The sequence below is a fragment of the Tachysurus fulvidraco genome, chromosome 6, assembly GCF_022655615.1.
Source record: "Tachysurus fulvidraco isolate hzauxx_2018 chromosome 6, HZAU_PFXX_2.0, whole genome shotgun sequence".
NCBI lineage: Eukaryota > Metazoa > Chordata > Actinopteri > Siluriformes > Bagridae > Tachysurus > Tachysurus fulvidraco.
Window position 1 is genome coordinate 13,233,024 of NC_062523.1, and position 122,503 is coordinate 13,355,526.

The 122,503-nt window shown below is 37.0% G+C and overlaps 2 protein-coding genes across 4 annotated transcripts; both read left to right on the plus strand.

Moving 5' to 3' along the window:
- Positions 1-39,203: 39,203 nt before the first annotated feature.
- LOC113654133 (potassium voltage-gated channel subfamily H member 7) lies at positions 39,204-103,358 on the plus strand. Of its 2 annotated transcripts, XM_027164086.2 has the most exons (16): positions 39,204-39,649; positions 42,120-42,350; positions 63,072-63,227; positions 72,104-72,538; positions 73,034-73,054; positions 73,842-74,056; positions 78,486-78,911; positions 83,600-83,999; positions 85,119-85,318; positions 86,892-87,144; positions 90,368-90,573; positions 90,738-90,822; positions 94,476-94,694; positions 96,828-96,993; positions 98,284-98,449; positions 101,171-103,358. In XM_027164086.2, the coding sequence occupies exons 1-16, from the start codon at positions 39,574-39,576 to the stop codon at positions 101,357-101,359; spliced, it is 3,444 nt and encodes a 1,147-aa protein (XP_027019887.1). In that variant the 5' UTR covers positions 39,204-39,573; the 3' UTR covers positions 101,360-103,358. The 2 variants fall into 2 exon arrangements, with proteins under 2 accessions (XP_027019887.1, XP_027019888.1); XM_027164087.2 differs by lacking the exon at positions 73,034-73,054.
- A 688-nt stretch (positions 103,359-104,046) lies between these two features.
- ifih1 (interferon induced with helicase C domain 1) lies at positions 104,047-121,633 on the plus strand. Of its 2 annotated transcripts, none has more exons than XM_027164522.2 (16): positions 104,047-104,581; positions 105,689-105,857; positions 106,179-106,397; positions 107,109-107,159; positions 110,689-110,882; positions 112,225-112,435; positions 114,158-114,375; positions 114,734-114,835; positions 115,605-115,728; positions 118,095-118,310; positions 118,822-119,078; positions 119,300-119,449; positions 120,146-120,307; positions 120,468-120,661; positions 120,774-120,867; positions 121,247-121,633. In XM_027164522.2, the coding sequence occupies exons 1-16, from the start codon at positions 104,156-104,158 to the stop codon at positions 121,436-121,438; spliced, it is 2,979 nt and encodes a 992-aa protein (XP_027020323.1). In that variant the 5' UTR covers positions 104,047-104,155; the 3' UTR covers positions 121,439-121,633. The 2 variants fall into 2 exon arrangements, with proteins under 2 accessions (XP_027020323.1, XP_027020324.1); XM_027164523.2 differs by having other exon boundaries at positions 106,314-106,397.
- The last annotated feature ends 870 nt before the right edge of the window (positions 121,634-122,503 follow it).

The following is a 122,503-nucleotide window of genomic DNA, read 5'->3' on the forward strand; positions in this document are numbered from 1 at the left end:
ATTTCTGAATTTAAAACATTAGAATAGTGTTCACCTTTATATTATGCCTAATAAGCAATTATATTGCCACTATAATATCTTTAACCTGAAGTAAAAAGCTTCCCAAAATTAGTACTAACCAATTTATTCTATTTACTGTACTTAATGCCTAGCAGCAGTAAAGACCTACAAAGACATCCTACACTAACACATGTAGCTACTCTGTAAGTATGTTAGCACATTTTTCCAGACTCACCTTAATTAGAGGAACCACATATTTTACTACCTTTAGCAAATTAAGATATCTAGGAATGGATCTTCTGACTGAATGGAGCTAAGTGTTATGTTCATGAGTGCCTAATTAACATGGTTCCCTCCTGTGGTTTTTCAAACTGCTGTCAGATGTGGTGGTCTGGCCCTCTGATCACCCCTCCCAGAGAGCAGGCTCATGCTGGTGGACTGGCACAACACTATAATTTTACTGCCATGTTCTCCACCACCCCCACACTAATGACTGGTGGAGCTAACCAATCAATTGTGTTGCTATTAACACTTTAATATAGGCAAATATTAGCCAGTCACATAAAACAAAAATATTCACATGCCTAATGGCAGAGCTATTACAAATTGTAAACTTTCACTTTTACCAAATCTCTCTCTCTCCCTCCCTTTCACACACACACACACACACACACACACACACACACACACACACACACACACACACACACACACACACACACACACACACACACACACACACAGCATTCCTTTAGCTTTAACCACTGAAGGATCATGCTGAGCTCATGATTAAAAATAATTAAGAAATAAGCAAAGCAGATACTCACTGTTTTAACTGAATATATTATTTACTTTTAATTATTTTAGATTTTATATTTAGGAAAAGAAAATTTAAAATTAGTAAATTATTTATAATATTTATATTTTTTTTTTATTATTTCCCTCCTTTTAATCTATCTATACATTTCACGGCATGTTCATTGTTTTTGTTTTTTTTTTTTTTGTTTTTTTTTGTTTTGGGTTTTTTTTTAACTATATTTTATAAATGTCACTAAACGTGTGTGTGTGTGTGTTTTGAAAAGCTAGGTTATGTAAATTTATAAGTACTCAAATGTTAAATTTGAATAAATAATGTCATGTCTCTTGTCCTCGAAAATGCCAGATAATACAAGGACAGATAGTGATTTGGTTCCCAAATGGAGACTTTGTTAAACCCATAAAAAAAGAGAACTGTGTTTTGTGTTCATTTAAACATCACAGCTTCATCATTTAAAAGGAGAAAACTAATATTAGTAAATACACATTTTCACAAAACTACTTGTTTTCCCTGTGAGCTGACGTTCTGAAAAAAAATCTTATTTTAGTTTTAAATGATTGATATTTATTTATCTAAAGAGATTGAGCTTTTCCACGTTACTAACCGCCCCTACTAGCCTCTCTGTGTGTTTACTAGCAGTGATATATGTCTCAGTCTACAGCTAAAACCGCTCAGCTTCACGGGGCGCGCAAAAGTAGCGCTAATTCTCTGAGATGGATGAGCGGCGGCGCGCGGTGGCTGAACGGTGTGTTTATTTAAAGTAGGCGCTGGAGCTGGTGAAGGATAATTCCGGTCAGCGGTGGGCTCCCGGTGTAAGGAGGGAGCGGAGGACCACCGCAAGGAAGGTGACAGTGACTGAGCGCGCGATCCCGCTCCACTACATTCATCTCGAGCGGCTGCGCGTACACAGCGGGCACGAGCACCCCCTGAAACCTGCCCGTGACCGCGCACTCTCTTGCGCGCACACATTTTTTCAACACTCCATTCTGCTTTAGCAGCACTTATAAAAAAAAAAAGATGAAAAAAAAATCAAAAAGGATGCTTGCTTGGCAGCCATGTCAATCGTGACACAGTTCATTTGGTTTATAAGTAAATTAGCGAGTAAATTCCTTTATGAACGCTCCTCAGTATATAGCCTAATGCAGGTCCAATAGACTAAACTGTAATTACAATGTGCTTTTATTCTGGCTATTGTTGACACACTGGATATTGATGCATAAAAGTATATTGTAATGCTCTATTTGATAGAAAGTAATTGATTTAATGCAAGGCTCTACATTGATTTAATGCAAAACTTTTGACTATAATGCTATGTTCTAGCTAGATGTACAGTTTTATGTTATAGTTTTATGATGCACTTCATATATCATACTTTCCAAATACAACCTACTTGTTAGCTTAGTTAGCCTACATAGGAAGAACTGGCCATTTTAAAACCCTATAAATGTTTTGATTTCTGCAACCATTGTACAGCATTGCTTGGCATGTCAGCAGATTTGTAGAAAACAATCATGGCAGCTGATTTCACTTTTTTCAAGTATACTACATCTTATTGAATTTTCCAGGGTGAATACGCTTCTGTGACAAAATATAAGCTAAGTACTAGCATAGCATACAGATTTCCCAGTTGTCAAGGAGATTTACTCATGACTTTAGCCACTTGAATGGTGAATGTATTGTGTGCTCAACTCATCAAACGTTGAAAATTACAAGTTCCATTTGAACACACCAAGCAAGTTGGGAATGTAATGTAACTGAATAGCCTCATTGACTCTGAGGTCGCTGTACATTATCTAGCTCGATTTAACCACAGGAGCTATTTTTGTTAGTCTAGGACAATTTATAGACATTAAAAAGGTTTCGCTGTGAAATGACCGGATAATTTTTTTACGTGTACTTTTCAACTGTAATTTCATTGGGAAATTCCAGTCACAATATTTCCCATATTTTGACAGAAGTAAAGTAGCATCGTGTAAGTGATTAAATTGGCAGTATACAGTATAAAGTACAAGGCTCCATGAAACAATTCTTCTAAAACAAAATACTTTCAGAGACCTGTGGCCTTCCATAGGAGACTGCAGTCATCTCAGGACAGTGGAAATAATGGCTAAATGCTGCCTGTTTAAGCAATCTCACCCCAAATGAAACTCACTAGACATACAACATGCATTTTAGAGCTGCTTGGTGAAGCATTACATCAGGAGTTTTAAAGAGACACCTAAGTGAAAAACACCTTTAGAGAAGATGATTCCCTTAGAATCATAGAAACCTCTAGAGGAGATGATTCCAAAGAAGATTCCCTTGTCACATTAGAGCGGACTCTTCGATCCATCTGCTGTGTTGTTAATGTCAGTAAACGGTGGTCTTTGAGTGGGGGCGCCTCTAGCCGTGGGCTAACTCAGACATGTAAAGAAGGCCAAGATGTGAATATGAGCTTAGGGAGTGTGTGTGTGTATATATATATATACACACACACACACACACACACACACACACACACACACACACACACACATATATATATATATATATATATATATATATATATATATATATATATATATATATATATATATATATATACACACACACTCCCTACATATATATATATATATATATGTATGTATGTATGTATTTAAGCTGCCCTCTGCTGTCCACAGTCATAACAACAAGCCAAACTGTAAGAACAAAAGGAATCCAGAAAGCTGCTGTTGTTTATTTGTGCTTGTTTGAGTTGACTATAAATCAGCTCTCAGAAACAAACACAGAATAGGGATTTGGCATTTGATCACTCCTGTAAAATAAAAGCAACCATACAATATGTGATTTTACACAAAAGCACTTTAAGTAGTGCAGTATGCAATATTATAAGCATTTCTCTGCAGTTATCTATGTGACTCAGCCTATTTACTGTGTATTTAATAAGGAATAAAGCACTTGCAGTTGGCACATGCAGTTACAGGACAGGGTGGTGTGATCCGTTACCAACCCAAATTTGATTATTTTCCAATAACAGCACATTACCACAGCAACTTGCCAGGGATTACATTGCTGCTCTTAATTAAAGAACACAACATCATAATTTTTATTTTTTTAATAGTTACATGAAATACGAAAAGAGACATATTAATTCCTGTTATTACTTACACATACATCAGCTGTCAGTCCCTCACCAGTATATCTTTTTTCCTTATCTTGATGTTAATAAGATAAAATAAGCAGCTTGTCATGTAACTTAAAAACAAAAAGCACCAAGTTCTCTGTATTAAAGACTTTCCAATGGCATACAGTAAGACTACTGGATATTATAGAATACTGACTCCACAGAAAACTCCACCACATCAATGACTATACATTTTACTTAGGTAAATATGTTTTTCAATACATTAATTATTTATGAATTCATTAATTATTATTTAAAAAAATCTGAGCAGATTTTAATTAAACAATGCTGCAGAATAATGCAATGTACTGAAGATAATCCACATGCAATTCATGCAGTGCTCTTAAATGTTATCCTTCTGCATGTTTAAGTAATGATAATCAGAAGAAATGAAGAAATGTCTCAGTCACATTTCTACATTGCCTATAGCAATATAGCTGCTGCATTAAGCATCTATGCTTTTGTGAAATGTAGAGTGCTATTACTGACATGACTGCCTGTAAATACAATAATCAAGATTTCTCTGTATGTAATGGACAACAGCCTCAGGCCAATTTATGTCTGCACAATATTACTCTTACAAGCATAAATTAGAAGCATCCTTTACAGAAAAACACACTCACACTTCATCCAGCAAATTATTGTATCCTTCCACAGCCCTTATATTATTTGAAATTTCTGCCACTAGATACTGTTGATGGGACTAGGTTATAAAGGTGTACTAGTTGTTCTTTTGTTGCCACCTTCATTCTTGCTGAGGTTATTCCTTCCTCCTTGAAGCTACAAATTTGACCCTTTTTTCCTGACAATTAAATTATTATTGTGCTGTTCAAAAACGTGTGCACCGAATTCTAATTAGGGTCTAGGTTTGCAATTGTTCCATATGCTAACTAGGACAGCAAACCTTGCGCACTACCAACAGAAATACCCCCCACACATTACCATATCACCTGAATGTAGTTTTACCTGACATAGTTGGGAGATGTGTGGAAACGACAGGCCATTTACATTGGCTTTCATGTATGTAATGGCCTAAGAATGAAGATGTATTTAAAGTCAAGTGTATCTTAATGTGTCAAACAGCCCGAGCCTGGCTATGTTACTTCACACAGCTCAGCTGCTTTAATGTGAGATCCCTTTTAAAGCGAAAATTGCTGTTTCTAACCTCAGAATATTATCTTCTCCGTCTTCTGTTCTTTGTGTTGGCTGTGGGCTTGTGTCTGGGAGGAATTCTCCACAGTGCATACAGCACTGTCTCTGATAATCCCAACTCTTTAAGCACTGATAAGATGGGCAATTTAATGTAATTATAAACTGGATGGCACAAATTGCGCTACAGTATCTTTAAATGCCGTAATGTGCAGAAGTACACTAGCAATGGAACTCACGCTCAGAGTCTGCTCACAATTACTTCCTGGGTGACAATGCGGCTGTAGAACTAATTTTGCACAAAATTTGACATTATCAACATAATTGGCTCTTACTGAAAGCTTGCGTGACACATTCATCAAACGGCTGCCTGTAAATACGACTGCAGAACGCATTAAGAGGCAAGGCAAACACCACTCATTTCCGCAATAAATGCTGTTGACTAACACTATCATTACCTCCAAGCTTAATTACTTTTTGCTTTTTTGATTTAATTGCTTCAATAAAAAGATTCTGTAATGCATTTTTAATTACACTGTCCAAGTGACCTATGTAGAGAGAATTTTACAACAGTAGGCCAATAATTAGCCTGTCACACAGCAGTTAAGGGGTATTGTCTGCTTGTCCTCTCACTGGCCTACTCCTGGCACGACCAGCAATCGGAGCCTGTTGTATTTTAGCTCCCGTTCCTCTTTTTTAAAAATAGTCAGACAATAAGTGCAGTATGAGAAGATATGGGCTGTCTAATTTAGCTTTGTGTCAGTTATTCTGGGACTTCAGTGCGGGAGAGACTCTGTTGGGACTGCTACAAGCACCTGAGGTCAAAAAGACCTGAGTTTGAACTGTACAGTATGTTCACTCACCACTTACACATTCAAATAGCACAAAGACATTCTATACATTTTAGAACTATATGTATATATATATATATATATATATATATATATATATATATATATATATATATATATATATATATATATATATATATACATATGTTTTTTCTCTATATTCTCTAGCTCTCTATGCAGGAGAGTGATGTTCAGTGTAAGTTAATGTGGTTGTTGATACTAGGTCATAGCTGCAGAGAGACTACTTGAATTCTAACTTTACCAACTAATCACACCTTAGGAAACAAATGCTTTGTTTACACATGGAACATATATTTATTTCCCCTTTCAGTCAATGGTTTCAGAACAATCACGGCTGACAGATCTTCATTTTCAAGCTGCTGAACTGCTCCAAATTGATGTGTGAGCGAATGTCCGTCCACACAAAAACACACAGCAAGCTGACCCTCACAGCTTCCTATTCCTGACTATAATTCATGATAAAAATAAATAAAACACAATGGGGGATTTTCAGTGCTGGGAAACAATGACTTGTGCTCCTGCTGATGTACTGACTGTTTATTGAATAGTCTCAGATCAGTGCACACAATCTCTGCTGTACCAACCCATAACATAGCACTCACAACTTAGCTTCTGAGTGCATCTGAGGATGTGTAAAGGCCGTCAGATAGATGCCTTTTCACTCCTCATACTGGACCCACCCATTACCTGTAACTTATCAACCTCTTAAGACAGGTGCAAGCATGTATACCAGAATTATAATTTCAATGTAAACATTTATAAGATGCACATAAATCTGATTTAAACATTTTGAAAATCTGTCATACTCACAGATTCACTATTTCTATTAAATTGAAAGAATACTTTATTACTTTGGATTAAAACCTTTAAAAAGTGCTACAGTGAGCAGCAGTAGTGTGGATAGGTCATGTTATTCAGAGATGGCACTGGCATGCAGCCACATTGATTGCAGTATTTCTGGGCTCTTCTCCACTATCTCCAGGTGGATTTGGGGGCTCCAGACCCTGAGAACCTCAAATCTAACATTCTGTTGTTTAAGAGTGGTGGGAAGAAATAAGTGAAAAAGAGGAGTAGAGAAAAGGCCTGTTGTGGAACTGATCAAGGAGGAGGAGGTTTGTGGGTGGTGTTGAAGATGGTGATGGTGGTGGTGGGGGTGTAAGTCTTCATTTCATGCTGCAATGCTTAAGAGCTGCTGAGAGCATTGACAATTACAGGAATCCCCAGTGCCTCTTTGCTCTCTGGCTGCTCAGTGAGATCCTGGCAGGGCTCACAGTGACTGGTCAGGCCCATGGCAGCAAGCTGGGGGATGCCTGCTTTCTATAACCCCCTATCTGATCCCTCAAGAGGCTTGGAGGCTTTCACAGTCCTGAGTCCCTGAGAGAGAAAGCAAAAGATAGATAGAAGGAGGCAAGTAGATCTTATTTGCAGAAGAGCTTTCTTTCTCTCAGGCTGTTGATACACATTCAAGACGAGATCTTCCTATAAATAGCTTTTAGAAGAATTCACAAATCCCTATTTATTGAGAAATAAAAATGCTTAAATTCTTATAGATACCTTAAAATCTGATAAATTCAGAAATATGGTTCCAACAAATAGCTAATATTATACATAATATATAACATATCGATAAGGAGCTTAATATTATTATTACTAGAAAGATTTGAGCTTTAAGAAGGTTTTCTGACACCTTTCTTTGTAGACATTAGAGATATTATGTAAAGTCATGTCTGCACTGTATTCAAACACCTGTAACAAAATACTTAACTGTGAAAATACAAAATGAAATATGAACCCCTTTGTATATGAAATGTCTAAACCAGACAAAAATTCATACAAAAAAAAATGCTCTTGAAAATGACTTGAGGATGCCGAAAGTACTCGACTGTGCACCCAAATGCACACACGGGTCCCTTTAGAGTCCATGGATGGAATCTTTTTCCTGTTTCTTTAAGTCAGTAATCAATTGAATGACTATTTTCATAATATCTCATTTAGTATGTTGAGTCAATCAGCTTAAATTGAATGTCTGTATTTGTCATCTAAAGCGCAGGTTGAGAGCACTCTCTCTTGGCTCCAGGGCCTGGAAGGCTTAAAATGAGCCCTGCTCTTTTTCTGCCTCAAACCAAAGTAGAATCAATTCCCCAGATCCATGACATCATTTAACATTTCACTGTCTATCTATCTATCTATCTATCTATCTATCTATCTATCTATCTATCTATCTATCTATCTATCTATCTATCTATCTATCTATCTATCTATCTATACAGTATATATATATATATATATATATATATATATATATATATATATATATATATATATATATATATATATATATATATAATGTGTGTGTACACTATATAAAATCACCCTGATGTACAACACAGACTAAATTGCCCCAACTGAATATGACAACAGTCAAAACCATTGCCCTAATTAGGGGGCTTCATGCCTAAGAATGTGAAGGGAAACTTAGTGCAAATGGGGAAAGGTGCTTTCATCCTGGCGCGGCTGGCCGCCTCAGTCCCTTAATGTATTACCACCAGCAGCTGCAATCACCAGAGCCAAATCTAAATGCTGATGATTCAGGAGAGAGCGGGTGCGGGCCGCTGCACAGCCACACGAGAGGTGATTTAAAACATTGGCTCTAATGAGGCTGACCGCTGGCCGTCTGATCTGAATGTGATGGCAGAAATTAGATGAAGCCAGGGGTCAGAGACGGCGGCACAGAGGGCAGCGCACAAACGAAACACACAGGACAAGTCTACTGTCAGCAGCTCTGTTTACCTCAGTTCAAGTAAATAGCAGCTAGTGGCTTCCTATATCTGTACAGATGAGGTAATCAATGTGTTTGTGGCCTGGTGTGAGAGAGAATGTGTATTGTTTGTTTTGAGTGTGTGTATGCATGTGTGTGTAGAAGATAGAGAGAAAAGGACAGAGAGAGGGAGGGGGGAGACATGGTCTTATTTGTACTTTTGTGTTTTCACCAACATAGAGTTCCTGGTTGTGGAGCCATGGACAGCACAATAAATTGCTTTGCATCACTTCTGCAGCATCTCTGAACTATGTGCAAGTGGCACATTCCAGACTGTCTAGCCAGCAGCTCAGACAGCAGAAACACATCAGAACTACCTCTCAGAACTAAAAGAAAATGTTCTCCTATTATTTTTATGTAAGGTTAATAGAGAAAGGATATAAAAACCTATGACTAACATCAGACTTAATCAAATATCACTGCAAGTAAGCAGACAAGCTATATTTATTTTTATATAATTTGTGGGGATGAATCAAATTCAAAAACTTAACCAATTCTATAAAGGGCATTTCAACCATATCATCTCCAGCCCAAGCAGTGTAGGGAGAGCCAGTGGTACAACTTGGACGTGCAGACGGACGGCAGCTAGATGATCTGTGCCATAGTGATTGACAGCTACTGACCAGCACTCAACTGGCACTGACTTCTTCAGTCTGCTGAGCACAGCAGGTGCTGCTGAGGATTGGGGAGATTCACAATCAACTGGACATTACTGAGATAAACAACATTCGTGTTTGAGAAGGCTGGATGTGAGCACATACCGCACACTTCTATCATGCTGTGTTGCAGGGTTCACTGACTCCATAGTTTCAGGAATTGCAGGATGGATTTAGACTGTGGTGTGGACTTAATTGCTCTGTTTGGTTAAAATAGAGCAATAAGAAAATGCAGTGTGAAAAATGAAAGGGTGTAACACAAAAAACACATAATGATGGACAGAAATTGTGTTTGCTTGCAATTTAGACTAAAGATGAAAAGGTGAATGATAAAAAGTTTTGATTGAATGAAATGAATGGTGACAAGTGATCAGACATTGGCTATATTTTAGTGAAAGTGTAATTTACATGCTTAATACCAGACTTTTTTGGTTCGTACTAAGCAATTTTAATTTAAATTTATGCTCTATTGCTATTTTAGTGATTATTTAAACCACTGCACTCACATGAGTGGAAAAAGTATGGGTAGTATTCAAAATCCAAAGACACAATATAATTTTAATACAGATTATCCCCCATTTTTCTAATGAACTCTTAGCCAATTCCCACAACTAGCCAGCTCTTACTGTCATATGACAGCTACTGTGTGCTTCATGTGCTTCCACCGAGACATGTAAAGCCAGCCAACTGCATTTTTTCAAACTTCTCAAGGAAAGCACTCTCCACCCTCTTCCACATACATGAGCTCACAGGTGGTCATGATGGCCAAGTGTCACTGTGATTGACAGGGGAGAGGGTGTATCTGACCCCACCTACCCAGAGAGCACAGTCAGTTTTGCTCTCTTGGCTCCTGGCTAGGGATGCTGCAGAATTATCGGAATTTAAACTTGCAATCTTCAGACAGTAGGGCATTTTCTCTTATGACCCTGAGCCTGTGAAACCCCTTTTTAGCCCAGACGCTGAGAAGATATCACTTTCTTGATTTCAAGTGGAACTTTAATGGTCCTTCTTGCAAATTATTACAACTTAGATTCACGAATGGTCACTATTTTTATCTCCCAGCTCTAACAAAAAAAAATAAATAAAAATCGTAATACTAAATGCAACAAATGATTCATTTTCTCCACAACAATAAAAAAATACTTTAAAGGGAAGCAAAAGAGCTGATTTAACTCAATATCACAGAAACACATCTGATTAGTCATCTTAATATAGTATTACATTAAACCTAATACTTTCCATTTCGACTGCTCGCGAAATGCAATGTGTCAATTTTGTGTTTTTATACCCATGAAAAATAGAATCCTATAAGGCTTTAGTGCAATTCTGGTGTATTGTGTTTTGTCAATCAAATAATCAGTATGTTTGCTTTAATTCATCCTTCCATTTTTGTGATATTTGGAATACTTTCAAGCCAGTAGTACTTGTCCTTGGAAATGTCATTAGAGACTTAAAATAGCTTTTTGATATTAAAAAGAATTGTCATCTAAATAAATAAATAACATGTATGGCCCAGGTTACTTAAGTGTCATCTTTATCTGGTAAACATTCCCATGAGCACCGGAAAGAACAGCTCAAGTCCATTTACATCCGTAATTTTCCCATCCATTAAAGAGACGAATGCTTTGATACTATTGCAGTGTTTATTGGTCGTCTCGAGGGATTCATTAGGCCCAACACTCCCTTCAAAACATAATCTATTGCTTAATTAAACTCCCCAAATATGAAATTTGAACCCATGTATAAAGAGTGAAGTTATTGCTTTGTTGTTCCCTCATTTGCACAATATTTTAATGAACGAGTAGCTGAGATATATTACCATTAGCATGTAAATAAAGCTTTTCCTCAGCCACTTAAGAGCTTTGATTTGACTGTCGCGGATCGCGAGTCATCTTTTTCATGCTTGATGGATCTCTGAAGAATAAGAATTCAAGCTCATTGACTGCAGAGAGACATTTCACAGCTTGTGACTCTGGCACACATCATTGCAAAGTGTGAAATTTTAATCAGAGATGTTGTGAAGAAACAAGGATCATCTGACGACCATAATTAATGACTTCTGTCATACAGATTATGACGGCAAATATGAATGTGCAAGTGTTTTAAAGAGCAAGAGAAAATGCATTAACTGAGTTGCATAGCATGAAGAACTGGTGAATTAGAGGCATCATGGTTGGATGTCACTATATGTACACACTCATATCCTTTGTTTTATGGGATGCCATTGGTTTTCATTTAATTGAACAACATTTTCTTAGGCACACTCCATGTCTTGTTCACTATGAATTAATTTCATGCATGGCTTACTGATGCATGACATCTTCCAAATGAACAGAAATGAATGTTGCAGGAACAAAGTGAGTTTAAACCTCAGCCTACCTGCTAAAATTTACCGCATCATTTACCCATGTGCTTTGCCTGCTATTACTAAAAACAGATAGTACTGGTAGTATAAACTATATTTATCGTATATGTGCAACAATACATTTGCCATAATGAAAAGGCTGCTTTATAACAATGATAGAACGGAGTTGCTTTTGTTTTATGGGAGGCTGCTGTGTTTCCACTACTATTTATTTACAGATCTTGCTAGCTTATTAAAATGCAAATTGTGCATATGCTTTCATTTTCCAGCACAGTAATCTAGTACTATTTATCCAATCACCAACTTTTATTTTACAGGCCAACAAGAGAGAGAGGGAGAGAGAGAGAGAGAGAGAGAGAGAGAGAGAGAGAGAGAGAGAGAGAGAGAGAGAGAGAGAGAGAGAGAGAGAGAGAGAGAGAGAGAGAGAGAGAGAGAGAGAGAGAGAGAGGCAAGAGATAGTGCTCGGAAGCTTGCACACACTTTCAAGTGGCCACTAATCATAGATTGCAAACTCAAGTGTAGTCAGAAAGTGTTTGTGTCTGGCCCCCATTACAGAGTGCCACTGGCCTCTTGGAGCCCTGAGTTGTGCTTCAGCTCCCGTTGTGACCCCAGGGCTAATACATGCAATCAATATTTTAAGTGCTGTGTGATTCATTTGTCTCACATTCTCTGTCATAGATGTAATGTGTGATTAAATTGATGGCCAGAGAATAATCTTCGCCTGTTAAAGTTGGAGCCTCTAATGGGTGATGACTGATTGTTAATCAACTAATATCTTAGTGCACACATCACTGTGTATGACATTATCTTGTCGAAGTCCCTTGATTAGGTACATCATATGAATTCAGATCACCATTTTAACGCAATAATGAAGACACTCTTTATCAATCATTTAGCTTCTTTTATAAAGTTTCTTTTTTTTTTTTATGAAGACATTTGCATCTGAAAACCCTGCTGTCTTTCCACATGTAAGCCTTCCACTGCAGTCATTGAAGGAATTAAAAGACACTATTCAGTGGAGATTAATAAATAGGTGATCAACCATAAAATCCACCCTGAACTGAAATATGTTTCCATTTTTCACAAATCTCAATCAGTCCTTTTATAATCTAGATACCCTCAAAAGTGAAAATGTAGAAAATTGCATTTAAAGTTTCAGAACACTTCAAATTCACTTTTATCATAAGCATCCAGCATATCAACCCTTCTAGTCATTTAACAAACAGGAGTCTCATCACACTTCACTTAACTGGTTCAGTGATGTTTTTTTTTTTTAGATTAAACTTCAAAACATCAAATACAGTTTTGTTCACCCCATATCTACAGTGTAAGTGATGGACCACAGATCATTTGACAGCTGATATTTAGGCCATTTACAAACTGAATCTATTAAGTTAATGTGTTTTGCTATGGGAATAGCCAGCAAGTTAAATACAGCATTACGTTCACTGTGTGAAAAAACATGCTTAGCTAGTGAGCAAAAAAAAAACAAGATAAGATAAAAAATCTCCACCATTTTGGGTAATACATGTATTTATAGGTTTTTTTAGAGCAGATATGTCACAGTAGGTTATATACATAAATTGGTGAAAATCTGATTTTGCCAGAGATTTCCCAGACACCCTCATAAATATCTAGGACATATTTCAAACATCAGTTGCGAAACCTGCATACAGTAATAGAGAAGCTTCCCGCAGTATATTAACTGCTTAGGGGTTATATTGTATGATCCAGTTATTCATGTTAATGAATATTATTTAATTTACATTTATGCCATTTGGTAGACACCCTTATCCAGAGCCACTTACTTTTGTTTATATACAATTGAGCAGATGAGGGAGTAGATTAAGGGCCCAGTGGTGGCAGCTTGGTGCCCATGGGATTTAAAATCACAACCTTCCTATCAGTATACTATTGTCCTATAACCTCTGAGCTACCCATTCGCCATTTAATAATTAAAATATAATTAGATTGTATGCACATAAACTAATAGGGGTCTAGGTAGATTCGAGAGTGAGGAAATTATGTAGGGACCCATTGATAGTTCCTTTGAGTTTTAAGTGTTAAAAGGGAATTGTCCAGTTTGAGTGTGTTCTCTGGTTTTGGATTAACAGCAATTGTGCTGACATAGGAACACTGTGTCCTTGGGAAATGACATCCACAGCTTGGCTGGATAGGCTGATTTTACTTCCAAATCAATAAGGATAGTTCACCTTTGAGGATTCTTAAGAGTGGGTTACTGATGCAACTCAGCACACTCTGTAATTGATTGATTGATTTTGAGCTTGATCTCTCACTTGGTTTTTAGACTTGAGTCAGTGAAGTATAAAGGATATCTTAAATCACACCTGTATTCTTCTCCTACTTACTGCGTGGTTGAATCTGGCTTGTTGTGGAGAATGAAACAGAAAAAGCCAACTCTATCCTTTGCCATGTGTGTCAAGAGATCAGAATTTGGCATGGACTGAACTCTGCAAAAGAAGATGACTCCAAGGCATCTTAGTGTCTTTCCCATTCATGCCTGTCACCGAGGCATTGGCACAGAGCTGAGCCAAACTGTGCCAATACTGCCTCTGGCACTCTGCCCAGCTGTTACCAGCACCACGTTCCCTCTTCTGTCTCCAGTGTTTGTTTCACAAGCCGTCTAATCAATTGGAGAGCAGCCCTTTAGAGCGGAGGTTGGCATGAGGCTGCATTCTCCCATTGTGTCGCCTGTTCAATACACAGAGAACAGCACACGCCTGTCAGCATGCGGTCCAATTCTCCCTCACAGTGAGTGTGTAGGAAATTAACCAGATTGTATGTTATTGTGTGCCACTGCATGAAGGGCAGCATGTGCTTTTTGTTTTGTAATGTACAGTACAGTGTGTGCATGTGTAGCCTATTTGTCTGCATCCATTTGCACTACCTCACTGCCAGGTGTGCACCCCATTGTTGTTTGGCTGACAAGTGGTGGTAATGAAATCACAGGCGCAGGTCTGGCGCATAAAAGGACTCTTGCCAGAGGAACGCTCTTGCCACGATGACACTCGCTCTAATTTACTGCACGCAGCCATGGAGAGCAGCATTGTCATTAGTCCTCCTGATTCCTGCCTGAAGGATGCAAATTACTATTTTTTTTTTTCACAGAGGCAGTGCTGCGACAAACTGCTGATAAAAGTGTGCAGAGGAATGAGAAGACTGATCAGCCATCATGCCCCACAACAGCAACAGTGGCCCCCGCCATGTCCATACATCTGCTCCAACAAATTATGGCCAACTTGTTTCTCAGCACCTCTGCCTTAATGGTGCCTAAAGATTCATCATTACCTGTGTTATAGAGCGATAAAGGACACAGACAAACAAACACACACATTAGAACCATGTTAAGCTGATAGGGTGAGTTGCCTGTTCACTCCAATGAAACTACCTGGGATTGTATCGATCCGAGTTACATAAATCTTGTTTTCTGTCGGTCGAAGTGAATCAGCTCTGACCCTTGGGGTTAACAAACATTGTCAGGGCTCTCAGGCCGTGTGTAGGCCCACGTCGGCTCATGCATGGTAATGGCTGTGCCCTGTCCCATCACCCCACTGCCTCGGCTAATTGCTGACAATCCACACTCACACACAGTGATGGGCTCGTGCTTGGCTAGCTGTGGCCTTAACGAGAAGTCAAGGTTTCGGTGGCCAAAGACAGCTAGTGCTGGATAGGAATCTATCAGCAGGAGGCACAAGCACTGAAAGCTGCATTAATTGGCAGGAGAGTTCCTTGCTTGGATAGTGAGACACTGAAATCTGAAGTTATTTTGATAAACAGTGTCAAGGTCTTTATAGTGATGATTGGTGAGGATATTAGATGGGTGCGTTCAATTCTAATATCAATCAATAATAAACTATTAGTGCTGAGTAATGCATTACCTTATGAGGTCTCACTGGTGGCATAATAAGAATGATGTTTGGTAAAATATTACACACACACACACACACACACACACACACACACACACACACACACACACACACACACACACACACACACACACACACACACACACACACACACACACACACACAGTATTACACACAATGCCATTCTGCTTTTGCTGGCCAAACAGAAATCGACTCCTCTGATATTTTTAATGAGTAAACCAATATTATCAGTATTAATGTTACAAGTCTGTTATAAGAATAGCCAAGATGCTGTTGGGTTTCTGTGTTTTGAGTATCATGACTCTGTGTTCTCTATTTTATATATAGTAGCCACAATTAAATTGATGGCATTTAAACCTAGTAGGTCACATTAAAAAAAAAATCTGTAAATTGACCCAAATGTCTTATGAGCCAATAAAAACTTCTGTGGAATGTGACAAATAAATTCAATGCTGCACATGAACACACTAAGATAGAAATTTCTTTTATTCTGGCATATGGTAAAAAAAAAAAAGTCAAATGTAATCAAACAATTCGATATTTTACAGTTTTGTCATATGTTCTGTACTTTAACTGGATTATTAATTAGATTGGCTCTTTATCTAAACTGGTAGCCTGAAGGTAGTTTCTCAGAACTGAAATTTTTGTAAATTTTTGCCTGACATAGTCAAGTCACCAGTAATAATGTTTAGAGTTTAGTGCTGGAGTCTAAAGTCTGTCTTTATGATTCTCATATACAAGTTTATCATTAATAACCTAAAATGACAAACCATTCTAAAGTTTAATTAAAAAAAGCTGAATGTCCTCTCAACATTACAACATGGCTTAGTAGAAAAGCACTCAAATGGGTGATATAAAGTTGTTTAATTTCCTGGCTGTATATGAAATTCATTTGTTTGTGACTTTCAGTGTACTCTCGCTACCAAGAGCTCATCATTATTTTTCACCTTATAGACTCCTGTCTCACTAAGCGTTTCCCAGTCCTCAGAGAGGACATAGACAGAGAGATCCATCTCTGTGCACCAAACATTGGTTGTAGGAATTCTGTACTCAAAGATATTTAACTGGTTTTACAGTAAACTTACATTTAAATTACTAATAGTAGACTCTGTTGTTTTTATTTACTTTTATTTTAATATGTGGCAAATAACAGAATGAAAATAAAAACATTTATTAAACCAAAATCAATGCAAGCCCTCAGGACAAAAGTCTTAACTGAAATTGCAGCCACTAGAAGGACACCTAATTGTACTGTGTCAACAGGAGATGAATCTGGATGAAGGTAGCTTAATATTAAAACACATCATAAGCCAGACTCTGAGATTGGCTTCTGTCTAAGCAGAGCACAACAATTCAACACTAGCACGTTTCAGCAGGACAGATGTAGGGTGTATGAGGATAAATCTATGTTGTGATTTGCTCCACCAGTATGATGGAACACTTGAACACTTTGATTTTGTCCTGCAAAATGACAAGACCTCAATCCCCAAAGCATACACACACTAGCTGAATTTTTGCACAAGTACATGGAAGAGTTTGAACCCTGTTTCTGGTTCTGTTTTATTGAGGTTTTGTGGTAAAAAGTGTGTTGAAACGTCTGGACTGTATAAACACAAGCCTGAAGCTCTGCTAAAATTCCACCTGCCTCCCAAGTCTTCCTCCACACACTCACAAAATGGGGATCTACAAATCACTTCTACAAAGCACTACAAAGCATTTCTAAATATACAGAATCTTGGAGCCTGGCCTAAGGATAATAAAGGTCTCTAGAAAGTGCTACTGGAAACATTTGTAATGTTCTGCTATAGGCTATATGATCTAGTATGAAGTGTATATGTTGGTTAATACTATTATCTGGGGCAGAAGGATAAATTAATTCTAGATTCACCTATTTACCCATGACCCTGTTGAAAATACTCATATATTAAAGTATGCATACTAAGAAGGGAGGACACCACTCTCTTAAATTTGAAATAAAATACAGTTCTGAAATACAGTTTTTAATAATTACACACTTATTTAAAGAAAATTAAACATTGGGTTAGGCCAAGACTATAGGGGGGCAGAATAAACACAAAGGGTTGAATAAACATAAAAAAACACCCTACCTTGAACTGGACCAGGAAATGAGTGGTCTACACCTACAGTAGGTCAATAATTGGGAAATAAATCAACCTGATCATGGGCCATTTTCTAATAATCTAATGAGAAATAAGAACATTTATTATTTAATAGATAGATAGATAGATAGATAGATAGATAGATAGATAGATAGATAGATAGATAGATAGATAGATAGATAGATAGATAGATAGATAGATACAACAAAAATCTACTAACGTAAAGTAAAAAGTACTAACAAAATATCTGATACATCAACCATATAAAAGAATATTTAGTCCACTGTATATATATATATATATATATATATATATATATATATATGTGTGTGTGTGTATTTTAGGACTTAAGAATCTGTACCAATTTTGAGACATAGAATGGAAGCAATTGGTGTGCAAAATGTCTGAATTATGTGAAAAATATTCAAATTTATTTGGCTGAAAGTTTTATTTATTGCAGCCCACAAAACTGAGCAGCTGAGTGATACGTGTCCAGCTCCAGGACACAATAGTGACAGTTTGTCAAAATTTTTTGTGCCAGAATAAAATTGTGCAATACATTATTTCCCACAGTAGTACAAAGCTTTTTAAAAAATGAATAGACATTGTGTTTTTGTATTAATACACAATGTATAGTCAACCAGCTTTACATACACATCTGTAATAACATTTTCAAAAAATTCTGTCAGGTGCTTGTGACTCCTTAAATCATATTATATGGGCTGTGGGATTCTACTGAAAACAGTCCATGGCTTAATATCAGGCTTTATTCAGTCTGCTCAACCTAATACGTTTTTATTTTTTTCAGTTTTCAGTTAGGATACTATCCTTCACCACAGAGTCATACATGGCCATGTAGGGAAACTAATTATGGACTGCAGATGTAATACTATCAGGGAAAAAGGTTTGTTCTCTCCGTCTTATTAAGCAAATTGACTTATTACCTTTAAAAAATGTTATCAAATCAATTTAGTGACTAACTCTGAGTTTGAACTAGAGCTCCTCAGTGGACCTGTATGAATACATACATGAACGTGTATAGCTAGTTATTAGTACTTTTGAAATGAGGCAAGTTCCTGAGCTGAGACATCTTGCATTAATCAGACTACCTGTGGTGAGAGTGTATTTATACACATCATATATACAGAGTGAGCGATGTAGTAAATAGTGATAGAAAGAGAGAAAGAGAGACGCAGAGAGTTTGGCAATAGCCATGGTCAAGCACTGATGTTTACTCTGGTTAGACTCCATCTGAACAGCTCAAAGCCTCTCAGCATGGCCATTTTATTACAGCTCCGCCCGAGAGAGGAGATCGAGGAGATGAGTGGGCCTCTTCTATCTGTTAAACCTGCAATGCCAGCAGTCTGGCTGATCAACCTAACCACCTAGGGAGGCAGCCAGAAAGAGAGACAGCATAAGATGGAGACATGTGAAGGAAGGGGGGTTAAAGTAAAGGAGGGGGAAAAAGAGAGCTCAGCTAATGACTAGCTCTTATGCATCAGTGCTCTTACTAATGAGCTTCCAGGGAGAGTGAAGGAGCAGGAGCTCAGGGCTTGCTGGGGATGTGAGGGGCCTGGGCCATCTCTCTCCCACTGAGCCACCCTGCCTCCCCAGTCTCATGGAACCCTGACTCCCAGCCACTAATGAGAGAGAGAGAGAGAGAGAGAGAGAGAGAGAGAGAGAGAGAGAGAGAGAGAGAGAGAGAGAGAGAGAGAGAGAGAGAGAGAGAGAGAGAGAGAGAGAGAGGCCTGTCCTCATTGCTGTGCTTAGCTTAGACTGCTGCATTCCTCAGCTCTTAATAATTTACATTGTATTGATTTCCTCCACCACTTTGACACCATCCCTCACTCTCACCTGGCCAGATTCACTCATTTGTTTTTCTTTTTTTTTACAGTGAAAATCATAGTTTCCTTTTGAAAGAAATGGATAATATGTGTGCCTATTTGGCCCATATCTGAACCAGTCGAACATTACGGTCATTTTAATTGCAATTCTGTCAGAGCCCAAGATGTTTCAAAACTCAACACTACAAAAATGGGCCTTGGTGGATTTTGGTGGACTAATTAAGGGATAAACATTAAAGAAATCTGAGAGTCAAACATAAAATGGGCACAAAACTGTTTGCAATATGAGGTCCGCTGTGCTGAATCTGTTTTGTGCAAGAGGATTGGGGAACTTTTAGTGCCCTTGAATTGTTATGTAAAACACACTCAACCAAGGTGTTCTCTCATTTGCATGCCATGCGAGCTATATATTAATATTTAAGTGGAAACTGTTCTGTTTCCTGATAAAAATGTAGGATGCACTGATGATTCCAGACCAAAAGAAGCTTATCAAATGCACAAAAAGACAAAAAAAAAGAAAATACATTATTCAGTCAACGTACTATTTAACCCCTCCTCAGACAGAGAGCAGGAAATTAGTATTCATCCATTGTCAGTGTTCAGATCTGTAAACTGCATTCTTTACATATTCATAAACTCAGGCTGATTTATTATTCAAATTATATGAACATTATGTACAGTGGCCACCACTTCAGAAGAGGTATTTTTTCTCTTTCTGTAGAAACCTGGCTTAAAGGCATTGAAGTATTAAAATGTTACCATTGATAGTAAGATGTCATCGGGACAAGTTATACTGATGAGGGTAAAGACAGTTTCTATGATTTTTAAGCTTCATGGAGTGGACACCATTGCAGGAGATGCCTTTGGCTTGTTATACACTACCCCCTTGTGGATAAAGACAGAACAGCCAATTAGAGAAGAGGGTACTTCACAGCATCAGTGTCTGAGCTGAACAGACCCATATGGCACATCCTGGCAGCAAAGTTACAACTCACCATGATGTGCTAATCTGATATTGTCACTCCTAGCCAACCAGAACACTGATCTGATAATGAGTCTAGAAATGCAGGATGAATTTTGCGTAGTTCCAAGGAATGGATTAATTATGGCTTTGGCAGGTGCAGGTTTTGTGGGACTTGATGAAAACAGATGTGATAAGAAGTCATGCCTTTTTAGTTGATCCAGAGGTCAAGTCATGGTTACAGCAAGGCTGCATGAGTTTTGTCTGGAGTTGAATATGGCTGGTTTCTGCATTAATTTAGGCTCTTTTAGTGTTTGGTTGAAGCCTGACCTGATAATGTGTTTGATTTTACCTGCAAAAAAGCTGTACACACACATACACACATTAACCAAAAGCTCCCAATCAACTAGCAACCACCCGCCACCCCAATCAACAAGTGTACACCCCAATCAACCAGCACGAACCCTCCCACCCCAATCAAGCACCACCCTAAACCAACCACCAGCCCACCTCCCATCAAGCCAATCACCTCAAAAAAAAAAAAAAACTAAACAAAAAAACAGCACACACACATAAACACACACACACACACACACACACACACACACACACACACACACACACGCGCACACACACACACACACACACACACACACACACACACACACACACACACACACACACACACACACACACACACACACACACACACACACACACACACACGTGTCTTGGCTGTTTTAAGGGCATTTGTACATTTATGCACAAATTCAATCCACTACAGTCACACATAGTGACAATCAAATAACCACCCAACATATTAGCTTAAACAATCCCACCACCTACTGGCTGTAATCAACGCCTGCTGTATTTCTTCTCTAAGCTCTAAGAACACTGCCAGAAAATGAATGCTTTTTAAATCCAAATTTATATTCACTGAGTCCAGCAGGTTACTTTGTTAAAGAATATGATTGTTTAAAAAAAAACATTCCTACTATAAGGTCATATATTGTGAAACACAAATGAATTTCCAAGTAACCAAGCTGGATTTTGTTTTTTGTTTTTTTACATTAGTAATATGGATATTAAATTTATGAAAGCATGTGGATTATTGTGACTTGCATAAGGGGCTTTAACAGTCTTGTATAAGGCAGTCAGAATAAGAGCCACTGCTTTAGCTAATGACCCTTCCCTTTCTGCATCGGCGCATCAGAATATTAATTTTGGCTGCACAATGTCCTTAAAACAACCTAGTAAATTGGCCAAGCAGGACGGTAATTGTTTATGAAGCTGTAAATTGCTTTGCAGTGGGCGAAACTAATAGCCTTTTGCTAGGGGGAAATGAACTGTTCAGTACAAGAGGCTATTTTCTTTATGACTAGTATTTTTCTTTTTTATTAAAAGTAATAGTTACAGGCTGTCAGTAAGCTGCGTGTGTTTTTACCAGGGTCATGTGCTTCCTCTGGCTTTAGCCATGCATCAGAGTCTACTTTCATAGCTCTAATGGGGGTGATAGTACTACAGGGGAGCAATGAGTTACACAGTGTTCAGTATCAACTTTGCATAACAATAGGGCTGGAAAATAATAATGCAATAAAAATTTGAAGTAAACAATAGAGTTTTCTGTGTGCTTATATATACTGTATAAAAAGAAAAGTACAGTGGTGTACACTCTAGAATTTTCCATCCATCCATCCATCCATCCATCCATCCATCCATCCATCCATCCATCCATCCATCCATGCATCCATCCATCCATCCATCCATCTATCCATCCATCCACAATATTGTATAAGGCCTTTAGACAAAGCTTGACATTTACTGAATATTAACAATTCTGTTCCTATCACTCGTATAGCTAACCAATCTCTGTTCCAGCCATAGCTTCTGGAAACTTTTCAAGTACTGTTATATCAAATTTAGCACAGCTGAATTCTCAGATCTGACTGTTAAGAAGCTGTGCATTTTTTTGTATAACAGCATGACTTGGACGATAGTTCCAGCTATAATATGAACGATAGAGTAATATCAATGGAATTGTTATAACTGAGATGCTCCTAATAAACAAACAAACAAACAAACAAACAAACAAACAAACAAATAAATAAATAAATAAATAAATAAATAAATAAATAAATAAATAAATAAATAAATAATAATAATAATAATAATAATAATAATAAATATTATCATTAATAATAAATGATCTGATTTTAAAATGTGTTTTTTTTTTAAAGTAACACAGGTGTTGATGTCTTTTGTTAGGATATTTAACATTCATGGTTCATAACAGTCTGGTGCTTCAGGACAGAGGAGTTTATGCTTTTTGGATTCTCGGTAAAATGATAAGCTGCATTTCAGACAGACAGAGAGACAGAAAGGAAGTGAGAGTCTAGTTAAGAAATGAATGTTTATCATGGCCATAAAGCTAGTTATAAGTGAAACTAATTTGTCTCTTTGAAGCTACATAACATTACATTTAACTATAAAGCTTTAAAAGGTGCAACATATCATTTGTTACTAAATAATAATTCATTGAAAAATTCCTGGTATACTGATATAACTTGTATAAATAAGTAATCAATGTTTATGTGCACACACTGTTAATCATGGACTAATATATCAGTAAGCTTAGTACAGTGCTAAGTGTCAGGAGGCCTGTATTACTGAATGGTTAAGTAACCGATAAATGCAGATTAGCAGAAATACTGTATAACTAACATGGTTATTCAAGCAATTACTTTGCTGACTTATCTTATCTTATCTTATCTTATCTTATCTTATCTTATCTTATCTTATCTTATCTTATCTTATCTCTTATTCAGTGTCAACTGAATCAACCCACAGATGACAGAACAACCTTATATACAAATAATTGTGTTATTCCATAATTCTACAATACCATTTAGACAATATAGGCTTTCTGATGAAGACTTAAATGCATGTCACATTTTGTAACTTAGGGCCCTTTTTTTATGCCAGAAATCAAATTCTATTCCATATTGTATTGTTGACCATTGGTTCAAGATCATTCATTCCAATACACATTATCACTGGCAGCAGCAACCTAAAAATAAATAAATAAATAAATAAATAAATAAATAAATAAATAAATAAATAAATAAATAAATAAATAAATAATCGAAATTTTTTTTAAAGAATTGATGTAGACTTGCACTAAATATGTAGTTGTTTTTTTAATCAGAAAATGAATACGTAAATAGGCTGTTTCAATATTTTTTAGCGGAGACTGTATGCTGTGAACAATAGAATGAACAGTCTTGTCAAGTAGATTATTGATGGGTATTTAAATGTCCGTTTTAGTCATGCACCTTGTAATGTATGAAATTTACTTTCTATATATCCCGTATGTAATATTTTTCATAGTTTTTGATTCTGATTTATCTACAGCCTATACAGGTATATGGACCTTGATTTGTATGCTTTTAAAGCTGTTTAAAAGTATTATATCTAGATTTGTCCGATAAGGTCTCAGACCTCCCCCCCCCCCCCCCCACACACACACACACACAACTGTGTGGTATATCCCTGACATACTCTCACATACATGTTTCTCTCAAAATATGCTCAAATGAAAGCAAATAATTTAGATAAACTGAAAAATACTAGAACGTTCTTGGAGCAAATTATATTTAATATTCATGCTGACTTACATGAGTGAAAAAAAACAAACCTTGAAAATCTTTATTTTTCTTTCAGATGCCACATGTGGATCCTTGAAAAGGTTAATTAATATACACCTACATACAACATTCAAGACAGTAAAAGGTTAACAGATTAGCAACAGTAACACATTCACTCAGTGTTCAGAGAATTTGAATGCTCAAAAACAGCTTATATTTGTGGAGACCCATATTTGCAACACTGTAATTTGCTTCTTGAAATGTTTTTGAGAAAACAGTGCTGAAAGTGTGTAGGTTGTTTGTTTACGTAGTTAATTATGTTTATATTAGTTTATAAAAAAAATGAGGTGAAAGATCAGTTTTCTTTTTTCTTTATTTGGCTGCTGTTTTTTTAAATGGTGTTGATCCGAATATTGCAAAACTATTCCTGGCTTTGTGGGAAAGTGAGACTTATGTTGAATAAAATTAAATATGTTGAATAAAATTATAAAGCAATTTGAAATTATTTTGTTAATTAACAGGTGATTGTATTTCTAATTTCCTTTTTAGCTGACATGTCAGTGAAAGGTTATGCTTATGTGGGTGTATACAATACTCAGTGTACTTTATACTCCAAAACAGGATTCTGGTCTGGGTAACTGGGTACATTCTGCGTAGAATCAAGTAAGGATTGGGATGAGGGGTGCAATTTTTATTTACTGCTGTACTTGAAGCTGTGCAAGAGTGTCTTGCCATTATCCCCTCAGACCTGGTGTTTGTCATACTATGAGAGGTCCCTTGAAGTTTCTGCAAGAACATTTATTCATTCATTTTCTACCGCTTATCCGAACTATTCTTGGATCACGGGGAGCCTGTGCCTATCTCAGGCGTCATCGGGCATCAAGGCAGGATACACCCTGGACGGAGTGCCAACCCATCGCAGGGTACACACACTCTCATTCACTCATGCAATCACACACTACGGACAATTAGATACCAATCAACCTACCATGCATGTCTTTGGACCGGGGGAAGACATGCATGGTATACTCGGAGGAAACCCCCGAGGCACGGGGAGAACATGCAAACTCCACACAGGGAATCAAACCCCAACCCTGGAGGTGTGAGGCAAACGTGCTAACCACTAAGCCACCGTGCCCCCTTCTGCAAGAACAGTGGTTAGCAGTCTTTAATATAACACATTATGTAAAGGGGAACATTTCTCTGTTTGAATATTCCCCTGAAGATCATCAGGTCTTACCTTCACTTAGCTAATTAAGCTGAAGCTTTAAAGTTGTTGCTAGAGAAATTGGGATGTTTGATTTCATTGTTTCAGGAAGTTTCCTAATCTGCCCAATTATGTGCCATCTCTTACTGTGATTTTTGAACATGACGTTGATGTTTGTGCTTATTAGACCCACATTATTACACAAGGAAAAGCTCTCTTTTGCTCTTCTAACTTGGAATTCATGGGACTTTTGTATTGACCATACTGGCTACCAGTTGAAATCTTTGCCATTATTATTACAGCTGTGTATATTCCACCTTAATTTGACACAAACCAGGCACTCAAGGAACTGCTCGGGAACATACAATATGCAAGCAGGAAATTAGCTTTAAACCACTTTTCTGCAAACAGTGGTGCACAGCCCAGCACTTCATTATTGGTAAGCTTCTTTTCTTCTAGGTTATCTACAACATATTGTCTGGGGAAAGCACAGTGGAACATCAGAGCATCCAAACTCTAGGTGCTAACATCAGGCAGCATCGGATTCCACAGTAATCAAACCAAGATTTATAAACCTGCCTCAAGCCCTGTCAGCTAAAGGTCAGTTTAGAACCTTGTCTTTAACCAAGACCTTGAAAAGTTTGTAACAAGGTGGTTTTGCTCTTATGTACGTATGAATTCATAGGAACATTTTGAATTTATGCAATTTATTCAGTCTGAATTTATATCTCATAATAGCACAAAAACAGTGCTTGTTAAAGTGGTAAAATACCTACTAATTGCCTTTGGTCAGAGTTGTGTCTCTTTGTCTGTGTTGCTTGACCCTGCACCTTTTGACATTATTGTTCATACTGTTCTCCATAATAGAGTAAACCATGTTGCTGGAGTTTATGGCATGTCCCTCTTCTGACTTATTTGATTGATTGTTATGAATTTGTAAATTGGTGACTTCTCTACACATACTAATGTAACGTTTGGTGTTCTGCAAGGTACTATTTTATGCCCACTCTTTCTGTGCTAGCTAGGGTAATGTTATTCATAAGCATGGTATCAGCGTGTGTAAAAGTGAAAGTGACGTGACATACGGCTAAGTACGCTGAACCATACTCAGAATTCGTTCTCTGCATTTGACCCATCCAAAGTGCACACACACAGCAGTGAACACACACACACCGTGAACACACACCCACCTTGAACCTTCCCCCGGAGCAGCTGCGGCACCCGGGGAGCAGTTGGGGCGTTCGGTGCCTTGCTCAAGGGCACGTCAGTCGTGGCCGGCCCGGAGACTCGAACCCACAACTGTAGGATTACGAGTCAGACTCTCTAACCATTAGGCCACGACTTGCCCAGAAGATTAGACACTAGATGCTTATTAACTTCTTAAATTATTAACTCAGACAGAAGTATTTAATAAGACAGTACTTGCACTTGGAACACATGCTTTCTGAATATATTGTATATCTGGATGCTTTTTCATTTCTCAAAAAGTAAATAGAACTCCATGGTGTGGGTTGGATTAATCGTAATGCCTTACTGTCTAAATGTTCCAGCAGACATACAGTATAAACAAGCTCCAGTTCCTAACTCAGTATTATATCCACACTATATTGCTAACAATCAAATGTGATAGTGATAAAAAAAAAATACTACTATTACTACCTATAAATCACTGAATGGTCCTATGTCCCTGTACCTGAACAAACCTTTGGTCTTTTATGATCTGCCATGCTTTCTTTGAAAATAAAAGTGCAAGCTAATTGTCTCTACCCATTTTGATTTGTTCCTTTCAAGACATCTTCCTCATATCATCTCATGGAAATTTTTGTAAGCACCATCACCTCTGGCTTGCTTATAAAGGTACACATTTATAGAAATTAAAATTATATATACAGAAATGATATATCATTGTAAAGCTGCATTGTGACAACACTTTAAGTGCTTATTCTAGTTTCAGCCTTCTGAGATACATGCTTTATTTAATCCCCTCTCCAGATAGTAAAAGTCCCTGTATGGCCATGTGTATATGCATAGGTTTTACAGTAAATACAAGTATGATCTTCTGGGCAGAATGGGGGAACAAGAATATTGTAGATCACTGATATAGCTATTGCCCTTAAGGTAAAATCTGTCACTGTCCAGGTTTGGTGGTCCATGTAGTGAGCTAAATTGAACCCATGTTCTATTTAAAGAACAAGATTGATGTTGGTGATTTGACTCCTTCAACAGTTATACAGAGTTAATCAGGGGTGAGGAAAAATAAATAACCAAATAAATATTTTTGGCTAGACCAGTCAGGTGGTGTGAACTAGCTAAGATAGCTTGTAGAGTTAAAGATGTACAAACAAACCTGAAGGCAAAGCTTTTAAATTAAATGGACAAAAAGGTCCAGAGGAATGCTGTGTAAGCACTTATTTTTATGACTTCAATTTAAATATCTGACATCACTAACATTTAGACTCCAGAGTGTAATTTCTTTTCTTTTTTTTTAAATAGAAATAATCAGTGATCCTATTTTAACATTGAGAAAAAGATGAAAAACTCTTGTCTGTTGCTTTAAAAAACATTTACTTTTGTTGATTAAGTAGAAACTTTTGTTTTTGTTCAAAATATTTTTTATATTACTAGTATATATTAGTATACTATTATATAGACTATTATAATTTGAATAGAAAGTTACAGTTCAAATCTATTTGCTTGCTAAGAAAGAATAACCCCTACATTGATGTCCAGACTTAGATTAACATATTTATAGACATGGTTTAGAAAATAAATGTACACGTTTTTGGTAAAAATAAATAAATAAATAAATAAATAAATAAATAAATAAATAAATAAATAAATAAATAAATAAATAAAAAATGTAGTTCTAATCTAAAATCGGTGTCATTGATCATGTACAACCACTAGAGGGAAGCAAAAATCTTTTAGTGACCATCAAATAGCTTACTTCGGCAACATGCTATGAGAAGGAAATTAAGCAGTGGTTAATAAGATTACACTGATGATTAGATGTAACCTATACATAAGCAATCTGTATAAATGGATTAACTTTCATTAACTCAGTGATGTGCAATATTAGTGATCACATTCTGTATCAAACCACTTTTTAAATAGAATTTAGACATTTCTTTTCTTAATTGTGAGTTTAATTATATTCACATTAAAGCACTGATTACAAGATGCAAGGGTTTTAACAGCAACTTCACTTTTCTGAAGAATTGATTTTTAATAACTGTATCTGGAAACCTGCCACAATTTAATGTTCCAGTCTACTGTTAGGATACATCTGGCAGCAACCACATTACACTTGGAGTAATGAAAAAATTATAGATCATTTTTTAAATGAATAATTATATAATTATCAAAATTATTTGAACAATGTCGTTGGTTTAAAATATTAACAAATAATAAAGCGTTAAGACCAGCAGTGAAAAATGTCATTCGACAAACCGCAACTTAATGAACTTAGCAAAATGGATAGCCAGTATGACAAGAGTGTTAACAGATTCCATAGATTTATTGATAGTTGATCAAATTAAGGAGGTAAATCTCTTTTCAAGAAGAACAAAGAGAAAGGGACTGATCAGTGAGATGGTTCTTGGCTGCCAGCCAGACATGCTGTTGTGGAGGCAGACAAAGCACAGCTACAGTCCCCTCCTGAGGACCATGGCTAGGAGAGAGGGGGAAGTGTGTGTCTGTGTGTGTGTGTGTGTGTGTGTGTGTGTGTGTGTGTGTGTGTGTGTGTGTGTGTGTGTGTGTGTGTGTGTGTGTGTGTGTGTGTGTGTGTCCTGATTACTTACTACTGTAACTTTTGGGAAACTCATATCAATGCACACTATACTGTATTTAGCACTTTATAGCACTATTCTTCTATTTATTACACACACAAATATAAAAGCACATACTGTACAGCGTATATATACCATCTCATAAACCCTAAACAATGATTGGACTATTAATTGTTGGATTATGACTAAATGGGCTGTATAATGTTTTGGCCATTCTGAGAACTAATGTGGCTCTAGGGTCCCTTTGAAACACAGGCCATTTACATTGCGAGAAAGCAGACTGGGTTGGTAGAGGACAGTTACTATGGTTACATGTGATGGCAGATGCCTAGACAGGCAGGGATAAGCATGAGGCAAGTCCATTGAGCAAATACACGTACATGCACACAGAACCTAGTGCACTCAGTGTTGGGTTTAATGAATCTGGTTAGCTGTCATACTTCACAGTGGGACACTCGTCTCTGATTTTCCATCCTCTCATGATAGTGGGATTAAAAAGCATCAAGTCTATACTCCAAGTATGCAAATATTTAACCATGAATAAATCACAAAGCTTACATAGTATAAGTGCCATTTCTAAACACTGTATATCATGAGCTTGTTTTTAACTTTGTGGAAAATCTGACCTTAAGCTTTGGAATCTGTCATAGATTTGCAGAAGAGACAAATCTTTACCATTTGATGAATTACACAGCAATATCAGAGGTATATATAGACCCTCATTAATCCGAAGAGCTCTGTGGGTCAGTGCATGGGAGGGGCTTCAATGCCATATACAGTATTTCATCCTCACTGCCTTATTCGCATGCTTAATCAATGAAGCCATGAAAGCTGGCCATATTCTCATCTATCTACAGACAGAGCTGGCAGCCATATAGTCATAATCCTCCATATAATCTCATTTAGACTCCAATCACTGTTCTGCACCAAGGAAATCTTATGTCTTCATAATCCAGAGACGAATATATTTGTGGCAAATGTCGCACGGGTTATTATATTGCGATTATATTAAATTTCAGTTATTATTGCAACAAATATATTAGAGGAAATAAACTGCACAGTAACTCATGCACAGTAAACTAAAACTAGGTAAAAAGTAAATGTATGAACCTTATGTTTATGGTATACCTTTCAAGTAAACCTTGTTCCATAATATTCAGGCTAAATTGGACCAGGGTTTAGCTGTTGTTGTAATCTTGTTGAATTTGAACAGTTTATCAGTTGTTATGTGAAGTGTGTACATATGTTTTCACTCTGTAGGACAATGTATTAGGTGGCAGCTCTGAAGCAATGTCAGTACTGAGAACAGTCATCGAGTGAGTGCCTTCACCAGCACACACCACCACCAAAAGTGGGTGACAAGGTAGATGGGCAGTATCAGTGTGTCAGCAAGACTGCACTGTGCCCTTTTCCCACAGGAGCCTCACTCATGTCCCTATAGATAGAACCACTTGAATCTAGTAGTGCCAAATATAATCCTTCTCCAAATGAGTGGAAAAATGTGTGCAGAGAGGATCATTATATTTTATATGAACATCAGCAATTATGCCAAAGTGGTTTGTGTTGCTGGTTGTTACCCAGTGCCTGACTGTATCTACAGAAATGTGTAGATGTTGCTGAGAATTAATTATACCAGTTTTTTTAAGCATTTGGTATTTGTTTGAATACTTTAGCCTCCAGGGGAAACACTGATGGATGCACACTATATGTAGACAACTATTACACAAGTTAGAGCCATTTAATAATTTATTAAATAAGTTCATTTCAAACATGAATTGAATGGCTTGCATTTGCATGGAGATGGATAAAGAGGGATATATATATATGAGAAGAAAAGCTTCTGCCATGGTGTGCTGCTAGACAGTGCCTGATACTAATGGAGCGGACAAAATTGAGAGAGAAAATTTAATTACAAATAGGGGGATGGAACTTAAAACGAGACCAAAGGGAGGCGGAAAGACTTAAAATTGAATAAGAATTGGATAAAATGTAAAAAAAAAAAAAGTTTAGGGAGTAAATGATAAATAAGCAGTGTTCGTAAAACAGGCAGAGGGGGAGAGGTACACTATACAGCAGAGCTCTGGATGGTTGTGTTGTGCTGGCCAATCTAGTTGGATTAGACATTTCTCTCTCCTGCTGAGAAAAATTGCTCCACATTTACCCAGATTAAGGAAGAAGTAAATAGGAAGCAGCAGGCAGTCATGCCGGAATACTGCATCTTCAAAATAGCCAAGAGAAAGCAAAGGGCAGAAGTATACTGTATTTCCTTTATAAACCACCCTTAATGTCTATATCTGAATTTCTTTACCCAAGTCACTCCACATGAATCACGATGCCATATTACATATATGCAACAACAAAGCTGCAGAGATTTTAGATTTCTTAAAAAAAATAAGCATAAAGAACAAGAAATGCAAAGTAACCGAGATGCAAATCTTGATCAATGGGAGTAGGTAACCCACTGTACAGAAAGTCTGTTGGATATCACTGCTGTTATTTCCATCCCAAATGGAAGTTTTGCGTTAAATCAAACGCCACTGTGTGTGTGCGTGTATGTGTGAAAGAGGGAGTGAGAGAGCAGAAATGAATAGGCGAGTAAAAGAAAGTCAATGGTTGAGGGAGGCTACTTTGTTAGGGAAATTTCATTTGCACATCCAGCAATACAAGCTGTATACAGTGGCGTCATTTTCCCGGTAAAACACACCCTGTTACTACTACACAACACAGAGTGAGCACTTGTGTGACAATGTGTGACAAGTTCTGCTGGAGGCTTACAATGGCATTTTATAGATCAACTTAATCATCTGTGAATAATTGGGCACACCAATGCAGACTAAACCTAAATACAAATTTTAAAAATGACTAAATGATGTTGAAAAGATTATGTGATTCAAATTTATCTATATAAAATGATTGATTCTCTCTCTCTCTCTCTCTCTCTCTCTCTCTCTCTCTCTCTCTCTCTCTCTCTCTCTCTCTCTCTCTCTCTCTCTCTCTCTCTCTCTCTCTCTCTCTCTCTGGTGAGTGGTCTGTTTCTGTCTGTCTCCCTGTGGTTAGTGTTATTAGCCGAGAGGATGGGTTTGTGAAAATTATCCTCATGGATGTAATAAATGAGGAGGTGGAAGTGTCTATAGCGGAGAGATCACTTTATAGCACTTTAGAGCTCTCTCTCGGTCGGAGTGTCTCTGCACAGCAGAATCTGCTCCACTCCACATCCATAATGCCTCTCTGCTGCCTCTTATGCACGTCTTCTCCACCAAATGAAAGAACAATTGGGTTACCACTGTAACTGGAAGCATGCCTTCACAGGCATTCTTACATTTTCTCAAACTACTACACACGTTTCCCAAAACTGCAAACACAAATATGCATAATGTGCCCCATCCTCGAAACTATTAAGTCAGAGAAAAGCATTACATTTCTTTGGAAAAATAAAAACAAACACAACACACACCTCAGCACCAAATAGTGTGAAGGAAAAATTGCAGATAATCCATGCATACATACATAAAGACTAACCACCAAGTAACAGTTTTGCAAAACACAAGGCAATCATTCCGGATTTCACACTCCACAGGTCTCCCGAAGGGGTGCAATAGAAATGCGTTGTGAGATGACTTTGAATCCTAATGAGTCTACAACCATGCAGTATATAGCCGTTGATCACAAAAACTCTAGTCAACTTTGGTCCTAGGTGCAGATAGGGCAGTGGTGTATCAAGTGGTTAAGGCTCTGGGTTGTTGATTGGTGGATTGGGTTCAAGTCAGAGCACTGCCAAGCTGTTGGGCCTTTTAGCAAGGCCCTTAACCCTCTCTGCTTGAATGGTGCTGTATCGTGGCTGACCATACACTCTGACCTCTACCTCCAAAATTGGGATATGTAAATAAAGAATTTCACTGTGCTTTAATGTATATGTGACAAAAACGAAGGCTTCTATTCCATTCTAGATACTGTAGCACTTCTCTGAGTATGTTGTGCTGCCCTCTGATACAGAGTGAGTACTGATGCCATTGGCTGGCTTCATGTGTCTAAGGAAAGCATGTGTTTGCCTTCACCTGATTCACCTGATTGGTAGGTGACTAAACTGGATTGAGGACAGTGAATATAGTGGTTGGTTGAAAAAACTCTCCCATACAGTATGTGTACAGCTCATGATCATGCATCCATTAAATGCAACCATTAAACATACTGTAGGTAGTGTGATCTGTGGCTGTACTGTTCTGAATAGACCAGTGACAACATGGCAATAGACAGGCCCTAGCAGACCGATGCAGAACAGATGGTTACATTCCTCCCCCCATTTGAGAGTCAGGAGTACATTTGCTCGTTATTCTTTGATGGTCCTTCTTCTTCCTTTTGATTACATTGAATCCAGCCTTGTGGACCTACACTTATCTGTGACCATTTCTGTAAGAAATTAATGTTGAAGTGTTGATGTACGTGAAATATTATATACTATATCAAATTAGATTTGTTGTTTAGATCAGCAGCTCAAAACTGATTTGTTGCCATAACCACTTTGACAGGGTAAGTGAAATCCTACAGAATGGTTGGGTTCAAGCTTCATTTGTTTGTGATTTCAACTGCATTTGACAAATCATATCAGACACCATGTGGATTTTTTTATTTATCATTTAGTTCGTAGCTTGTAAAAACAGCATTAATGCAGGTAAAGAAAGAAATATCTGAAAATTAAGCAGTGCAGGAAGAACTGTTGAGAATGAACTAATGTTTTTCTTTTTAATGCAGAAGACTAGACATTTCTATTATTTAAGACATAATCCCTAGCAAAATCTCCATGTTGGTAAATAGCTACTGTAAATAGCTATCTGTACACATGACTGTGTTATACTGTATTCTCGACTATTCTTGATATGTAACCAGATACAGAACTGATTTACGTAACTACAGAAAGACAAACAAGTAATCTGGTCACATGTACTCTGTCGCTTTTAATTTGCAATTGGCTGAAATGTGTGTAATTAATTAAAAATATGTCCCTGCTGTATGAATAAAACTATAGTGTTCTATGAGCAGAGAGTACAGAGCAGATGACATGGTAATTCTGCCCTTTGACCTTGCATGATTAGTTTACATATGCAAAACTCCACTAAAATAACATATAAATCCAATATCATCACCCTTCCCTACATCCTCTGAAAATCTTGATCTTGTTACAACACCTAAATTTTATTATTTTGAGTATTTCACTTTAGTGTAGTTTAGCATTAATGGCATACTACAATTTACATGCTGTCTATACTGTGCATAGAGAAACTATAGTCGGCACTAAAACATTCTGCATGTCTGTGTGAGTTTTGTGTGTCCATGTGTGGTCAACTGCAGGAGTGGCCCGAGTGTGATTTAATAAGAAAACAGACAAATCTGTAAAGCCCGAAGCAAACATTGCACTGCGTGAGAGTCATACCGAGCGGTCTGCATTAAACGGTCACTGCAAAAACACTCACGCAATCACTCACTCACTCACTCACTCACTCACTCACTCTCTCTCTCTCTCTCTCTCTCTTTCTCTCTCTCTCTCTCCCTCCCTCTCTCTCTCTCCCTCCCTCTCTCTCTCTCTCTCTCTCTCTCTCTCTCTCTCTCTCTCTCACACACACACACACACACACACACACACACACACACACACACACACACACTCAAATGCACACACACCCAGACATCCCAAATGGGAGTATATAAACAATCTTACCTGTATTTCCCTATGTTTTCCTTTTACTCACTCCCTGTTCACTGGAGCTGAAAGAGACTGACGGCAGCATTTCATTTTCTCTGTGAAGTCTCTTCTCATGTCAGGAGAAAATTACAGCTTTCAAAAATCTTCCATCTTTCATGCATTAATATGACTGACATTAGAGTGACAGAAGAGAGAAATAAAACTGTGTTGCGCTTCAAAGGAAGTGAATCTCATTTCTATTTCCATATTTGATAAAGATAAAGGCTTCTGGGAATTCTTCTATTATATAGCTGTAAACATTAATGCCCTCTTCTACATGGGGTTCTCTATTGTCAGTAGTTACAGGAAGCACTCAAATATCCAGCATCATACAACAAATACAGTACAATACTCAAGAACAGAGCATTGAAATGTCTAGTACAGCTCTGTATCTGCTCACTCCAAGCTACAAGTACAGTGTATAGTGAAATCTGCAGAGAAATTCATTGCCTGTCAGCTACGACCACTCACAGAGCTCTATTCATTTAGTAAAAGGAAAAAAGTGGGGAGAATCAGAACACTCAAAGGGCTTTATCTCTTCCAGCAATTCCCCTCTTAGAGGAGACCATGTGTGAGAGCCTCAGACTAACCAACACCTATGTGACTAACTGACACTTACCCAGCTTCTTACTCCAAAATATAATCCTCTTGATCAAATACTCTTCCCACATCCCACTTCTGTAAACATCTGTAGATTTAATGTAGCAGAATTTTTGCTGATGTGACTGGTGACACGCTATAGCATACATCACAAATAGACACAAACATTAGCATAAAACTGTCACAAACGAACATACAAATGCAATACAATAAAATAACACTGAGGTACATATAATAGATTGAATTCAAATTTATTATCAATGCACATGGGTACAAAGCAGAATGCAGTAAAGAACCTTCTGTGTCTACTGTATATGGACTAAAACCTGTGTTTTTATGACACTGGAAAAGGGTTTCACTACTGTTCTAACCTTTTTGTGCATAAATGTAGAAACCAATGTCACTTTGTCCTGTAACCTAGTGCTTGGAGTCCTTGACTCTTGTCCTTTAAAGAGTCATCATTTTTGCATTTTTTTTTTCACTTTTCTTACACCCTCTGAAAAACTGGTTTCAGCTCTGTGTGCAATAAATTTTACGTTCATTTACAAGTTATTCCCTTGATCTTATGCAAGCTGCAGTAAGCTGTGAAAAGCAGCAAGGATAGCAACAATGTTTTGCCAAAAGTATATTTTATGACCTTAAAAGTCTTATTTTATTATGATAGAGAACATCTTGTTTACAAATAAAATTTTGATATAGTGAGCAATACTATTGTTTAATATTTTATCACTTTGTAATTAGTTTAGTAATATGCAAATAAAAACATTAAAACACAATTTGGCAGCTTACAAAAAGAGCGGAGGAGAAGGCTCATTCTACAGAAAGATTGCTGCTGCTTGCATCTTCCTGCTTTACATCCTCAGTCTCCTTTTTCTCTGAATGGAGCAGATGGATGTTGAGTCCCTTTGAAATACTGGGACAGATGTTACAGGCAGACAGACTTTCCATTCTGCACACATTTGCATTTATAAGCGCAGCAGCAAGGGAGATTAGTGAGACATGTTACGGGTGTGGGGTGGAACCCTTTCACTGAACAGGCACCGGGTTGACTCAGGCATTAAAGGTACAGAATATGTAGGCCTAGGTTCACGTAAGCCGAAAGTGTATTAAAAAGGTAAATATCACACAGAAAATATAAAAAGGCTAGTTTAAATGATTAAAAATATCTCTGCACAAATGTTCAAATGCATCAGTACCATGGACAGATCACAGGGCATGCTTCAAGCTTTAAGCCCTGATTTTCCTGCTGTAAACTTATCTGAAATCCGAAACAAAATCCCAGACCAGAGGCAAATCGGTCATCACTCCCTCCAGGGCTGCTTGTTAAGCATGAGGACTCTGTAGCAAACCAAATTCACAGCCCTGTTTTTCCCAGTGCCAAATGAGCCTACGTGCAGTTGAAGCAGTGACCTGCTCCTGTATGTCAGGGGGAAGGCTGCCAAAATTTAGTGACCAAAAGGCAGTCTTTTGTCCCTTGTTTACGGAAATGGAGTTCCCTGAAACAAGGCAAAGTCGTGGATTCCTTCATGTGATTTATCTAATTTGTACAAAGTTCCTAACTACAAGATAACAGATGACAATAGAATGGTATGTATTGTTTAGCAGTACATGGATTTTAATATTGAAAGTGTGCATTTAGCTGCACAGAAATTGAAGAACTTTATTTGTCCATCAAGAGGATATCTTTTGCAACTTTTAACATGCATATTTTACATTTCATGTAATATAAAGTACATAAGTGGACATTAATCACCTTTTAAAGCTTTGCTCATAAAGTAAATAAACTAAATGAAAAATTTAAATAAAAAAATGGATATAATTTAAAGCTATATCAAATGCACCTTCTTAAGTAAAGGTTACATGCTAAGGATACAAAAGATGTGTTTTTGTGTCATTCGCAATTACTGTATATTTTACCTTGAAACTTCTAAAATGTATATAATGTGAAATTTGACCTTTTAGATGAAGGTGCATTTGATAGAACCTTTATAGATGTCATTCACATAGGAAAGTGCATGATGTACCTTTAATTACCTTATAGAATAAAGGTCCAATTTCACATTATATACATTTTAGAAGTTTCAAGGTAAAATATACAGTAATTGCGAATGACACAAAAACACATCTTTTGTATCCTTAGCATGTAACCTTTACTTAAGAAGGTTACATAAAGATTACCAAAGGTGTTCCCATGATAGTATCACTTGGGTAACACGGCAAAGCAGAATTTGATACGTATATTTTTAAGTGTTCCATCAGCATATATTAGCAGCACATACACTCTGATCCTTAAGGGTCTTCCAGGGTTTAGGTCTTCCTAAAGATGATTTTCTTACGTCTCTCTCTGAAAAGAAGCATATTACAGAGGGATTCTGCCTAAAAAGGCTCCCTGGAGGAACAAACTGTTCTTTTCTACCATAGGACTTTCTCTATCTCTCTTTTCCTTGTCACATACAGTATGTAGTGCCATCAACAAAGATGTGCTTTTTATTGTACCATTCAAAATATTTTACCTGGAAACCTTTCAAAATTATGTTAATTTAAGGTACATCATGTGCATTCCAATGTAAAAGAAACATGTTAGTAACAAAATAAGATTTCTTGATGGTACCAGTTCAGCGACAATGGAAGGTAAAAAAATTCTTCTGAGAGTCTACGTCACGGTCATCAGTATAATTTTTCAGGAGATCATGACACATGCACTGGTGCACTGTGCTCATCGTATCAGACCATTTTAAATAGCCCTGCATCTACCCCCACAGTCTGTATGGCACAACGACATAAACCCAGGAGAGACAAAGAGAAAGGTCAGATTTAAAAACTGTCAGCAAAAAATACAGGCAACAATTGCTTTCTGTGTACATCTCACAGATGATAATGAGGCTCCTATTGTCAACTATTTTTCACTCTCTGGTAAAAAAGGCACTTTTCTTTGCTGCTCATTGCTACACTTTTAGTACCACTAGTACACACCTTACCCTAACAGTGTAGATGTAGTGCAAAAGACACACTCTTTTAAAAACTATTTATGCTTTAATTTACATACCTTAATTTACACATTTTATATAAACACTGTACCAATGTTAATAAGCATTCTGGTAAAGGGTGAATATTAAAGATACAAAAGATACTGTACCTCCAACCTAAGTGACAAGTACAATTCAGTAGGCTACTATATTTATCATAGAGTGTGTTCTGACGTCACTGTGTTCTAGGTGACGGAATACTGTACATGCACTTTTTAGTTTGACAATCTGATGTGTACTTAGATCTAGTTACATATTCGCTAGAGGTCAGTGCGTTTTAAGTATTACGATATAACTATGAGTTGATTACTAAGAGCAGGAATGAGGTATACAATATAAGGTATATATGCCTTCTAACAGCGGCCACGGTGCAGTGTTATGAGACACTACACTGACCCTCCTCTTCCTCTCGCCGTGCGTGTGTGTGTGTGTGTGTGTGTGTGTGTGTGTGTGTGTGTGTGTGTGTGTGTGTGTGTGTGTGTGTGTGTGTGTGTGTGTGCGTGCGCGCGCGCGCGCTCGCTCACGTGTGTGTGTAAAGGAGGAGATTGCACTGTGAAGCTGTTTCCTCCCTCATCTCATCCTCCTCAGTGTCGCGCGTTATTTCTGAAGCCTCTATAGAGGTACGGAAGCTTCACTCATGCGGTCGCTCTCAGCGCGGAGGGAAGGAGTCACCTGTACAAAGCGATGCTGCTCGAACGGGATCCAAGCCGAGCTTTCTTTGTATCCGCAAGAAGTTCAAGCCCAGGAAGCACTGCACAGCTCTCTACAATCGTGTTTAATGAAAGTGGAAGCGGAAGGCTAGCATGATATGTGTATCCAAATGAGCGCGATCTGACAACGGCTTTAACTTTTCATTTTTAGGACCAAACGCGCATTTGGACTTGTTTTTCTAATCATGCCTGTACGACGAGGTCATGTGGCACCGCAAAACACATTTCTGGGATTAATAATACGAAAATTCGAAGGACAAAGTGAGTATTAAATTGTTGAACAGAGTGTTCAGTGAAATTTCACAGGAACATCCCAACCTTCTGTCGGGAAAAGTGCATGAGTTGATTAAATATGATTGTAATTTGCCGTTTCTTTTTTGTTTGTTTTTGTTTTTTCAAGTATCCGGGTATAAGGTGTAAAAGGTGTGGTACTGTACTACAGCATGACATGTGCCACACTGCTTGCGCGCTTGTGCATTTCTAATAAATTTGTGTAGCTTGTGTTAAAGCAGGACACACATAACCCTTACACTGACACAGAACCAGTCGAAAACATGCTTTTTTTTAGTCCTTATCTATTATTTTTATTCTTTTCTATATTACCCAGTAAATAATGTAAGTAACTTTGGTGAAGATAGCTTGGGATGAGCGCTTCATGGTTTTGTGTGCTATTAATCAAAAGGATAAAGAATACACGTGCACATAAAAGATTTTTTTTGTGAATTTCACTGTACAAATATACTACACTACACTATACTATACTGTACAGTATAGTATAGTGTAGTGTAGTGTAGTATATTTGTATAGTGAATTTTCTGTCCTGTCTGTGTTTATGGTTGGCAAGGTCCTGGAACTGAAACGCAGACGTTGTACGGTTTGGAAAGGAGATGTCCAAAGCAAATAGGCTTAATTTTCGACAAACCTCAGTTGCTTAAACAAGTTTGTATGAATTTCATTGCAATATATCGGACATGTGTATTGCAAAATAAACGGTACAGGCTTTGAAAGCTGACTTCTGTTTGTCAATGAGTGACTGGAAACTCTAGGACTCTGAGACAATAAGAGAAGCATGATTGGTAATGTATCTGACCAAGGTCCTGAAATGTACTGAAATCCAGCAAACCCTCTTCTAGGCTTTATAAGCAGCAAAAGAAAGGAGGTGATAAAGGGAAACTGTGAGCTAAGCTGGCTTTAATATCTTGAAGAAAGTGACAGAAATGCCAGATCTCTTGTACTGTTGTAGAAATAAATCTGTATAAAGTGTTTCACCAATACAAATGATTATTGACACTAACTTTACTCCAAAAACCCATTTGTTTCCTCCCAGTGCACGGGATTTCCAAAAGGATTCCAAAAATACCATATACTGTATAATTCCCATCCCACCAGTTCATTGTACAAAGCTTTCCCATTCGTAGTAACCTTTAGGTGCTCTAACCAGCACATGCATATGTTTTTGGAGGTGTAGCTTTAGAGGCAGCACTGATGGGATGGGCTAAATTTGTTTGAATTTTGAGTTTCAAAGCAGCTCCGCCTAACTCAGCCAAAATGGCCGATTATAAACAAAATGCACTCTGGTATGCTAAGTTCTATATTCATTGACTAACTGCAAGGTTTTTACAATCTTAGCATAGTATCATGTGATTAGTGTTTTGTCATCCTTAACAGGTTTTCTGATTTTCTTAGAATACTTAATACTTAGAATACCCTAAAAGCAATTTAATATGCAATTTCTTTTTAAATAAAAAATAGAACAGGAGGAACATATTCCTTTTTAATTTTGTCAAAAGTAAAATAAAGCCCAATCTTGCTGATTGATATTAATGCAACAATTTCAATTCAATGAATTGAAATCATTATAAGCAAACATTAAATTTTAGATAACAAATTTCATGTGTAATCTAAAATTGTATGTTTGCTTATAATGATTTCAATTCATTGAGTTGAAATTGTTGAATTAAAAAATAATTGTTATTATTGTTATTAATTAACAATAAATTAAACAATAAAGAATGTCCATGGTTTAAAGTTTCGTTCATGGGAGACATGCAGAAACAGCTCTTCTGAGTCAGAATCATTGCTGGCGTTAAGAGGTAAATAAAATCTGAAAAGATTGATATAAGATGTCTTGTATTGATTATGGCCCAAACATTCATGACAGTAGACATGGTAATGGTTTTTAATAGAGAAAGCATTGATTCAGATGTGTCTTTCAGTTGCTTTTAGACACCTTAAAAGTGCACTTTACTCAGTGCATGCAATCTGGGGGTAAACATGGACAACCAATTGTACTTTTACTCCCACATTGCTAATCAGAAATGCGCATGTTGCTGTATCTTTTACAATATCAGTAAAGGATAGATTCATCCACTGTTTTATACACATTGGGTACTCAGGTGCTTGTTTAATCCCCTGTTTAATTTCAAGACGGACAACTGCAACTCATTGCTTCTTTATGACAAACATACAATGTTATGTGTAAACACATGCATACATACATACTGTACATATAAAGTATATATTCTCTGAAGTGTGTTACACATGGAAATGTCTTTTAAAACCATGTGACACAATTCAGAGAATATATACTGTACATTATATGAACAGTATGTATGTATGCATGTGTTTACACATAAAATTTGATGTTTGCTCATATGGATTTAAATTTATTGAATTGAAACTGTTAAATTTATTTGAAGCAAAGTGACCTTTGCTTTTTTGTCTTCTGCAGATAAGAATTTTATCATAGCAAATGCTCGTGTCCAGAACTGCGCCATCATCTACTGTAACGACGGCTTCTGTGAGATGACTGGTTTCTCCCGGCCAGATGTTATGCAGAAGCCCTGCATGTGTGATTTCCTGCATGGGGAGAGAACCAATCGGCACTCTATTGCCCAGGTGGGCCAGGCTCTGCTGGGCTCTGAAGAACGCAAGGTGGAGATCACTTACCACCGCAAAGATGGTGAGTCTCACCAATTGTATTTCATTCTGAGAATCTTCTCTTGCTCTTGCCTTGCATGGCATGGATGAATATGACTCGGTGCTATGGCTTCTGAAAGGAAGAGCAGATAAGAGAGAAAGGAATGTCTCACAACTAAGAGCTCTTTCAGTGGTAATGTGGTATCATTACCAAGCACTTTGCATGAAAAAGTGAGAGCCCAGGAGAGAGCCTAACCCTTTTTATATCATCTCTTCTTTCTCTCTCTCTCTCTCTCTCTCTCTCTCTCTCTCTCTCTCTCTCTCTCTCTCTCTCTCTCTCTCTCTCTCTCTCTCTCTCTCTCACTCACTCACTCACTCTCTTGCTCTCTCTCACTATCTGCTCCTCTGATTTCATCTCATAATGCCTCATTTTGTCAGGAGACTGTTTTCTTAATGATTTGTGCACTGAGGTGAGTATAACTCCAGCTCTAATGGAAACAGTGTCCGTTCTAATGCTACTCAGACAGTTTCATCCCCAGACTCATCTATCCTTCTGAACACATATATAACAAAACACACACTCGTATCAGTTTTCAGGGTTCTGTGATCAGCAAGCCTCCCCTTTGCACAATAGGTGTCTGTGGCATTAGCACACATGCAATACTATATTGCTCCTGTTAACAAAGTACTGAAATATTGATTAGACATCACGTATTGTATTTCAAGTGGTCTGTAGGGTCTTGGTGATGATCATAGTAGCACAGAGTGGCTGCTTATAATGTAAGCTTGTTCGAACTGAATCAGATTTGTATCAGTCTCACAAGCTTTCCTTACGAAATATGGCTCATTTTATAGAAGACTCATTTTGATTGATGACCAGTTACAGAATATCTTCCTTTTCCTACAATGAGCCAGTAAAGACATCAGATTTTTTTAGTGTTCTTGCCACTATATCAAACTTTGGCATAACAATCTAGTAAGCTAAACAGAAAATAAGCTAAAGCTCATTTTGTCATTTTTGTTCAATAGTTTGTTTCCCCAGTTGGAAAAAGGTACCTGAATTTGTATATAGAATTATGAAGAGCCAGCCATCAAGATACTGTACTAGAACTTCTTGTCAGAAAAGTGTACAAATTGTGTCAGATGATTTGTGTTTGAGGCTGAGAAAAAAATAGTTTTTCAAAGTTTTATTGGATAATTATGACACTAAGGATTTTAATCTAAGGATTCTAAGGTTGCACTTTGACTTTTTCCCATAAGTAAATATTTTTAAATCTATATAGGGTACAAAAAACCCTTTAGTGGTCTCAATGTTCTAATAGCATGGGCTTGAGGACATTGAAAACATACACTCTTGAGATATAGCTAGTGTCTTTAATAGTTCTTTAATCAGATTCTTGGGAAGGTTACTCTGAGGCTCGGAGCTGAGGAAACATTTTATTGAAATGGTGAGAAAGAGAACACTTAACAATAATATATGGCTGAGGAATAAAACAGACATTGTACAATAGTGGAGGTATAATCACTGGCTATGGCAGGTGGAGCAGCTCTCAGTTGAACACTGTAATTTAACAGCACCTAGTGTACAGGGACGTAAGTGCAAAGAAAGCTGATTGTGCTTTGTTATAGCATTATTACTGCTATTATAAAATCTTTCTAAGCCATGACTGCAACTGAGAGTTACATTTGGCTAACAAGGCATCAACAACTTGACTGTATTTGAGTAATGGAGATCAATTGGCAGTGCATTACTGCTGGATAGCTTGTACTGCCTATTCATAAAGATGTGAATTATGAATAAGGTGGTTCAGTAATCTAATTTTGAACTTGACACAGCACAATGAAGACAGACATTCCTGAGTATATCTTGTATTATATTTTTGGCAATGATGCTACAGCTAGAATGATTAAACCATTAGTTATTGTGCTTTTGTTGTATTTCATGCTTCAGGCTTGGGAACTCAGTTTTTGTATCCTAACAACAGTCAATAAACTGCTAGTACATTCTCTTGTGTTAGGAACAGTATCTTTGCTGACTCATAGCTACAGGGTCTCTGGTCCAATCCTGAGCTTGGGTTTCTGTCTGTGTTTCTCCTTTTGTCTATTTTCTCTAGGTTCTTTGGTTTCCACACAAACATACCAGGAGTGTCTTTAGATTGCACATGAGTCTGTGAACATGTGTGTGTGTGTGTGTGTGTGTGTGTTTGTGTGTGTGTGTGTGTGTATAATACCTCATGATGGTGTAATCTCGCATCATTGTCAGTGTTCAAAACCCACCATGACTAATGGTTAGGCAAAGGAATTTAGTTTTTAGCAACACATGCAGAGAATCTTTTAGTAGGAGGGTATATAAAAACCTTTATATAAATCTCTACGGTTTCTCTTTTTGTGAGCTGGAAATCACCCAGGGTCTCAGAACACTATTTTAATGAGGATACAAATAGCCTACTGCAAATCGATTTTGTAATTCCTTCATCACTGAGACTAAATCAATAGGTCACTGCAGGCTCCTTGTCTCTTACTATAAAGCCCTTGCACACTCGCACGATAAGGCAGGCTTGTGAAACACTCCCATTCTTCCTGAGTCTCTCCTGGTGTGCTGTTCATGCCAGCAAGCTGTCACGACCCTGCGATGAGAGATAGAAGCAGCATTTGTTTAGCTGTCCCAGGGCATGGGTTGGGGGAAGGAAGATGTTTGTGTGTAATTGGCTCCAGTGACAACTCAGCGCTGTAGAGCATATGGAGATGTCAGCTCCTCAGCTGCCTTAATTGACTCGTTACACCTGCAGGCCTTGACACAGCTTCTCATGAGCCTGAGAAAAATCTTAGCACTTGTGCAAAAATAATGATTCTTTTCTTTAAATAGAATGTTTCCTTCATTACCGAGCTTTGCTGCTGTTCAGTTTTTCCTTACTGCACAAATTAGTGTTGTACAAATGTTTTTCATAGAAAATTTGACTTTTTCCTCAGAATTTTCTTGCTTGCTGGATGTCTTTCTGTGTGCTCTCCTGCCTATCCTGTGTGTGATGAGAGAGCGAAAGACAGATGCTGTTGCAATTCTTGCTGCAGTCACACTGAATCAACTCAGTCCTACAAACCTACATGCAGATGTGACACGCTGTCATTCATAAGACATTCCCACTGCCAACACTGCATTGCTGTTCTCTCATGCTTAGGCTTCAGTACATGACTGTGAACAACCAGGGTCACTGTCAATCATCTGCCACCATAAATGAAATGTGGGCTGTTGTAATGTCAAACAAATAGTCACTTAAGAAGAATAGGTCTTTCATCTCAGTAGCTACTTGTACAGACTGGGAGATTCACCAGCCATTTTTTTAGAGAGGAGTCTCTAGAAATGTTTTTGAATTAAGGGTTCTTTAATCAAAAACACTGCCAGAGGGTGCAATATGTTACAATTGTCACTGATAAATTACAGCTTCAGAAAGACCAGATAGATGTGGGTGGGAGACAGTTAGGCAGAAAGTATGACTGAATGTGTAAAGGAGATGGAAAGACAAGGAAAGAGTACGAGATCAAGTAGTATGCAGACCCAAAATTGGACAGACAGTGAGAGAAAGGGATATTGATGATTGTCTTGGGTATAATAGCCTCATTGATCTTGTATGGTACACCAATTTCTTTGACAGTGAGAGAACTGAGAAGGACCTACAGTACAGCATGCATGCTATGGGGGAGAGTAAATAAATCTCTTTCATTCTGCTACTACTGTAGATCCACCGAAAACACTGGAAGTTGTGCAACATACACATGAAGCAGTTGAGATCTTTGATGAAGTCACCTCAAGCATCTGTCACACAGCTGTTAGTGATCATTTTGACATCAATGGTGTTCATTACTAATTCATGCATTTTATTACCGTGGCTCTTAGTTGATGAGCTGCATAGCTCTTTGGCATTTGTAAAGCGAGCTGTATTACAGGTAGTATAATAATACATAATGCCTTCTACAAGTGGAAGACAACACCAGTGGTGTGTGTCTGTGTGTGTGTGTGTTTGTGTGTGTGTGTTTATGTGGGAACTAAAAGGATAATGGGCTGGTAACCTGTGCTCTTGCTGGAAACTGATGATGGACAAATGATATGTAGTGAGCAAAGGTGCAGGGTTTTATTAGCCCTTATCTCTGGAGCTCCAGACCCACCATACCAGTCTCAATTCTCCATCACATGTTAATAGTTCTGAGGCAGTTATGGGGGAATAAAGATCTGGGGCTTCAGTACAGTAGGTGTGTTTTCTGAGAACTGGATGGTTGCATCTGAAAGGACAAGAATTAATTATTTATGTAGTAATGCTTCTTTGGTTACTTTTGCTGCTATTGTAAAACAATGGTGTATTTGGTTTGGCCAGTGGGTAAGCATGTTTAGGACTGAAGTCAGACTGGCAGAGGAGTAAATACACTGTAGGATTTAAAATCATTAATATCACCTTGAAGATACAAAAGAAGAGGTCTTCATTATTGCCAAATATCACAGAACAATGGAATTATTTTTTTTAATATCCCAGGTCATCCATGTTTCAGCACCCCTGGAGCAGATAGGGTTAAGGGGCTTAAATAAGTTGGTCTGAAGATTGCAGGTGGTCGGTTTGTAGCCCATTGATCAATAATAGTTGGTTAGTACTGTAGTTTTATGGTGGACTTGCATCCCAACCAGGGTGTATTTTCCAACATATTTCCAGGGTTCCCAGGATAGGCTTTAAATTTATTGCAGACCTTGTTGGGAAAAATCAGCTACTGAAGGTGAATAAATACAGTACATGATGATAAGTAATCTGAGTGAATAGTAGTGTGTATACTGACATTTTCTATATGGATCATGGTTGGTTTGCCCTAGGTGTGTTGGTTATTTTGTAGACATATTATGGTTGGTTAGTATTTGATAAATTTGATAAATTTGATATGGTTGTTGGTAGTCTGTATATTTTAAAGATTTATAGTCATCAGTTGGATGGAGTGTTGCAGCAGTTGCTCCAAATTTAGATGAACAGATGCTGTCTCACACACTGGTAGAGCGGCTGGTGATGCGTGAAGGTGTTTTGTCTGATTTTTATTTTATCTTATTGATGCCTGACAAGCAGTTGCTACAAATAGTCTACAGTTAATCTGGGGTCAGCAATGTTGAAGTCAGCACATATTTGAGTATGAATTTTGGGTCCCTTGACAATTTGAACTGGACTCCTTCTTGCAGAGTGTCCATTTTCTTTGACAACTTATCCACCAGGGTCTCCTTAGACCTCATCTGCATCATCTACTTGCTATAGCATTCTTTGATATAATCCCCTCACCCTCTACTCCATTTATAGTACAGCCCTGCTTGTCTCTAAATTTTGTTGCCTGTCAATCCACAACACTTCCACAACACTCTCTCTCGCTTTGCACTAGCATTTGGCCATTCTAGCCCTTATGTGCATTGAGCTCTATATGTGCATTTAGGTTGTGGTTTTGCAGGGAATTCTCAAAGAAGGAATTGATTTGATCACCTTTTTTGGCCAGCTTTTGCTATTTTCCAACAAACTTACCACCTTTAAAGATTGTAGATTTCAATAGGATACAATTTACTAGGCTTCTATCAAAGTGTAAATGTGTTTGCATAATTTGGTCGGTTAGCATTTTTATGACATAAAGATATTTCCACTCATTTATCTATGCTTGAGATCCTATCTTTCCACCATTAGCAGTTCTAAAAGAGCACTCAAACAGCTCCACATGAATGGCAGATGGGAGAAGTAGTAGTTCATCAAGGGCATATGTCTGTCCAAAACATCACCATACTGGTGAATATGAAATTGAGCTGGTCAGCTCATGGGCACCCTCTTGAAAGCAATCCAGAAGCATCCTGGCCATCTGTTGTACCGTCCTGCCAGGGCTAACACCTATCCCCTTCTCTTCTTTTACTTTAAACTGATTGAACAGAGAGCATCAGTGAATGGACCACTAATCTTTTTCACATGCACCAGTTAGTCTAATTTAGAAGCATGAAATAGCAAACATCTATTGAATTTATCAGAAATAAAAAAAACAGCTTTGCTCTTCTCAAAACACAATCTATTACTGCTCACAGTAGGAAACACCACTAAAGAAGGTTTGGCCCAATGCACTTTGTCCTGCTGTCTGCATATTAAACTCTGAACATGGTGGTACTTTGCCACTAGTCATTCAGTAGTCCATGCTGTAACTTCAAGTGAGACTGATTAAAAATGAAATTAGGACGCAGAGCCTGGCTAGCAGCACTCTAGTAAGACTAGAGGGAGCCACATGGTCATTAGCCACAAAAGATTTAGTCTTTTCCCTCCTTCTCTTGCCTCAATAAACCATGATTTGGTCCTTTCCCAGAATGGTTTGTATACTATGTCCACCAGCATCCATGTAATGCCAACCCCGTCAGAATGGATCAGAGAGACATGCATGACTACATGTCTTCTGTGAGCCTGCTGAGGGTCTGAACCTGCTCAGGCTAAATTTAAACAACATTCACAAGCATAACAAAGACATTGTTTTAGGAAAAAAGCTGTATATATTGATTTTGTCTTCAAAATTAGATCATGCCATCTGCCGAATGAGGTGGAAGGATGGGCTTAGTGTTTTGTGGTTTGCAGTCATCAAATTCATAACCACTGCTTTTTAATAACAATGAGATTTAATCTTTTGGTTTCATTAGGTTTTGTTTCCTGCCAATATGTATCAGCTGTTATTGAGATTGGTGAGCTTTTTGAGACATTTGAAAATGATCTCTTCATCCCTTTAAGGTGCAGACTGTCCTTGATGTTTTGCATGTGGCCAGGGCTTTGTGAGCTGTACTGCATTTGCATTGTATTATGATTATAGTGCATTATCTCAATAGTGTTCAAAGAACTGGTTTAAAATGACCATCTGCTAGAGATTAAGTTAGTGTACTCTTGCAATCTGAGTGCACTCATAAAAATCCATTCACTCTGAATTCAACTGCCTGGAACAAAGGCAATCTACACAGATTTCTTTGTTTTTTATGTCTTTTTGCTGATGTGAGATTAAAATGTTCTGTTTAAATTGAATTACATGTTAGAGCATCAGGCATAGAGCTGTGATCGTTTTGCTGAGTCATTATGGCTTCTCTGCTGACTGAAATGTCTTTTTGTGTGGTGGAGAGTTAAATGGACACCCATCGTTCAGCTCCATCATGACTTAACATTGCCTCTCCTAAAGGCACAGCTACAATAGGGCTATTTTTAGCCCTAATGCTTTCAAACGCCTGTGAGGCTCATAGCAAATGAAATGCAATCTTTTTTCCCTGAGGTTAAAAATCAATAATTAATTTTTGAGGAAAATGCCAAAGCCTTTTTCAAGATATTGGTCAAAATTATAGTAAGCTATAGTAAGTAAATGTCCGATCATTTTGTTTTCTGTGAAAATTTCCTTGGCACCTTTCAGTGATTTGATTTGTACATTATTAAGGCTATACACTAAAATAGCAGAGGTGATAAGAGTACAAATGAGATCATAACACATTTTAATTCTCAATCCAGAATCTGTTATAACACCCTTGACTGAAAAAGATTTGACTTCTTTTGAAAACAACATGTCCGAACATGTCCTGTCTGTGGTCTTAATAATTTCCCTCATTGTTTTGTTGAGAGTAGTCAGTGAGATTTTATGCTGTGTCGATTTGCAATTACTTTACAAAAGAGAACAATATTATGTAATACTTTGCCAAAATATCCCGATGACAAATAAATAGTTACACATAAGGCTAAAAGCCTTACATTTTCTCAAAAATCGGCCGTGCGCCTAATAACCCGGTGCGCCTTTTGTGTGCACTGAGTTCCACTCTCACTCACTCACTCACTCATTTTCTACCACTTTATCTGAACTACCTCGGGTCACAGGAAACCTGTGCCTATCTCAGGCGTCATCGGGCATCAAGGCAGGATACACCCTGGACGGAGTGCCAACCCATCGCAGGGCACACACACACTCTCATTCACTCACGCAATCACACACTACGGACAATTTTCCAGAGATGCCAATCAACCTACCATGCATGTCTTTGGACCGGGGGAGGAAACCGGAGTACCTGGAGGAAACCCCCGAAGCACGGAGAGAACATGCAAACTCCGCACACACAAGGCGGAGGCGGGAATCGAACCCCGACCCTGGAGGTGTAAGGCGAACGTGCTAACCACTAAGCCACTGTGCCCCCCCACTGAGTTCCAAAAATCTGTAAAAATGTTGTTGTGCGACTTTGGTAAGCGCTCCGCTTGATTGACTGTCGGACCATTTCCTGCTGACACAGGGACATAATACATACACTTTGTACGATGGCAGCGATAAAACAATCAGAGAACATTACGTAATACAGTACATACAGTACGTACGCTTACCTTCGCCACGCCTCCGGTAGGTATAACTACCGGTATGTTGCAAAACTACATTTGTTTCTTCCTATCCATTATGCGCTCCACACTCCAGTCCAGTAGGTGGCGGTAAATGCACCTTAAGTTGGTTTGCCTTCCGCCAATAAAAATCCGGTTACGAGGCACAATTGAAACTACAGGCTATCAGTTACGCGGTTGTAAATGGGAATAAAGCAGCTGAAAGTATTCAACATCATTGTTTCTATGGTTCGGAAGTGGAGGAAGCAAGAAAATTAACTACGCCAAGTTAAGAAGACACAGTAGATAAGGACTTTGATGTATTTGTGGGAGAAGATTGATTAAAAAATAATGTGTGTTGTTAAATAGTAGAATAAAGTTCAACTAAACTCACTGTTTTGCTTCCGTTACCTTTTTTTGTAGACTGTATGTTTTAGCATGAGCCTTATAATATGGTGCGCCTTATGCATGGGTTAAGTACAGAAATAGACCCTGTAATTGAGACTGCGCCTTATAATCCGGTGCGCCTTATGGTGCGGAAAATACTGTAGGATAAATAGAGCTCATTTTTTTCTGAATTTATAATTTTTCATAAATTTGCTGAGCTCATTAATCTGTAGCTTGAGTATAATGGCTACAAGCTGACTACTGGCCTCTGAGTGATCTATGGTGAGAATCCATCTTTAGGCCTGCGAATGAACTTCATAGGTGAGAATCTCTTCTCACAGAGTTGTCAGTGATGAGGCTCACAACATGCTCAATGCAATCTTCTTTAGAAAGTCACATTTCTCAAGGTGTGATGTTTAATGTTCAACAGGAACAACACTGATTTATAAGAAACATATTAGAATATACATGTCCGGTCTTGCTGAAATGAACAAACTCAGTGTTTGAAGTGAAAAATATAAGTGTCAGTACTCACTTTTGACTATTTTGCGATGGGTTGGCATTCCGTCCAGGGTGTATCCTGATGCCCAATGACGCCCGTGACCCAAGAAGTTCGAATAAGCGATAGAAAATGAATTAATGTAATGTTGAAGCACCAAGAGTGTTTAAAACAAAAGATATATGACACTGCAGATAGAATTGAGGAGGCAAAATTCAGGCTTATGTTTATTGTACTATTAGTGCACCGGCATGACATTTCTGCAGTGGAACTCCGAACGAGTGAAATTACTGAAATTTCTGAGAAGTGATGCCTTGCTACTACTTACTTCCTACCACTGACTAGTATAAGAGCTTGCTGACATTGGGGAATTGCTGTGGTATAAGAGGAATAAAGCTTTTCAGAATTTGTGATCATCTTCAATGTAATAATGGCATCACATCCTGTTTTATTTCGAATGATAAAATATTTCAAATTCAAACATTTGTTAATGTTTATTCATGACACTTACTGTACTCATGTGTGTATACGCTACTATTGGATTTGTTGTATTACTTGCCATAAAAAGTTAATCCAGCTTTGAAAATGCAAAAGTGTTTTATAAGTGTTTAAGTGAAATGGTCTGATCACTTCTTTGATCATTTACTTAGTGAAAGCCAGACACTTGATGGCTTCATGGCCAACTTTGGTTTAATTATTGATGGTGGAAATAGGAATCTAATTAAATTTCCACTAACAGGCTTCACATCACTGGACTCAGTACTATATGCCCAGCACAAACTGAGCTGAGGAATCGATAGTCTACAATAAGTGTCTGTGGATCCCTCACCATTTCAAGTCAGTACTAAGTGCATTTTGCTGCCTACTTTAGATTCAGTTTTAGATTTATTTAGATGCAGATTTTGTTTTATTCATGCTTTGGACATACGCTGTACATATTTACAGATTTTATTGCAAACCATTGATTTTTCTCATAAATCTAAGAAAATGTCTTCATCTAATGCACGTTTTCTTACTAAATTTTATATATTTTAGAAAACAGTGTCTACAATATCCCAGTTGTCTCAAAATATGTATTCCTTATATGACTTTTGTAAACAGTCATGTGTCTAAAATGTATGTATATACATTCTCCTAAGAAATGCCATACATTTGTCATGAAAGTTCTGAATTTGCATCACTATGTACTGTACATGTTATCGTCATTGTTACATACTGTACATCAGCAACAAAAATTGAACAAATTTAATTCAATATTATATATAACCCATAACATATAATTCAATATTATATGTTAACATTAATATTATTATATGTTAACAAGAGAGGAGCTACAAACTTTCACATGCACATTATTTCACATTATTGCATGATCATCAGTAACAAATGCCCCATTATCTGCAACCATTATCTAAAATCTCTTAACATCTTTCATATAATGGAACACGTTGCTTATTGCAAGCCATGCTCTATTTCACAAGCACAAAGAGGCAGGCAAGTTTATTTATACACTCTACAAGACACATAGATTTGACAGATATTACAATAGTCAAATGACTATTACACATCCGCTTGAGTGTACTAAGGTCTGCTACTGTACCTCAGCTCATCTCAGCAGCTCAACCTGCAGCTCTCTCCCTCATCTCTCTTCCCGGAAGTCTCACTGTCTATCACCTGGAACATATAATACAGCTTAAAAAGTACATCAGCATTCCTTCCCATTGTTGACTTCAGTTAAAAGTTTGTGCCAATTTACATGTTTTTTACAACTGGTTGCACATTTTTTGCATCCTGGCACCTGTTACTCAATAACCGAAGCTCACTTGACTTTTGCTTAAGCCATTAGTAAAAACAAAATATAAATATCAGGATAAACTCTCCTTCAAATCATGATCTGAGCATGAGAGAAACAGATTGTTAAAGTTGTGATACAGAAAAAACAAGAAAAAACTTCCTAGGGGAAGAGAAATGAGATCCCCTTGCAAACACATAGTAAATAAATACGTCATCTAGTGAAATGTAAAGTTCTATTTTCTAGGTTTTCTCTAGTTGATGGAAAGCAGTGAGACCAGCACTCACATTATGATGCCTGTATTTTAAATGATTCATTTCAGTGTATAGAAATGTAGATGCAGACATTTTTGTGTAGTAGAAATTCATATAATATGTGGCTGGGGTATTTTTAAGGGAATATTTCATTTTAAGGATGGTGTTCATGGCTTTGCATCTTATGCACAGACTATGACTAGCATGAGTTTTCAAAATTTGTCCAGAAATTTGATAAATGTTGGGGCACAGACAGTGTTCCCAAAAATATGTGTATGCAATTGAAAAAAAATGTAAGTCTTGCTACTATTCACTGGGGTCAATAGTGAAAGTTCGTTATAGATTTTGAGTAAACCTTTTGTTTTTTATTTGCAAATACTCAATAAACAACAGTCAATACACATCAATAAACTATTGATCATGTGTATGTGCAATGCTCTCTTGCTGAATTATAAACCACTGTCAGATACATGTTGATCTTGCTGATTTATGAAAAACTACACACTGTGTTCTCAGTTGATCAATGCAATTGTAGAAATTCATAAGAATTGTGCATGTGAGTGATATTTTGAAATAAAGTGTAAAGTGTTTGCTTTGTTGCAAGAATCTTGTTCACAGATTTCTACTTGCATTATCTAAAACATTTATTAATATTTGTATAATAGATTTCAGACATTAAAGCATTTATGAGAGAAGGATACCCCATTCTGTTTAGAAAGACTTTGTTTTCTACACATAATATTTCACAACCAAGAGTAAATCTTTAGCCTCTCCAATCCACGCATCATGATAGTTGAGTTGATACTTAATGCTAAACAATTCTGTACTTTTCAAAAAAAATATATATATATATATATATATATATATATATATATATATATATATATATATATATATATATATATATATATCTCATATTCTACTACATTTTATACATTAAATACATACATATAAAATGTATTAGTATATGAGACTTAATATGAGAAGAACAATGCATGGAGCAGGGGCAGACTGGCCATCTGGAGCACCGGGAAATATAGGTAGTCTGGCAGTTGTTCTGGCCTTCCTGTTGTGCAGTCAGCTCTGCTTGACATGTGATATGTGCTGATAAATGAATGACGGACCCCCAAAGAAATTCGACGAAACAGGCAATCGCGGTGCGAAAATGCCACCACATATCAACGTCAGCAACACACTGCTTCTTTGGCTATATATTTATATCTCTATATCTATACACCGCTGTATCTATATATTTGTCAGGTAAAAAAAAAAAAAAGAAAAGCCCTGGCCACAGGCACAGTGTGATGCTGCAAAATCACAGAAAGGTTTGCCACTAAGGGAGCGGGTTGGTCAAAATTACAAGCACACATCTACAGCATAGCCAGTGATTATACTGTATATATACACTCTCAGATGAACACATTGGCTGAATTTATAATTCGCTGGTAGTCTACCTGTTATATTGTTTAATAATATTAGCCTACAAGAACAGGGTGTTGGTGGCGGCAGCAGCGAATGTGGCCTGGGATGGAGTCATATTCCTGGCCTGAATTATTGTCTCAGTCCTTTACTGGCATAGCGTATATGACAAAAGTAATTTTCAATGAAAGTCAATGTCAGTAAAATGTGTAGAGTTTAGCATAAAAGGCTTAGGTTAAAACAATTAATTTAGCTTTTTGAGTAATGTGTTCCAGTGTGCAGTAATGGTTACAGAATAACTTCTGTAATGATGTGCGATTTGGGACTGGGAGTGAAGAGCACAGCAGCATGATATTTTAGAAAGTTGTAAAAGACAGCTTAGGCCCTTGCTGAAGTCTTTGAGAATGAGATGAGAAGACAGGTTGGGCTTTGACTAGCTTACTGACCTCAGGTGGCTTTTAAAAGAGAGAGAAGGCCTTTTGACAGCTGAGCGCATACTGCAAAGTGAAAGACTTCCCACACAAAGTTAAATGACCTGGGACGAGAGGTGAAGCCAACCGGCAAAGAAGTCTAAAATATTTGCATCACATTTGACATTTTATCAGGTTCAGATGGAGAGGAGAAAGAGGAACGGCCGGTTAGAGGAGAAAAACCATGTGAGTGTGTATTTGTGTGTGTTTATGTGAATGAGAGAGGTTATGGACATGTATGTGTTTGTGTATAACTGTGTAAATAAATGGGTATAGTAACATTTGGGTGAGTAAACAAATAAAATGTATAGTATATGATGTGCAGAGTATAATATACAGTACCCCAATACCGTGTCTAAAAGTGTCCGTTTCTAAAAATCCCCAAACATATAAATCCTTACTATTTTATGTAGATCGTTTTGATTCACATTAAGAGCAGCGCAACTTTAAACAGGTTGAAAGATTTTATTTGTAAAAAAATAGGCAAATAAAAAATGTGTGTAGAGAGTATGTGAATGTGAGTGGATTTTTCTCGAATCATGTAGGAACAATTTATGCAGGGAATATTTCGAAATAAACTAGAGACAGAAGTTCTTGTGGAAGATGATGAGAAAAATATTGTATTTCCCTTTTTGCTAGATGCAGATGATATAATTGTTCATGCACTGTGCAGTGTGCTACACTGTGAGCTAGTTCACTTTGTGATATTGTTTCCTGCATGAATTTGTATGTATGATGTAAAATTAGTCATTGCATAATAAATAATAATAACATTGAAAAAAAAGTGATACAAGTTAAATATTGGGTTAATCATAGATGAGTCACCTGTTAGACCATCTGAATACTTTGTCAGTACTAGGAGTAGCTGAGACCATAATATCATAATTTAAAAAAGAAAATGTAGTAGATACTACATAATTATACATGAAAAAAAATATATAAAAAATAAATGTAGTAAGAAGCCAAGGGAGAAAAATATAGCTTATGCTTTTCTGATGAGTTGGATGGAATACTCTCTCACCTGAGGCAGATATTGCTGTGTTACACTGCCATGTGCTGCAACATGAGCAGCAGAAGATTGGCTTCTTAACAAAGTGCATTTTATTAATCCCCAAGGATACATTTTTTATCCTGTGTCTTGGAGGAAGCATGTTAGTCATATTGTATTGGGGACCTGGATAGTGGGTGGGAACTGGCAGGTGACCAAATTGGGGAAAATTACACACTGATATCAAAGTTAATTTAGGGTTTAGAAGTTGCCTGCTCCATGTATCAACAATCCATTTATTAGAATGGTTAGTCAATTAATGAACCCTTGGTCCTAACCCTAGTTATGTTGCTGAGCCTTTTGTTATGTACTGGCTTTTCTGGTATTGACATTATCTGTTTGGATTATTGAGTTCTGCTTAGATTATTCTATTCAAATATTTTCTGATTTCCTGATACCTTGTTAAAACTTTGTTTTGTTTGTTTTTCAGTCTTGGCATTAGAATTATATTAAAAGATAATTAATTTAGTTGAATATTTTCTCGCAAACAAAGAAAGAGTTAAGCTTTTATACAAATAAACTGAACATTTTGCTTTAAAGATCAAATGTCTAAATACCTTCAGTACACAGCAGGTAACAGATGCCTTTGCAAAGGAAAACATTTTACTTCACATTACATTTTGCTAAATATTTTTTTTCTCTATAAAGCAGTGTGAAACTGTATTTAATCATTACTATTTTTATCTATTTTGCTTTGGTATAATTTACATTTTTATCAAATTATTCCACTTGAGCTCAGCTCCACTTTCCATAACCCAAAGGTGTGAGAGCTTCAATCCACTATATTCTCTAAATTTAACCCTGGAGCAAAACAGAATAAAACATCTACAGAGAAATATTAATGTTATTTTAAGGTACAGAATAATTTTCCAATAAAATTTGATGAAGCCTGAAGTGCTCAAAAAGAATATTTCACAGTAATATGAATGAAATAATATTTGTAGGAGTTTAGGCCAATGTCTATTTTTAAAATTATTACAAAAATATCATTCCTTTTTCTAGAGTTCCTTTTCTGGCTGTACACCCACTGAAGAGTCACTGAAAAGCATTCCTTATCCATAGATATGTAGCTAGATGTAGACCTGTAGATTTGCTCTAAAGATGAAACTTAAGACCAAGGTGAAATACACCCTAATGTAAAGTATTTACCATAAGAATGTATGATTAAATCCACTATAAATGTGATGTGGTGTATTACAGCCTGTATAGTAGTCTCACACACACAGAATGCTTAGGAGCTCAGGATAGTACAACATGATGGGGCTCCCTGCTAATCTCTTCACTGAACTATTGTTTCTCATCTGCTCCAGTACAGAAATGGTTGTTGCTTATTCCTGCAGGAAATGTTTGCTATTTGCTTCTTTGGTTTATTCCTCAATTAGACATTAATTAGAATGAAATTAAATAAGATTCACTGAGAGCAAATTGGCCATGGCATATGCTTCATGTGATTAAAATGGTTGATGTACTGAAGGAAGAGAACTGTACATTAGACAACATATAATAATAATAATAATAATAATAATAATAATAATAATAATAATAATAATAATAATAATAAGACATCCTGTAAATTGCTAATATATATAATATAATATAATATAATATAATATAATATAATATAATATAATATAATATAATATAATATAATATATAGATGAATGTGAGTTTGTATGAACTATTGCTTTGTGTTGTTGCCACAAACATCACAAATTGTAGCTGCAAATTCTTTAAACTTTCCTGGAACACAGCCACAATTGTGACCAGTTGTAACTTTGGTGACCCAGTATATCTTTACATTAGCCGAGACACTGGAGATGAGCTCCTCATGTGTCTTTTCCTCACCTACACAGTGTCCATTATCACAGAATGATTAAATAGCAACCTGTGTGATACTCGATGCCTGTTACACACCACTCATTGTCTACAGCGCTGATTACACAGCCCTAATTACTTACGGAAAAGTAATGGACATGTGATATCTTAACAGTGAGAACATTTCTAGATTATCTTCTCTTGATAATTGTGAAATTAGCTGGACTATGTAGCACGGTTTGCTCATTAATGTAATGTCTAATCGATCTTTTTGTGTCATGGAATTATATTATGCATTCATAACATAAAATAAGAAATTATGTTAGCACAATTCATTGTTGAGAAATTTTGGCAACATTTTGTACATTATATTAAATTTATACATGAAGCACAGTTTAATTCAGGCATAGACATACACTGAAATACACTGACTATAAACAAGTATAAAACAAGTATAACGTTATAAAAATGTAAAAAATATATATAACAGTTACCTATTGTTTCCTTTAAATTCTCAAAAATGATTAGTTTATGTCTATCACAAAGACAAAAATTTAAAGTTACATTTTGAGGTTTTAAGGTTAAATTTTGTTTGTTAAACAGATGAGATGCTTTCTGAATTGGCAGGGAATTCTATTGTGGTCATTAGTTCATTAATTAGATCAGAAGGGGCTGGATGTCTCTAATCCTGGTTTAATTATATAATTCATAGAATTGCATGTGAACAGAAAGTCTGATAATTGGTCTGTGTTTAGAAAACTAGACTCGCTTTATGAGTCCTTAAATTAAAAAAAATAAAGAAATTACTAAATAAATAGTTCATCATTAGCTAACAACTAAATCAGTTCTCTCATTTTTCAGTAGCTTTACTGTATATTATAAAAATTGACCGGTGCTTCAGCATTTATTCCAAGCATCTTGGAAATTTTGCTGCAGTTCCTCCTGAGTGACAGTCTCAGATGTTCCCAGCTTGTTTTGTTGATGTCTGAAGAGTAGCTTAGTGCTTACTACAATATCTTTAACAAAAACATTCTTTCACATCATTTAAAATGAATATATTTAAATTTTTTTAATTCTTATCTTACAGACAAATTAAATATCTAGGAAATATCTTAGCTGGACTATGTACTGTAGCAAGATTTGCTTATTGGAGGCATTAATGTAATGTTTAATACATTAGATTAAATATATTGCCAAAAGTGATCATGACTCCATAAACGGTTTTACCCAAAATTACCAGGTAACCAAAGCACATAGTTGTCTAGAATGTGTTTGTATGTATTATTTTTACAATTTATCTTCACTGGAACTAAAATGAGCTGCATAAAATGTGGTTTGCCATAATGGTTGGTGTGAAAGTGCTCAAGTAGAATGCACATAACCCTGACCTCAACCCCACTGAACACCACTGAAATGAATTGGGATGCCCATGCAAGCCCTTGTTGCATAAAAAAACCTTAATCCTGGTACTGACCAGATGATTAATGAATGAAGCTTTCTTAGGCACCGAACGTACCTACAGAACATGTATTTCAATCTGACATAGCTAATGTGCTCCAGCAGCAGCTGGTTATATTTAGTCGAACAGCCTGTGCACTGCTAATGAAGAGAGAGAAGGGTGAGCGGGTTGTGAACACATGTCCAGGAGTCTGCAAGCCCGGACTACTGTAGGCACACAGGATTAGTGACAGCGGGAATCTTTTGATCTTCTTGTTTATTGCACATTAAGTGTCCTCCTGAAGGACAGAGTCAGAGATAAGAAAATGTACTTTAAAGCATTGCCAGATAGACCAAATGATAAATATAAACATTTTCATAAATCTGATTTGGTTTATTTATAATATATTCATCTTTTCCTCTCAGAAAAAAAGAGAGAATATCCAGAGAGTATAGCCAGTACAGAGAGCATATCTAGAGATTATATCCAGTAGAGTACATTATATACTAATACAGAGATTACTGTCAGGAATCAGCCCGGACTTATGGCCATGTGAAGTTGTTATTGTTATTGTTGTTGGTCTGTGTCACGTGTCTGCCCCGCCTTCGTTCACTCCTCCCTGTCTCCACTACTGTTCATTATTGTTAATCATTGAAGCTATCCTGCGTACAGGTCTGTCTCCCTCCTTCCTGCCCGTGGCAATTACTGTACATGGATTTTCTGGATTTTCACAAACCTAATGACAGACAATTTGAATTTGGTTTGATAAGAGATGCTTAATTACTGTAAGTTACTGAGAAGTAGATAATAATATAACAAATATATAAAAGTTAATAAGTTTTCTTTTCATGGAAAAATCCACATTGAGTGGTTAGATAACATATCTTGTAAAATTAATTAACACATAAACATATAAAAGAGTAGACAAGTTGGTCTATTTTAATTTTGGATAACACTTTCCTACATTACCCATGATGATATGCGACTTCCTGCTGATCAGGTGACACTGGGATTTAGCTCTTGCTTTATTTTTACCTAAAGAGACAGATGCAGAAGGATTTAGTTTTTAGTTTTTTCTCAACTTTCTCACCTCCTTAGCTGTGGACTCAGATTTAAGCTTCAACATTCACCCAAAAACTGCTGTCAAACTAGAAATCTTATTAATTGCAAACTAGCCAAGCAGAGTCTCTGCTGTATTTCAGCACAGATGTGTTTAGTAAAGTATGGAAATTTCAGTTCAGTATTTTCTTTTTCCTGATGGATTTCTCATTAATAGGCATATGGCACTGAATAATGCTAGACAATGGCACGTGAGAAAAGATCTTGCTCTTTGATTTCTAGGAGAAAGAAGCAAAACCAGACCAAGTTTTATATCTATTCTCTTCACATACAGTATACTGTACCTTGGCCTATTACAGTATTACTGTACCTTGTCCACTATTATTTAATTGATATTTTTTCATCAGTTGATATGAAAATCTACAAAGGGCAAGGACAAGGCTAGTATTTATTCCTTTTCTTATATTCTTATTTGTTTGTGTGAAATCTAATCAAGCTCTGACCAAATTGTCCTTGCTCTTTTAAATCAGAATGAACATTAAATGCGTTCTCGTTCACCATTGCCTCTGACTGCTCTTTTATTCCTGATATAAAACAGCATTAGCTAAAGAAACACAAGCATTTGATAATGTTTGGGTCTTGTTTAGTGAGTAAGAATAAAGACATTTTAACAATTACTGTTTGTTTCAGGCAATTAAACCCTGTACGTTCCTCCTGGGCTCCAGATATCTAGATATATCAGCAGTAACAGGCAGGAGGGTATTTTGCTAATGGATTCCCTTGGGTTGTTGGACAAGGGATCAGTGAATGAACAATAGCTGGATTGGACAAGTGGACAAAGGGAACGTTAATGTCAGATGGGATAGATTCATGTTGCCTGTGTTTTTCTTGTGTTTCATTTTCAATAGAGGACTGAGCCTGCAGCATTGTGATGTAGCTGGGTCAGCTGTGTGCAGACATGGGGTCAGGCTTCACTCACATAAAAAAAAAAAAAAAAAACACACGAGACAGGTCATCACTTCTGGCCTCTCTGGCTGCATTAGCGTCTCTATGAATAGTCACACTGACCAGTCATCAGCTCAGATTACATTTTACCAAACAGGACTTGCACATAATGTGCTACACACTATCATATACACTATGTACTTTATTGTCAAGTGTAAGAATTTTAGAATAATATTTCTACAAATGGCATACTTACAAACCGTGAGATTTTTTTTTTACTATAAAATATAAGCTATTTCCTGGTTCATGGCTTTATCAAAAGCTTTATCAAAAGATGGTGAATTTTTACAATGAAAAGTAAAAACTTGGGACTAATTTAATTTGAAAGACATCTGTAAGCTGTCTTGTCCACTGAAGAGTTATCATCTATCTTGATCTTTTTTTCTTATCCAGCATCAGCACCTGGTAGCACACGCCTCTCTTCCATTATGTAAGCAAAGCTGTACTACTGAGTGCATGAAGTGTCAAACACACCACACTTCATTTCATACCTCATGTCATCTGGGTACTTGTGCATAAGCATGCAATTTGGAACCCACAATTAGAGCTACAGACACAGACAGACACACATAGATACACTTTTGCGTGAGTGTTTATTGACAAGAATCATGTCAAGAAGCTTTTTTTTTTTTTAAACGCAGTATATAGTGAAATGACACAGAGCTACATAAAATAACTCAGAGCTAAATACTTTAGGTTAAGACTTCTTGTTAAAAGCAATCATTTAGTGGTCTGTGTGTGTGTATGGCTGTATGTGTGTGATATGGGTTCGGGGAAGGCTGGGAACAGGGTTACACTCCAGGAGAAGATAGTGAGGAGCCTGGTGTCAGTTAGCTGGAAAGGAAATGCTTCCTGGAACACACTGGTGTTGGTTATGTGATGAAATGTAATGAAATACGTGATGAAATTTGTATAGACACATTAAATATAGAACTCTTTATATAGTAAACATTGAAAGTGGCAGGTGTGAGGCAGATTATGTTCTTTAAAATTCTTTGGTCCAATGTTGCTATCTTCAGTACAGACAAACATTATCCATTTGCTTATATTTCCCCTACTGTCTAGCTCAGATATTTAATTAGTGGGAATTAAAGTAGCAGCTGGTGGGTTGTAAGGAACTTTAAATAAATTAGGGAGGAAAAAAACAGGATAAAATAAGGTTTAACATGCAACAGAAGTCTTTACCCCGTCTTGCTCTTTGACTCTTTCCAGGTTCGGATTTTCTTTGCAATACGCACATCATTCCGGTGAAGAACGAGGAGGGCGTGGTGATGATGTTCATTCTGAATTTTGATTATGTCTTGGAAGAAGACAGCAGTGAATCACTGGAAAGGCTCAATCTCACTCCTCCACCTAAATCTGTTTACAGTAAGTCTACTTTTTTGCACAATCTCACAACTTTAATAAAACTAAATTTTCCACTGCTATTTTTTTAGGTTGCCTATCCATCTGTGGGTCTACCTGTGATTTATTCAATATCTTCAGAGAGTTTGCAGGATTTGTTTGGACTTGTCATTGTAACTATCAGATTTAGACAGGTTTAAATGGGTTAGAATTTGGAATTGTCAGGTTAATATAACAACATCAGATGTCTGAAATAGCTATTCTTCAGTGGTGCACTTCATGTTTTAAGTATTTCAAGGGTATTTCAAGCATAAAAATTACTAGCATGATGGACATGACTTACTGGAAGCAGAGGTACACCTGTCAATCTAAATGATGAAGGTTTGATTATAGGATGCTAACACTATTTCTTAGTGTGTCATTATGTTTTCTTGTGGCCTGGGATGATTAAGATGCACAGCAATCTTCAGAAGGACACATTAGCCCCAGAGCACTGGTCCCTTCACTAGTAAGTCCTTCACATTTGAGTCACGGCCTGGTATTCCTGAGGTTGTAGTGTTTGGGCCACTAGGTCAGAACCTGATGGAGTGCACTGAGCTGTTGAAGATCACAGGCTCAGTGTGGCACAGTAACACAGCAACAGGTCAGCAGTGGAATTAAATTCATCGGAGAGCAGCCTCCAATAGAGACTTCACAGGAAATTGTGGTGGAACCAACACTCTCCATTTCTCGTTTAGAACACATGCAGTTGCAGTTTATTAGCTTGGAACAAGATTAACACAGATGATGTATGCTTATTGTCCCTTCACTCAACATCCTGTTTATCACCTTGTCTGACCTTTGCTCATTGTTCTGGGTGAGCAGATGGAGATAAAACGTGTGTGTGTTTGTGTGTGTGTGTGTGTGTGTGTGTGTGTGTGTGTGTGTGTGTGTGTGTGTGTGTGTGTGTGTGTGTGTGTGTGTGTGTGCGTGTTTGTGTGTAGGCCAAGGTCTACTTGTTTATAGATAACTGAATAGATGCTGAAATAAAAAATAAAATAAAAAAAATAAAATAAAATAATAAAGTATTAGTACAGATGGGTGACAAAGGAAAAAAAACTATTTGGCTTTTATTTTTTTAGCATATTTTGTCCATGTTTCATGGTACTGTAGGTGTCTCAACCGAGACCTTAACCCATCTGCATAATGTTTCCACATCTTGTGTGTACTCCATTAGTGTTTCTGTGATTACCATGTACAAGGATTTTTTAAATATTGTTTCCTAGATCAATGAAAGAACAAATAATGTGTTTACTCAAATGGTTGTTCTTTAGTTGCTAGTTGTAGTTGCTAGACTATAACAGTTACAGTTATGAGATTTTTAACAGAGATGAGGTTTTAAAAAAATTGTTTGATTTAATTTGTACTATTTTTCTACCCTTGAAGTAGCCACTTAATGCTTCCTGTGAGGGTAAAAATGCTGCAGTGAGGACGAGGATTAGGACAATGTTCCATATCTCTGTGGTTTCAACCAGGGTTAACTATTTAATCACTGTTTGCCCTGAGTCGTCATATCTGGAACTCCATTCTCACCCTGACACGTCCTTTTGGGAGAGTTATTTTTACTGTAGCTGTGTGTGTGTGTGCGTGTGTGTGTGTGTGTGTGTGTGTGTGTGTGTGTGTGTGTGTGAGAGAGAGAGAGAGAGAGAGAGAGAGAGAGAGAGAGAGAGAGAGAGAGAGAGAGAGAGAGAGAGAGAGAGAGAGAGTGTGTGTGTGAATCACAGAAGAATCACAGCTTCACAAGCTGCTATGGTCTTGGGTCTTTGTAGAAGTGAATACCATCAAGGTGTCAATACAGGCCTGGAATTGTTAAAGCCTCATCTTGCACTGAGCACACACACTCTGTGTGTGTTTGAGTGTGTGTGTGTGTGTGTGTGTGTGTGTGTGTGTGTGTGTGTGTGTGTGTGTGTGTGTGTGTGTGTGTGTGTGTGTGTGTGGTGTGTGTGTGTGGTGTGTGTGTGCGTGTGTGGGTGGGTGGGTGTGTGAATGCGTGTACGTGTGTGCTGCATATGTCTGTGCGTGTTGTGTTTAAATTCTGTATTTCAATGTGTACAAATGGGCATTTGCATATGTAGGTGAATGTAGGGATCCACAATCCCCTATTATATGTATCAGCAAAATTCCTGAGGTTTCCATAAAGAATAAACATGAAATCAGCAAAGGAATACTGACAAATTTGTCTCATTTAATGAACACTAAATACACACTCAGTCTGAGAAAATATACATATAAATTCAGCCTCAATGAAATGTCACTTCCTGAGCATTAGGAACATGATTATTAGTGTATTAATATTATTATAACAAAATGCTGATTTGAAGAAAAATCATTCACTTCAATCCCTTCCCTCCTGAACATACAGGTTACTAGACTATAGAGAAATATCTTTACCTCAGGCAGGAGAAAGAACATGCATGGGCATAAACATAAGCATGCATGTAATGGAGTTATACAGTACAAACATGCTGTAAGCATGCATGGTTAGCACTGTAATGTAACGGAGTAAACTCCTTCTAAACTACCAAACAAACAACAAACAGACAAACAAATTTCCATTTGTTTGCTGAACAGAGGGTTATGTCTGTTCAGCAAAAGTTACCCTGAAGTACATACCACATTTTCAGAGACCATCACTGACCCCACTCCATTTTTGTTGGGCTCTTATATAAGCTGAAAGCATGCTCTGTACTTGCAAAGTGCTCATTTTGTTACTGGCTTTATTTAATTAAGACAGCTCTTAATTAAAATTACATGTATTTGCATGATGGTTCCTTTCCTTAACCATACCATCAGTATCTAGTGATTTTAATGGCTAATGGAACCCACTAGGTCTATTCCCAATATGACACATTTCAGAAAGGGTTTCAGGTTAGAATAAAGCTGATTTTTATTTCTTTTTTGGTTTATGAGTCAGGCTGAAGCCAGCCAACTTCAGAAAACCTAATCTTGTTATGTTATAATGTTTTACAAAGCACCATACTTCATGATACTTAACATTTGATCCCCTGTGAGTTTAGATCATCTCTAATAACAAGCTGATCAGCCAAGACAGAAAGATTTTTTCCCCATTTCCTACCATTTGCGCAGTGCTAAGTGAGGGAGCTTATTTGTACAGGATTTTAAATTCAATTTGAGTGCAATGCACTTGGCATTATCAGTAAATGGAGTCTATAAAAAAGGCTTTAGTGCCAGACCTGCTTGAGTGTGTGTGAAGGTGATGGATGCAGGAAGAGAAAGAAGGCAGCCAAGATAGTTTAATATCTCTTTATACATTATTAACCTCCACTGCACAGATCTGCATGCCCTCTGTCAACATCACTCACAATCACACAGACTCACATAAGGCTTTAGGAGTGCATGAAGAGCTGTACTCCAGATGAGTTTATAGAGACACAGGCATGTGTGTTGTTTTTTTAAAGTACAGAATAGTCTTGCCTTTTTAGGTCTCTATTCACATGCATTAGTCATTTTGTGGGGATTCTCACATACAGTAGCAAATAGCCTAAAGTATATTATACATATTTTAGAGAATAGTATCTATTTCTTTAATCAGTTTTCATTTCAAGTAAGCATTAGGTGTTTGATAGTTTCTGAAGCATGAGTCCCTCTGTCAGATTTCCAATACTATAGACTCCTGACCCACAGGAGGACAGCAAAAGTAATCTGTATTTGTGTAAGATGGACAGATAGCAGGCATCTGTCATGTTCAGCACTTGTTTAAACATCGGTGCATGTGAATGCAGAGTGGTGTATGATGTGGACTGAAGAGCTTGTTGAGTGAAGCCTTTCTTGTTTAGCTCCAAGAGCTCCATTGCTGTCATTAGAACACAGCAGCCCTCCCTGAGAGTTTTTCCACTCAGTTTTCAATAGAATATCTGTGTATTGTCTTCTGTACCAGGGTTTGTTGTTTTCTACATGCTGTTCTTCTTGTAAGACAGCCATGGGAACTGTCATTTCCACAGCTAATGAGAACCTCAGTGTTGAATCATTCATCTTCAGCAATCATTTTATCCTGATCAGTGATGCAGAGGTTCCAGATCATATCCCAATAACCCTAGGAAGAAAGATAAAAATAAACCCCGGATATCACTCCAGTTCATGGAATCATGCATACAGAGTTACGCACTCATTCAGATCTGTGGGGAATTTGTTATAGCTAACTAATCTGCCAACATGTATTTTGAAGGAAACAGAAGAACTCTTTAGAAAACCATATTGAGGACTCCCAAAACTGCACACTGACAGTAAAACAAGTCAGGCAGCAACACTAGACCAAATGTTTGGTTATAACCAGTAATAATATGATACACCACAAAGTAAATATTTTATGCCATTTTAGGACAGGAGTATAATATATGCTACTAAAGTTAATAAGTTTCAAATACAAATTCAATTCCAGAAAGAATGATGCATGCCAGCTCTCATATCTATTTTAACATCAAAGCACTTTTTAAAATATTTTAAGGAAAATAATGTTAAATGCTTTACAAACTTATTCACAGAAATACACCGTGATTAGACAGAGTAGACTGCTCTGTAATAATGTATTCACACATCCTGATGTATTCTGTCATTGATAGTATTTTTCTGGGAATGTTTATATGGTATACTACAAACTGCATTGTGTGATATACATACCTTACTATATATTATGCCATGTGAAACACAGCTATTATTACAAGGAAAACAATAATGTCTATCAACAGAAATTCTTTCAATTCAACCTTTAGTTGAGTGCACATTTGTTTAATTAACAAATTACTTTGCGGATGCTCAGTTTCTATTGATGCAAAATGAAAGCCAGAAGAGGATAAGTGCTGAACTGGTGCACAATATAGTCTTAAATCTGTAGCATTCGAGTTATAAAAACATACAACCACCACCAAAAATGTCATTGGTTTTAAGCAATTAAATTTTATCAGAATTTACAGTTAGCTATTATACAATATTTTAGATCAACAGTCAACTTATTTATTTACTCTTTAACTTTTTTTGATGAATTTGTAGATACACATTTGTTAAAATATATTTACTAATTGTGGTGCATTTTATAAAATTACACACACACACACACACACACACACACACACACACACACACACACACACACACACACACACACACACACCAAGCCAACGCAGCTCTAGAATAAGCCGTTTCCTAAAAAAATCTGTTTCTGAAAAGATTGTCCTCTTTCTCCTTTGGGGTTTCTTTAGAAAATGTGCAGCCCTATTATTAGTCTCTGGAGGGTGCCTTAGTCAATATATTTTTCCAATATCAACAAAATGATGAATGCAGCACTCTTCAAAGTAACAATGCATAGGGGACGTTCAATGCTACAGAACTGTTTTCATTTGATCATGTTGTGATCAATAAAACTGGTTATTAAAAATATCAAGTGTAGCTATTAAGTGACCAAATACTAGCCAGACATGTATGATACTGATAGCACTTTCCACTGAAAACCTCCTGAGATCTGGAAGTGTTTTGTGCTTTTCCACTATAAAAGATGCCACTCTGAAATGCTCAGAACCATGACATCAGAGCCTGGAGTCAACAGCTTGCACAACTCAGTGTCATTTGCATGACTTTATTAAAATAAGACATGGTCAGTTGCAGAGTTTATATAAGAAAAAAAAACTTAAATGTGCAACTGCAGCAGACTGCATTAGAGCTATAGTGTTAATACTAAAAAATAAATAAATAATAAATAAACAAATAAATTTTCCAAGAATGAGTTAAAGCAGTAAAAACATACAGTCGTATGCAAAAGTTTAGGAACCCCTGACAATTTCCATGATTTTCATTTATAACTATTTGGGTGTTTGGATCAGAAATTTTATTTTGTTCTATCAAATAACTGAAGGACACAGTAATATTTCAGTAGTGAAATGAGGTTTATTGGATTAACAGAAAATGTGCAGTATGTATCAAAATGAAATTAGACAGGTGCATAAATGTGGGCACCCTTGCCATTTTGTTGATTTGAATACATGTAACTACTTAGCACTGATTAATTGGAACACACAATTGGTTTGGTGAGCTCATTAATCCTTGAACGCTATCGACAGATACATCCAATCATGAGTAAAGGTATTTAAGGTGGCCAACTGTGAGTTGTTCCCTTTGACTCCCCTCTGAAGTGTGGCAACATGGAGACCTCAAAACAACTCTTGAAAACAAATATTCTTCAACATTATGGTTTAGGGCTTGAAAAAAGTTATTGCAGAGATATAAGCTGTCAGTGTAAACTGTAAGGAACATACAGTAGTGAGAAATGGAAGACCACAGGCACAGTTCTTGTTAAGGCCAGAAGTGGCAGGTCACATAAATTATTGGAGAGGCAAAGGCAAAGGATGGTGAGAACGGTCAAAAACAGCCCAAAGACCACCTCCAAAGACCTACAACATCAACTTGCAGCAGATGGTGTCACTGTGACTCGTTCAACAATTCAGCAGACTTTGCACAAAGTGAAGCTGTACAGCAGAGTGTTGCGAAAGAAGCCATTTCTCAACACACACCACATACGGAGTCGCTTGAGGTATGCAAATGCACAAGCCAGCTTCATTTTGGAATAAGGTGCTGTGTAGTGATGAAACAAAGATTGAGTTATTTGGTCATAACAAGGGACATTATTCATGGTGGCAAAGAACACAGCATTCCAAGAAATACACTTGCTACCCACAGTAAAATTTGGTGGTTGTTCCATCATTCTGTGGGTCTGTGTGGACAGTGCCGGTACTGGGAATCTGGTTAAAGTTGAGCGTTGCATGGATTCCACTCAATATCAGCAGATTCTTGAGAATAATGTTGAGGAATCAGTCACAAAGTTGAAGTTACGCCAGGGCTGGATATTTCAACAAGACAACGACCCAAAACACTGCTCAAAATCTACTCTGGCATTTATGCAGAGGAACAAGTACAATGTTCTGGAATGGCCATCCCAGTCCCCAGACCTGAATATCATTGAACATCTGTGGGGTGATTTGAAGCGGGCTGTCCATGCTCGGCAACCATCAACCCTAACTGAACTGGAGATGTTTTGTAAGGAGGAATGGTCCAAAATACATTCATCCAGAATCCAGACACTCATTGCAGGCTATGGGAAGCATCTAGAGGCTGTTATTTCTGCTAAAGGAGGCTCTACTAAATATTGATGTGATTTTTCTTTTGGGGTGCCCATTTTCTGTTAATCCAATAAACCTCATTTCACTACTGAAATATTACTGTGTCCTTCAGTTATTTGATAGATCAAAATGAAATTGCTGATCCAAGCACCCAAATATTTATAAATGAAAATCATGGAAATTTTCAGGAGTTCCTAAACTTTTGCATACGACTGTATATCCATAAGTATAGTGTATGCCCAATACATTTAGTAAGTCCTTTATATAATAGGTTATAACAGAAACTAATCTAATTTCTTTTAAAATCGCTTAAACCAAGGTGTTCATAGTGTATTTTTTTTTCTATTACATGGTATAAAGAAAGAATCCTCTGTAAAACTCTTGCATCCAGGTGGCTGTTAATTTATAGGTACAAATACGCTTCTAGCAGGATTCATTGTGATGCAGGATGTCTGCATCACGCACAGCAATACGATTGCATTAATTTAATATTTCTAATATAATATCACATAGTGATTAGGACAATTTATTGTTCTAAATCATCCATTATTTTGTGGTTGCATTAAGTGAATGCATTTAGCGGTAACTGACATTACATGTCATTGATCATGCACGATTTTTTTTTTAACATCAACATTACATTTTTAATTTGAATCACAAAGTTAAAGGTTTAAACAACAGCATTACATAAGGTGACTGCATTGTAATAAGAATCAGCTTTGTTGATAGAGTATACTGTATTTGTTTTGCCCTTTGTCTCAAATATCTTTCAATTTGGCAGTCAGACAACGCCTTCCATAGACAACAGACGCAAGAAAATGTTTTTAAGCTTTACTGGTGTCCACAGAATATAATAAAACTGTGACAAATGTAAAATACAGTGCAGTCAAACATGTTCACAAAAGCACAACAAAGGCTGTGTACATTTTGTATAGCCAGCATTAATAATCAGTAATAGACCTGTCAAATAAAAAAGTACAGGAAGGGAATAAAGTGACACCTTTCATATAAGGTATAATAACTGAAGAAAACATGCACGGAAATTATAATATAGCAATTCGGACCAAAGTGCAATAATAGCCATGATTGCATGCTCCTCCCTACTGCTACTAACCTAGGCTCTCAATTATTACATAATAGGATGCAAATAATCTTATATGCATTACCTAACTTAAACAAAGGAGTAACTTTATGACAGTTTATAGCAAACCAAATGCAAAATGCTCTTAGAGAACAGCACAATAATTAAAAGAGATATTTTCTAATTTTTTTAATTTTTTTGATTCCATCCACTCTTAATTTATGATATTTTTATGATATTTCTGGAAAGATGATGCCCTCTGTTTAAAGACCCATGTGAATGTCATTCATTTTCTTGTTCTAGTTTCCCATTAAACTCCTCCCTATTTTACAAATCTCTTCTCCTCCTTCATGAAGTATAATTTTGGTTCCCTTTTAGCTTTGCTTGCAGGAGATGCCTCCATACTGAGATCCTGTACTCAGTGAGCTTGGAGACATACTGTGCATTTGTGGCATTACAGTGGTTTTATTTTATGAAGGAATAGAATGTTCCAGACTAAAGCATTTTGTCACTGTTCCATTTCTATCCAGAATCCTATTTTCTGCGGCAACCGTTAAAATCTATCTCCATTCCTTTCAAGATTGCAAAATACACCAAAGCTGCAGGCTGTGACTCTTGATATTGGCTGTATATTTTTCTCTTCTCTCTTCCAGGGAAAGGAAGATTGTTCAGGTTTCGTCTGCCTTCCCTGAACCTGTTAGGTTCCATCAAACAGTCTCTGCCCCAGGAAGACCCTGACACGGTGATGGTAGACTCTGTGCCGATGAGTAATAACTCTGTGCCGATGAGGGACTTCCAGTCTCCGACTAAGGACAGCTCTAGTCCTGCTGATGCCAATGACACACAGGCTCTTATCAGCTCTAGTCCTCACTCATCCCCAATCAGTGTGTCCGGACCACTCGACCACTCATCCCCTAAACAATTCTGGGACCGTCCAAGCCTGTCTCAAGCCCAGTCCACCACCTGCCTGGCACAGTCCATCTCCAGAGACAGTGTGTGTAGCAGAAGACGAGCCTCATCTGTACATGATATCGAAGGCTTCAGCTCCAACTCTAAATGCCTATTGAGGGATCGGCACGCTAGTGAAGGTACAGTAAATAAACCCACAGAATGCAAGAAGAGTGCTGTTGCGAGAATTATCTTGTGAGACATAGAGTTAAGACCCTGAACAGAAAGCCCTGACATTGGCAAGTCAATGTTTAGTCCCAAAACAACAAAAGACTCTGAACAATAATGTTGCAAGTGGACAGAAACAAAACTTATGCCGAAGGTCACTTTATTCTTCTAGTTTTATGTAAGATATGAATATCATCAGCAATAGTAACCCGTGAAAAACTATGAACTTTGTAAATACTGCAAAAGATGTGGAATTACTGTACTGTGAATCTTCGATAGTTTTAGGCAGATGTGTCAGAGTACAGTGCACAAAATATTAATGGACTGCCCTGAAATATTGTTTCTCAGATAGTGGTTCACCTTTAATAAAAGTAAACTGTACAACTAACCCTAAACAGAACAGACTGGCAATCTGATCTTGAACATTAATTTCTTTGATGGCTTATCAATGTTCTCCTGCATTTCAGACCATGGCCGCAGTGTGAAAGGTAACTGTGTGTTATGATTGAATGCTTTACAATCTGGACTGATTGTTGCATATTTTTAAAGGACAGTGAATGTTTCATACGTTTATCTTGTATAAACTCGTATTAAACATTTTACAGTGATAGCCTTTTTCGCCTCTAATGTCTGATCCTGCTCTGAATCATTGCTTCTGCCTGATATCACTTCCCAAAACATGAATCCTCAGACAGATGCTTCATAGATTAATGCCAAGTAATGCAAGACAGTGACTGGAATGATGAGGAGTCCCAGGGGTCTGGATGTAGTCAGACTATAATTTAGAGTATAGTGCAGAATATGTCTTGGTTTGTATGTGAGGTTAAACTCATACAAGACTCATAAATGAACATTTGCCAGAATTGATTAGTAAAGGCCTTTCCCTCTTTCACTTCTTTGCATGAAACTGATCTGACAGGAAATCAATCCTATGTATATTTGAATGTTACTGACAAATCTGTTGTCAGAATCATATATATCAATTTGAAGCATGTATAAATAAAACCTGTTTCTGACACTTCTGTTGTGTAGAAAGTGTGCCATTTCAGTCTTTTACACACTTCAAAATCATGTCATTATTTACTGCTGTATGGTCTGAGGTGATTTTTCAAAGTTAAAGTCCCAGTAAAAACATTCATTAGGTGCCAATTAGCCTACTCAAGTAAAGCACCTTTTAAGAAAGTATATCCTTCTAATGAGTTACATTTTAGTGCTTTTTAAGTGTTTAATTGCCATGCTCTTAACTACGTGGGTTCTGTATCTTTTTTTCATTAGGTCCTTTTAACCATCTGAAATCAAGCCTGCTGGGATCTACCTCAGACTCCAACCTAAACAAGTACACTACAATTAACAAGATCCCCCTCATCGCACTTAACTTCTCTGAAACTAACAACGACAAAAGAGCTCCCTCACCTTCTTCCTCTGAGAAGACCATCATTGCTCCAAAAGTTAAAGACCGCACACACAATGTCACTGAGAAAGTCACACAGGTGAGATCCATGGTGTTGCAGTACACTAGACAGCTGTTGTGTCTATTTGGTTCATTGTCTCTGTGTGTGTGTGTGTGTGTGTGTGTGTGTGTGTGTGTGTGTGTGTGTGTGTGTGTGTGTGTGTGTGTGTGTGTGTGTGTGTGTGTGTGTGTGTGTGCGTGCGTGAAAGAGAGAGTATTTATATTTTAAGTACTGTAAACTGTAAGTATATTTAAAATATGACAAACAGACAAATGTATAGTAACAATCATTATTAGTAATGTATTCAAACTGTTGCTTAACAATATTCAGATATCTTGGCAAAGATGTTAGGGTTAGCTACTCCTGAAGATCGTTCAAGACTGATGTGACTTTTTGGTATGTTTTGAGTGTATTTAAAATAGCTAGCTCAGTCTACACAGTTTGCCTAATTATTGATAAGTAAAGTTACCTTTTCAATTTCATAAATGTCTTAAAAACGTTTATTTTTAATCTCTGATCAGCTATTTAATGTTTTTCTTTTTTCCCCAAAACAAATGTTATCCCATCTATTTGATATCAGTATAGCAAGGACAGTATAAACAAATGTAGAGTGTACGGTTATTTATACGGTGATCAAAAGTTATTACAATTGTTTTTCCTTCCTGTCACAACAGAGTTTTACAAAGAATTATTAACTTCCAGTTGTATTGCTTTCCTGCCAGTAAGAAAGAATATACTGTAGCAGTTACATTGTTACTATAGACTATTGTTCAGTTCAAATCTCCAGCCTCTTCCTTCCATTATTCAACACCCAACACCTCTCTCTCTCTCTCTCTCTCTCTCTCTCTCTCTCTCTCTCTCTCTCTCTCTCTCTCTCTCTCTCTCTCTCTCTCTCTCTCTCTCTCTCTCTCTCTCTCTCTATGACACTGCAATGCATCAAAAGACCATCTGAGCATGAAGATGGATTTCCTACCGTTGTGCACAAATATATGGGCCAATACTGGCAGAACAGAATTCGATAGTACTGTGGCAGCCTTAAAGGGTTAGCACACTTCTTCCTTCCCGTTTTTATGGGTTTTTTTGTTTTGTTTTGTTTTGTTTTGTTTTGCCTCCGTGGTAGCTTGGAGACTTGATTTAGGTCCGCGCGCAAACAGTGGATACGCTCTAGGGCCAGATAAGTGCTGAAATGTCCTTCTGTTAACTCACAGTCATTCTGTAGACCGGAGGGCATCAGATGGCATCCATCTCGTATGTATTGCTTTTGAAAATAGATGTGAGAAGAATTTCACAAAAGAAACACAAAAATAGAAATGTATCCAGAAAAACACGAGTGTACTCCAAGGAAGCCCAAGTAACTGTTATTCATCAAGTCATCTGGCTGGGCATTTGAGTTGGTCATTTGGCTTGTCAGCTTTGACTAATTCTCACATTACCTTACAGTGACCATCTGTGTGTGCAAGAGGAAGATAAGAGAAAACAGTTCTGTTTATCAACCCTTACTGAATGAGAATAAAAACGTGCTGAGGAGGCATCACAAAACTAGCTCTCCTCATGTTGGCAAATAATTAATGATATATTAATCGGGGTAAGATGCCTCATTTGTGTTTGTCAGCAGCAATTTGTGCATGTGTTGCTGTGTGTAAGTGTTTATGCTTTAGGCATAGTCACAGAAAAACACACTGATTTATAGTCAGTTTTAGCTACGCAGCATGAATTTGAAACTTTCTGGGTCTGAAAATATGACAACTGCACCCATGCTGACCTTGTAAAAGAGGAATGTTGAGACAGGCGAAAAGAAGTACAAATTATGATACCCTGGAGACAACATGAAATTGATGCTTATCTAGCAAAAATGACAAAATGCAACATATCAGCCTTTTCCAACATGGAGAAATGCCAATCATTCTCCAGCATGTTGTCAGTCTTCATTTTTAATAATGATTATCATACAGCTGTGTCCTGCTACCCAAAGAGAAGCTTGTGACAGGACTGAAACACACAAATCACCATCAAATCCAGTCAAATCAGTGTTTTCCTATCATTGGTGTTACTGTTTATTTGTACAGTTTTAGGTTTACATTACTTTGTCATAACCAAGCAGTAAATTCAACTGAAGCACAACATGTATGTTATCATGAACTTCACACCAGAGCTAAATATCACTTCAGCTTTGCTTTCTGTCAGATTTATAAATTACTTTTTGTATGCATACCCTTGAGTAAGGAGCTTTAACCTCCTCACACCTGCAATAACCTGATGTGTTCAGCTACGAAGCTTCCTCTTCTCAACCTTCTGCCCAACATAAATGAGTTTGGACAGGAAAAGCAGATTATATTTTGGTGTGTGGCTCCTTAGACTGTGTAACAGTGAAATTTGGAAGACAGGATGTCAGTAGTAATGAGATGATGAGAAATTCCTGATGCAATATAAATCTTATCCAAAGCTCTGCAGTGATGTACAGATAGCAGTTTAAAAATACAATATCAGCCTTAAATAGAACAGAAAGCTGTGGCACAATCCTTTAGTCATCACTGTTTCCTACAATCAGAACTGAACATAATTTGAGGGTAGAAAGATATATGTATATTCCCTCAATTGCTTTTTGGATAAATGGTAATGGAGAGCACTGTCCAAAATCCAAAAATCTCAAATGTATATCGTCGCTGTGGGGCGGAAATCTCCTATGTCCAAATTTTGTCAATTTCATATTTTTTCACATATCGATGCTATTGGTCAGCCCCACGTGGGTCTGTTCTAAAGTCTTGAAAATAGCTTGAGCGCAAATCTCTTAACTCCATGACCGCAGACTTTATTGAACACTGCTGGCAGCAGTGACGTCTGTGTCCGTACCATTCTTATCAATGACAGCATAATCTCCCTGCTCCCAATTATAAAGCTTGTATCTCCGATAAAACTTGACTTTGGGAAAATGTTGTGTTAATGTTGGTACACAACAGTATATGATAACAATATAAGGTATAATAACAACTTTAACGATACAATGTTTAATAACTCAAAAAAATACAGCGTTTTTTTAATTTTCTGAAAAATAATGGTTTTGGAGATACGAGGATTCCGCCGGACAGCGACGATATGTTCAGTTGAATTGAGATCTGCTGATTGGGAAGACTATGCTATACAATTTTCATTCTCATTAAACCAGTCAGTGAGCCTTCATGCAATGTGGGTTTGGCAATTTCATACTGTAAAAGTGCTAGCAAGATAAAAAAAAAGATTAATGATAAGATAAAGGTGATCAGTGGTTTGCATTGACTTTCCTACTACCAAACCAAACAACACCAGCAAAATGCCCCCACACTAATAAATTGTTATGATTTTTATATAGTTGTTAAGTTTATATATAAAGGTTATAATTTTGTTTTTGAGAACAACAAATTCAGTGGTCACACACAGAATAGACTAGTGCATAGACTAGACTTATAATAGCGGAAGAAAAAACATCCAAGTATTAGACTGTGATTGTGGATGTGATGGGGGAATATACAGAGCAGTTTTATCTGGCCATCTCAGCTTCCAGCACATTGAAATCATTTTGCATTTTTGCAAATCCCTTTCCTTGTATCCTTGTATGATACAACATCCTGTATATCTGTGTGTGTGTGTATATATGGGCAAGTCGTGGCCTAATGGTTAGAGAGTCTGACTCGTAATCCTAAGGTTGTGGGTTCGAATCTCGGGCCAGCCACGACTGAGGTGCAAGGCACTGAACCCCCCAACTGTTCCCTGGGCATTGCAGCATAAATGGCTGCCCACTGCTCTGTGTGTGTGTTCACGGTGTGTGTGTTCACTGCTGTGTGTGTGCACTTTGGATGGGTCAAATGCAGAGAACGAATTCTGAGTATGGTTCACCGTACTTAGCCGTATGTCACGTCACTTTTCAGCAAATCCTCTGAAGACTTTATTTTGACATTTAAGTGTTGGGTTTCTTGTTTCCACATATACCCCTCATCTTTTTTCCCCTAATATCCTAAGCCCCATTAGTCTTAAACTCTTTTTTTGGTGATAAAAATGGTGAAATGAAGCATTCTTAAAAACAATCTTGCTGTGATTCTTTTGGCCTGTAACTAAAAGGAAATGAATTCATTTGTTTGTGCTTTTGTTCATTTGTTTGTTCATCTGTTTCTTCATTCATTTATTCATTCATTAATTTATCTTCAATATCCAGTAGGTCAGAGTCACAGGGAACCCATATGCACACATTGACACACTCATTTACATCTAGGGGCTTCAGCTGAATTTCAGTTGTATTGTAATCAGCATCTGTTTTATTGGAATATGCAAACTGCATATGTAACCCAAATAATTTGTATCTCATTGTCAGTCTGTTTACACAGTTTGCATATAACCATGCAGTGGACCTTAATGAACAAATTAATTTCACATTCTTATTTTTCTTATTTCTCTTTTTTACATTAAAAAATGTATATTTTGTTTTTTCTCTGTCCAGGTGTTGTCACTAGGTGCAGATGTATTACCAGAGTACAAGCTCCAGGCTTCGCGCATAGACAGATTCACTATCCTACACTACAGTCCGTTTAAGGCCATGTGGGACTGGCTCATTCTGCTCCTTGTAATTTACACGGCCATCTTCACCCCATACTCTGCTGCCTTCCTGCTGAATGATAGTGAGGAACAGGAAAGGAGATTGTGTGGCTACTCCTGCAGTCCCCTTAATGTTGTCGACTTAATGGTGGACATCATGTTCATCATCGACATCCTAATAAACTTCCGCACAACTTATGTAAATTCCAATGAGGAGGTTGTGAGTCACCCGGGGAAGATTGCTGTGCACTATTTTAAGGGCTGGTTCCTCATAGACATGGTGGCAGCCATTCCTTTCGATCTGCTCATCTTTGGATCAGGGTCAGAAGAAGTAAGTTTTCAGCTACTTTTTTTCATTACATTTTTCCTTTATGGCATGCAGTTCATTAGTCTGCTTATTTCCATCTAGTGAGTCATCTAGACAAGTTGCTTGTGCATTATACCAGCCACAAGTAGGCCTGAATGTACACTTGTTTGTGTATTTCTGTAAGGATATTTAAACAATATTCATGATGGAATATCATAATTGTCTAATATAACCACCCCATAATACAATAGATTTTATTTAATTAACATGTCACAATTGCTGTCTCTGCAACACATTCTTTTGAAATGGTATCTTCACTGGGATTTTAATAATCCTTGCTTGAGTCGTTTAAAAAGCAATAACGATGTTAATATTTCTATATAGTGATTTTGTCTTTATATGAAAGAGAAAATAATGCATTGGCTTCAAACAGTCGTTTTAATCCATTACTTGGAACTTATTAGTTTGTCTTTAATATTAACTCATTACTGAGGGCGTGAGAAGCTTTCAAAGTAATGTGCACAGTTCATTTTACATGTCGAAAGGGCATTTATTTGAATACATACACAATGATTTCAAAATGCACCACTGATTGCTTTAATTTGAGGACATGTAAATAAAAATTCAACTTACAGATTGTATTTGGAATTACATGTCCTCAAATTAAAGCAATCAGTGGTGCATTTTGAAGTCATTGTGTATGCATTTAACAAGCCCATATGTCAGCTGAGCAGATAAACAAATTAATAGGTAAAGCAATTGATCAGCCTACTTCATGGAAGATGCCTCAAGGTTGAGAAATGTGTCACTATTAAGATACGTCTAAACTATTATTTAAAATTTGTAATAATAATTTATGCTTCTTCTCTCTTCTTTCTTTTATGTGAAGACAAAATAGCATAAAATTTTTGTTACAATTTTGATATGATTCCTTAAGCTTATAATATTATGAATGAATTCTAAAGACCCACAGAAGAATTTTACTATCAGTGCAAAGCCCATCATACTATGAATTGTTTTCAAAACATGATAGTTTTAGTTTCCCTGACAAATGGCAGATTTTTATTTTATTTTATTTTTTTTTTTGTCTAGATTATTAATTTGTCAACCAGGCAGAGAATGAATGGTATGCTATTTGGATGTGTTTAAATTATTGATTAGCCCTTAGGAAAGTTGTGAGATATGTGGGGACTGTGAGATGTAATGCATTCATTGTGTTACGTGAGCCAGTTATTAGAGAACAGGCCAGGTGCTGGACGATGCTGCTTCTGCCTGATCGTCAAATTTTTCTTATATATAGTGAACTCAGACTTCCACTTTATGTTATGCAATGCAGTGCAAAGCTGTTGCAACCTCCAAAATAGGCAAACAGTCTGCTTAATTGGCCATTATGCATTGAGTAAATGGGTCAGGCTACTAAGATGTATTGTTTATTGATTTTCCATTGGATTTTACTTGTATTTATTGAAAAGGGATCCCTGAAACCCTATACCAAATAGTGATCTAGGCAGGCATATTGTAACCAGAAGAAACATTAATCTCTGGTGTGTGTATATTGTACTGGATATTGTGATGTTGTAACCCCCTCCCATTAATGAAACGGACTCAAATGACAAATCTAAAGTGACCCATGTCAGGAAATGCATTCTTGCTGGACTGGTTTATGTTTGTCTGTTTTGTGTGTATGTTTTTATGCCTGTGGTTGGGCAGATGGGGCTGTTGTGCACTCTGTGGTCAATGCGTTGCATGTTTTGTATAGTACAGACAGACAGATGGCAGGTGGCCTCAGGACATGTCTCATTTACAGGATTTACACAAAGTGATTTTAGGTCTCTAGCCTTCTCCTAAAGCTCATTTAAAAACTGCTTCCCAAAACTGTTCTCTATTGTTTTCTCAATACATACCTTGTTTATTCATACATATTGTATCTACTTTGTTTATATTATGTTTTTTATAATTATTTCTATACACGTATAATAATGTTTAATTGTGTATTTTTAAGACTCTACATCATGTAAGGTCACAAACACGATGCCGAAAAGCAAAATTTAAATACACAAAGTCAGCAGAGATTGGTCACAACAGCATGGTCATGATCACTGTGTTGTAGAGCAAACAAGAGACACTTTCTTCATGTGTGTGTTGGTTTGTGTTCATCTTAAACTACACTGAATTTTATTTACTAGACATGTTTTGCACACTGGGTGCATTGAAATGGACAACTCTTAGTAATTAAGATAATATAACATTTACTGACTTGTGAGATGAAATCAGCAGCATAAATAAAGACAAAGCAATATACAGTATATTGTATAGTATAGTATATTTTGTTGAGCTTCTAGTTTTATCCACAGTTAAGGTATTATCCACCAATGAGGTAGTTACAGTTGCCATATTGTGTCTAATGCAGAAAATGCATATATGTACAGTGACGCATGGATTAAAAGATAGATAATAGTGAAGTTCTGATGGATGCTGGGAGAAATGACCTATGTTTCTTCCTGCAGCAGGGAAGGTGCAATCTGCCGCTCAGTTTACTCATCTGTTCCTGTAGTGTTTACTGAAGAGCGTAGGAGGGCTTTGTCATGATCGCTGACACCTTGACCAGCAGGTGTTACAATATTAATTACAATGTCAGTAGGTACTCAAATTGGAATTGAACGCAGCCTTAGCAAATCACAGCATTAAGGGTAAAATCTTCATGTATCGTTAGATGTTTCGGTGATCAACAATTATTAGCATCTTGAATGTTGCTTTAGCCTTTATATTCAAGTCACCCTTCATTCTTGTCTAATGCTACTAATAAGATTATAACAGTTTGTTAATGTTGCAGATGTCCAGCTATAACTGTATGCACATTTGTTGTGGATCACTATGCCTGGCAGCTTATAATGACTTTATAATGTCTTCCTTGTAGGATCATTTGTCTACTCAATTGCCTACTCATGCTTTTCATCTCAGACTGAAGAAAATATTTTTCATGGGGGATACACAGTGTCATCATGTATGTGCGACTGTACTGGCAGACCTATTGTTTTAAGTGAACTTTAAAAATATCTTCCACACTTATTACCTTTGCAGAACCTCTATATAATTGGCAGGTAAATAAATGAATCCCTGTCAGGGGCAAGTTTAAAGTGTTGCAGGAGCATGTTTCAGATGAGACAGAACACGGGTAAATACCAAGGGGCTCATTTGCAGAGTTTACAAAATGAAAGAAAACATTCCACAAATTAGAATGTATGTCTGCCCATTTACAAAGGCAGTACGATTACCACTTTCTCATCTCTTTTCTTTCAATGGCCTGGGTATTGGTGGATGTAGTGCTGGTCTCTAGTGGTAGAGCACATAGACAGCTTTGTATAATGTGCTATAATTACACATAATTATAAACCTGGTAATTAGTGAAACATTTATTGAAAGGCATTACTGAGGGAATATGCTACATAGATAGAAGCCGTATTAGTCTACAAAATATAACCTTTCCAATTTGCCCATTTGCAGTAATTGTGTGGTGACTGAGGGAAAACCATTCACATGATCAGATGACAATTTCTACTACAGTACATAGTTCTGATAATCACAAGCTTTCCTTAACTAGAACATGATTAACGTTTGTATATATCTCAATTACAAGTCAACAATTTTAATGTCTGATTACACGAAAAGTGAAAAAAGAAAAAAATCACATTAAATGTTTCCTTTCCATTTCATTTGAAAGATATTCTGCTTCTTAGCTAATTATGGAAAAACAATATTCCTTCCAAATATTCAATAGTTGTACATCTACAGCAGGAAATGAGTTCTCTCTTTGATTAGCAGCATAATAAACATTATTGTCTGCCTCAACAGCATTTAAAAACAAGCCTTATTGTTGATGTGACTGTACAAATGTAACATTCGACAACTGAATTAGGTTTATGATACAGCATAATATATGCTATGGTATAGCTATTCCATATACATAAAAAGCATGAGGTTCATTGCATGAGAAAAGCACACTTAGCTAGCAAAGTTTTAGACAGCCTGATATGCCAGCAGTTACAGCTCCTTTTGTTAAACTTTTTTTTACCCAATGTGAAATCAGTCAATGCACATAACTGGGGATAAGAATATAAAGTAACTGAAATTGCAAGCAAAAAGTTGCATAGGATGTTTTTCACAATTTGTTTTCCTGTAACTAAAGACACAGTTTGTCAGGGTTGGTGTGGAAGAAATCAAGTAACCAGCACAGAGTCCTGACCACAACCCAACTGAACCCTCTTGGGATGAACTGAAATGTTGTCGGCAACCCAGATCTCCTCACCTGACATCAGTGCCCAATATTTTATAACATTTTAGATAACAAAGGGGCTAAATCTGTAATTGGATGCACATATGTGTGAGAGGTGTCCACAAACATTGGGCCATATAATGTATTTAACTAGAAGAATAAAATCAATTGGTCAGAGGTTTTCCAGAATTCATCCACAACAGCTAATTGTTTTTCCCCAAAAAATCTGAGATTGTTTAAGATTTTCTTTATTTTTTCTTAATTGATATCCATCACATTCAATTCTGGTTTATGCATTGTAGGCTCAATTAGGAAAACTACATTCTTATTTCTTTTCAATAATGCTCTGTCATGTTGCAATCGCTGGTATGAATTCAATTGGTTTGCATTGCGGGTTTATCTGTCAATGTCTTTAAACTGGTATCTCATTTGTTTTCAGACAACTACTCTGATTGGTCTGTTGAAGACAGCCAGGCTGCTGAGATTAGTCCGGGTGGCCAGGAAGCTGGACCGCTACTCTGAGTATGGAGCAGCAGTGCTTATGCTCCTCATGTGTATTTTTGCACTTATAGCCCATTGGCTGGCCTGTATCTGGTATGCCATTGGCAACGTAGAGAAGAATTTTCTAGAGCAAAAGATTGGCTGGCTGGATAATCTCGGCGTGTCTATCGGAAAACGTTACAACCTGACTGACCCCAACTCTGGACCCTCTATTAAGGACAAATATGTCACTGCTTTGTATTTCACATTCAGCAGTCTGACCAGTGTGGGCTTCGGCAATGTCTCACCAAATACCAACTCAGAGAAGATCTTTTCTATCTGTGTCATGCTAATTGGATGTGAGTATGAACTGTTTTAAGTCCAATTATACAGTGTAAATGTAAATGTAAATATCATCTCGATGTAAATGTAGCTAAGGTAAGAGGCTAACTGATCACCAGAGATTATTTTGGTGTTCAGTCATTCTCAATACAGCAGTGACACAGTAATGTGTGTTCAGAGGAGCGATGTTATCAGGGGTATCAGTATTGCTGGGGTTTTATAATTTTATCTATGATACTACTGGGTTGAGAGAATAGTCTGCCAGCCAAAAATATCCAGGCAATTCCGGTGTCGATATGATGAACTGACACCGATGAAGACTAGAAGATTAATTTATATTGTGCTTTGAAAAAGAGGAGCTACAGTATAGTTTTTAACAGAACACCAAAATGGTAACTAATCTGGAAGGTGTGTCTTAGAATGAGACCAGTAAGAATGTATTAGTCTGGGTTCAGATATGGTAATGTTAAGTTCAAAATATTTGTGAATACAGTATTTGCATGGGGGGGGTTGTTGTGAAATGTGATACAATGCAACATAAATACAAAAAGACAATCTGAAAAATTAGAAATAAAGAAGATAGGACGTTAGTATCTTGCTCACACCCATATATCTTTTTAGTACACATAATTTTGTAGAATTTTTGTACGCACATATGTGAGTGATATAGAGCCCTAAACTCAATTCTATTGAACATCTTTAGATTAAACAGTAACATCAACTGTACTCCATGCCTTCTTGTCCAACATCAATGCCCAACCTCACTAATGTTCTTCTGGCTGAATAGACAATTCTCCACAGCCATGTGCCAAAATCTAGGGGAAAGCCTTCAATCAAGAGTGAAGGCTGTTAAAGGGTGGGACTGAATCCAAAAGAGATGTTTTGGAAAGAGATGTTCAGAAATCAAATTTAGTTGTGATGATCAGCTTGTACTGGTCAAATTAAATGAAACAGCTATATTTATCATACAGTCCTAGAGCTGTGATCTGTATTATAGATGTACAGTAGATTATAAAAATGGCCAACTATTGTAGATGTATTTATTAAACTGAAAACTAATGGGTTTTTTTTATTTGTTGTCTCATGTTCATATGAATATTAGTATTCAAACTCTGTCATATTCTTGTCTTGGTTAGCCCTAATGTATGCCAGCATCTTCGGGAATGTTTCTGCTATCATTCAGCGGCTCTACTCAGGAACAGCGCGGTATCACACCCAGATGCTGCGCGTGAAAGAGTTTATCCGCTTCCATCAGATCCCAAACCCACTCAGGCAGAGGCTGGAAGAGTATTTTCAGCATTCCTGGAACTACACTAATGGAATCGATATGAACATGGTGTGTTTGTATGTTGGGAATTTGGGAGATATAGCCAACTAGGCTTAGCTCATGCATTATGTATGTTTATGTAGCTTATTAAGATTTTTAACAAAATTTGCAATCAACAGTGCTCATTGTGGATGAGGAATTTGTGAACTGGAATTGAGCGCTATTCTAAACGAAGGTTGTTGTTTTTTTTCAGCCTTGTTGATGAGTTGCAAATCTACTGTAGGTTTTAAATTAGCTCCTGTAAGACATGTGAATAAATCAAGTGAAATGTGTTGTAAGTATGCATAATGAATGCAACACCTGTCTCTCTCCATTTTGCTCCATACGAAATGGAATGACCTCATCTCACTGGGACGCAGGAGGTATTTATTTTAAAAAAAAACACAGGATTTTTTTTCGCCATTCTCATTCTTGTCCCCTCCAATGCCTGTTATGTGCAGATGCTCGAGCCCTTTCCTTCATAAAGCACTTATCATCTTACTTCATGTTATTTTCAATAAGATATCCATTTCAGCTTTGCATCTGCTTTGATATTTATTTATGTAAAGGCCTTTTAGTCTGAGGGGTAATACTTAACAGTAACAGAACATGATTAATCAATAACTTTCTTAAATCGCTTAAGTATTATAAATTCATGCATAAAGAATGACCATCCTAAGTACATGTTTGTTAGTTAATGTATTAATTAAAAACAAAATCAAACATGTTCTAAAAGTAAGAATAAGAAATTAAATGTGCATAATAATAATAATTTACACTGATCCTCTCTGTCGTACAGGCTCTGCTCTTATATTTTGAAATGAATACAATAAAATGTATTCATTTAGCAGACATTATTATCAATTAACATTTAAAAACAGTGTTCCCTATGATTATTTTCAGATGATTTAGTCTTAGATAGAGCATGTTAGACTAGTTTACCCCTATATGTAAATTAAAAATGTACGTAATGTGGTCTGTGTTCACACATGAATTCATGAGACTCACATATGTAGTTTAGATAAACTCTTCATTAGTAAGTATTAGGGCAAAGGGTTATTCATGTACTGTTATTGTAAAGGGTTACCTCCTGAAGATTTTGTTGCTTACATTTAAGGTGCTTGTAAAAAAATTAAAAAAAGGAACAAATGTTCCTGGATTCATAATCTTCAGAGGCTGCTAGCCAGGTATTTCTGTATGTAATTGCTGAATGTTTTTTTTGTTTGTTTGTTTTTTGAATAGTTTGCATGATCATCTTTATCTTTTCCTTATATCCTTTGGTGGGATGTCAATTACCACTATGGCAGTCTCAAAATAGTGAGATGCACACTACTTCTCTTGCATATATTAAATCTTATTTCAAGATCAACATTCAATTTTACCCTTTTTATAGGCTATGAAAAGGGTAAACCTGAAAACTGTTATATATCTGGACATGTCAATATCTAACTATTGTATGTTCCTTACAAAACCGGTACTGTTGTAAGCAATGTAATAGAAAATGCATGTGCTTTTTAGTACTTCTTTAAAAACGTTTACTTTTACATAAATTCAACATATCCTATCCTCGTTTCTGTCTTTTTGTCTGATTTTTCCTATTTAGGTGTTAAAGGGCTTTCCAGAATGCTTACAAGCAGATATCTGTCTTCATCTGAACCGGAGCCTGCTGCAAGATTGTAAGGCTTTCTGTGGGGCCACAAAAGGCTGCTTGCGTGCCCTGGCCATGCGCTTTAAGACGACCCATGCTCCACCAGGAGACACACTGGTTCACTCTGGAGATGTTCTTACAGCACTTTACTTCCTGTCTCGAGGATCCATCGAAATCCTGAAGGATGACATTGTCGTGGCCATTCTAGGTAATTTTTCATTTGAATATTTTTTTTAAATAATAATGATTTTTAAAAAATATATTTGTTAATTTAACAGAAGTAATTTAACTTCTACTGAAAGGTCAAAATGCAGCTGCATTGTTATACTGTGAATAAAACCTGACTAGCTATACAGTATTCCTGTGTACTCCCAGTTCATATAGAAAAGCACATTGTTACGTACTATTTGTGACCATGATAGAAGATTCTCATATTGCGCCGTCATAGCTGAGGTCAATAGGCTGCTTTGAAAACGAGCACTTTTGGATTGTTTTATTAGTCTGGAGTTAAAAGCAGGAATCTCATTACTTAGAACCACTGATGGTACTGTCAATATTGATTTGTCTGTCTCAGTTTTCTTAAAATGCACAGGCTAAGAATGACTGCAGCACATTTAAAAGGTTCTGGTTGCTGTTAATGTTAGTACTGTGTAACCTGTTTATTTGCTTTAACAATAACAGCTAAAATAGGCCTATTTAGCTTGGGTCTGGTACACAATAAAGAGCATAAGAGCAACTTATAACAATGATGTTGACTAATCATTGTATGCATGATCATAAAAAAAGAACAGCTAAAAATGGGAAATGAGAACTGAGAGAGAAAAAAACATAAATTACTTTTGTTAGAGTATTTGGACACAATATTAGTGATCATGCAAGCTTTTCTAGATTGTGGATGAAACAATAACATAATAATATTAATAAAAACAACAACAATAATAATAACAATAATCATTATTATTGTTATTATTATTATTATTATTATTATTATTATTATTATTATTATTATTATTATTATTATTATGGACAAATACAGAATTGCAGTGAATTTGCTATGTATCGCTGTGATAGTTTCACTGAGTGCAGTTTTAACAAATAGCTATAATTTTAAATGCATTTAGTTTGGCTATCCTCTGACAGGCTTTGACATTTCTGTCATTTCTCTGCTGATTTAAGTTTAGTTATTTTCTCTAGACACTGTGATCACAAGTAATGGCTCTGTCTCATATTTAAGTAAAAGCTTGGACTAAATATGCAGCCAGTTTGCCTGTCAGCATATCCACAGTGCCTCATTTTAACTTGTTTGATGTTTCATTTTTATATATAAGTAATAGGAAAGCTAAACATTCTGCCAGTGCAATCCAGCCAAAACTCCATGGAGCTCTGTTTCTCAGTGGTTTTTCACACACAGTGTGTCTTAGTGGACAGCCATGTTAGGTTCTTTGTGGTTGGAGTTTTTTGATAGTATCAAGTGCAGTATTTAACCATATCTGCCAAGTGTTACTAAGAATGGCTGTGGATTCACTGCAACCATGATAAAGATAAACATATATATATATATAAATTTATATATAAGCTCTATTGTACTGTATACAAAGTGGACAATGAGAGAGAGAGAGAGAGAGAGAGAGAGAGAGAGAGAGAGAGAGAGAGAGAGAGAGAGAGAGAGAGAGAGAATGTGGACTAAATATTAATATTAATTATTATAATTTAAGTTCTTTATTCTATTCCCAAGAGCTATACGTGTTAATGCTATCAATTTGTGATCACTATTGTTAGTCAGTGAGCATTTCTCCTCATAAAGCAGACCTTTTGTCTCACCTGCTGAACACTGCTGGTTCATCATATTGAGTCATTTGAAGAAAACTGTGGTGTAGGAACAGAGACTGTACAAATCCAAACCTATAGTCTAAAAGTAGCTTTAATTCAGTCATTCAGGATACAAATTAAAAGGCTCCTGACAAAGGAACCTTAGAATCACTTAAAATATCACTTAAATCCAAGTGATAACACTGTTGTCATCATAAGCTAATCTTTCTAATTTGTATAATTCTAAGATCTGTAAGCTAGTTAAGTCCTGGGACCTGAAAGATGATTCGCGTTTGCACAGATCCCATCCAGAAGTAAAGAGCTAGAAGAGCTTTAAAACATGGTTACTTGCAAAAGTCAAAAAGGAGATAATTGCATTTAATGATTTCAATCCAGCTGCACTGCAGCAGCATTATAGACATGTTTGCAGCCAGGACCTGGTTACAAACTAAATTACTTATGTCTGTTTCGCTATAGTATGTTGTTGTCCAGCAACTTACTCAAAGCCTGTCATTTGCTGTGTAAGGAAATAAAAAATTCCAAGAAAGCTCTTGTTTAAAAAAGATTGTTGTACAGCTCCATTTGTTCCATTTTTGACTGTTTGTCACAATTTAGCCACAGCAAACTCTAACAGGTTTTCCTAGACTGCCACACATTTAAAGTGAGTTAACATGATTATCAAAAGTGTTCCTATTCCTTTTGAAGAAGGATAGCAAAGCCTGTGAGCCACATATGATGGGGCGTCTATGGACATCAAAGTGTAAACCAGCATCAGGCCAATCTGTTCTTAAATAATGAATGACACAGATAAGTGGAGAAGTTTTCTTTTGCACCTTGTTTTACAATAAGACTTAATAAGTCTTATTGTAATGGAATCATGCCTTGTTCAAAAAGGTTGCAAATTTATACATTTTAAACTCAAAACATTCTTGATGTAACTTCAAATTCAAACTTCTCAACCAATTAAATCTATGCACTTATTTGAGGAAACAATTCAAGTTTATGTATAACCTACTAGTAAATAGTAAAACATACAAATTAAAATAAATTTTGATTCAGAAAATAAATTTGTACATGGGCTTTATTTTTCCACCATCCTCTATTTATATATACATTGTTTTATATACAGTATAAGCTTTATTGTACTCAGGGGCAGTTCTAGAGGCGGGGCCACAGGGGCCCAGGCCCCTGCTGAAATCTGATTGGCCCCTGATTGGCCCCCGTTCCATCAATCGTCGATGAGAAGAGCAACCAGAGAATTTTTCACAAAGATCACAGATGCAATTACACCCCCAAACAATTGGTGGCACTCGAGCATTTGAAAAAGAAATTACTGCCAAAATGTATTTGCACTGTACTGAATAAATTATTTTGTGTGCTTGAATGTACCCTGTACTTGGCCCCTGAATGTAACATGTGGCCCCTTAATGGCCCCTGTTGCAGTGAAATCCTAGAACCGCCACTGATTGTACTGTATACAAAGTGGTCAATGAGACAGGAATTTGGACTAAATATTAATATAACCTTATTAAGCTGTGATCTGTGTTATTAACAGTGCTATAGAAAACTTTTTGTAAAATGAATCATCCAGTTTCATGTTATTCACATTATTCCGTATCCAGGGAAAAATGACATATTTGGAGAGATGATCCACTTGTATGCAAAACCAGGAAAGTCAAAGGCAGACGTGCGAGCTCTGAGCTACTGTGATTTGCACACTATCAACCGTGAAGACCTGCTGGAGGTGCTGGATATGTACCCAGAGTTCTCTGACCACTTCCTCACCAATCTGGAGCTCACCTTTAACCTAAGAGATGATAACACTAAGGTAAGCCTTTACTTGTACTGTAAAAGAGTGCATTTTCTGATATCAGGACCAAACACAATTTTGTAGAAGTATAATACTAACCGTAACAGTAATAGTTATTTTATGTATTTCTTTAGGTGTATTTTTGGAATGAGTCTTAAACACAAATTCTTGTCTCTACACAGGCCAGTTATGCACAAGGTAGTGACTCAGAAGGAGAAGACAATAAAGACAGAAGAAAGATTTCTTTCAATTGTGAGCAAACACAAGGTACAGTAATAATAATAATAATAATAATAATAATAATAATAATAATAATAATAATAATAATAATAATAATAATAATAATAATTCATGTAGCCTCTGGTTTATGTAATTTGTCAAGATTTATTTTGGCCCATGTTTGCAGTGCTGCATTTATGTCTGTTTGTCCCCATCTTTTTGTACTTTAATACATGAAGTGCTATAGTGCAACCATTTGAGCAGCAATAAATTATACTGATAATACAGATAACTTGCAGTATGCATGCACCTGTCAGCATACAGGTATAATAATGGGGTGAATATGGGCTCCTAATATTGTGTTACAGTTACAGTACATAGTTTCTCTCCAGTAAATGGATTTTACTTTTTTGAGGGAACTCAACGTGCTTTTTGAGGGAACTCAACACTGCATTAAGGCTGATACTATAGGACCACTTCTTTACAGAAGTTGTGTCTGAAGCACTGTGTGAAATCATACAGTTTATTTAGCTCAGGTAGGTCATGTGATGAAGAAGAGTGCATTATATAAGGGCATCAATGTCACATTACTCCAGCTTATTTCATTCATTCATTCATTCATTCATTCATTCATTCATTCATTCATTCATTCATTCATTTTCTACCGCTTATCCGAACTACATCGGGTCACGGGAGCCTGTGCCTATCTCAGGCGTCATCGGGCATCAAGGCAGAATACACCCTGGACAGAGTGCCAACCCATCGCAGGGCACACACACTCTCATTCACTCACACAATCACACACTATGGATATTTTTCCAGAGATGCCAATCAACCTACCATGCATGTCTTTGGACCGGGGGAGGAAACCGGAGTACCCGGAGGAAACCCCTGAGGCAAGGGGAGAACATGCAAACTCCACACACACAAGGCGGAGGCGGGAATCGAACCCCCAACCGTGGTGTGTGGCGAACGTGCTAACCACTAAGCCACCGTGCCCCCCCCAGCTTATTTCAATTCAATTAAAATAAATTCAATTGTATTGCGCAATTTAACAATGGATATTGTCTATAAGCAGCTTTACAGAACATAAGAAACATAATACAAACAATTTAATATTATACAGAGATTAATATAATGCAAAAAATTTAAGATTCATATTAAACTTATATTTAAATGCATTTGTATTTATCCCCAATGAACAAACCTAAGGTGACTGTGGTGACTGTGGCAAGAAAAAACTGCCTTAGATGGAAGAGGAAGAAAAGAAGTTATATATAGCAAACATGATGAGCAAACAGTTTAGAAAGTGTGTGCATCTGTGTCCTTGCTCTTTCCATGCGGCTTTTATTTTGTAGAGGAAAGAGCTCTTGAGAGAGCTGGCTGCATGCACTGCGAAACCTTTCCTTTCTGTAAGCTTCTGTAAGCTAGGCTCCAAGCATCTGTGGCTCGTGGATCTGGTCCCGCATCTGCAGAGGCAGTGTGCCAACTTAGATCATGGGTCTCGCAGGTTGAGTTAGCAGAGGCGCAACAAGAGATGGGTGATCCCCTTTCTTTTGTCCTCTCTCTTGACTCGGATTTCCCTGTTTCAGCTCAGGGGGCTCACTTTGCGATTTCTCCTGACTTGAACAATGAATTATTATTATTGTCTTTATCGGACTCTGAGGAGCTCCATGTGGGTGATGATGAGTGGTATGCTTATGAAATACTTCCTGAGATGAACAATTATTGGCTGTATTTCTAGCCAAGTGTCTGTGCCCAGGGAGTCCCATGGAGGTTGAGTAAGTGGAAGTTGAATGAGAGGAGGGTGAATATCTTTCTCTCATACTCTCAGCTGAATCTAATGCCTCTGGTCTGGCTCTGAGAGCTCACTTTGTGATTTCTCCTGACCTGGATGAGGAAATTATGTTGTCTGCATTGGACTCTGAGGAGCTCAATGTGAGCAATGAGTAGCAATCAGCAATCGAATTGTGACCACATGTGCGATGTTCAAAGAGCTCCGTGTTGTTGCTTAGCTTAGATAGGCACCACTTCCTAACTTCACACCGCCTTCCACCTCCATGCAGGTGTCCCCTATTTTTCCCAGACCTCCACAATGAGGTATAAAGGTTGTGGATTAATGTATTTTTATCTGTATTTTTGTTCACCTTGATCACTACTAACTATTTAGCCATTAGATGGTTATGCTTATGTGTCGATGCCTAGGGTGGAAGAAACATTATCTCTCCTCTTCATTGGCTGCAAGGAGAAAGTCTGCACTCCTATTGAAGCCCTGTCGGGCCACATTGGCCCTTTTAGGGGAAGCCTTCATAGCCTCAGGTCAAGCCAGTGCAACGGTGACCACAATGGTGGTTTTGCAGGTGTAACAGGTTGACCTGCTTAAGGAGCTCATCTGCAGTGTGGAGCTCACCAATGAGGTCTGCCACATTTTTAGCCTTCCGTGCCACAAAGCAGACGCCCACATCATCGGCCATTCCACGGCTGCATTGGTTGCTATGGAGAAGCAGATAAAAGGAAGACAGTGATAAAAGAGGAGGACAAAACCTTTCTGTTAGACACCCTGATTTCTCCTAGGGGCCTGAGCTTCCCTCTCCACAGTGATGAGCCTGGGAAATCAACCGATTGCCACTGTCCCCAGCCTGGGCTGCTGAGACAGGAAAAGAAAGCTAGCATTAAACCCATATCAGGTTCCATAACCTGGACCTGGTCCCCACTCCTGGCTGCTGGTTCCTACAGGGCTATTTGTGCTTGTTCCCTTTCACAACCTCTGGGAAAAACATCTCCCGGCATGTAGCAGCCTTGGTATTGGTGTTCCCATAGCGTCAGCCATGACACAGCATTGAGTTTCCTCAAAAGGCAACTACACCAAATTTAAATTCAATTTTATTTGTATAGCACTTTTAACAATGGGCATTGTCTCAAAGCAGCTTTACAGAATATAAAGTTTCATATAATGATAAATATAATACAAAAATTCAAGATTAATACACCAGTTTATGTATGTTACCTGGGGTAGGAACGAGACACTGCATTGCTTGACACACTCCAGACATCCACTTGCGCTTCCCTCAGACAAGTAGAAGCTGGAGTAATGTGACGTAGATGACCTTTTATGGTTTTGCTGGCACACTCCTCTTCGTCACATGACCTACCTGAGGCAATAATTCTGCATGATTTCACATGGATCTTTAGACATAACGTCTGCAAAGAAGTGTTCCTATAGTATCAGCAATGACGCAACGTTGAGTTCCCTTCTCAGGGAACTGGGTTACATATCCTGGTGTAGCTTTCTCAGAAGAAGTTCCCAAAAAAGAGATCACATTACATCAACTTTCAAGGAACAATGGCCAATAATCTGTTAAGAAGGCTTTGTTTTAATAAATTTCCCACTGTAAATTGTTTACACCGTGTTTCTAGTGTAAACTGTATATTTGTTTATTATCTATAATGTAGTAATGTTAAGTGTAATATTGTATTCACTGATTTGAGAAAGTGTTTTGGATCAACTTAGATGGATCAAAATGTACTAGATGGATTTTAATGTAAGGTAAATTAAGTTTAAGGTCATCTATAAGACATTTGCTTGTTACTGTGTGTGTGTTAAGTGGTATTATTGTCTTCTCTGGAGGCTCCCAGTGAGTCTGGGACTCTTTGCTGCATCACAAGGTGTTCCTTTAACCAGTGTTGATGACATCCCACAGGGGGTAGCATCAAGGACATTGAAAATGAGAACAAGAAGGAGCGCCGCGAGTCACGACTCAGCTCGAAAAGAGGCTCTGATGACTACATGGCTTCCAGGGAGGAGCAGCAAAGAAATCCAGCAGCTGAAATAATGGAATATCCATGCATAGACAGTTACACACCAACCTCTGATTGCAGCCCGTTTAGAGGCAAAATACAAAGAGAGGCATATTACTATGGTAAGACATCACTCTCTTTAAGCCCAGTGAATCCATGTTAAAACTTGTCTTTGTTGTGTTTCTGATGCTGGACAGTTTGTGCATTTACTGTATCACTCTCCTCCACTCCTTCAACTTAAAAAAGTGCCCTCAGCAATCTGTTCATCTGCTTTTACTAAAACTTAGCAATGTACTCTATTTTAGTGCCTTACTGAAGCCCACAACAACACCAACATACATTACATTTCATGTAGAGGAACACCCATGTTAAAATTACTGGTTATAATTCTAGTTATCATATTATAGCAGCTATAAATAGTCATTTCCTCACTAGTAATTTCCTCACTGTCCTCTTTTTACTGGCCAGGTCTGGAACTTTACTGACTATTACTCCTAAAACTCTTTCCATAAATGATGTGTAAACATCTAACACAAAGATTCACCTTAGAAACTATTATTTCATATTATTGTTGTTATGCAACACATTTAACCTGTTTATTATAAGATTATTAGCCTTAGATTATGTGAAGTATGCATAATCCTTGCAAGTTGCTGTGAATTAACTGTTACTATAGGAATGATATTGTATTAGAAGTAGCTCAATATATTGATATCATTTATAATATAAACTAATAATATAACAAATCTAATTTGTGTTATTGCTGCAACTAATCTCAAAGCAGCTGAAAATGATTAAAATGATAAATGATAAAAGCTGATTTCATAATTAATTGTCAATGCTATGGTATAAACTGAAACTAATGTCATTAATCATCATTGTTCTACTTAGACCGAGTGACTCTAATACAAAAACATGAGTTTAAAATAAATAGACTATTGACAAAATGACACTTTATAACCACTGCCTTAAAAAACAATCTTTTAGTTTGATTGATGCTCCAATATAAAATGAAACGCCTTTTCATTTGCCCCCAGATATTCCACATTTCTAAAACAATTGATGGGAAAAGATATTTAAACATTTACACAAAGTAACCAGGTCAGACACTTAATCATGCTAAAGAAATAAAATAAGAAAAAAGAAATTGAGGAAGCAGTTCAGGCCTCATTGGAGCATGTCTTTCAGGAGATTATGTCACTGCACAACTCTTTTTATAGGCTTTAAGAAAATCCACTAGCTTACCATTCCCATCGTGTTTTCCTCAGCATGCATGTACTGTAATTCCTACCTCGTTCTCCCAGAGCCAAGCAAATTTAATTCCACATAACCATCAAGGAGTCACTTCTCTCCGATTTAACTAATGGAGAGTGGATTGCTATTTGAATGTGACCTATCGTAGCTTTTTGAGCTAATAATCTTTTAATAGGAATAGTCTACCACGAATGCAGAAACACAGGACAAAGACCAAAGTATGTGTCATACATTGCACATACCAGATACACCAACAGATATGGTCAATACAACATAAACTCACACTTTATTCGGGGTGTACTGTTTTCTCTGTAAACTTTACATAGCATATCTTCCAGATGTTGTGTGAAAATGCAAACCTAAGATCAAAGCACATTTCTTGTGCAAACCATTTCAGACTTTACAATATTTATAGCCATATGCTGTGTCCTATGAGATTTATTCTCACATCTCAAATGCGATGCATTTTTATTAGACTTATACATTTTTTAAATACATCTTCCTGGAGACACTTATCCTTCAGATCAAGATGCCTGAATTCCTCTAAAACTATAATAGCTCTGCATGCATTTTTTATTTCTGCACTTTTGCATGATTTCACAGTCTGTAGTAATGTTTGCAAGTGCTTCTGGCTGTAGGCATAAGAGGAATTTTTAACTGGTGGAGACTGATTAAATGGCATCATTAGCCTCTTTTTTTGGACCTAGTGTCTGATCTAAGATCAGCATGAATGAGGGCTTGGGGTTCTACTGGCGTCTAAACACACATGTGGAAGCAGAAGATAACCTTTTGTCTGTAGTGTCTCTGTTAGTCTGACATTCAGAGATAGGAGTGTCTAAGCAGCACAAAAGCAGTAAATAATAATAGCATAATGGTGCTCTGTTGGTCACCCTAGTGATTTTGATAGCATCTGTAAATAAAAAATAGAATTAAAAGTCTTCTGAAACCACAAAGAATATAATTCTTTGTGTGTCTACGTGTGTTTGTGCATGCACATTCAGAAAGGCCGAGTGCTGACTGGGACAGCGTGAGGCTGAGGGAGGCTTTGGAAGACTCACAAGCTCAGACTCATACGCTGGGAAGGGAGGAAGATGAGGAGCTAGAGTGCGATCTCACATATGGAGAAGTGCAACAGAGACTGGACCACTTGCAGGATCACCTGAACAGGTTTCGCCCAATCACACACAGACACAATATACGCATAATATTTATGTTGCTATCGTTGTTGCTTTTGTTGAAACTATATTTTTTATTATTATTATTATATTTAATAATACCATATACCAGACTTTTAAAGTATAAATTACATTTTAAAATCAAATATGCTCCCTCAGAGACCTGTCTGATGACCCACAGTGTGTACATTACCAATGCCCTAATATGCAATGCCGTGTATGCTAATCTAAAAGCATTTACACACACACACCTTCAATATTACACAAATGTATCTTAACACTGAAAGGGACCATTAGTTAGGGTTAATACTCACTCACATACAAGATAGCAATGGCAAGAAAAGCAGATGTAGCTCAATGATCAATGCACACACACTTGTGCAAGCACATGTATTCGCACGCACACACAATACACACATTGAAGTATATGCAAATATACACACTGGCAGACAGAAGACTAACAGCAGGTGGTATTTTTAGCTGAATTGTTGGCTGAGGGGAAAAGAGACATCACGGTGCAGAAATCCCCCACCAGCTGAGTCTCATATCTCTGATCTCCTTTAGAGGACCAAACCACCCTGATATCTCTCTCTCTCTCTCTCTCTCTCTCTCTCTCTCTCTCTCTTCTCTCTCTTGTTTGCATCAATTTTGCTGCTGGGTAAATGTGGCGGATCCTATTCCACAGATACTGTCAAGAAATGTACACACTTTTGCATTAAATATTTTTATTATAATTGATGTGTAAGGCACTAATTCAGTATTCAGTAGCAAACAGGGAAGTGTAAATCTGTCATTGTTAAAATGCTTTCTTAAGGCTCTTTTTTAAGCCTCAGAGGTAATAGGATTAATGTTATTTTCTAACCAGCAAATATCCCATAAACTCTAAATGCCATGACAAGGACAGGGACAGGAAAGGACAGGACAGGACAAATAGTATTTTGTGATTTTTCCTGGAAATACAAACAGATTAATTTTCTGTGATTCTGGCCAATTATATTTCAGAACAATGTGAATATCTGAATGATTGAAGAACAGGCTCCCTCTAGAGTTCTCTTTCTACAGCACAAATACACAGCTTTACTAACAACACATTGCTTTCTTTTATGCATTTCCAACATTATAATTATAAACATTTTAGGATAAACGAATATTCATTTAAATTATTTTTTAAACCTTTCAGTCTATACACTTTTGGTTGGACTTAAAGAGGAAGCATGATAAATACATATGTTTAGCTCAGGGTTCAGAGCCACACTTTTACAGTTCCTGTGTGTTTTTCCAGGCTGGAGTCTCAGATGACTTCAGACATCAAGGCTATCCTGTGTTTACTGCAAAGAAGCTCCTCTGCAGGCCCTCCTGCATACAGTGCAGTGACTGCCAGCCTGGAGAAACAGGCCATCACCACACAGTCGGTCAACACCAGCCAAACCCTTTCACCTGCCTCACAGGTAGAACTTAACTTACATATTCTTCACACTACACACTTGCTGACCAGAATTAACACAGGGCTTTAATTATGTATTAAATTATGCTAGAGAATGTCATGTAAGAAATCTGTTATAAGAAGTCATTTTTTAGGGTTTTGTTTTTGGTTTATGGCTAAATGCAGATTAAACCTTTCTGATAATCATGCACAATGTGTGGAAGTGGCTGTTTTGGTATACATGTTAAACAGCAGAAAAGAGTGAAATCTTTGAAGAGCAAGCCTGTTTCATGTCACATATGTTGCTATTTATTTCTTCAGCCTGTTGATCCAAAGTATCACAGAATATTATAAATGTTTGTATTTTATATATTTAATCACGCGCAATATTATATTGTAATTGTTGATTTGGCCTGGCTCCCTGATTAAAACACTTCTTCCACTGCAGAAATCACAACTTCTATAATATGTATATCAACAGCACCTTTACTGCCCCAAACTTGATTATTATTACTTTATTTCTATTATGCCACAGCAATTTGCCAACACTTTTTGCGAAAACACAATTTTATATTACTTATAGAATGACTGGTCATATATATACCAGGAGCAAACATAGACTGTCTGAAGGCCAGGGGTGAAAAGACTAAAGGGCATAAATGGCATTTCCTCATACTCATTGTCGCACCTACTGTAGGTGGCACTTCATCTTCTAACATGTTAGAAAGCTTAAAGAGCTTAACTTGAGAGCCACATTTAAGCATTTTATCATGTTTCCTCTCACATACATTAGGAGAACCCTATAGGGCACTGCATCACATATGCTTCACTGGAAGGGTACTCTAGAGGGCACTTTCCTGTAGGTAGGGCCACCTACATAGCATTTCATCACATATTCCTATTTGAAGGGCAGACATTAAGGCACCTGTTCATGTTTTTAAAGTGCAGGATCCTGCCGCTGGACCACATAGGGGCTTGTTATGGCAGCAAATAAAGAGCCTTTATTCCTGTTGATGATAAAACCAACAATGCAGCTTGTCATGTCACAAGTGCATAGCCATTTGTCATGAAGGCTCTCTTGTATCTGACATCTTGGCTACAGCTTTACCTGATTGTAGCTCGGACACAGAAAACATCCCTCAGCACCTGATCGAGAAGCTGAGCCTGCTGGGACTGAACACTTCTCTCTGCAACTGGATCCTGGACTTCCTAACTGGAAGTCAGGAACAGTATCTCCAGCACCACCACACTGAGCCCTGAGGCCCCTCAGGGCTGTGTGCTCAGTCCACTGTCCGCTCAGTCCACTGATGGTGATTTAAGACTGTGTAGCAATGCACAGATTAAATCACATCAAGTTTGCAGATGACACGACCGAGGTGGGTCTCATCAACAAGAACGATGAGTCAGCATACAGAGAGGAGGTGCAACATATAACTGGTGTAGAGCCAACATCTTGTCTTTGAATGTTGATAAAACTTAAAAGATGATTGTTGACTTCAGAAGAGCACAGAGTGACCACTATCCGCTGAATATTGATGGATCCTCTGTAGAGATTTTCAAGAGCCCAAGATTCCTTGGCGTTTATCTATCAGAGAATTTCACCTGGTTACTCAACACCAGCTCCATCACCAAGAAAGCTGAGGAAAGCCTTTGTCCCTCCCCCATCCTGACTACGTTTTACAAGAGGGACCATTAAGAGCATCCTGAGCAGCTGCATCAATGTCTGGTTTGGGAATTGCACCATCCCGGATAGCAAGACCCTGCAGCGTATAGTGGGGAAAGCTGAGAAGACATTGGAGTATCTCTTCCCTCTGTCAAGAATATTTACACCACACACCCCTTATACACTATTCACCCTCCTGCCATCTGGGAAAAGGTACCGTAGTAATCGGGCCCTCACAACCAAACTATACAACAATTTCTTCCCTCAAACCATCAGGCTTCTCAACACCCAGAACTGAATATTTACCGAACGAATACACACACACACACACACACACACACACACACACACACACACACACACACACACACACACACACACAAACACACACACACACACACACACTTGCTCATTCAATCAGTTGCTGTTTTGCAAATTGTTAAAATTATTCTTTTGCACATCACATTTCAATACCACACCCAATTGCTGCCTTAGCAGAAGTGTAGACAGTATATTTTTTACAAGAATCCTGTATTTATGACCATATACTTTTGCACAATGTTTTGCACAACATACAGAATGCACACTGGTCAGTGCTATCATGTATTTTTTGTCCTGTAGTGTTTTGTTTTGTCTGTCTGCACTGTCTTTCATCTTGCAATGTTTGCACTAGGTTGCACACGGTGCACTTTATGTTATAACTTACTTTCAGTCCTTAGCGCTATGCTGTTCTGTGAATATCTGTTTTGTTTTACGTAGCTCTGTGTTGTTTTATGTAGCTGGATATTGTTTTATGTAGCTCCATGGTCGTGGAGGAACGTTGTTCCATTTCTCTATGTACTGCGTCAGCTAGATATGGCTTTTTGATTCTTGACTTGACTTGACTTGAACATGACTATATTAATAATTATACCTGTTCACTCTCACTCTCTTATTAGTAAATCTAATTGCATACTATATATATCAGACTAGGCTCATACATGTACATATCTCTCTCTCTCTCTCTCTCTCTCTCTCTCTCTCTCTCTCTCTCTCTCTCCCCCCTTCCCCCCCAACTTTCTCTCTCTCTTTCTCTCTGAGCAGGACCAGGAGACAAGTCATCCCCAGAACCCTAATGATAATGGTCTCTCCAAGCATCATTCCAAATCACTTCTTCCAATCCACCTCTCCTCACCGTCCCAGACATCCAACACCAGTACAACAGCTGCAGAGCTCCACAGGCCTCTGTCTGACCCTGGACTGCCAAGATGTAGCACCGAATCACTTCCATGACTATAAGACTTCAATTCCATATACCTTAGCACGCTGAATTGCCACCTTTAAGAACATTATGCTTGTATATGCAAGGAGAAAAATATTCCTGAAGGTCATTTCCATGGAACTGAAACTGTATTTCATTTATTTTGAACAGTCTGTTTGATTTGAGAGTGAATCCCTAAACTCTGACCTCTTTTGTAGCTTTTGCTCCATGCTAGACTGCTGGATGTGAATAAGTAACCTCACTCAAGGACTCAGGGTCTGATTCATGGCAACATTAGACAATGAATTGTGATGGTGAACTCTCATCTCTATGGTGGATTATTTGCCCCTTTATAAAATTTCTGCTGTACTCTATCATAAAATCCAAATTCATGAAACACTTGGTTAGGTTGCAAATCTAGGACTGTCACTAGTACTATGGTATTCCATGATAATGTTTGAATTTTGGTTGATGAACAGCACTTCCACAGGTGGTACAGCCATGTAGCCTTTTTCTGCCTCAGTTTACAGTTACTCATCTTTGTTGTTATCTAATTGTAAAAATTCAGGAGATGAGACTTGTATTTGACAGCATCAACATTTTCTCTCACACACGGTGATTGTAATCACCTCATTCATGTACTTACAGCACATAACCTGTTTTAAAGGTTAAGTAGCATGTAGTAGCAAGTCTGTCCATAGAAAAGTGCATGTTTGAAAGCGTTACCTGTTGCATGCTTGCAACATACTGGAAAGCAATTGTAGTGTGACTCTGGCATGTATCTGAAATGTTTTTAGTCTTTAGTTTAAAAGGTCATATTGCTTTGCACATGAACCAGAATACTGGAGGCCTAGAACTATTTTGATGACCAAAGCTTTGGTACCACACATGTAGCTCTGAATAAATAAATAAATAAATAAATAAATAAATAAATAAATAAATAAATAAATAAATATTCATGTATAAATTTAGCAACTACTGTAAAACAGCTATGGCTGAGACTGGGTATTTTTAAGGTACACTGGAAAAGTTTGTTTTGTTTCCAAACCATCACAGACTTTTAGTTGGTTTTACAAATTCTGCTCAAAATAGTAACTGGAATATGTTACCTTTTATATTACTAGCTTCCATTGCAAATTATTGCAGCAATAAGCATTTAAGCCTGCATATTTATGTATTTATTTCATCCATTTGTAAAGGATTGATATGCTGAAAATGACTTTTTTTAGGTCTTAACAACACCTCGTTTACTGGAAGTAGAGCATGTTTCACAGTATACAGTACTGTATATTACTATTACTAAACGTAGCCTACAATTAAACACTGCATAGGGATTTTACTAAAATCCATGTGAACACTTTCATTTCTCAGAAAGTGACAAAAATCTCTCCTGTGATCGTTCCTATCACATGTAAGATGCCGCATCAATCTCAGATGCAGCAGTGACAAGATTTATTCATATCTTGAGTGTAGAAAGGAACCAGCTAAAGGTTTTATTTCTGAAATTATATCTATTTCATAACATACCACATGTCCACACAAGCATTTAAGAAATAGTATGCTGTAACTTGCTGGATCAAGTGCTTTCTGAAAACATGTAACACTCACTCCTAAAAATACACAACATTAAACCTGAAATGTAGCCTACTGATAAAGAGAGTGGGCGAGCTGACAGAAAATCATTGTGAACTTGCATATTTAAAAAAATATATATTGCAAACTTTTGCACATATTCTCCAAACTTGTACAAGACAGTCACTTTTTACCTGAGTGTGTCACGTTATTTAATTTTATTATTTTTTATGCATTTTTAAAGTTTGCCACCATATATTTTATACACTGTAACCCTATACAGGTTATTTGAATGTGTCAGTTATTTGATGAATTAATATAAATAAAACTATTTAGTGTATATAGCACACTTGCTTTAGGAGATTACTTTTGATGAATTGTACACAATAATACACAAATAAAAGAGAATGCTAAATAGACGTTTTGAATTCCCTGTTGGTGTTGACGTGTTAATAAATACCACCGAAACTGTTCCACCACACACACTAACATGTCTGTGTCATCGTTGTATCCAGAATGATAGTGATATGATCCAATCAATAGCACATGGCCAGTGGTGTTTCTATAGAGCAGCTTATAAATTGTAAATGTTGAGACATGATCTAAATGGAAGTAATGAAATATAAATGAAAAAATATATAAAGTGATCCTACCAGTAATACTTGAAATAAAGCTTGTTATATTTTTTATTTAATTATAAACAACACTATAGGTTACAATTAAGAAAAAAATAAGTTAAAAATGATTTGTGGGACGGTGTTTATATTTATGTATATATAGTTTTTTTATATGCATAACTATCTACATGTCTGTCTGTCTGGACATCTATTTATTTTTCAGTCTGTTACTGTATGTATGTGAATAGTTTAGAGAGATCATTTTGATTTTAATTTTGAAAGATTTTGTGCCTTGTAGAAGAGTCAATAGTAGGAAAAGAGCTTTACTGGCCTAAGTCTCCCTCTATTGGTCACTGGACAAATGATTATTTTAAACAAACTAATAATCTGAATAATAATCTTATTTAATGCAGTAGTATTTTTCTCATAAGGTAATAAGAAGTCAGATTAAGTGAGTTGATATGATGAGCATTGCTGACGTTTTAGAGACTCACAAATGCCAGAAGGAAATCAGCAGTTTTTTGGGAAACGAAACCGAAAGCTGACATTCGTGTTCTCTATTCCATTCGTGCATTTCATTCCACTTCTTATCCTCATTTCTACACACATTCTCCCGAGCTCACAGCTTGATTCTGCACCATGGCCCAGGATCAGGAGAAGAAAACCATGGACTGTTTTAGAAACAGACTGAGACGGTTAATTCGGGTCGGTCCTGTTCTGGACATGATACACTTCTTAAACGAAGAGCAAAAGGAGCGGATTAAAGCCAAACTACGGAATGAAGGTGACATTATGGCAGCTGATCTTCTCCTAGAGGAAATTATAAGCAAACAGTATCCAGAAGGCTGGTTCAGGGAACTCTTAACTGCACTTGAAACGGTGGGGTGTAAACAAGCAGCTAACTATATGGAGAACAATCCTCCCAGTCCGAGCTTAGAGGCTGAGAATGACAACTACGTCAGGCTGATAAACCTGCTAAATCTCACTCTAATTAAAATGAAGACCCGTGATGTGTGTGACTGCTGTTATGCGCAGAATATTCTGACAGACGATGACCGTGAAACTGTAAGTATCGGTGGGTGAATCGTTTAAGTGAGTCTAGCGAATCGATTCACAAGGCCTCATCTGGCGAATCGATTGGCAAAATAAAGCGTGATTTCAGATACAGATTTGACGCATTATGCGCTGTTTAGATCTTATGTACAGTTAAAAAAACACCAATTATAATAAATTCATGCATTTCTTATGTTAATTTATAAAATTATAAGCTACATGCATTTGGTTTCCCAGGAACACCCAGGAGCTAGGGGTGTGTGTGTTTGTGTATTGTGTGTACAGTAGCTAAAGGGGTGTGTGTGTGTGTGTGTGTGTGTGTGTGTGTGTGTGTGTGTGTGTGTGTGTGTGTGTGTGTGTGTGTGTGTTTGTGTATTGTGTGTACAGTAGCTAAAGGGGTGTGTGTGTGTGTGTGTGTGTGTGTGTGTGTGTGTGTGTGTGTGTGTGTGTGTGTGTGTGTGTGTGTGTGAAGTTTCTGGGTTTTGTTTTGTTTTTGTTTGTTTGATTTTTCTTTGTGAAATTCAGAACATTTATGTCAGCAACATTCATTCAATTATAACTATATTTAATAATAACATAATTATGTTAAAACATCTCCTTTTTATATTACTTTATAAATAATTTAATAGATGCATGTTGCACCCAAAGCAATTTACATTAATTTCTTTAAATCATATGTCTGACATTAACACTGGAGCACTGGATTATATCAATAATTTAAATGTATTTTAACTTAAATGAGTTTCTCAGTAGATACACAAATAAATAAGAAGACTGTTTGTTTTTTGTTTTTTCCCTTCTTTTGTTAAAGCGAAGAGCAAAAAATGTAAATGATGTGTCTGGGTGTTGTTGTGATACTTTTTGTTTCCAGCAGAGGGGGAAGGAGATTCATTTATAAAAAATAATACATTGTCAAACTTTTCAAATGTAGATTTTTATTTGAGAAATTAATAGAGATAAAGTTGTTCAAACTCTCTCTCTCTCTCTCTCTCTCTCTCTCTCTCTCTCTCTCTCTGTCCCTCTTATATACACACACACACACACACACACACACACACACACACACACACACACACACACACACACACACACACACACACACACTTTACTTCTGAATAGATTTTAGCAGTGACAGAGCAGCAGGGAAACATGGCCGGGGCCCGTGTGCTGTTATCTCGGCTGACAAAGAATGAGTTTGGCTGGTTCTCTCAGTTCCTGGATGCTTTAGAGAAGACAGAACACATCTGGCTGGTGAAGGAATTACGGGGAGACCCTGATGAGCCCAGAAGTAACACTTATTTTTATATTCGTCATAATATGTAATTAAATTGGATTATTGCAATTATATTTAATTAAATTCCCTTTGCTGTAGTTTTGCTTTTATATAATGTCACAACAGTATATATATTTTGCCAAATGTTCTGAGATTTAATAAAAGAGCTTTATGCTGTTTCACAATAAAGTTATACTCTGTATCATAAACCCTGACAGAGGTAAAGATTATGGAAAGAGTGCAAGGAGCAACAAAACAACACAATGGTCACTACCTGATACATTCATAGTATAGATGTTTGTTTGTTTGCTTGTTTTTATTGAATGGATGCTTCAGAATCATCAGATGATGCTGACTTAAAACAGTCTCTAAAGGATGAGAATGAATTAGCTACACAGACTGACCCAACGTTGGGGGACATGATTTTGGATAGCACTTCTACTAGATCTCTCTCTCCCACACCCAATTTGGCCTCGGGCTCCTCTGATCAGGCTGCGGGTCTTGACAGCAGTTTGTGTCTGGACTCATCTGCTGAGCTTAGCACTGGAGGCACAGGTTGGTCAACATCTCACACATTTGTAACCCTATTTCATTTAGAAACAAGACTGTGTAATTATGTTATATGCCGTATATCAAATATCATTTAAATATATGCATCTAAAGGCAAATAGTAGTCCTTTGAAACAAAAACAAAAAGTCATTCCATGCACTATTATATATTACACTCCGTAACTGGATACTTGTAACCATAATTATTATAAGTGTTTATAAGTATTATAATCATTATAAGTTGTGTTCAAAACAGATTAAGCACACTAAGCATTTTAAAGTACTTTGCTATGTCTTTTGAGTATACATTGAGTTTTGATTATGGGCAGACATCTGATTTTTTAAAATAATTTATAATTATTAATATGTTGCATTTGTTAGTCTTAAGTAAGATTTAAAAATACTTCAGTATTTTAATTTAGTTGTTTAACTAAGCCCAACCTGACACTGCAGCTTCAGTATTTACAGAGCTAGAGCAATAAATATGTACACAATGTATTTGTGTAAGTTGTATTCTCATTGAATGACCACAGTAATTGATAACAATTGTAGACCACAATAAACCTTATCAAAAAATGTTATGTATTTTCATCAATAATTAAGAAATATAACTAAAAGTCAACAAAAATTACAAACCACAAACAAAAGTATATCAGTAGTCTATTATAAAATAATCTATGCCTATGTCTGTGATTAATAGCATTTATTCTGCCACAGATTTGGACCTGTACAAAAGTGATGAGGAAACAGAGAGTTTGGATCAATCAGGTATTGCATTGTTGCCATTTTAAAATGATTCAAACAAGTGGAAAACAAATCTGACTACTTTTCCCTAGAGAGAAATTAATATTTTACTGTTGTATTAGTGATTCATAGCAAACTAGAGTAGCATATGGTTTTAATAATACACAATATTTCCTGTGGTGCTGAAACAATGTGAAAAATGACCATAAAATATAAACATAAAATTCTTCAGTATGTATTTTGAATTCTTTCAGCTTAAAAAACATATGAAAATGCACTAAAGAGTGTGTTCAAAATAGAGAGTGAAATCGCACACTTTTGGTTTATTAGCAGATGTGGACAGAACAATCCAAAACAGACCTCACCCAATGCTGCATGTCAGTTCTGTAGCACACCCTTAATCTTGGGATAAGGTCGAGAATAAATCAGATTCCACTTGGGATGTGAGTCATGTTTTATTCCTTAGTATTTTCCACAAGGTTTCAGAACATGCGATGGCTGTTGTGTGTCTCTGTACTGAGCACATCTTTAAGTGATTAAAACTTAGTCAGCAGAAAAAGAACAGCAGAAGTATGTTCGAAAATAGGGACAATGGGTCTCTTTCTTTGACAAAAAAAAGAGTTCTGTAATCTAAGTAGAATAATCATTTGGTAATTACTGCTGTTATATTTTGTAGTTTTTGCTTTCTGTTTTAATTCTTCCAATTTCCTAGTGGTTTCTTCATACTGTACGTAACTCAGTTACTGTGGAAACAGAAATATTCACACATGCTGCTCTAACTGCTGGAAACCATATCTAGATGACAACTCATTGTCATTAAGTTGTGTAAAACTATTTCATCTTTGCAAATCATTCTCATTAACACAGTCAAAAGCTCATAATTCACATTCAGTTAGAAAAATTAATCACAAAGTTACTGAAATAAATAATGAAAAACGACTGGCATCATAAATTGTTCATAGTAAAATAATTGTCATGTGCTTAACTTATTTTGGTGCTACGTTATTGAATGATGTTTTATTTTCATTGTCTTTGTGAGAAGTTTGCGATTGTGTGCCTTTCTGATATCACAGGATTACAGTGTGTTAAGGTGGAATTTAATAGGAGGAATGAAAAAGATAACGCTCAGATTTCATTGTCAGCTTCTAAAAACAAAAGCCAGCAGCTTATTTTTACAGTTACCAGCAACATCCTGTGTCAGGAGTGCAGGAATGGAAACACTGATGAAAAGCAAGCTGGCCTTGGTGGCAAGTTTAGTTAAAGTAAAATCTTTGGAAACTGATCTGTTTGAGACGGTGGTGGTGAAAAATCTGACAAAAAAGTATGCTTAGCCAAAAAATCTTTTTCACTACTCAATGATAATGTCTTCTTATAAAATGTCTTGTGCCATAAAATGCATGTTGTTTACTTGCATTTTATTCGGCATTGTCATGAAGCAGACAAACAAGAAAATGTAGATTTTTTTATATTTTTATTCAAATTAAAATGCCGGGAATTTCTAAGGGATGGGCAATGCTCAGAAATGTAAACGGGCAAGTGATAAGCAAAGAGTCAAACTAGACAAGACTGAAGTAGGAAAAAGGAAGTAGTTTATGAGCAAAACACTCATCCAGACAGGCTGATAATTACACCAATGGCTTCTTCACACACAATGCTGGAGCTAGACCTATTTAAAGTCTAGTATGGTTTTCAGAATTGTTGCCCTTAGAAATCAGGTGACTGTGAGTGGGTCCTGGAGAACAATGATGTGGTTATGATGAGGCTTGAGAATCAGGAGAGTTTTACGCTTCAATATCAGGTTTGATTTATAAAGTAGTGGAAAGCAGGGATATGCTGAAAATTATATGCTGAGCAAACTGATTAAACAAATCCTAAAGTATGGGGGAAAACTGCTGTTAATGTGAGGTTCTAATATATATTACTGAAACCAATTTCTGAAGTTGAACAGCAGACAGGAAGAGCAGTCTTAATTACAAACACATGCTTTCCCTTCTGTAAGCATGTCTGTGGAGGCTGCTGTCTCGGCGTACCTTTTGGTCTCTTGTGCACCATCAGTCTTTTGACTATGACAAGCATGAATGAGAGGAATTCAATACAAATACTTTCTGGTTTTTGAATGTTTTGAAATGGTAATTGACTTGTTTAGAGAATAGTTTAGTGTAGACAAATCACAAAGCAGTTTTACAATGTTTGCTTACAATGTAGATAAAAAAAATGAAGCTTAAACTTGATGTGTACAAATCTGGTCCTGCCACTTTTCTCCACTAGATGCCACCACTTGCTCTATGCTGTCCTTCAAGCTCTGGAAAGTCTGTAGTGTTCAGACAGAAGTGCTAAATTCTGATTGATTATTACAGGATGTGTATCAGTGAGATATGACTAGCATAATCTCAGGATTTTTTTATTTCTAGAAATCACTTTTTGTTGGAGGCATTTCCCACCATCTGGCCCAAATCTAGGTCTGCAGAGACAGACCAGATGTAAGACTTAGTGTTCTGTCTCTCAAATGACTGGTGTAGTATTGCAAACAAACCACATGCTGCAGATGATGTATTTGCTGATCCTTACTGCAGATTTCATGGGGAATCCTGGCAGCAGGAGGTCTGTGGCCTAACAGAGGAATAATGGCGCTGAATACACATGAACAAGTCATGAACCCACATAAGCACATGCATGTTTTGTGCCATAGTACTCTGTCGATTAACTCTGTCTGAGCCACTCACCTAGCTGCTTGGCCACAAATGTCATGTTGTTTGTTTAAATAAGTATGTGATAACTCTCCTTTCAGGAAGTGTTATCAGGGGCTGTCTGGAGTATATGCCTGTATATGCACAAGAGGTTGTTTTCAATAAGCAGTAGTTACAGAAAGTTACCCAATTGGCATCTGAGTTACAGTCTCACACACAAAAACACAAACCTAACAATCCTGCTGCACTAGTTGCGTGTTATGCCTGATCTAGTCTTTGCCATCATTGTGGTTAATTGGCACAGACACACATAGTTAACCTAGACTGACTTTTAGTAAGCCCAATATTACTTGTTTGTCTTCTGAAGTTGCTAATACTGTTTGATAAATAGCTTATTGTAATATGATGTGTATAATATTCCATATGCTGTGTTATTTGCTGTGTTATTTAAATAGTTTTTTAATTGCTCTAGTCAAAAGAAAAAGAGACAGGCTTGGTAATAAAGCAGATGGATCACTTTAAGGCAATTATTTGCTTCTTGGTATTTCTTCCTACTTTGACGGTGGGTGTTGTTGGAGGAATGGAGACACAAGTAAATCCCCTCTTAGTTTGCCTGGATTAAAAAAACCACAGAAGGTCATCCAGTATGCTGCAATGTAGTAACAGCTAAGACAAACATGACATACTAGAACAGCAAACACCCCTAACTAGTCTAAACACCAATTTTCCCACAACGGAGGATGGGGGAATGAAGCATAGACTCAGTGGGGGCAAGCAGGCAGCACCTACAGCCTAGCCTCATAGTTTTTGTTTGTTTATCTTTTTTAACCACCTTGTGTCTCTAAAGAACTGCTTCTTTCCCTCAGTGAATGAGAATGAGATTGTGCTACGTGATTACCAGGCGGATGTCGCTAAGCCAGCTCTGGAGGGAAAGAACATCATCGTCTGTCTCCCGACAGGAAGTGGTAAAACCCGAGTCGCAGTATACATCACTAAACAGCATCTGGAGAGCAGAAAGCCAAAAGGAGAGCCAGCAAAAGTTGTTGTTCTGGTTAACAAGGTACTGCAGGACAGTTATCCAAACATGCGTGCAAATGTAAAATGCAAGTATTTGTAAAATGCAAGCATTTTACATTTGGGATACGACTGAATACTAACAAATACATCTTTTAAATCAGGTTCACTGATTTTACATCCTCACACAGAGCATAAATACATTATGTTTATTAAATACATTTTGATATTTCACTTATTTATCTATATAACGCCCCCTACACTATCCACAGCATACGATTTAGTGTAAATTCAGGGAGTTTTTTGGCTGGAAACAGATCAGCTCTTTTTCTACTGAATCCTTTCAGAGTAGTTTTTTTCATGTGTAACTCTCCAGACAGATTTGCAGTGAGTTATATGACGTTATATCACATTCACCAATTCATTTAATAATAGTCCAAATTTACCTCAGGTCCTGATAATTCAGAGTGAAAAACAGCAAGGGTTAGAAATTCAAAGTTCAAGATTGTTAAAGCTGTAAAAGATCTGTCTGGTGAGTAAAATTTAAGTGTGGAAGATTTATTGTAAAACATTTTCCTGCATTTTTACAACCTTAATGTTATATTTTAAGGTTCTGTCACATTCTCTATTGCGTAAAATCTTTGAATCATAATCTTCTCCTGTCTGACTATTATTTTTAAACCTGTTTTTCCGAGATTTAAATATACTCAATCCTCTTTAAATATTGTCTTATTTCAAGCATTTTAAATCTGATTTAAAGTGCTCTAATATTCCCTCAATCCAGTTGCCTTTTTTAGCCAAAACACATGACAGCTCTTTATCTCATGCTTGGCTATAAATGCTTTTCCTGAAAATAATATGTCTCTTTAAAGAAGAAGCTTTTTAAACCTGGCCCCATGATGCCTTTGCAGAATTTGGCCCATTTAGTGAGTCAGCTGGACTTGAGCTATTCTAGGAGATATAAGACAATTGAAAGAGTCTTCTCAAGAGTGACATACAGATTATTTGGAAACAGCTGCTTTAAATTGCAGGCATATTGTAGAACATTACTATTGAATGATACCACAGGGCTGTTGTTTTTTAAAGACATATCTGTATATTTAAAATAGCTTTCTGAAATGTTTCACAGGAAACACTGTCCTCTAATTAATCTAACTTATACAACCTAACTCTAAAAATGCATAGTGCTTATATTATCCCAGTGTAATACATGGTGTGATCAGTCCTTCTTACATTGGGTATGCTCTTTAAAGTAAAAACAGTAACTAAACAAAGTGTAAAAATGTAAAAAAAAAAAAAAAAAAACTGTCTAAAATATAGAGCATATGAATGAATTTAAAATATGTTAATACCTTTAGGGTATCAGACATGTTTATTTCATTGTGTAGGTGCCACTGGTGGAGCAGCACTACAAAGCAGAGTTTGGCAAGTTTCTGAAGCACGAGTACTCTGTAGAGAGAGTGAGTGGGGACTCGCAGCTCAAAATCTCCTTCCCCCAAGTTGTTGAGAAGAATGACATCATCATCTGCACTGCCCAAATCCTGGAAAACTTTTTAGCTAAACCCAAACAGGGTGACGAGGACGGGATCACATTATCACGTAAAGTAAACTTGCTATACCATACCATTGCGCTGCAGGATATTTCCCACAGTTTTGTATTTCTGTCAAAATGATGCACTTATTTCAGCTTCACTGCTTTGCTAAAATTTGTGAGTGCTCAATCTGCTGTCCACCTGATGTTGACATATTGTCTTTTCTTTTTTTTGTTTTAAACATTCTGTCTATGCTGCCAGTTCTACTGTTTTTCTGGCACTGTATTCTAAAGGGTGACATATGGTGTTTATTGGTATTGGTGTTGGATATTTCTTCTTTTTCTTTTTTTCCGTTGGTCTTTTGGCCACATGTCTGTTCTAGTCATCAGTGAGTGAATCGGCTGACTGATCAAATCCACAAGAGATTATTTTTCTTCCCTAAATGCTTCAGATTCATTGTTCCACTACAAGAGCTGAATCCAACTGTATGAGTACACAACATTTTTACAGTTAGATTTGTAAAACGCATCCTTGTTAAATCACTGTTCTGGCTATGATACATGCACACTTTGTTGCTTTTCTCCAGAGGCTTTGTGGAATGTCTGGTAGTAGCACAGAGAAAGAGAAACTCTGTTGCTATTATGTACACTAAATGTGTGCATCGTCGCAAAATGAAGAGATTTAAGAGCAAGGGTGCTGACCTGAGAAGTACTAATCACTAGAGACTTGTACACTACTGCTATAGTGACTCTCTGAGAAGCTTTTAGGCATTCAAGCCTTGTGTTTAAAATGCAACGCCTTTAGGAGAAAGCAGAAGCTGGTGTGGGCATTACAAAGGAAATGGCGGGTGTAGACATTCAGGCCTCTCAGCATAACTATGAAAAGTACTAAGAGATGTGCATGGAACAGCATTAAGCACAAAATAGTTAAACTTTTAGACTTGAATCCAGATTGATACAGGATCACTTGTTATTAGAATTGAATTTTCATTTGACTACAGTATGATTCAAACTCACTATCAACATGTGGAGTAAAAATGTAAATGTAATTTTAATCTATGAACAATAATTTGTATGGAATGATCAATCTTTGGTCAATGCTTTGTCCTGTAAAACTGGTAGTTCTGGAGGTGCATGAGCATGCAGTGTAAAAATGCTATACATCCTCTTGCCTTCTCCAATAACTAAGCAGCAATTTACCTGCTGATTCTGTTGTGAAATAATGGACTTAATACAGTTTCTCAAGTTATCTCCCAAAGGAAAATGGGCTTTAATTCAAGGTCAGAAGCTTGGATTACTGAGGAATGCCTGTTGGCAAACACTGGTCTGAAGTGTACTGATCTCAGAATTAACTTTTCTTACTATGCTCTGAATCAAGTCTCAAAACTAATCTACCTATTCACAATTAATCATCTAAAAGAAGTTTTAGGGTATTTTAAAGCAATAGGAAATAGAAATCAAACACATTAATGACATAATACACCTAATATTCAAACCCTTCTGTGACTCTGCCTTGTTTAAGATACTTTTCAAGGTGTACTGAGTTAATATTTGCATCAATGTCTGTAATGTTGCTGGTGTTGATAGATACATAGATACATTTTATTGTATTGTGCTGAAAAGAAACAAGAACTTTTAATATTAATTTGTTCTGCTTGGAGTACGTTCACTATATTACACTTAACTTGGTATTAAAAGCAAAATCAGAACAAAATCAAAACAAACTCAGAGTTGAATACATATCCTAAAGTGTGTTAAAGTAAGCATTCTCTTATTGGCTTCTTCGGCAGAATTTACTTTGATGGTAATCGACGAGTGCCACCACACAAAAAAGGGTGAGGCGTATAACAACATCATGATCCGCTACCTGAAACAGAAGCACAAGAATCATAAGCTGCAAAAGCAACAGAAAGATCTAGTGCCACTTCCGCAGATCCTCGGCCTCACCGCTTCACCCGGAGTGGGAGGAGCCAAGACTCAACAGAATGCTGAGGAACACATTCTCAGAGTAAATGCATTTTAACACATACATATTCTTACTGAAAACACATATGGACAAAAAAATCTAATTTCATTTGTTTTGACACAAAATCTATGACACCAAGTCTTCTTTGTTCCACATGTATCACATGTATAATGTATCTCATGTGCTTAATTCTTCTCGGAAAGAAATATGAAACTTGACAACCACTCTGTATACACATTGTGAAGTCTGTCCCATCATCTTCTTAATATCAGGAAGATTGTAGGGAAGGAGATAATTACTGGCCATGTGGTGTTATTAAGGCCATGACTGACTATGCATATTTTAGCAGATGTAATTCTTTAAGATTAATTGCAGTAGTCATAGTAATGATGCCTTGCAGATTTGTGCTAACTTGGACGCCTATACAATAAAGACCAAACCTCTCGGAGAAGAACCCAAGGCCCCATACAAACGAATCGCGAGTGCTCAGGAAAGAAAAGAGGTATCAACAACATCTAAGCATGCCTTCACATTACTTTAGAATTGAAATATATTCTGAATTAACAGGCTTGTTCTCAGACTGCTGCATTATACGGATGAGTGCAAAAGTATGCATACTCTCACTTTTTCCATCATTATGAAATAAGAGCATGATATCTTTATTTATAATGTATGGTAGAATTTTTCTAGGGTTTATATTGAATCATTACTGTAACCAAAAGATCAACAGATAAGATTTAGAAATGTATTTAAACAGGGGCCAGGTTACTGTATATCATGGTCCATCTGAAATAATATTTCTTCAATAGCTTCCTTCCTGTTTGCTGTATTTTTTTAAAGGTACTGCATGCATACAGATTAGTTCCTTTGTGTCTGTGTTTCTTTCTGTGAATGAAGTTTGGAATGGTATCACTATATTAATTTATCTTCTTCAGCTTTGTGAAAGGTCTGTAGTTTCTGATTCAGGTCTTGCGTTGAAAGATTTTAAAAAGATCATCAACCTAAAGTGGCAAAACATTTGATCTTTTAATAAAGATTTAGAATCTAGTTGATGTATTACAATGTTTGAAAGATTTTCATACATTAAATGAACAGTAAATAGTATAACAGGTAAATGTTTTAACCTAAAACCCAGGAGTATGCAAACTTTTGTTCTTAGCTGTGTTTTTTTATTTTATTTTGTAACTAAATGTCAAGATAATAATCTTGACTCCAAATACAGATTCTTGCCATTAGTAATTTCTCCTTTAATTTCTCCTTTCATTTTGTAGGATCCCTTTGGAGATGTGATAAAAGGAATCATGAATGAGATTCACACACATGCCCAATTGAACCCACTGTGCCAGCCAGGCACACAGAATTATGAGCAGTGGGTGGTGCAAACAGAGCAGAATGGTAAGAGAAAAAATTCTTATGGTCCAGACCACCAGGGTATGTTAACATCAGAAATAGTGGGGCTTGTTTTCTTAAGAACCAATAGCCAAGTCATCACTGAAAGTGCTGTGGCACCTCTACATTGTGAACTCATTGACACAAATCATCGTAATATGCCTAATCCCATGTGGTCTTTGTTTACACACACCCGTGAGGTCAGCAAGCCCATAGGATATCCCATTTCTCATTGTAGACTTTAGAAGGATGCTCTCAAGCTCCCTTAATCCACTCTTTGGCAAATCTTACTTAAAAGCAGACTCTTAAACCCTTGCAATTGTTGGCAAGAACAAATCACCAAAAGTGCTATTGTGACAAGATCCTTAAATGTCTTTTTTTGCTTTGTGATTTTTGCTGGGGACAGAAATGATGGCAAAAAAAAAGAAAAAATATTTTGAATATTGCAGAAAAGATATGGCTTTAGTTTTAACAAGTGTTTAAATCCATACCAAACTTTTTAACATTAAAAGCATGGAGTGATGCTTTGGAAAAGAAAATTTGACCATTGTTTAAATGACTTACATACAGTGAATATTATAGAGCTATTATGAATAGCTGATGAATATACATTAGTAAAATATTTAATCTAGATGAAATCAAATAGATCTGATCTTATCTGTCTGAATTATAAATGATTGGTCACACAGAGTGGTTAGTAACCATCACAATCATAACACAAGTGTTCAATGACATTATATTTAGTCACTGCTTGACTGTGATTAGAATGAGCTTGCATCAATGTCAGATATCAGAAATAAAATTCCGTCTCTTGCCCTATCCTAGAAAGTCTTTTTTAAAATAGTATTTTTAGATTATTTATGACAATTTATACAAGATGCTATACAGCTTTTACAGCTCATATTTAACTACATTTATACTAAAGCTTTCATCTTTCCCCAAAAAGAAACGATGAATTCATACAACCAGTGCTAATATTAAATGATGTCATAGAAAGTTGAATGCCAATTCTTTGTGAAATATTAGCCACTGGGGTTTTTTTGGCTACTATAATACAAAGGCACTGTTGCCTTAAGTGCAATACCCATTGTAGCATGACACAAATGTAAGGAAACCCATATAGACAACCAAAACTGGACTATTCCTTTGTTAGCCTACATCTGTCTAGCAGTATCTGGAAAAAAAATGTTTCTTGGAAATCAAGCAATTCAAACAATCTAACTCATGTGGTACACACCATACAGGACCCATGTACTAAGGACTTGTAGGTTTTAGGCTATTAGGCTATTACATTTTGTTATTTATTCTGATGGGCAAAACACACATCTGTCCACACATTTAGCACAGCTGATTTGCTCGAGGAGGAACCTGCCATGGTGTTCTGTTCACCAGTGGAAGCATTAATGGAAAAAATGGTCCTGCTAGCTATATTCAGGCCTTGAGAAAGATTATAGCCTTGTTGCTGTATTCTGTTCAACATTGTAAGAATTAGTGGTTCCTTGGCTCAAACCACATACAGCTGCTTTAGACTGCACCTTTTCAAACCTTTTGCATATATGGGATACTACACCGTAGGTCAGAGGCTACTATCCTGGGCAAACATACTGTCAGTAATGTATACAATGCATTGACATACAGGATTCATGAACAAATTGTCTTTAGTGAAGGTAACAAACATGAGTAGATCCTATAAAAGGGGAAATGTACTGCTCAACCTTGTGCTGGCCAGATAGTTGATGTAGTTAACCCTCACAGCATTCTCTGAGCAAAACAACACATGGTGATGCCTCTGAAGTGGAAAGAACTTGGGAAAAACTTGTACCCCCTGAATGCCTACTGAAGCTGCAGGCAACGTCATCAGGACCCGCTGATTTGATGTAGTCTCTAAACAGTGACTGATGTTTCTAGCTGTAAACCATCTCATCAATGGCCTTGCCCTTCAGAGGGGTGCTCCATGTAAATCTTCCAAACAGTCTGGCCAAAAATAAACTAGAATCTTTTTACAGTGTTACATGATGTTGTTCTTATGATGTGAACAGGGTTTTTGTTGGTTTCTTTGATTGTGTTTTGGTTTTGTTTTGTTAATGACATGTTCTGGGCTCAAGTAGTGGATATGATTTAGTATTTAGTAGTTAGATAATATTTGGATTCAATTTTGAGACATTTTTGTTTGTAAAGAGCAAAACCAACTTCTTTGTAGAAACCTAGATAACATAATGATACCTAATGAGCTGATCACTGATCACATACCAGATAACTAACAAACATGTCAGACTATAAATGGGTAGTAGTAACAGTGCTTTTTTAAATATCAATATACAATTGTGTTAATAGTAATTGTGACATTACATAACTGTGTTTCACTTTGTCAGCTGCTAAAGTAGGCAATCAGACAGTGCGGGTTTGTGCGGAGCATCTGCGCCAGTACAACGAGGCTCTCTACCAGAGCAACACCATCCGTATGTGTGATGCTTTCAGCTTCCTTAACAAATACTACAGTGAAGAGCTCAAGAAGAAAGTTTCCCCTGATGATGATGACACCATTCAGATCACTGACACTGAACGATTTCTATTCATGTTATTTAAAGGTATTACAGCAATGTCTGCATGCAATGCTTGGTCAAATAATTGTGTACATTTTCCAAATGTAATGTTTTCATAACACAGATTTAGCATCATTTAAAGCAGGCTTGTCCAATCTTATCTGCAAAGGGCCGATGTGGGTGCAGGTTTCTCTTCCAATCAAGCAGGAGCCACACCTGATTCCTCAAGTTCAGTTGACCTTGGCTTTCAAAATACTATAAGGTGTGACTTCTGCATAGTTGTAATAAAACTTGCACCCACTCCGGCCATTTCTGGATAAGATTGGACACCCCTGCTAAATGTGTTACTAGTTGCCTTCATGTTTTGGAATGTTCCAAACTCTCTCTCTCTCTCTCTCTCTCTCTCTCTCTCTCTCTCTCTCTCTCTCTCCCTTTCTCTCTCTCTTTCTCTCTCTCTCTCTCTCTCTCTCTCTCCCCCTTTCACTCACACACACACACATATATATGTGCACACGCAAACACGCTCTATTTTTATTTCTTACTCTTTTCATTTCAGCTAAAAAAGACCGTCTTCAGGAGCTGATGAAAAACCCACAGTATGAGAATAACACTCTTGCGCAGCTGAGGACACTAATTTTGCAGGAGTACACCACCAGAACTGAGGCCAGAGGCATTATCTTCACAAAGACTCGCCTCAGTGCCATTGCTCTCAGCCAGTGGATTCAGGAGAACTCAAAGTTTGCGGATGTTGGCGTCAGAGCAAGCCACCTGATTGGAGGTGGAGATCAGAGTGTGGTGAAACCAATGACCACAGTGAGTTACTTTTCTCAGAAGATCAATGATGTTCAGTTTATTTTTCATCTGAAATCTTGTCTTAGAAAAGCACCATTACATTAGTTACGGTTTGCTATTGCTATATATAATTGTACTTGGTAAACCACAGACGTTAAGAAGTTATTGACCTTAGCTAATGAAAATAATTTTGGTTAATAAATTATGTGTTTTGTTCCTCAATTATGTGTTTGTGATGGCAGGCAGAACAGAGGGAAGTGCTGACGAAGTTTCGCGAAGGAGAAATCAATATGCTGATAGCCACCACTGTGGCAGAAGAGGGCCTTGATATTAAGGAGTGTAACTTTGTCTTTCGGTACTGTTTGGTGACCAATGAAATCGCTATGATTCAGGTAAATGTTGTCTCCCTAACTTTTTCTCTGTTACTAGATTTGGGGCAAAAAGCAACACTGCTCATTTTACAATGGTTTCTTATAGACCTATTATATATTAGTTTACCTAATTCTTTTTATTTTATGTGACTGCCATATATGCGGCTGTCTGGTGAAATCAAGAAATTTCCCTAAATCAACATGAAAATGTTTTTACCTGGGTAAAGAGCCAGGAACCCCAAATGTGGTGGTGAAAATGGACAGCCAAACACAGTGTGCTTTTCTCACACAGTGAAGGCCAGGCTTTGATCTGGAATGGAGTTTTCACTGTTGTGGGAAACTGGAATTTAAAATATTGTCAGTATACTTGTGATGCATGCAAATCTCTTTCAGGAAAGATTTTCCCAGGCCATCACATTACAAAACATCATCTAAGGCTCTCACTCTGAAACATATATTATAACATTGATTTTATGATGGATATCTATTGGTAATCATGGATAGCAAATAAATAATATGTTAGACACATCACAAATTATAACTGACATCAGCTGATGGACACAAGACCTAGTTTGTTAGATACAATAACAAACTAAGTGCTAATATGCATAAACACACTATAGTAAGTGGTGTATTAGAGCTAACTATACCCCTAGAAAAACTCAGATGAGCTGCATGTAACATAATGAAGCAATTTGGCTGTGTTTTGCTCTCCAGGCTCGAGGCAGAGGGAGAGCAGAAGACAGCAGTTACACAGTGGTGGAGGAGGCAGGATCGGGTGTGGCAGAAAGGGAAAGTGTGAATGAATACAGGGAAAAAATGATGAACAAAGCAATCACCAGGGTGTGCAATCTGAGCCGTGAAGAGTATGAAAAGAAAGTAAGATTCACCCCGTCACCCACGATTCCATTTTATTTTTTACTTTACATGTCCTATGAAAGGATGTCCTGTTTAGTCTCATTTCTAGATCAAAGCCTAAAATCTTCAGTGAATGGCATGAAGGAAGATTGTAGTTGACATGTAGCTGTGTTGTGTTCAGATAACAGAGTACCAGCTGCAGACAATCGTGGAGGAGATTGTGAAGGTGAAGAAGAAGGACAAAAAGGGAATGATGAAGGAGGACCCCAGCAAAGTGAAGTTAACCTGCCGGGGCTGTGAGGTGTCTGTGTGCTCTGGAGAAGATATTGAAATCATTGAGAGGATGCACCATGTCATTGTGACCGAAGCATTTAGGTGCCTCTATACTTTCATTGTTACAGTGCAAATCAATGCACTTAGGATAGTGATGCTGTGACTGCTTTATGATCGATATTAAGAGGACAGTAATATTCTATTTTTATTCTAGAGAGCTGTTCAATGTCAGAGAGAACACTGCTCTGCAGGAGAGACTTCTGGACTATGAGGCAAATGAAGTTATAACCTGTAAAAACTGTGGGCAGGTGTGTCTTTTTCATTATATGTAAACTTTAATGCTATAAAAAGATTTTTGGTACAATAAGGAGTTGAGAAAGGTTTTAACCAGCATTCTAACAATATCTGTTATTTAAGCCTATTTTTTTTTATTTTCTCATACCTATGTGTCTTTGTGTATATTTAGCTCAATGGCAGGTAAATAGTTTGAGGTTGGCCTTAGTTTAATCACCACATATCAATTAGTGAGTGTTTTTAAGTTAAGTTTAGACCATACTGTATGTATTTGCCTAGAATCTAGAACCATGTTCATTTGAATGTAATAGTTTATGTTTAAGTTGATCATGCTTTTGGTGGCTAGTTATTTGTGTTTTGACTGAGCACAATTTTGTTTTGGTCTGGTTCCAGCGTTGGGGTTCCATAATGCTTTATAAAAGCATTGAATGTCCATGCCTTAACATCAAAAACTTTGTGGTGACATACGGCTCAAAGACAAAGGTGTTCAGCAAGTGGAATGAGCTGGCCATCAGGTTCCCTGCTTTTGACTACGCTCACTATGTCATGACACACAACTCATTCAACGACTCAGAGACTGACTAATTCAGCAAATAGTAGTAATTCATACTAACTACTAACTCATTCAACTAGTTGTGAACACATTGTGGCAATGAAATAATGATGCATTAAGTCATTATAAATATATGAGATGTATTGTTATTGTCCCATTCTCACACATCAACACTGGCATGTAGATATATAATATGATAAAAAATAATAAAAGATTTCAATATTTCATTTGTTTACACATTTGCATATTGCACCTTTTGCCTAAAAGGAGGGCATTAAATTAATTATTAGTGATAAATTTATTCACTACAATTTATCAACTTCTGCTATGTGATTGGTGATGTTTTTTAAAATACATTAGGGCATGACTAATTTCTTTCACCTTCTTGAGGCATACATTTTTTCCATTGAAATTGCCACTTAGATCATTTTAAGGTTACTATTATTTATTTGCTTAGAAACAAATACTAAAGCCACTTATTTTGTTTAGATGTTCCTGTAAGAATCTCATTATTATTATGATTATTCTGGATAGAATTTGGGAAAAAGATATATTTATTTAACTTCAGATTAATTGTGCAGTTTTACTAAAAGCTAAAACGAATTCTAGACCTATGTTCTGTTGTTCTTAATCATTTGGAATATTTTTTCTGTAATACTTAAGTGAATTGAATATTAATTACTATAAGATCTTAATGGAGGAGCAAGCCATTATTATTAGCACAAGTATGTTTTGTGGTTTTTGGTAAATTCAATGGAGTACATTGACTTAAACATTGCATTGTCCTTATTAATGGAGGGAAACATTTTATTCCCATTAAATAAATAAATGTCTCCTGGGTTTAATTTCTTGCATGAGCAATCCATAATGATGCATCTTGGATCAAAATTTATTGACTGCCTTAAAGTTCTCTGTGTGTGACATACACATGGGAGAATGTCACACACAACAACACACACACACCACTGCACCTGTTCAGGTACCCCCCAAGAGAAGCGGTTTCCCTGAGTACATGCCTCACCAGAGAGTTCCTGTCAGATCACTGCTGCCATCAAGTAAGACTTACACTGACAGCTGGACAGTGGACAGACTTTTCC

What these genes read in the sequence shown, in the direction of transcription:
- LOC113654133 (XM_027164086.2), top strand. Translation starts at nt 39,574, where the DNA reads ATGCCTGTACGACGAGGTCATGTGGCACCGCAAAACACATTTCTGGGA. An exon ending in GGATCGGCACGCTAGTGAAG is followed by an intron (nt 72,539 to 73,033) that starts GTACAGTAAATA and finishes CCTGCATTTCAG; the next exon opens with ACCATGGCCGCAGTGTGAAA. An exon ending in CCATGGCCGCAGTGTGAAAG is followed by an intron (nt 73,055 to 73,841) that starts GTAACTGTGTGT and finishes TTTTTTCATTAG; the next exon opens with GTCCTTTTAACCATCTGAAA.
- ifih1 (XM_027164522.2), top strand. Translation starts at nt 104,156, where the DNA reads ATGGCCCAGGATCAGGAGAAGAAAACCATGGACTGTTTTAGAAACAGA. An exon ending in TTGTTGTTCTGGTTAACAAG is followed by an intron (nt 110,883 to 112,224) that starts GTACTGCAGGAC and finishes TTCATTGTGTAG; the next exon opens with GTGCCACTGGTGGAGCAGCA. An exon ending in ATGAAATCGCTATGATTCAG is followed by an intron (nt 119,450 to 120,145) that starts GTAAATGTTGTC and finishes TTTGCTCTCCAG; the next exon opens with GCTCGAGGCAGAGGGAGAGC.